Raw genomic sequence first — 121896 nt, forward strand, 5'->3', positions numbered from 1 at the left:
CCCAGTATCCTGGAGTTCAGGAGCTAGAGAGGCAAGTGCATGTGTAATGTTTCTCTTCTGTGCCACCTTCTCTTTTTCCTGTAAATAACTCCATGTTCTCCTCATACTATAGCCCTGGAGTTCAGATTTATGGAAAGGAGTTTCCCTTGCATTTTTAAATAGTTTTAGAGGCTGCTTTTTATTTCCAAGGAAGAAACACTCGACTTCAAAGAATATATTTAAGACAACATCACTTCTCTGATCATCCTTCATGCACTGGATGTACATAAATATTTTCAGTCAGAAAAAATGCACAGAAGGTTATTAATACAATGCAAATCTTATTAAAATGATCTGTCCCTTCGTTTTGTATTACAAACTGTGTGTTTGCTGACTACTTTCTCTTTGCATTAAGAGGCTCAGTATTGCAGCTTGGCTTTCTGCCACTTTTCATTGCTTAACTCCTTTTGATATTTAGCAGCTCTTCTGTTTATTAGGTTTGCATTCGTTTACTAAGGCATCTCCACTGGGCACTGTTAAATCTCTCTCTCCCTCAGCACTCCTCATACTTAGTGACTGCTTTCTCCTTTCTCTGCAATTCTACTTAGTGAACTCCCAAGCTTCTCAGCCCAAAGTCAGTGCCACAGCCTGCAGCAGTGCAGGGGAGAGGAATGTCCTTGTCACAGGCTGACCCCACAGCCCACTGCTCTTGTCCTTGTCACAGGCTGACCCCACAGCCCACTGCTCTTATACAGGAGTCCAGATCCTATGGTGGCATCTACACAAGTAAAGGGCAAGCCTGGACACTGGAGGCTTTGCACATCCCTAGGGGTCTGCAGGTAGGACATGATTCAGCCCTAACCTGAAAGACACTCACATAAACCTTTTGAAGAGAAGTAACATAAAAGCACCAACATCTATGTAATACGTTTGTATAATGAAGCTAGAAAGTGACTGGGTATCAGAGTGGCGAAATGGAGAGATGTGGGTTCTGCTGAGGCCTGGAGAATTATTTCTGCCACCTCCTGTGCTCTGTTTGGGCTTTTAAACTGAATTTACTCTGTCATGTACACAGCTTCTATGGAAGCACATAGATGTAAATATTTACTAAGATAAATACACCGGCTTTAACAAACATCTCCTCAATGAAACCTGTCCAGCTGGTATAACACAGTACAGATATTAAAAGCAGGGGTAACAAGTAGAGATTTCTCCTTTTGTGTGTCACAGTAGATGTCAACAAAGTTTACTGTACTGGCATGACACTGTTATCTCTACCATAAGTGGTCTCTAGGCTCACGCACTGCTTGCACTGTGGAGATGGAGGAGAGGAGGGTTTTCCTCAGGACAGCTAAACTTAAAAATGGGAATTCAATCCTTAAGCATGACAGAGATGACCTTGGACTTTTTCAGGAATGCTTCTAGAGTGCCTGGGAACTCCATTTATCTGCCACAGAAAAACAATGGGCTGCAGGAGTCACTGCCACAGCCAATCCACCAAGTGTGTAGCTCAGATGGGCAAAGCTCCCCCAGCCCAGGGGCTCTGCAGCTCCTCACTCCCCTTGATCTCTGCAAAGTGACAGACCTGCTCTGCCCATGTTGAAATCTCTCAGCCTCCACGGAAACTACCTGAAGTGGAAAGTTCTAAAGACTTTCCAGGAGCTACTTGACACTCTGCAAGCTGAAGCTGTAGCAGTTTGTCATTTATTTATCTTTCATTAGCATGCTGGCCATCTTGCTGAATGGTGCCTGGTGCATTCTTACACTAAGGTAAGGCTTCCCTGGATCATTCCATTGTTAAGGTGTGGTGATGACACTTCTATGTGAAGTTGCACCTGTGTGGTGAATATATGGTCTGCAAAGCCCAAACTACTTTCTTTCCCTCCCTTCCTCCCTCTCTCTCTCTCCCTCTCTTCCCACCCCCCTTCCCTCTCTCCCTCTCTTTCTGAAAGGCTGTCAAATGCTGCTTCTCTGCCAAACTGTCAAATGCTGCTTCTCTGCTGTGCACTGTCAAATAAGGGTGCTTGTGAAAAGACAAGCTTGAATTTACAAAAAAATCTGAGAAATGGAGGGAGGAGGCAAAAAAGAGCAAGAAAACCTAACTGCCTGCATATTGTAATTTGTCACTGGTATTCTTATGTTCCCTTGAGACCACTGAACCCTTTTAAAAGAATAGAGGTACAGCTTATGACATCTGATGCTAGCAACAAACTGGAAAGTTTGGAAACTGAATCTCAGGACCTGTGCCTACTGAAGTCTGACTAATGTTTTGTGTCTTTGTTACATTGACTTGATCTCCAGTTCAAATTACAGTTCAGAAACTGAGACCATAAAGAGATAAAAGAGAAGTTTATCTCTATCAGACATAACCTTTGCATCCCTTGTGCCTAGTCTCTCTCTGCTGAATTGGCATAGCTTGACAGGATGTGAGTGAAAAAGAAAATAAAATATTTTCAGATATTTTATCTATACAAGAACCATCCTTGCTCAACTTACCCTACTTTTGTTTTTCTTTTATTTTCTACCAACATTTGCAAAAGGTGTTTCATTTTGCTGATATTTCTGGGAGATTTTCTTTAACAGACCAATTTTATATAAACTCACTGCATAGCAGAAATAATGCATATGATTTAACGAATGAGTCACATGCAACAAATAATGAATTATGGATGGTAGAAGTCAAAAGAGAAGTCACAAGCCTAATGCAGCATTTAAATCCTGTTTGCAACATCAAATGAATGTGCTTAGATTCAGTTCTTTGCATATTTGCCAACAAACTGGCAACCTTTCTGGTTTCCATGACCCAGAAAGGAATGTCACTGATTTCCTTATGTTTTTTGCTTTCCATACCTTGCTTTCCAGTCTATTAAAATAAAATTTAAAACAAAAAAAGAAAGAAAGAAAAAATAGGAAAACACAAGAAATATAGAATCAATAATTGTCCTTTAGGTGAGACTTTTGAAAGGGCAGCCATTGGCCAATGCACAGACATCACCACAGCTGCCAGGAATTGCCAGCATGGCTGAAAGACTGAACCCAGAGAGGAAGGAGCAGGTGCCTGTGAGACACAAACTGCTGCAGCCCCTCTGCCCCAACTCTGCAGCCCCTGCACCTGAATGAGGCACATTAAAGGCCCTGCTTGTGCTGGGTTTGTCTTGTGGTTAGAGAGACAGTTTTACTTTCCAAAGTCCTCATTTTGGCATTTCTTACAAGTGTTCTGATCACACATATTAAATTTATACGTGGGCATGGGTAGAAGAAACACAAAGCACATTTTGGTTAGTTGCAGTGGAGTCTGAGGCTTGGAATAAAAGTGTCACTGCAAAATTTGTTACACCCCTTCTTTGTGACCAAGATTGCATCTTTTATGTATCAAGCAGTCAGCCAAAATAGTTGCTTGCTTTTGCACCTTCTGGCACAGACATTGGCATGCTCTTGATTCTACACAATCTTTCTCTTCAGGATCACACAGCTCAACATCTGCTCTGCACATACCAGACTCTCTGACCACACAGGCAGAGCTGGCTGATGCAGGGAGTGCATTTAGAGCAAAAGCAGGGAGGCAAAGCTGGCTGGCATGGCTCCTGGACTGTACTGACTGACTCCTCTGCAGATTGGCTATCATGCCCAACCTCTTTCCATTCCTTTTTCCCAGTTCCTTCGCTTCCAGCCAGTTTCACTGCCTGTTCTTTCTACTTGTCCATGCTTTACCTTCTTCAGCTTTGGTTTCCGCCCCCAGATAAAATTGCGATGGTCTGTTTTCTCCTCTCTTGTTCTACTTTTTACAACCTGCAGTGCAAGCCCCTTGCAGCACAGACTGCCTCACTGTGAGTTTGTGCAGTGCCCACCACACAAACGTCCCGATGCAATCTGAACCCTTTTGGTGTTGCTTAGCCAGCCCAGCCACTGTATGAGGAGAGCCCTGCCCTCTGTCCTGGGAATGTAACAAGGTGATTTTGGCCCCTATTCTCTTTGAAGGTCCAGCTGAAGTTGCATCTTTTATGGGAGCTGCCTGATGGTGAGCGTCATCTCCAAGGAGTAATTAATTCTGTGACAAACTTCCCGAAGTCTTCACCTCTCTCTTTTACCCTCTCACTCTTCTGCAGCTCCATGGCTTTTCCACCCTGCAGCTCCCACAGCCAGTGGAGGCAAGGTACTGTGTATTTTCTTGTCCATGACTTTACAGGCTTGGTGGAAGCCTCAGGTATAATTTCCTCACCCTCCCAGGAGTGATGATGCCGAGGTGGCACAGGTGGAGCAGGGAAGAGACGCCCCATTTCTCACAAGCAGGCAGAGCTGTCCCAGGCCGATGGCCTCTTTCTGCTCTAGCTTGTGAGGTTGTTGCCTGCTGCCTCCTCCCCTGCCTGAGGTGAGGGAGCTGCCCGCCTCCTCCCACAGCCCCAGCTGGCCCGGCTTGCCAAGCAGCCCTGGGAGACCCGGGCTGGCAGCGCCTTCCCAGCGCCTGCGAGCTGCAGGGCTGCCGCTCTCACCCAGCACCACGTGCTGCCATGGGCTGCTGCTCATCCTCTGCAGGCTTCTGGGCAAGGCACGGGCTCCAGTGAGACTAACCAGGCTTGCTTGGGAGCCCAGCAGCAGCTGAGGAAATTTGGAGGCTGCCCTAGGGCTGAAGAGGCCTCTGGCCACATTGCAGGGAGCGGAGCAGGGTCTCACCGCTCCAGCTCAGGAAGACAAAGCAGAGCATTTGAAATTCCCATGTGTTCCATGTCCATTAAGTCAAGCTAGATAATGTTTTCCTGCTAATACTCTGTTAATGTGTTGGGATTTGGGGAGGTCTTGTGGCAAAAAAAGAATGCTGGGAATGGGTCTGTGAGAAATGGTCCCAGAGAGCTGATGCTCACGTAGAAAAGGCAGAGAGATGTCTCCTTCCCACAGGCCCTTTACAAAGCACCTTCTGCAGGTCCTCTGCAGGGATCTTGCTCCAGCTTGCCATCCTACCCCTGCAAGCAGCTGCCTGGCTCTTGCAGTTACCCAGCAATCACTGTCACTTCTCCTCCCTCACTGTGAGGAGACAGGAACCTGTGGAACCTCTCTTTGCAAAAGCAGCTCCTCCTCCCCTCTGCTTCAGTGTAGCCAGCAATCAGAGGTTGCCATAGGAAGTAATGTGGGCACTTCTACCACGTGGTTGATCTTTGTGATTCTGTGCCTTTGCGAGGCAGAGTTTCATCTCTGAGCTGCCCATGGAACCTGCATGAAGCCCTGGCTCAGAGCAGTCAGCAGCTCATGAAGGTGCCTGCTAACAGAAGGGCCAGGGAGAAGTGAGTCTGGCTACTATTTTTAAGGATAGACATTACTGTCAGTGAACCACACTTTGTGTGCAGCATTTGTTCCCACTCATGACATGATGTCACTCAGCCTGTGGCCTTATTCTGTAGTGTAGGAAAATGAATACTTTTGGTCAGTACTAGTCAGCTGGTCCATTCCTATTTGGAGGCAAATGTCATGCTGTAAAATGAGTGTATAGTTAGCTGACAAAAAGGAAACAAAGGCAAAACTTTACTACACAGAATGTTTTTGTTGCTGAAAATGATGCAATTATAATGAGCTCAATTCATTAGCTCTCTTTTAAGTCACACACCTTTGTGAAGATATTGAGAGATAACAATCTGCATTTTAATTCCATTTCTAAGTGATTTGGTTTGACCTGTTCTGCTAGAAATAGTAATCCTGCTCATGAATGCCATCTGCCCATTCAGACTGCTCGTGTACCAAATAATATCTTAAAGGCTGGAGCTTATGGCTTTAACTATCACATGATACACAGTCCCATGCCTCTTAATCAGAGCATCAAGTGATTTATTCAATGTGCTTTTTTATTTCCTGCCACAGCCTGCCCTCTCAGAAGTTTCCAACAGCTTGAGGCAGCCAGAATTCATTCTTAGGGCTGTCTACTTTCTGACCAGCGCTGCTGTTTATAAGCAGCAGCCTTTTCTGCTTTATCTTGCTGTATTTGTTTCTCTCCCAGTAAACTTCTCCTCACAAAGTGAAAGGCTGTGGTAGCAGGAGTTGAACAAGAAGATCTTTAAAGTCCAATTCCAACCCTATGATTCTACAATTCCCACACAGTCAGACGAAGCACATAATTCTGCAAAGAGTGCAGCAAGATTTTCTCTGCCTCCAAAGCCTGCTTTAAGAAAGAAGATAATTTATTTGTACCACCTGGCCCAAAGGGACCCTGAACCAAGGCCAAACCTCAGGCAGTACTGCACTGTAAATGTAACAGATTGACAAGATTGCATGAGTCACACTACACGATATTTCTGTGTCACATTGCTACACAAAATCTCAGTCTGCAATGTATTTGGCCAGTGGGGTTTTTTTGTGTTTGTGTTGCCATGACCTGAAAACAGCATCTCGTAGGTGAGCCGTGGGGGGGTCAATCACTACAGCACTGAATGCTTACTCCAAGCTTGCTTTTAAGACAAGCAGCCACACTGATTTAGACACAGGCAGAGCATTCATTTAGTCAGGTTTTCTGTTAGAAATGTAACTAGCCCTAGTTAACCAAAATTTGATCTCAGCACCAGACTTTAAATGCAGCATTTTTGGGTTTTATTCTTAAAAGTTCTTACAATCCTGTAAGCTAAGGAAGTCCATAACTCACTCTTTCCTAGGGCAAACAGAGGCCAAAACTGAAAAAAAAATTTTGAAAAGCTTAACGTTGATCTTCTGACTGGTAGCCTTTGATTATAATCACAAGACCGTCCTTTCTTCTCTTTAAAACAAAATTAGTCTGAAATGAGACAAAAATGTCTCTATTTTGTTGGAAAGTGTTTAAATATTCAGATTAAGGATATGTATTGCTGTTTCTTATTATTTTAGGTCACAGAGGAGTTAAGGAACGTTCTTAGCACCTTCTTTTAAAATGGCTATCTCCCTGAATGTAGGCATGATCATCAAGATGATTTGATTCTGGCCATTTTATTGCAATGACAGCCTCCATCTGCACTGTGTTTCTCTTACAGCTGTGGAGGCAGATTGTAGGAGCTGTTACACTGTACACAGGGTTGGGAGGGAGGCTGTGGTGAGAGCACTGGAGCGCAGAGCCAAAGGTACCATTCCCAGCCTTTCTTGACTCCTAAATTAAATTCTTCATTTTTGTGTGTTAGGTGGAGCATTACACTGGAGCTGAAGCAGCAGAACCCCCTGGGATGAGTCATTTGTATATCCTGTGATTGTGGTTTTGTTTACCATCCTGCCAAGATAAAGATTAAAATCCTTTGAAGGATGACTAAAAATCGTTTTATGTTGCTGCTAAAAAAGCATCAGCTGTCTACATTAGTGTTATATTCTAATTTTTGTAATCTTTCTCATTTATCTCTTAAAGATTTTGTGTTAACAGGAACAGACATCTAGCTTTCTTAAAGGGCCAGCATTGCTGTGGCTGGCTGGGACAGCGTTAGTGCTACTGAGGTGAGGCTTCTGGGGACATCCAAAGTATAAGAGCAGGACTTACTGAGCATGTTCAGGACAGGCAGGATGTGTTAAAGCAGCTGGTATATAGGGTGCATGCCACAGAGGAGAGCCTCTGGTCTCCAGCATCACCTTATGGAAAACATGTATTCAAGAGCTGAGCTGGTAATGCATCAGCAGTGTAAGAAAAACTGATCTCACTTGTGCACTGTAGAGGCATCATTCCAGATGCAGGGGTCCTTCTTCTGTCTCCATGGTGTCCATATGAGTTCTGTCTACAGTCATGGTGACTTGGACACCAGTCTCAGACCCCTGAAGCAGCAGCTTTTTCAAAGTTTTCAAACAGGGACCCTGTTGTACAGTGGGAGAGGATGGCATATATAGTCTGCTGGGCTACTCCACTCAGTCCCCTATTGCCAACACCAGTTTAAAGTTATTTTTTTAGAAGACAGATGAAGGTGATGACCAGCTTTCATTTCCTGGTCATTTCAGGACTTGACAGGACTGTGCAGGAAGAACTAAAGCCTCAAAGACCACTCCTAAAATTCATCATGTTGTCATCAGACACCTTCTAGCAGCAGGCTGCTGTGATGGCTCCATGCTGCACCTGAAACAAATCTTTGTGACCTCTTTTAGATACAGGCTCTGACCAAAAGCTGATGTTCTTGGGTCTTAAAGAAGACTAGCAACTGTAGAACTGCTGGAGGAGGAAATGAGTCTATCTGAGTCTTCATCAGGAATTTGGCACCACTGCACCTCAGCTCTGCCAGTTTGAAAAGGATCACAGTGGTGGCCATCTGGAAACTTCTATTTTATTCTAGGCAATGTTGCCCAGACAGTGGCTGGTGGCTGGGAGACCTGCAGTGGGCATTGCTGCAGTGTTTGGAAGCAGAGGTGAATGGTACAGCAGCACTCCTGGAAATGCTGATAGATGAGGTCCCCAAGAAACCTCAACAGGAACTTAGTCTGATCCTCTTCCCCAGCAAGTCCTGAAGAACCATAACCTAACCTGCTCTGTGGTAATGCAGATGTCAGAGACACGTAGGGCTGGGGCATGAATATCACATGAGGGGACACACTGCACACAATTATGGTCCAAATAATCTTTTTCTACTGAACTACACTGGAGCTATTGTTGCTCTCTTGCTGAGCATCTGACTGAACATCTACAGCAAACATTGGCAAGAATTTCTTCTGACCACTTGTGTAACCACATGTAATATTACTTGTGATTTTGATTAACTCTCTTACCAGGATGAAAGTTAGTAGAAATTGCTGAAGAAAATGCATGAACAAATTACTGTAACCGATAACTGACATCTGATACCAGGTTTTCCTCAGTTTCCTCAGGAAAGGAGCTGGAATGCATGAGCTAAGTGGAAGTTATTTAGAGATATAACCACAAATAGTGTAATGCTGTAGTCAAGAAACCAGTACAGAGAATATCTGGTAGCTGATCAGGTAATGGTAATTTTATAATGTGATATTTGCAATGAGCATCTGTTAAAGGCAAATCTTAACAGACGCCTCTGATTAATTTTATTTTGCAGCCAAAACATACACGTGGGAACAGTACTGTTTGTGAGTGTAATTAATACACTTGTGGGAAAACCAAGCATTTCTGTAATAGAGCGAGCCAATCAAATACTTAGTGCAGTAAAAGCTGACATGTTATGTGGTATTTTACACCTCAATAATGTTTTGATATTTAGTCACAACTTCATTCAAAATTAATATTATGTATTTTGTTTTCTCTTCATTGCCAGTATAAAATGCTTCAAAAGAAAATCCCAAATACCCTGGATTGCGAAGTATGCACAGTGCTAAGCTGAACTAACAAGAATACCCTGCAACTAAAAAAAGAAAGAACAGTTTTCTGTGCATCAGGAATAACAAAAGAAGCAGGAGCTATGATCATTATATTAAGCTGTGCAGCCAGTTGCCAAGTGCTAATCAATAGACACAGATTTAGAAACAAACGTAAGTCCTTTCCAGTAACAGAAGTAAGCAGAGGGCTCAGAAATAGCATAGCAACAAACCTGCTGTGCCTGGAGGAAGCCATTTCCATCACTCAGGCTGCACTGCCGTCAGCGGTGACACACACGGGCCCTGGAAATGGCATTGCCTCAGCACTGAGTGCAGGCAGCACTGAGGCTTCTCTGCCCCCAAATCACACACACCTGCCTTCTTGGCTGACCAGAAATGTCTGCTTAAAATTGTACTCACTGTAAGATTTATGTCCTACCTGGCCTGGAGCCAGCAAGTGACAAATTGACTTTGTACAAGATGCATAAAGACTTGCAAGCCTGATGCTCTCACTCTCAACCAGAAGAGCATTTCCAGACTTTCAAGTCCTGCAAACTTCTGGACCTTCATCAAGTGCTTGTGGTGGGCACAAGCTCAGGGTGAGCAGGATTTCAACTCTACCCTGGCTTTGGGCCTCCCAGAGGCACTCCTGCACTCCTGCTCAGAGTGTGCCTCCTCTGCCCACAAGTCACCCACCTGAGAAAAGAGACCCCTCTCCCCACCCCCATACAACTGCACTGGCCCTGGTGTCCCCCAGCAGCCTCAGTTCCACAGGCTAATGACAGCTCAAGAAGTTAGAATAAAACAGGCTTGCACAAGTTCCTGGCAGACCTGGGCCTTGCTTAGACAGCACCTGACACACACATCTCTAGATTATCCTCACAGCCCACTTCATCCTCATGAATCTGTTTTCTTTGTTTCAGATCCATTCTTTAGTGAGTCTAGAGGAGTTCTTTTAAGGCTTTGTCTTCTCTTGCCTTCAGTGGTGCGGAAGGGAGAGGGGCATTTTCAGGGTTCAGTTCACCCCACATATGCATATCTGCTGGATGGACTGAGTTGCCTTCTGGAGGTTAGTATGTCTCCCCACTTACCATATAAGAATTTTTATTTCAACTGCATGTCTAATTGATAGTAGGGAAAAGTTAGTTAAGACAAAGATCAAGATCCATTTACCTACTGCAGATGTCTGATTTCCAAGCAAAACTCTAAATGCCACCAAATGATTAAGAAATGTCCAGACAGATGTGCAAACAGATTTCCTGGTCATCTGAAGGTACTACAGCACCAATTCAGGAATTGCTTTAGGTCTCTGTGTCAGACAGAAAATTTTGCTGTATTTCATAGTGTCTTGTGCTGCATTTTGTTTCCTTGAAATTCAGAAGAAGCTTCCTCTTGGTATAAGAAAAGAAAGGACTTTTACATCTGGAAAATTTCCAAAAGCTTAGCAATGCTGAGAAGTCAAATTAAATAGTGATTACATGTTTTCAACAACATTGCACTGGCAGTGACCTGTGTCTTCCTTCATACCAGCTGCTCCTTGCACAGAAATTGCCTGAGTTACCACCCAGACAACTATAATTTTGTACTAAATCCTCTGCAGTTAAGGTGGTATATCTGGTGACTATAAATACAGACTCGAGCATGACAGAACTGCACTTAGCCAGGATCTGTGCTGTTTGAGTGTGTGGTGAGCTTTGCCTTCATGGTGAGGCTTAAGAGGTGTTCGTGCAGACTGAACTCAAAAGGAATGGCACCATCCTTCATCTTGCAGGTGCAAGTCCCCCTCTTGCCTTGTGCTGGCAAAGTACTCGTGACTGTGCCATCAAAGAGATCAACAAGCTGATCCAGTGGAAAACTTGCCCTAGAAAACCAGCAGATTGTTTTTCATCTGGGTCAGTGGGCTGATCCAGCTGACTGCAAGATCAGACAAGCATGAGCATTCCTGTTCCAGCACCTGAGCTTAGTGAAACTGTGCCCTGAGATGTAGCTGTGGCTATGCAGAAACTAAAAAATTAATATGCCCATCAAATCCCGAGTCCATATTATACAGGAGAAGCCATAAAGGTAATTCAGTGAATTAAGACTAGTAGGTAGATCAGCATGGTCATATGTGTCAGGAAAGTGGAAAGAAGCAGTCACAACCATCAATTCTTCATAAACCCACAAATATTACCCTGACAGCTTCAGGGAGGTGGATCAAGATTTAGTGACTTTAGTGTTTTTGAAACCTTAGCACACTCACAGTGCTGAGGCAAATCACTGTCTTAAAGGGTTTGTGGCTCTGGATCTCTTCACATTTTGCTGAAATCTGCTCACCAGTATTGGCCCTAAGAGGGTTGATGCCTATGCAGTTGGGATTACACACATTTAGATCAAGTGATTTAATATTTTATAACAAATATAATTTCTTTAGTGTGACTAGAATAAGGGGATCCTGGCCTTGCTATCTTTGCAGTTGGAAATTGAAAAGGAGACATCTAAAACTGTAGACTCTGAAAGGTGTATGTAGATTTTGAATTGTGTGGTTTGAGCACCCTTTCCCTTTCTTTTTTCAATTTTTTTTTGTTATTGTTGTGCTTGGAGAAATGACATCAGCTGGAGACCAGAAACAATTTTTGCAGATCAGCTCAGATTGCTTATTGAGAGTCTTTTTGGCAGAACAGCAGAGAGTTTTGAGTTTTTCACTCAGCAGTCTCAGTTCATTAATGTGGCCTTAAGGCCACACTGTTCCCTCTTTATATGCCTATATACAATACTCAAGCAAACACAATGGGATGGTACATTGGAAAGCTTTTAGACTCTTGCATCACTTAGCCCAGTCTTTGTAGCTGCCTGCACTGTTTACTCATCCTCCTGCACCACTGACAGCAAAAGCCTGCAGGAATCCTTTTTCTTTCCTTCCTTTCCTATATGCTTTTTTTTTCTCCAGCAGCACTGCAGACACAGCAGCAGAACCAACTCAAAGAAAAGCAAACCAAAGCGACTTTGGAATTCCAAGCCTCTGCAGGACCAGCTGCTTGTGTGAAGCTGAAAAGGAGCCAGAGCATACCAGCAAGGAAGCTGTGATTTCATCCAGCAGTCTGACAGAAAATCCAAGGTTCCACTGCAGCAGTTTGTGCAGATGCAGCAACCTCCCTCTGGCTGGGTCCATGTCCAATGCTAACAGAGGAGCACCCAGGAGGTGGATGCCCATGTAATTCTGTGTTGCTCTCCCTTTGCTTTTTAGTAGCAAGTCTCTGAGGAAACCAGGTATGCTCTCCAGGTTTTTAAATGGCTTTTATTCCTTATGGTGATGTCTAATTTCTAAGGGAAAGGGAAGCTGCAAGGAAATGGAGAGGATGGTTGAGAGGAAGAAAGCTCCCCAAGGAGGGTCATTCTTCTTGCTATGGAGTGGTGGTAGTGGTGTGTGAGGGTGGGCAGGAAAATCAACCAGAGTGGAGGTGGCTGGGGCATTTGCCTGGGGTGCAGCTTAGCAGGGAAGTCTCTGGTGAGGTCTGGCGTGAGGACTCAGGGAGGATTAGCACCTGAGTCACACATGTTTTGGTGTTTGCCCAGGAACTTATATTTGTGGTTTGGCATCTGTGCATCAGCTTGTATGCTAGGTCAGCAGGCAGGGGAGAAACACTGATCAAGTAGGGCACAAAGTTTAGGATGGCGTGTGCTGGGTCAGGAAAACACTAAAGAAAACACTGTATCAAACCATTTGCACCTGTGTGACTCTGGAATGACTCTGCTGACAGCAGTAGAGTAATATCAACAAAACTGTGAACAGGATTTTGCCTTATAGTGTGAAAACGAGAAGATTTGGCAGAGGGCCTGGATGGGTGCTGGGAGGTAGTCTCTGAATGTATGTGTCTCTGAAAAAGTCTGTGCCGATTGCTGGAGAGGTGTCTGAAGCCCTCCAAGCATGCGTCACCCTTCCCTTCACAGGAAACAAAGAGGCTGCTGCACTTCAGACAGCCTACCCTCTGAATTATTCAATGCAACTAAATAACTACAGAGCTCCACTGAGTTGCATAAAACTGCAGAACTGGCTCACCCCCTTGACTTGAATCAATAGCACTGTCTCTTTCTGATCAGTACATTATAGTAGTAAATCCGTGGCTTGAGGCAATGCTTAACACACTTGGAGGGAGAGCTGAAAACTTAGTAAGAGGAATGTGGAGGTGAACTGACAGAACACTGTAAGAGAGGGTCTTGCTGAGAAAGTCTCCTGCTCCTTGTGAGAGAGTGACAGTGTCTGAAATAGAGCATGTTTTGTGCCCTGTTGTGTCTTCAGAGCTAGTGCCTGCACAAAAATGCTAATTTGGAGACAGAGAAGCAGAAAAGCACAATGGCTGAGTGTTGTTACAGAGACTACTTCATGTGCTGGGTTTATTCCAAAACAGGCAATGCAAACCCTGCATACCATCCATGCTGGCTCTCTTGCACCCTTTCGCTTGCCAGGATCATCATTCTTCTTGTCAGATTCCCCCACTGTGCCAGAGCTGAAGCTGTGTCATGGTTTTAAGTCCAGCTGGAGATGAAACACCACATAGCCTCTCTCTTAACACCCAAAGGAATGGGGAGGATGCAAGTAAAACTTTTCTCTTGAGATAAGAACATTTTAATAATAATAATAATAATAATAATAATAATAATAATAATAATAATAATAATAATAATAATAATAATAGTGGAAAAAACCAAAGAAATGGACAATGTAATTGCTCACCATCTGCTGACCAATGCCAGACACCCCTTCCTGAACCCAGGTCAGCTGTCCTTCCAGGTAACTCCCTCAGTTCATATACTGCACATGACATTCTATGGTGTGGATCACCTGTCCCAGCTGTGCTCCCTCTCAGTTTCTTTTGCTTACCTCTTCACTGGCAGAGCAAGGCATAAGGGAAGAAAAAAGTCCTTGACTAGGGATAAACCACTCAGAAAAAACCAAAACATCAGTGTGTTATCAACACCATTGTCATTACAAATCCAAAACACAGCACCGTAATAGAGGCTCAGTGCTTTTCTACTGAGAAGAAATTAACTTTACCTTAACCGAAACCAAGACAATATTCACCCCTTTTTCCATACCATTATATCATGCAAAGTTTCACACTGCCCAATTCCCATCACCTTCCCTATTCATCTGTTTTGATAGGTATACATACAAACATCATTATCTTAATCTATGAAATGCCTCTGACAAATGTTCATAAAATGTACACACACACACAAAAAATTTATGGAATTCTTCTACTCCTTGACTTTGGCCTTCATCTTTGATAACAGTTCTTCAAGTAGGAAACATGGTGTGAGGTGTTGGATTGTTGCATGGTGCAAATTTGAGTCAGTTCTCATTCCAGCCTGCTGCACTTGCTCTGTTTTATCTAAGTCCATTCTTCGTTGGTGTAAATGTGACAATCAGAGGGAAGTCAGGCTCAGATCCCTAGAATGCTTGTGGCTGAGACTGATGCCATGAGATGCTCAGTGAGGTAATGCACACACAGCCACCATATATATAATATAACCACTGCATAGTTACAACACAGTGTAATTGTTTATTTTCATCCAAAGTCAAATCCATTTGAGGCACACTAGGCTTCTGCATCCTGCCACATCACTGACCAAGTGCATCCAGGATTTTTGGCAAAAGCAGTCCCAAAGTTCTGCCTTTGCCTGAGGCAGGACTACTCCAGGTTTTCCCCAGCATGTCTTTAACATGTATTACAAGAACTTTATCCACTTCTACAGTATGTAAAATGTTTTGATCGGGCAAGGCCATCCCAACTGGCCCTCTGGTGCTGACTAAGAAGGTGGCTTTTGCTGAGTGTGTACCCCAAAGTTTGAATGTCCCATTGCTGTCAGTGTAGTCTTTAACAGACCATTACATCATTGAATCTTTCCAGAGACTGGTGCATGACAGGGAATGTGATACAACCACTTAATGTCATGTTCTTTGGCCCAAGTGTCTCTAAGGTTGTCTAGGAAATGAGTTCCATTGTCTGATTCATCCCTCTCTGGAGTACCATGTTGCCATAAGACTTGCTTTCCAAGGCCCAGGATAGCATTCCAGTGGTGGCATGGGACACAGCTGTGTTTGCAGCTCTCCTGTGGTTGCTGCCACCATCATAAGCACATGGCACTTGCCATCATGGGATTGGGCGAGTGTGATACAGACAATCTGCCAGGCCTCCCCATACTTACATTTCAGCCATCATCCACTACACCTAAGAGACTTTACCCACTTGGGCTGCTTGATTGCAGCAGTGTTTGGCATTCATGGATAATGTGAACCTGGCATATGTACCAACAGGGAACCAAACATCTCCAAATATCTGGTGCTGCTGGGCAGGGGGGAACAGTCTGTCCCCCTTAAAGCAGCTCTAGGGAAACGTCTTGTTTGCAGTGCTGACATGAGCACCCTCAAACACTGTGACTGCTGGGGAACAGGCACTGAACCAGCCCCTCTCCTCCCCTGACACCACACCTGCACCTCCTCCATGGGGAACAGGCAGCCATGAGCCATCCCAGCACCAGAGGAGTACTTGAAAGCACTCTTGTGATTGCTCTGTGTCTGCTTTACCAGCACCCTGAAGGCTGCTTAGCATTCTGTGCATGGAGGTGGGTTATGTCTTCTGAAGATGGACATACCCAATGCTCAGGAAAAAAGTGTTTGCAAATATTGAACATTTATCTTTGCTGAATTACCTTTTCTTTCCCAACAAAGGAAAGTCACTAAGAAATTATTTGCTGAACTGGAAACAGAGCTATTAGATTGACAATCAGAAATCACAGAGAAAAATGCAGTATCAGCCTTATACAGAAATATTTTAAACAGCTTTGTTTGTTTTTATGTAGCATTAATACGTCAGTAAGTCAGAGTCAGTTTGCCAAAAAATTGTAATGTTTGCCTCATAATTTATTCATAGTCTTGTGATTAATAGGTTTATGTGGTTGACCTGCATTATGTAGTTTTCTTTAAAAAAATCAACAAAAACTAATCAATATAGTGACTATTTTTGTGAAAGACAAAGTGGCTGCTGAGTCTTTCTAATGTCACACTGACTACACTGAAACTCATTATATTTAAAGAGGCCAAGCCTTAAAAAAAGTTGCAGAAATATTTAACAAATTGGTAGAAAAATATTATATATAATGTAATTAGCAGGTAAATAAATACAAGTGATATTATGAAGAAAAATTGATATAACTTTTATAGGAAAAAAATCTCACAGCTCGATGGAGATTTTTGGGCAGAGAAAGGAGATGGAAGTCCCTAGTGAAGTCTCAGAAATCTGCCCCTGGAATTGTTTTGTTGACATAGAAGTTATTTGGAAAAAAAAGCATAGTCTGAGGTGAGAGATGGCAAATTCCTCTAGGCAGCAAAAATGAAAGTCAGCCAGAAAAAAAAGGGATTTCATGCTATGAGTTATTGGGTTAAAATGGTAGGAAAAAAATCAATGTTAACAAAAGAATCCTAACATTGTGTCCAGAGAGAGAAGTGCTGAAGAGAGAAGTCTGTTGCTCGGGCAGAAGAGATCCCTGAGTTATGACAAACAGTTTTATAAAGGACAAGAAAGCTGAATAAATGGTACACAGTGAAAGATTAAATAGCCAGGGACTCTTCAGTGTGGAAAAAAAAGCAGCAGACGAGAGATTTAGGAGTCTCAAAAATATGAGCAACGTAGAGAGAAGAACCACAGAGCCATCATTCCCTCCTTCACAAAGCAGAAGAACTAGACAAAACTAAGATAAATGGGTGGATAAAAAGTCCCAAACAAATGAAAGAGGTGCTTTTTCACCAGACATGTAATTCAGCTTTAGGATACTGCAGGACTTGGTCGGTGCCAGAGGCTTTTGGGGTGTCACACAGCTACTGGGCAAACCAATGGAACAAAAATGAACCAAAGTCTGTAAACCATGAAGACACCCCATCTGTCCCAGGATGCTCTTGAACTGCAGACTGCTGCAGACTGGAACAGGTACTGTTACTGTATACATGTCCTGTTTGTGCAGCCTTCTGCAGGCAGCTGATGCTGGGCTGAACAGGTCTGCTGTGACCCAGGCTGGCTCTTGTGAAGGTGAGACTGGAATCCATCAGCAAACTGAAACAGTGAAAAAGACATTGGAGGTATTTACATTGAAACAAAACCAGAAACTGTCGCCGTGTGTCAAACCAAACAGCAATGAAGAAAGTTTAGCTGTCACTAGAATAGTGAGCAGTATCAGATTGTTCCAACTGTGTCCAGGCAAAATAAATAGGGTTTTCTTTTTGGCAAGTAGGAAAAGGAGACATACACTGGAAGTGTGAGAAACAGGGTGAAAGAATTCTACATCAAAGCTTGTCTAAGCTTTATCCAAACAAATATATACTCCTATCACCCCTACCATAGAGTTGATGGGGTTTGGACCTGCAGTTCCCAGAACTACCATTCTGATGATTTGCTCCTTTAAAAAACAGATTTTTATCTTAACAAATTCTTAGGGATAACCTCTATTAGGATATGAATGGATAAGCAAATTATGACAGAAATACACATCTGGGAACAAGATCACCTTCAGGGGCCTCTGCATGCTTTTGTGAATTTCCTATTTTTGTATTGTTTGCTCTTTATAAAATATCTACCCATTCTAAACTCCGAAGTACAATTTTAATTTTTCAAGAAGAGCTGTGCAAAAACTCAGAAATTGTGCATAACAGGTGAAAATTAAAATCTGCTAGAACTTTTCCATTACTAAAAAGAGGTTTTTAAAATATAATACTACTTTCTATGAATTACACAATTTCATTGATTGGGAAAATATAATGTAAAGCATGTGTGTTATTGAGAACTGCAGATATGCTTTTTTCAGTGGATTAGGAAGACAGTATTTTCCCATGGGTTGTAGATCCAGCTAAAGACAATGGTAAGCCTAACAAGGACATGTGAAAACTGCAGTCTGACATGTTTTTAATGAGATTTCATCTCAGTTTCACCTCTTGAACTGACTCACTTCAAGAACACATCCTTTGCCTGACTGTTTACTGCAGAACAGATGTGAGGTTTTAGACACATGACAATGTGTAACTGTAAGAGACGATGATCTGGTGTAATTCATGCATTTACAAGCCATGAGTAGGTGCAAATTGAGACTCAAAGTCCTGTCTATGTTTTTAAACCATTTGCATTTCTTATTAGGCTTCTTTCCTTTGTAGTGGGAATTATTCTAGCTTCAATCATTTCTGCATAAATCAAGTTTTCTTACATCATCCAAACTCACTTCACTAAAGGCAATCTAATTCTAGTTCAACATACATTGTAGCCAGTGATTTACCTCAGCTGTTTCTTGAGTAAACTTTAAACTGGATTAATTCCTTCTAAATGGAAAAGCCAAGGCTGGTCAAAGTAGACTTACTGATTAAAAACTGATAATGCAAATAATTTTTTATTCTTTCATCTAGATTAGATATTGAACAAGTTTAGGGATCATACAATGTATTTCCACCAGGCTATCTGGCTACCTCCCGTTCTGTTTAGGAAATAGGCCCTAGAACCATGAGTAAAAACATCCTGTGTCAGAATGTGCTGACCAGGAATAACTGCAATGAAAAATCAAGCATGACTGGAAATCAAGTCCTGCTTGCAGTAGGCAAACCTAAACAAGGATTATAAACAACTATGGAAGACTTTTCACAACTCCTGTGCTTTAAGCCACTTTTGGAAGCATTTGATTTCACCTTTGCTTTCTACCTACTAGGTAATGTTTTTCTTTTGTCTCTGGTCTTTCTATACCACTGTAGCCAAACATGAAGAATGCAAACATGAAGAGTGTTCAGCCTGTATTCCTTTGTCCTTGAATTCATTCAACAGCTTACTCCTCCAACACTGATCTGGAAGTGAGTAGATATTCACAGACTGTTTCTCCCCATGGTATAGATAGACCCACACATGGACTAGTATGTTTTTTAATGTTTTTTTAAAACCATTTCTTGATTCCCTAAGTGCAAAACTGGTTTTGTACTTTGTTCACTCTTGTGGTTTTTTAAAAGTAGTATAGGAATAAAAGAGTAATGTGCTTCCTTGGGAAAACAGACTCTTATTCATTCCCTGCTGCAAGGCTGCTCATCTCAGCTGACAAAAGATGCCCTTTCCACAAAGCACTCCGATTTAAGATCCTGGACTTAACACAGATCACACATTATATTAATTACTCCATAGTTTTAAATATTATTTTTATTATATCATTAAAACACTGGTACATTTTCCAAGGCAGGTAAATACTCATTGGAAAGGAGAGAAAATGAGACTGTAAAAGTGGCTAACAAAATCTAGGCCTTACATTACATTATTTTCGCAAGGCTTTCAGCTTTATGATGAGAGTAGATGGACCTTTATTGAAAAATGTCTAGTGGGTACTTAAGAAATTCCAGGAATGAACAGTGGCTCACTGAACACTAAAATTTTGGAACCATTGACATCAATCCACTCTCTGTGAACATTAGTGCAACACAATGAAGAATTTGAGTACCAGTGTGATCTGTGCAGGTCTCAATGCTGTGGACTTGTTCTGCTGCTCAGGAGAACAGTAGGGAAATACCACTTGTATTCTTGCTCCTTGCTTGTTTTCCATCTTACTATTGTCTCCATTTATGCAGAAGAGAAAGAATTATAGTATAAACCCATGAAGAATGAGGCTGAAGTGAGATTCAGATACTGTTTGTAGGATAGAGAGAGTCATCAGTAAAACCAGTGATACTAAGAAGAACCAGGCTTGACTTGAAGTTATTCTAATATGAACTGGTGTCATTCTACTCACTTTCATGGAGGTGCTACAAATTTATATTGATGTAAATGAATTCAGAATGCTTTACTGAAAAACTCTGATTTGAATTTGAAGAGAAAACCTAGTGTTGTGTCTGTGTAGAATCTTTAATTATTGTAATTATAAAAATATCTGCATGGCTGAAAGGTTGTACTTTGAAGCATTCAAGTGAGAAAAACATGATCATTCTGATAAAATCTGTAATTGCCCCTACTTATCTTTCTCAACAATATTTTTAGTCCAAACAGTTTATAACCTTTTTTTAACACACATGATAACTGTTCAGTGCAGTTCTACTCAGGCTATGGCATACTTCCATTCGAAAGATTTTAGTAAATACCTTGTGAAGATTTACTCAGATGTTTGTATGTCATGGCCAATTCTCTCCAGAAAACTCTTATTTTTAGTAAAATTTATGTTACCAATCTGAAATGTTCATATTTTTTGCACTCTAAAATCTAATATTCCAAGGGTGAGTTGATGTGCTGTTGGCCATTGACTTCATTTTCCTTGCTGCTGTGAGAGTTTTGCTGTGCAATCACACAAGGCAATGTACAGCCTGCTTAGCTTCACTGGTCTCCTTGAGAAACCATAGATAATGTGCAAATTTCAAGCACTGCGTTTGTCCCGTCCTAGATCTGCTTCTGTGGAAAACTGAGCAGCAGCAGAGGGAACAGCAAAAAGCCTTGGAGGTACTGGCATGCAGGAGTTTTGTGGGAGAGGTCAACAGAAACCTCTGTCTTCAGGATGCTGCCCGCAGTGAGAAGGGACACACACATGCATTCATCATCTGGCAACTGTAAGATCTGAGGGAAAGATAAAGCAGTGGTATCTCTACTTCTCAGTAAACAGGAAGTCCTGGTTATGAGGTAGAAGACACTTCTCTTTCTTCTCAGCTGCAGGAAGTAGAGAGGATTTGTGTGAGCATTATTAGGGCGAGGACTTCCTGAGCCTGGATTTGGGAATCTTGGCTCATTTTCCTCTCCAGTAGCTGCAGTGCCAGATGGGACGGGTTGGATTGAATCCTACTAAATTCTCCAGCAGTTTAAAATAAACTGGCTTAAAAGTAGGATTTAGTCTGCCTGAATTAGCAACTCCAGGACATCGATTGAACCACCTTTCCTTTAAATTCTCTGTGGCCACAGAAGAGGCTTGGGTGCCTTTGAAAGCCACTTATCTCTCTGAGCTTCTCAAGGGTGGGTACCTAAGCAGGGATATGGGGTGTCACTGGGGCTCCCACACCTGCAGCTGTGTGACTGCTGTGTAACCTTGCTTAGCAGCAAAGCAGTGCCAGGCTCCTCTCCCTTCCTGCTGTCCTATTGGAATACCAGTGGTGCTTGCCTAGGTCTGCTTTTCTTGAGGGATTTAAGCAATTTTTGAGTGCAGAAGTGTTGCCTAGGTGCTTAATACCCAGAGAAAGGCACAGTTTTGGGGTCTGCACAGCTGGTCCTTGCAGGGAAGTTGCTGTCTTGGCTTGGAATAGAGATCTGTTTAGCCCAGTACCCATCTGACAGAGATTGCTTGCTCCCTGTCAATGAGGTGAGCACAAACATGGACAACAGCCAAAAGCAGGTGCCAAGGGAAAAAAAGATGAAAGGTGGCCATAAGTAGATGCCATGGGAAAAAGTACGAGAAGCTGGGTGTACAGGCAGATTGAAGTTTATATTTGCAACACTTAACTGCTGTTACCTCGTGTATATCTAAACTTAGTTTGGCAGGTGGGTCCTGGGATCCTGCTGTTAGAAGCATTCCCAAGATCTGTCTCTGTCCATCCGTGTAATCCTTGCAGGCAGCTTGGCTTAAGTTTTACAAGGCCAATATGACACCAAGGTAGCCAGCAGGCCCTGGGATGATAAGCAAAATGCAATTACACAGTCCTCACCAGAAAAGGCAGCAAAGGTCAGGGAGTAGGGGGCCAATGCACCAGGGAGAGGCATAAGGATGGTGAGAAGGATACACTTGCTCACCCTGTGTATGTACAATTTTTTGTGATTTCAAGAACCAAGATTTCAATTCATGCCTTTGCAAACTTAGGCATGCATGAATATATGAAGCATATTCTTATTAACATTGCCTGTACTGTATTGCTCTCACTTTCATAAAATTACTGGAGTGCCGTGGCCGTGCAAGGTGAATTCCTGAAGCAGGCGAGAACAGTGACATTCAGTCAAGACTCACTATTTATTTATTTGCCTACGCGAACCTGTTCTGTCAGATCGAACAGCATTCAGGACAACCTTTTTTCTTCTGGGCATTCCAGCCAAGTGCCAGAGCCCAGCTCCCCAGCCGTGAACCAGCTCCGAGGATTTACTCTGAGCTAACACCGGAGCAGAGCGCCAGCCCTCCGGAGCCCGCGGTGAGCCAGCGCAGCGCTGCAGTGACAGCGGCTGGCAGCAGCGCTGGACGCCAGCGGGCGGATGGCCCCGGATACGTGACACGCATGTTAAGGACGATTTTAATGTTGACGTTAAAGCCGGGCAGGGTGGTGGCGGCGGCGGCGGTGGAGTGAACCGGGTTAGGGGGAACCTCCTGCCCGTTTGGCTCCCCAGCAGGAGCTGCAGGCCGTGCGGCACTGCCCGTGCGGCACTGTGGGCGCTGTCAGGGCCCGGCCACAGGAGCAGGTGGAGCCGGCACTCCCGGGCTCGCCGCGGCACTTCCAGGGGCGCCCTTGTCCCGGCGGCCCGGCCGGCCCGGCGGAGGCGCGGCGGCGGGCGCGGGGCGGGGCGGGCGCTGTGTTGCCGGGGAGACGGGGGCGGGCGGCGCGGCGGGGCCGGGCAGGAACCTCCCGCCATGGGCTGCCGGGACGCTGTCAGCGGGATAAGAGCGGAGCGGGCGGCCGGTCGCGTCGGCTCTGGCGGGGAGAGGAGCGGGTAAGGGCGGGACGGGCACCGCCTTCGCGGGGGGCTCGCCTGGCGGCACGGGGCCGTGGCAGGGCGCTCAGCACAGGCCCTGCCCGCGGGTTTCGACGGGCCGAGGCCGGCAGCCGCGGCGCCGGGGCGGGCTGTCAGTGGCGCTGCCGCCGCCGTCGCCTGGAGATGCCGCTGGCGGCTCGGGCAGCCCGGCGCGGCGGCAGGAGCAGGCGGAAGGAGCCGCCGGAGGAGGCGCGGGCGGGGCCCGGCCCGTTCCCGGGGCTCCCGGGCAGCGGCGGCAGGAGGGGCGTCACGGGCTCGGGGCCCGAGTGTTCCCGGGGCGGGCGGCGGGCGCTCGGCGGCCCTGAGCGGTCCCTGCTGACGTGAGGCCTCGGCCTTTGCCGAAAGGCGACGTTTAATAGCCCGTGTGCGTGTCCAGGCGGTGCGTGCGGGTTCTCCTCCGCCCCCTCCCGGGTTACCGGGATGCTGTGCGGTGACCGAGCACTGGAACAGATTGCCCGGAGAGGTTGTGCACCTCCCTGGAGGTGTTCAAGAACCGTCTGGACGCAGTCCTGTGCCACGTGCTCTAGGGTGACCCTGCCCGAGCAGGGAGCTTGGAGCAGATGCCCCGCTGCGGTCCCTTCCAGCCCGGCCCGGTCCGTGTGCGCTGCCTGCGCTGTGCCAGCCGCTGGCGCAAGGCGCGGACACAAAGCCTGCGCTGGCAGCGAGGCGTTTGTTGCAGATAAGAATTGAAGAAAAGCAAGTGAGGGCTGTGCACGGAAACGCGATAGCGCTGGCGGACGTGGAATACACAGGAGTCGTAGCGTTTCAGCACCTGAACTGCCCACTTTCAAAAACATGCATCAAAATGGGTGGACAGAGGCGCGATGGAAACTCTTCTACCTGTTGTCTGTCTGTGGGGAGAATATTCAAAGATGCTTCTCCGAGAGAAAAGCAAAAATCTAAGAATTAGATATTGCTTGATATCCCCAGAGGAACTAAAGAGCTGCGTTTCACTGACATCTGCAGTGAAGGGAGAAGGGAAAAGCAAGTGCATCACTGGAAGTGAAAATAAAACTTATTGTATAAGAGAAAGCAGAGCAATTGAAGAAATTCAGACAGAAGATCAGATGACTGAATGTCATGTCCTAGGAATTTCAAAAGCGTCTAATGTGGTTATAAGTGGGACTGGCTAAAGAAGAAAATCTTGATGGCAGACTTTTTTCTTCTTTTTTTTTTCCCTTCTTGCTTATAGTGCCATGTGAATCAGTAAGACTTCATTATAAGGGTCTGCAGGGAACTCGGAGCTAGTCAAGCTTCTGTACTGTTGCTGATGAGGTGGTGGGATAATTATCTGTTTTAGTCATAGGTATCATAATCTTGTGCCCAGTAGCAGAAAAGAGGTGTCTGGAACATTTAACCTATCCTGAAGGAAGGATCAGATTTTGCTTGCTTGGACAAGAGACCATGCCTGCATAGAGCTTTTATCATAATGGAGCTACAGTGTGATAAAGACTTGGGAAAATATTCTTGAATCTCCTTTTTGCCTGTATTGTAGGCTTCCAGACCAGCAGTGCAAAGGAGAAAGCATCCTCTCAGGTGCTTTAGGAAATTTGTGCTTTACTGGCTCTGAAAGTTTCTGGTGGATGTTTTGAGTAGAGTGAATGAAAAATAATATTGTTTCATGTATTATCATAGGTAAGGAAAAAAAAGAACCATCTTTTTCCTAGGGGGTTTTAATTTAATTTTTCCTAGTTGTTGTCCTTTGGACAGGGACTCTTGCAAGCTAAAAGCATATAGTTTTCAATGCTTTACTTCTAAAATCAAAGGCGGTTGCCAAAGGAAGTCAGTTGTCACTTGGTTTATAAGATTGTATACAGATTTCTTAAGAGGAGCTTTTTTGATGTTGCTCACTTCCTGCCTTCCCTTTCTCCTTGCCCTGTGGATTTTTTTAACCATACTCAAAGACAGCCTTTGGTCAAAAATGTTTGATTGTAAGAAGTTCTTCTGTAAGGTTAATAACCATTTAATTACGATTCTCTTTTGATGCTTCTTTTGCTTCCTCCTTTCTCATAGTCCCTGCTAGGTTTTTCATGTGTCACCACATCAGTTGTTAATGCAGTTTAAGATAGTAGGGAAAGAGTCTGTGAGTACTTTGAACAATAGTATGGGATGTGCTGGAAAATTAGACACTGGATATGTAAACACTGAAAAAGTGAAACTCCATTCTTAACACTTACTGAAAGTAAGTTGCTGTTTTCATATAGTTTTCTTTGCAGTCAAGCTCAAAGAGCATAAGCAAATACTGTGATTCTGTCCACAAGCACCCCAGGAAGCTCAGCTCTGTATTTCTCCGGTCAGTGATTTCTGAAATAGACCATGGTGCTTCCTTATTAGCATGAAATTGTACACCCTTACAGCTGGACATTTAATATTTTCTTCGTATTTGCAGAATTTTGACATTGCCATGATGGTCTCTTTTCAAATAATGTAATATTGCCCATGGAGGAAGTCTGAAGCAAAACTATTTTGATACTTGTCTTTTAAGGGCAGAAAAGAGCAGAGGGAATATAGGGTGAAATGATTACTTTGTAAGAGGATTCTGCTGCACCCAGAAGTGCTGTCCAGAACATACCTGCTTGTCTTCTGTGGGTGAATTTCATTTCTTTTTAGTGCAGCTGTCATTGACAAGACCACACTAATACTTGTTTTATTCCTTTGTGAGGAGTTGTCAGGCTCTGTTGGCCTCCTTAGCTAAGAACTGTAGTAGCTATTGCATGAGATGTCACTACTCCATCTCTTTTGCTATGTTTGTTGGAAAATTGGATTATATTGTTAGAAAAGAATTATAGTGTGCAGTGGAGGGGGGCCTTTATGCATATATGCCTGGTTACTTTGGGTTTTGCTTTCTTTTCCAGTTCAGAGATGGTTGTGAGATTATCAGGTACTTTGCAAATTATTGCTTGCTGAAGGTTCGTGGGCCTTTAGATAGTATTAGCTGGTGTCATTGCAGCTGTTGGTTCCTGTGGCAGCTCTGATCTGAGGATGGTACACCTGGGACAAGATCAGGTAGAAGAGACTTGAGGTTCCTTCTGTTGTGCGATTTGGACTGGTTTGTCTGAGCTTGCTAAGCTGATTGAGCAGCTTGTTACTGCTGAAGGAGAAATCTCCCTCCTGCAGCCTTCCCTTCACTGACAGTGGCAACTGCCTGATCACTCAGTATGGCGATTCCACAGCCACAAATCCAGCTGCAAAAGCCAGTGTTCTGCAGAGCTGTCGGGGTGGGCCACGTCAAGAGGAAACTGGATGAGGGCAGTGCTGGAGATAAAAGGAAGAGAGGAGTTGGTGGGGAAGAACAGAAGCACCTTTTTGCCAGTCATATGTCATCAGGTGGGCTGAGCTGTCTTGTGTAACTCTACCCTAGCTGCATTTTGGGAGATGGGGGCTTTCACTGAGGTTCAACAGTGTTTTGATTCAGCTGTCATGGTCTGGTGAGAAGAACTAATAAAGCAGCGTGGTATGCCAGATCGGGTTTTCTTTTCCTCTGTTTACATGCAGATCTTGCATTTGATCATTTCTCTCAGGGACTTGGAAATTAGTGCAAGGTGAAGCCTTGCTTCCAGATGGAGCATTCTGTACAGAAGTGATACTGGAATGTGTGATGGGAAAGGAAAAGGCTACGTGTAGTCTTGAGTTTTTACTTGCTGTAAGCCGTTAGCTCTTTGATGCGTGTTTGTAGCCTAGGGTCTGATTAAAATCTCGTTTTCTAGGAAGTCAGGTTTTTTGTACCAATTATTTAAGTAGAAGTGTGAATCTTCTCAGTGTGGTTTTTTGGTAACTATGTTGTGTGAAGATACAGATTAAATCTGATGCTGAGTAAGAGAGCAAGATGGAAAAAATGCTGTGAAATTACTTAGGTTATATATGTTGAAGAAGGGATAGGTGTGTAAACCTGTCATCCATGTGATGGTGAAGTCCTGGATTAGTACTGTATCTTGGTGCATGTACCTGCTGGAACTTCTATTGTATCTTTGTTTTGGATATTTCTCTAAAGTTCCCCTAGCTTTGTTTTTTTAGTCACTGCTGCACATTTAATCTTCCTTCATATTCTGTACCTCATGGATTTTGTGATTTTGGGGTGTTAGAAAGGAGCCAGGGCATCTATTCTTCTGCTTCTCTGTCTTCTTAGTCAGCTCCTCACCCATAAATAAGTCCCTACTGCCTGCTCTTGCTGTGGGGTGAGGTTTTGCACTGACCATGCTGTGAGAAGCGCTGAAAGGGTTTTCTTCTGCACTTCTCAGCTTGTGTAGCGTCCTGCAGGCACCTGGGGCTTGCCCTGTGACACTTGTGTTTGTATGGGGTTGTTGAGCCATGTGGTGCAGAGGCACTGTGGAAATTACTCTCGCTTACATTATGGAAGGGCTTTTCTGCATTTCCTGGATAATTTAAAAGGTGGGAAGTGGAAGGCAGGTCATGAATAGTGGTTTATGAAAAATGGTGGAAGACTCATGCCTGTTAGACTGTGTCTGTCAGATGCCTGCTCAACCACTCTGACAATCTCAGCTAATTCTCATGTTTATGATATGAATGCTTTGCTCTCTTTTCCTGCACCTGAAAGTTGAGCTCCTTGGCTTCAGTTAGAAGCTACCACCATGCTCCATGGAGAAGTACAGGAGCATGAAGTACTAACCTCGAGGTGGGAGGAGGGAGTTTCTGATTTTTTCAGCTTTTGACAGTGGAGAAAAACCTTTCTGTTCTCCCAAGAGAAAACTGAGAAAATTAAATACTAGGAGGAATTACTGTCAAGTAGTGCCAAATGCAAGGGTTTGTTGGAAATATTAAACCTGATGTTAACTCTGCAGTTTTATTTCAGCAAACACTTGACATCATCTATTCCTCTGTAGTATTGTGGAAGCATTTACCAAAGATTGATGTTCTTTGGGGGAATAAATGACAAAAAGTATGTAACTAGATGTGTTAACTTCAAAGCTACTGATTTGATAGACCTTAGTGTATGAACTGAAAGATGGGGAATGAGTAATGGAAACAGCAATCTGAAGAGATGAATAGCTCCCAATGCCTTAATTCTGGAAAAATGTGAATTAGTAAGGAAAATATTTAAGATTTAGAGCAAGAAATGTTCTGGATAGTTTATAATTCTGCTGCAGCACCTGATAAAAATCCAGCACTATAGTAATTGTTACAAGATTTCGAAAGTTGACCTCTGTCCAGTTTTGATTCACCAGTTTAAACAGACACTGAAATAGTCTTAAAATTAACCAAAGAAGTGCTAGTCTTTCTGTTGGAAGGTGAGAGAGTTTAACAATCCTAGTTTCCAAGAACTGAAATCAAACGTTCTTATGGTTTGCTGTAGGGAAAACAAAGCAAAATCCCTCCAGTGTGAAACTGTGCTACGTGATTATTACCACTTTTCTTTGTATTACTTGCATCTTTCAATGATACGGCGAGATTTGAGCCAGTGAGGAATGTGTAGTTTCATTTTTTATTTGCATGTTTCAGTTAAAGAAAGATCAAAGGAAAGCAGAAGTTTTCTGAATTCATGTGTCTGAATATCTAGAGGAGATGCTGGGGGGAATGTGTGGGTGTATTTTCCACTCCAGAAGGTACTCCTAATTACTCCAGAACTATTTTTAGAAGCCTAAATTACATCAGTTACAAAGCCAATTTGATTATTGGAGTCCCGCTAAGTCCTTAGCATTTGCAACAAAAATTATCATGTGATGTTTGCTTGCTGAAAATACTACTTGGCTACATATGCACCTTCATCTGGCATACTTCGTGCATCTCAGTAGTGTAAAATCTTTCTTTGGTGTATTCATGAGTGACACACATTTATAATTGGGGACTTCCTAGTTTGGCACTATTTTTTTCTTTGCATTCTGGATGGATTAAAGGTTTACTCTGGTGATTCAGCATTTTGTTAAATGTTTGCCGATCTAGTAATAGGTATACTGGGAAACATCGTATTTTCGGTCATTATTATATGTAGTAAAGTATAATTATTAATTATAATTTTTCTGTTAGAGTCTGTACTCCTTGACTAATTTGGAGTACTGTTTAAGCTTCAAAAATCAGTTAAAAATCCTAGTTGTTTCTTATTTGTATTCCATTGGAGAGAAGCTATGTAAAGTGAGATGATGTGAGTCATTTTGCCTGTAGTTATCTGGAATGTTGACTGCGTCGTCTGAGTCCAGTTCAGCGCAAGAGGGGCAGCTGAAACAAATTCCCCTTTGCTGTAAAGCCTGGAAGAAATACAGGGTCTGCTTCCCTAACATCACCAAAGCTGTTTTCACTTTGTAAAGAAGCTGGCATACTGAGCTTAACAGGAATAGCAGTATATGTTACTCTCAGATATTTGGGTAACTTTTTAAATTGCCACTTTTAGAAGTTTTACCTGCTGTTTTGTCTGCATCTGACAGCTAATAGAAAATACCAACTTCACTGCTCAGTTTTAAAGCTTCAGAAGTGGAATTAGTCTTCAGCCCTTTAATGGCTTAAAAAAAACCCCCTCTGATAATTGATCTTCCCCTCTTATTTAATTGCTCTTAGTGGGTACTTTAGTCACAATGTCAAAACTTATCTTAAGCACTTTGTAGTTTTAATCCTCTCACTACTAAGCTTTCATTTAGGATAGGCTTTACTCATTCATATTGCTTCAACAAGAGTGCCTCAAGCACTCAAGAGTGCTCAGATCTTTACTTCTTCTCTTTCTCCATGTATTGGTACAATCAAAGTGTATAAGATTATAAGTTACAAAAAGGTTTGTATGATCCTCTGGATCACAACTTGAGCACACATTTGCTGTTTGAAATGCAGAGTCATCTGTGTGCTTGTAGTGCTGTCCCAGCTACAGTCACAGAGGCCATCCTATCTCCAGTACTGTGGATTAGTGTATGAGCATATCACAGAGTCTGCCTGGTCATGCAGGGCTGCTCTTTGTGGGCTCAGCACTGGAGACAGTGGCACTGAACTTTGACTTACCTGCCATGGGAGACTGCTGCTTTCCTTTCAATTTGCAGAGTCTATGGAAGTTAGTCTTGATCTTTAGATTTAGTTGTTACTGTGCAGCCATGACTCTTGAGGCTTGCTTGTAGTCCGGTCTGTGATTACAGTACCAAACCTAAAGTATAGAAGAGGGTATTTAGAAGTATTACATGTATATATTTTAATTTAGGGAAAAGCTTGTTAGGACTCTGACTAGTGTTCAGAACAAGGCTCACTTAGGAGCATTGCCTTGCCACTGACAAATGTTTTACAGATGATCTTCATCCTTCATTTTTCATTTGTAGGAATGTGCTGGTCTTTCATAGTTTCTACCTTGTGGTGGAATATTTGTCAGTTCCTTCCTTTAGTATCATATGTTTGCAGAAGTGTTGGCCTCTGACACTTTAGATAAGATCTGAATGAAATCCTAATCTTCAACCCTGCTAACATGTTGTGGTATTGGTAGAAGCATTGTATTCTTTAGTGCTTTTTAGCTGATGTCCATGATAGCAGGTGTATTTGTTTTTGACTGAGTCAGTGCTGCAATGATTATCTTTGAAGGCCTCCAGCTTTGCCCATGCCTCTTCTAAGGAATGCTTATTCTCCATGCCTGTATGCAGTGGCGTGAAATATGAAAATTATAAATGAACTGGAATGGATTTAATTTGGCTAACAACTATGTTGTAGTTAATGACTTTGGATAGTATAAGACCACAATCTTAGCATAAGCTTGAGTATAGCATATGTACAGGGCTAATGTGTAACTTGAGTGTAGGTGGTTGTTTGAGAGACTGTCTTTCATTAGTGTTGTACTTTTTATCTTGTTAGATGAGTCATTTCTCGTTTTTTTGCTTCATTTCAGGCTTGACAAGAATGTATTCACAGGTGTTTCATATTGTTTGATGACTAAATAAAATTCCACATGAAGTTGAGAAACTGTCTCAAAGCACTTGTCTAATATGCAGCTAGCCTGTGGGATTCTTTGCCATTAGCTCTGTCTCAGTGGTATTTCCCCCAGATTCAAAAGGATGAAATTATTGACAATCTATTAACTTGTAAAGGAATATTGTTCTTCATAACTCAGGGCAGAACATGAGGACCTGCTGAATTTTAGCAATAAAAAATGCCCCAATAAAAAAATATTTCCAAAGTGTCATCCAAAGATGACACTTTGGAAACTGTTGAACACTGGGGGGGGGGGGAGGTGTCTATGTTTTGTTGTATGTAAACAAGAATAATGTGTACATGTTAATTTGAGATACCTCTGAGTTATGTTTCTATCATTTAGAGCTGGTTTCACCAAAAGTTATGCTAGACAATTGAAACAGTCATGCTGGGGAGAGCAGACATAAACACAGGTCAGAATATATCACAGGAAGCTGATTAAATGCTAGCAAATACCTTATAGGTTACATTTTGAAAGAATACATTGACCAAATTTTAGAAGTGTAGTTTGAAACAATCTTTGTGCCCAAAGACATTACCCATGAGTTTGATTTCAAACTATAAAAAACCTGAGGCCTGAAAATCCACGGGAAATTATAATTTGTGAGTAAGCAAGGGTTTGGCTTTTTCTTTCTTATGTCACGGTGTGGTGCACCACAGGTCTGGGTCTTGCTCAGAGGCATGACAGCTCTGAAACTGTTTCTGAGGTGACCTGCCTGCACCTGCTGTAAGGCCTCTGTGTATCTCAAAGTGTCTGTAGCCTTGGATATGTTTGCTGACTTGATTTTATAAATATATATATATATATATATATATATATATGTATATGATAGGTATTTTGGAAAGCAGCTGTTTCTTTTATTTGAACAAACCTGGCTTATTATTTGTCTAATCTCATTTGGTTTCCTCCCTTGTCGTTCCTATTCTATGGGGAATGGCTGGTTTAGCCATTGTGTCAGTGTTCCCTAACTGTGTTCCACACACAATATAGAAATGCATATTTTTATTTTTTATGGACTATTTTTTCAGTAAGCACAGATAATTCCTTTAAAGCTTTTTTTTTTTTTTCCCAGGGTAAGATACAATGCTTGCACATCCACAAGAGGTAGAAATTTCCTAATTCTCAGGTTGTATAAGCACTGAGCTTCATGGATTAAATTTTTAATACCATGGCAGTAGAACACAGGTAAACAACATACTTATAGAAGGCTTATAATACTTGGAGAAGCAGGACTCTCAGCCTTCAGATATTGCAAGACAAACATCCTTCTCAAATGAGATGGGAGTTAGTACAGAAAGTGGCAATATGAAGATTATGCAGACATAAACACACTTGTGTATTCTGAAACATCATTACTCTGATGGTCTCACCATACTTCTGAGAGTTCATTAAAATACTACTTGTTTACTGTCTTGTGCACTTGACATACTTCCCTGGCTCATAGAAAGGACAGTGCATGTATTATTTATCCAAACATACCAAGCATTTTTGGTTTTCACCTTTTTCATTGTTTTTGGGGGAGAGACTCTGAATAACTTGTTCAGAAATAATATTGATCTAGTTAATTATGTATAAAGCTAAAAGCTAGTTACTGAACTCCTTGATGAAATCAAGAACTTGGTCAGAAATAGCACTGTGCCAAAAAGACTGACAGCTACATAAATTCTGTATGTTAAGAAGCTGTCTTTTCATGTGCAATGTCGTGATTGGAGCAGCACTGCCTTAGTATGTAATAGGTTTTCTGCTTCTGTAACTGCAAATAGTTAATAAATAATAGCAGAGTACAGAGCAGAAAGTGGTTGAAAATATTAAGAGGAGGTCTTCTGTGGAGCTGGAGTGTTGCCTGGTATGTCTGTTTTGAGAATGAATCAAACTTAAAAGATCCTGGCTTTGCTCTTGTTTGCTTATATTTTTGACCGAGTTGTTGGGTGGTTAGCAAATGTTCGCTGTGTTTTGTAAGCTATTCTTTTGGCTGATTGCCTGCATCAGGAATGCCAAGCATCAAAGTGTCTCAGCCTTTCTGAGGTGCTCTGCTTAAACTGCAGGTTCCTGTTTTCTTTCTCTGTGTTGCTCCTGCTGTGTAACCTATTTTGGCAATATCAGCTGGGTATTTCTTTCCAGCTTGTGTCAAGTTGTGAATCATTCCAAAAGAACAGAAAAGGAAGAATGCTGATTTCGGTGACACATTACTTTGAGCCTTCCACTTCATTTTCCCACCATGTACAGATTTCAAGGCAGCACTATACTTCCTATTTCATTCCAGGGCACACTGGATACATATTACTCTGTTGCATGCTCTCATGCACTTTCTTTTCCTCCCCAGTTTGCATAGAGGATTTCATTCTTAGTCTGTTAGTTGTTTTCTTTAACCAGATAATCAAAATTGCTGTCTGCTACTAACAAGCTAAACTTAATTTCTGCAATAACCCTGACAATCTTTGCTACAATAGCAGAAGCCTCTTGTGGAGTGGCTTAGTGTTAATAACATGGTGTTGCTCTTCAATATGTATGTGTCCTCTGCTAACAGAAGCTTGAGTTGAAAGTTTAACTCCAGACTAAATCTTATTGAAAATGATAGATATATAAATGTTAAAATCCTTGAAAAGGTAACAATTATACTCTCTAGAGCATAAACATTAGGTACAAGCAATGAGGCTGGAATAAGCATTTGTTACTTGAAGTTAATACTGTATAAACTAAATGTAGTGTTTCTTGGCCAGAGGTTACTTGTGTGTGTATGTATATATGAAATATTAATATGTATACATATATATGTGTGTGTATATTTATATATATGTATGTGTATTTTTAAATATGTGTGTTCATATATATATATATGTATGTATGTATGTATGTATATGTACGTATGTACTTTATTCTAGAGAATGGGTGAAAAGGTTTGAACAGGAGGCCAGAAAAAACTTGATTGCACAATGTCTTATGGAAACCAAGGGATTTTTCAAAGCATTGGTTTTAATAGCTGCTGAAAATGCAACTTCATTGCAGTCTGTACTTAAAAGGACTTGTAGCCGTGCCATGCCCGGTCAATGTTTCTCTCTTACCTGAAACAGAAAACTAGGGAAGGTAAATGAACAACTTCCTGTAGCTGTATGTTATATTGTTCTCTTTCCCTCATGCTGTAGCTGTTGGGCAACAGTTTCTGAAAGTAATAAACTAGTATTATGGGCTTTTGAATTAGTACTGAATTTTATTATGATACTGCTGTTTGCTGGACATTCCAGGCCTTTCTGGGCAATGTATTGTTGAAAACATAACCAAGGAAAAGGCCCAGTTCACTTTAGTATAGAGAGTATTAGTTCTGACTCTGTGCTTTTGTTGCATTTTCTTCTTTCTACAAATTCTGCAGTTGTTAGAGATAACATCTAATAAGTAGCACAATGCAAATTTAGTATGCTAATGATTCAGTATTCAAGATTGCTAAATTTGTTTTAGAGTTCCATCCTTGTAAGGACAATTATGATATTTTCTTTCAAAGTCCACTGAAGTACAAGACAGTCCTACACTTTAAGATGCTCAGTTGATTAGCAACTTCACAGAAATGGAAAGAAGTTTAGAAAAGAAAATTTTCAGGTACAAGAAATTAATTTTTACCCCAACAGTAAACAAGTGGTTACTCCCTTGAGAGGTGGGTCAGAAAGGGGCCAGAAGGCAGACATGATACAAGTTGAATTATGAGCATGAAGCAAAAATGGGCAGGAGAATATCAGATTATTTGCAGTTAAGTGGGTTTTTCCTTTTATAAATAAATACTGTGTAGTAGAGGTGATTTTTTATGAAATATGATAGTCATATTCTTCTAGCAAATGAAAATGCTCCTTTTTTTTTTTCCTAAGAGCTGGCTATGTGAAGCCCTGACACTGTTACACTGTTAACATCTCACTGGGACTGTGTACAGTGTTCCGGTGGATTTCTTTCTGCTCTCATACAGCTTAGTTAGGTTTTATCATGAACTGCTGCCAAAGATATGTTTGTGCTGTCAGTGTGTTTCAAAGCTTCATTGCAGAAAAATAAGTAGGTACAACTCAGAAGTAGCTAGCACTTTTTGAAACAAATCCTGAAAGAAGTGCCCCATTATCTGGCATGGTATCTCTTTGCAATTTTTTTTCTGCACTGTAGAATCAGAGCATCTTAATTCCTTACCCATCCTATATTAAATTATTGTGGTAAGAATATATGCCTAATGTCTTTTTGTGTTAATGGCAACAAAATCTTACTTGATTTGGCTACTGATATTGGGAATCCACCCTTTTGATAGAATATGGCAATGTATGTTAAATCCGTGTAAGCAAGGAAGCAGTGCAGGAAACCTGGAGACTGAAGCTTCAGCTGGAAGGACACAAAAACATGATGGACAGCTTATCTCTACATTTGTTACTCTGGTGCAACTGCAGAACCACTAGCTGCTTAGACTATTCTATTTCAATAAGTTGTGACAATTACCTGAATGGGTAAGTTAGTTTTTTGTGAGGCTGTGGGTGAAACATGTTTCCTAGTGATCAAAGGGAGGCCAATTGTTAGGTGCTTGCCTGGGTAACCTGTAGTGTTTGTCTCTTTCCTTAAGGAAATCTGTCATGTAATGTTCATTCTCATCGTAACTTTAAGCTGAAGTTTTTATTTACTTGCCATCTGAGAATACTAAACCAATTAATTTAGTGTTTTTCTTTCCTTTTTTTCCTGTCCCCCTCTGTTGTGTTTTGGTTTTTTTCCTCACAATTAGGGTGTAATAAATGTAACTGTGGATGTAATAAATGTCTTGAGGGCTCACCTAGAGACCTTTAGTAGTTTAATGTTTCTGAGGCTTTTTTTTGTTACTACCCTTTGCATTCCCAGTGATAAATTTCCAATTGATGAGTTTCCCATTGACAAATTTTCAATATTTATTAACTATGTCTTCCCCAGTGCTGAGTGTAATAGAGAATTGGTATTCTGTCAGGACAGACTGGGACAGATTTAAGATGCATTTACATCAGCACCTGACTGCATAATTCAGTTCTCCTTCTGTCCCTCACTTGTACGTGGAGCTGCAAGTTCTTCAAATATTATATATGCAGGTAGTGATCACTAAAACCTCATACTGTTTCTAGAGAGAATTATTTAAACTTGTGTACCTAGCTCATTTACAAACTGATGGATTTTATTATGTTAGCTCATCTCATGTATGCCAATTATTTTCTCTGTGCACAACTGAAATCCTATTATGATCTTAAACTAAAAGTGAAAACTGGGGCTTTAAAGCACAAAAGAACCCTCAAGGACTCTTTCTAAATTTCAAATAGCTGTCATAAAAGAACTTTTAAAAAATCATATTAACCATGATATTTTTCTTTTTTTATAAACAGGTGATCCAGGAGTGATATTTCCAGAATATATTTGCTTGTTCTTCCAGATAGGAGATAAATGTGTTAAGCTGGCAAAGTGATTCTGGTAAGAATTTTTCACTACTTCTACAGGGAATGTCATTATATGTATAAGTGTTTGCAGTTTTGCTACTAGAAGGAGCTTTCTGTACCATTAGTGCAAACAAACTTGCTTTTAGTTCCAAGGTCTTATTTTTAACCTAATATTCACATATTAATCCATCTGTTATGTTTAAATGTTACATTGAAAATTATTTGGCGCTTTTTTTTGGTTGCACTTTCTGTGCTTGGATATGATGAAAGTATTTGACTTTTGAAGCTTTTGCTGCAGCTGTTTATACAGAAATAAAAGGAGTTAAATGTACTGTAGCACTCATTAAGTGAGGTTTGTGTGGATTAAATGATCTTGTTTCCATAGCTGCCATCACTGATTATTGTTTTTGTTTTCCTTTCTTCTGTGATCCTCTTGAGAATTTTCTACAGCTGAGTCTTGCATTTCGTGTCTTGTTTGAGTTAAATGTTTCTCCATGTACTACTGCTGAGCATCCAAAGCAAAATTAATCAGTCTGGGAAGCAGAGCCAATATTTTTGGTATTTTTTCCAGAACAATGACAGCAGAATTGTCTCTTGAATTAAGCACACACTGGTAGTGACTGCTACCTGCTCAGTTGTGCCAGAAGGAATACACTGTCTGGTTTAGTTGTAAATTTAAAGCATTGTACTTTTGCAACTCCCAAAATTATCTCTACTTAGTAGTTTTTTTTATTTTCCCCTTGAAACTATCTGCATACTGTTGGAATACATAACATGCTATTGTTCAAATAAACTATTAAAGAATAGGATTTCTGTATAATGTTGTGTAAGTGCTATGTGTTTTGCCCTTATGCTTCAAGTCAAAGACCTTTTAGCAGCAGACAAACTTTGAAGCTTGCATAGGGATTACAAGGAAAAGCTGGAACAATGTCATTAACTTTCATTTATGCAGTGTGAGGAAATGCTGTGTTGCAGGCTTTTATTTGTTAGATCTATGAAATCAGTTTGGGATGCTGGGCTGTTAGCTAAAGTTTCACTGAAATTCTGTATGTTTGTTCTTTTCTTTCCTTTCTACCCTACGTGGGTATATTGATTGCTCAGTTCAGCAGACACTGTCTTTTGGATGGGGTGAGATACAGGGAAGAATCTTTCCTGTATCTTTCCCTTTTCCCCCCCAGTCTTTTGTCTATAAGGAATGTATTTTCTGATGGAGTTAATTTCTGTCCTTTCCTCTACTTACAGCTCAGACATGAGCAGTGCCAGTAACTCACTGGCACGGGAATTCTTGACTGATGTCAACAGACTGTGCAATGCTGTGGTACAAAGGACAGAAGCCAAGGAGGATGAAGAAGAAGAAACTCATATGGCAGCACTGGGACAATACTTAGTTCAAGGCCGTGGGTTTATTTTGCTTACCACTCTGAACTCAATAATTGATCAGGTAGTTGCTTCTCTTAAGTGGTTATAGTTTTTGTATTGAGCTTTGGCTGTGTGGATTTGTCTGTTCTTGGTCCTGGTTTTCTTTCCTTTTTGTGGAGAGTGTGTGAGTTAATTGGGAAGAGTAGAAATTCAAAAAGGTATGTTGTAGTTGCATTCTGTCCTTCAGCAGGAGCAGAAAATGGGAAACTAGATAATTATAGACCTGTTTGCCAGCTCATATTTGACTAAGGCATGTGTGAAGCTGAAGTGCAGGCTGAGTGGAAGGAGACTTCAGCTGCATGTCCCAGAATCATGTGAAATGTCAAAATGCTTGAGTCAGGTTTTTGTGTTTGAAAGTTACTGATCTTTAGGAGTGAAACCATTCTGATAGTGCTGCAAAGCATTCCATAAAACAATTGTGTTTGAATTCTGTGCTTTCTACAGTTCTTCCCTGCTCTGCAGTTCTTGGTATGTAAATGTTACAATCCTACTAGAAGTGGAGGTTTTTTGGTGGTTATTCTGTGGTTTTGATTTTTTTTTTGATGTTACATTTTTAGAACAAAGTTTCAAACTTGTCTGGGGCTTCCTGTTGACTTAAAATCACTGTTCTGTGCTTTTGACTTTTCTGATTTTCTTTTTTAAGTAATTCTTTTTGCAAGGGGGATTAGGTGAGCATTTGTATAGAAACAGTTTAGAGGTGTAAGAAATATCTTGGATCTTTATTATCTATCGTTCTATAATTATTACTTATCATTCTTTCCGACTGGCTCTAGTCAATGATACTGTTTTTTCAGTGCTTAAAATAGCAAAAAAGACATAGGGAACTGAATGCTGAATGGCTTGGTAAAATAAAGAAGGTAATCTGTGTTTTAAAAGTACAAGATCTTTTATTTTTTTCCTGACATAGGAGCTGACATGTCGAGAAGAACTTCTGACCCTCCTCCTGTCCCTTCTGCCCTTGGTGTGGAAAATCCCTGTCCAGGAAGAAAAAGCAATAGGTATGTTTTATCACTTAGAGTATTCAACACTTAAAGGAAGTGATTTGTAGTTTTACTACAGAGCAATGTAGTAAAACTACTACTCTGAAGTTTTACTACAGAGCTGAGGATTCTGTGCTGAAGAGTAGTTTATTGTAGTACGTATCCTCTGACATGAAATGAAGATGTGGAATCTGCAGGAAATTTAAATTTTAAAAATGCCAAAAAATTGTGCAGAGGATGTAAAGGCTTTTGGTCAGTGTGAAAGGCAATGCTTTTGTTGCTGTGTAAAAACTGAACAAGGAAATGGCGGTGATCTGAGTCAGATTTTTGGGCTCTTATATTTGTCAGATGTACTCTTTCCCTCCCAGACAGTCAAACAAAGAGAATGAAGTAAATGAAGTTACCTGACTGTTTGAGAGAGTTTCTGAGGACTCATACCCAAAACTCTTCCAGGGCTTTTGCTTTTTTTTTGCTATTTGCAACTCCTCCAAATTGAAGGCTTTTGTTAATGTTTGTAGACTTGGAATCTTTAAAGGGTCAGTTTCATAGAGGTTTTATATAATAAGCTTTCCTGCTTGCTGAGATGCATCATTCTTTTGTGCTCCTGTAATCATGATGGAATTAAAGCAATGTTTTGGTTATTTTGTGACAGCTTAGTGGCCTTTCCAGGTTGGTTTAAAAAGCTGTTGTGTAAATGGTTTTAAGATGTTGTGGTTTATACACTACATAATGCACAGCTTTTACTTCTAAAAATAACCCTCTCTTAGCACTGAAAGAGTAAGCATGATGTATCACTTGTGCACTAAATCAGGGTTTTTCTTCAACTGAAGTAAGTTCCCCTGTATTAGGCAGCTTTTTTCTTTCAGTGCAGGTAATATCCTTTCTTTGATAAAGTACTCCTGATAATTTCCCGCCTTCAAAGCAGATTGTTAGTTTCTTAAGTATCACAACAATGACTTTTTAAACAGCATGGCAGAGTTGTGCTTGTACATGGAAGCATCTTTTCTTTCAGCTTAAATAAAGTTTATAGCTATTATGTGGGCTTCAGGGGCTTTGTGGTGGTGGGGGCTGTTGTTGTTAAGTATGACATTTTTCTAAATAATAAATTTATGGGGTAGAGGATACTTGCAGTTCTTTTATGATAGCTATTTTACTGCCCAAAGCATCCAGTTACAGGTCTGTCACTTCTTAAAAATAACAATGGACTTAATCCAAGAACATTCACGGTTGTTTCTCTGCTTGCTTTTTCGATAGTTTAATTGGAGTTTACTGGTAGAAATGAAGCAGTAGTACTTCTGTTTTGTTCTTCAAAATGTGCTTGCCCTTTGACTCAGATTTGAATTTTATACTGCATACTTGAAAGCTGGGGTTTTTGCCTTGGCTTTTGTACAAATATTCAGGATCCTAAACATTATTCCTTTCTGTCTCTCTTTTGTCCCTGACTATTTTAAAATCCCATACTTTTATTTCTGCTGCTTGTATTTGGAATAATTAATGCTGAAGTAAAAAGACTGAGGTCTGTATACTTGAATATTTGCACTGATAATAAGTAGAAAAATATATGTTTTCTACTACTACTAGTACACTGGTAATGTCATCATGCATGCTAAGAGGGCTGTGAGCTAACACACCCAGCTGAGTTGCAAAAAGTGACAATGGAGCATCAAGTTAAAAAGACCTTTTCCTCCCTTTAGTTTGCTTCCCAAAAAGTCCTTTCACCTACTTTGGCGACATATTCTTTTGAGAATGTTTTTTTGAGAATAGTTGTACCAATAAAAAGTTTTAGGAAACCTTTTAGCACACTTTTGTTTAACCCTAAATAGAAAATGAAATCATTTTTCTAGGCTTTAGAAATAACCAACCCTAAATGTGAGTTGTTGATGCCTGTTTTACATTGAAAATGTCTGATACAGGTGCATGCAAAACCATGACCTATTAAGATACAAATTTGCTGTGTATTTTAAATCTGGAAATATTTAACTAAAAAATAAGGGAAAATGCTGTGCATATTCTAATGTTCCTTTGTTGTCTTTCTGTTTCAATAGATTTTAATATACCCTTTAGAGTAGACATATGCCTGACCAAAGAGAGTAATACAAGTTCTGTGAAATCTACTCAGGAAAAACTAAACTTAGATGGAAGCACTCATTCATCTCTTCAGACCTCTGCAAAACTCAATCTGCGATCTCGTAGAAGCGGCCGTCTCCGCAAAACCACGCACCGCTACTCCGTGCGCGATGCGAGGAGGTCCCAGCTGTCCACCTCGGATTCCGAAGGCAATTCTGATGAAAAGACTGCTGTAATAACAAAACACAGACGCTCCCAGTTACTGCAGCCCTTTTTAACCTCTTCTGTTAGGGACAGCTACTCTGGGGGTAGAAGTGATTGCCAGCCTCCCAAAGTGGTACCAGGTTCTAATACCGGCGCCCCCAGTCTAGAAGGTTCCAGCAAAGTTGTTCCAGCACATGAAATTTTGAATGAGCCAGCTGCAGGAACGTCTGAGAGCAACATGAATAACTCTCCTTTTGACTTATGCCATGTCTTACTGTCTCTCCTAGAGAAAGTGTGCAAATTTGATATTGCTTTGAATCACAGCTCTGCTCTTTCAGCGAGCGTTGTGCCCACATTGACAGAGTTCTTATCAGGATTTGGGGACTCCTGTAATGTAAGTAGTAACTCAGAAAATGAAGTAGTTTCTGCAGGGTGGACGGAAGAACCTGTGGCTCTGATCCAGAGAATGCTCTTTCGAACAGTTCTCCACCTTATGTCTTTAGACGTCAGCAATACAGAAACAATGCCTGACAATTTACGAAGAAATATAACAGACTTACTTAAAGCAGCATTAAAAATCAGAATTTCCTTGGAAAAGCAGCCTGGCCCTTTTGCTCCAGGATACAAGAAAACACTACAGCAGCTGGTTCAGGAGGACTATATATTTTCTAGATATCGTCACAGAGCCTTGCTTTTACCTGAGGCTATAGAAGGGGTCTTGCAGATTTTGATCTGCTGCCTACAAAGTGCAGCCTCCAATCCATTCTACTTTAGCCAAGCTATAGATCTGGTTCATGAGTTCATACAGCAGCAGGGATTTAAGCTGTTTGAAGTAACGGTGCTTCAAATGGAATGGCTGTGTATGAAGAATGAGGGAGTACCTGGGGAAGCCTCAGAGCATCTGAAAGCCCTGATCAACAGCATCATGAAAATAATCAGCACTGTCAAAAAAGTGAAATCAGAGCAGCTTCATCAATCAATGTGTACAAGAAAGCGGCACAGACGATGTGAGTATTCTCACTTCATGAATCACCACAGAGATCTCTCTGGACTCTCTGTATCTGCTTTTAAAAACCAAGCTTCCAAAAATCCTTTTGAAACTGCTGATGGAGAAGTTGATTATCCTGAGAGATGCTGTTGCATTGCTGTTTGTGCACACCAGTGTTTGCACTTGTTGCAGAAAGTTTCTTTGAGCAGTACCTGTTCTGAGATTCTCTCAGGTGTACATAATGTAGGAATATGTTGTTGTATGGACCCAAAGTCTGTGATTGTCCCGTTGCTCCATGCTTCCAAGTTGCCAATATTAAAAAATTTTCAACAGCACATACTGAACATCCTTAACAAATTTATATTGGATCAACTGGGTGGAGCAGAAGTCTCTCCAAAAATTATACAGGCATCATGCAATATATGTACTGTTGACTGTGATCAGCTCGCTCAGCTGGAAGATGCCTTGCAGGGCAACTCCAGTGATGCCAGTCCCACATCTAGTTCCTCTTGCAGAGTTCAGGGAATTCTGCCTAGCACTGGATCTGAAGATATGTTGTTGAGATGGCATGCACTGGAGGCTTATCAGGACATCATTTTTGAAGAAGACAAACTACGTGGCGCACAGATTGCAAGCCATATTTGCCACTTAATTCAGAAGGGAAATGTAGTGGTCCAGTGGAAACTGTATAACTGTATCTATAATCCCGTGCTGCAGAGAGGAGTGGAGCTGGCTTGCCATGCTCAGCAGCAGCTTGGACTGAGTACAGCTGATAAACTCATGTGCAGTTACCATAGCCAGGATTTGCCTTCTGAGGTGCTTCAGGTTTATTTGCAGATGCTCCCTCTGTTGCTAAAATCCAGGTTGGTTGATTTTCTGTTTATTATTGGGAAACATGCTAATTAGGTACTATTGGAATATGAATCCCAGTATTACCAGTTAGATTGTGCCTGGGCCAGTCTGACCCTCGCTGCTAGGCCGAAGGTGGCTTCTGTGGCGTATCACCCAGAGACACCTTTAGCTTTCTGATGGTTTCAGCTGGGCACTAAACATGTCCAGGCTTGTTAGGGACTCCGTTTACCGTAGGAAGAGGCTTCAGGCGAAGGTGAGGACAAAGGAGGGATTCTGCTGGAGGGTTATATTCAGTGGTTTATTCCATGGTTACAGATGTCTGAATCTTGGGAAGAACTCCAACAGAATCCCGAGCACATGGTCGGACTCACCTTTTAAGCTCAGGGGGTGGGGAGGGGAGGGACAGGTGAGCCACCAACCAGGTGGGGGGGGCGGGGTCTCAAGGGACGAGGGACACCTGGACAGACCAATGACCTCTGGCCTGAGGGGCATCCTTTGAACTTGCCCAACCGCACGATGCCTTGTTGGAATGTTAAAACTGATTGACAGGACTCACTCAGCATGGGGGCGAGGGGGAAGGGAGAGGCGTATAGGCACACCTAGGAAGGGACCCGGGACCTGGAAGTCTAAAACAGGACATTACAACACACTACAAGGTACAGAGCTTTGTGCATTTGTTACTGATTGGAATGTAAGTTTTATTTGGACTGTAGGTGGTGTTTGTCTGTTGCAGGTGGCAACAAGATAAATGCTTGAGTAACAGGATACAAGCCTACATTCATAAACTATAGGAAGTGAGGGCTCTCTACTCATGAATTATGGTCTTTACAAGCCAAACTCTGTAGCAACAAATAAAGTCTTTGTCCAGTGTGACATGCTCTCTGCTTTCTTGTTCTTTGTTCTAAAATTAGTCAGGAATGTTTAACAGATTGATATGTCATTTTTCTGTGGGAATTAGAATACATCGTTTTCTGATCTGTTTCCTTTTTCCTTCTAGAATGGTCACTATAGAAACCACCTTTCAAAAATAAGGCTTGATGTTTACTTTTCCTGTAATAACTGTTTTTTAACTTAGAATATCCTGTTCATTTAAGCACAGTTCACGAACAGGAACCAAAACAACCCCAAAACACAAAAAAGGCACAAACGTTCTCCCAAGGCATACAATAGATACTTTTTATTTATTGTTAAATTGATTAAATAATTGTTTAATAAATGTATGGAACTTTTTTCAGAATATGAATGTGTGATTTTGTCCAGGAAAGATTGATTTTATTTCTCTTGGAGTCCTGAAGTCAAGTTAGTGGGTTTATCCAGGACAAAAAGTAGACTAGTACTCCAGTTTATGTAAAGGGATTATCTAATACTGTTTTGACTTCTAACCTAACCTGTATCAGAAGCTATTAATTTTTAAAAGTGTACTTAGTGGCAAAGAGTCAAGAGAAATAAAGCTTAGATGAAGTTTAAAATGTCCTTTTTTTTTCACTAGCTTAAAGGTGGGAATAAATAAGTAAATGATCCATTTCATTCTAGAGTAACTTGATCAGAGTAAATCTGGTCCTGTGGGAAGGGGATGGGAGGTAAGTAAGGTGATGTCTACAAGCAAGTATAGCATACTAAAAACCTCACAGTTCCTTACCCTGAATTTTATATGAGCTTAATATAATACTTGGAGAGTAGAAGAAGAAAAAAATAGACTTGGAAGCAAATATGTGCAAAGTTTTTTGGTATTGGACATGCTGACATAACAATTGCACAAAAACTTAGGCTTGAAAGGTATTCCAGAATTTATTTGAAATTCATCATCCATGCAGCTAGTAGACAGCTAGGAATGTGTCATCAAGTTCATCTGAGAAGGAATCACTGCTTTCTGGTGAAATCACCAAACAGAGAAATAGCTTCAATTGCTAATGAAAAAATTTGGGCAAGGAAATACCACTAAAGAGTGAATGTCATAAATAGAGTTAATTAACCACCTTTGGTGTTTTGAGCATCATATATTTGTGTGGTCTGCATTTTAGAGGGAGATATTTCCTACATTATATCTCACAAAAAAGTTCAGTTTTCCACTACAAGCTGGACAATGCTGAGTTAGGATCCTAGAGTGCTGCAGACAAGTTCCTTTTCTCTTTAGTTTACAGTAATTTATAGCAATTGCTGACTTACATGAGGTTTTGGGTGCTTTATAAAGTAACTTTCTTATGCTTTATTTTGCAGAATAATTAGAGACTTGTTTCTGAGTTGTAATGGAGTGAATCAAATGATTGAGTTAAATTACTTAGATACATTAAGAAGCCATTCTTTGAAGGTGTTAGAGACCTTGATACTCTGCCTTGATGATCAGCAGGAAGACCAAGCAACACCAGAAGTGGAAGGCCTGAACAGTGAACAGAAGGAATCTATGTCTGACTTGCCCACTTCTCTTTGTAGCCAGCATGCTGTTTCAGAAGTTCCTCAAAGCCTGAGCAAGTTTTATGCTGGCTTGAAGGAGGCTTACCCAAAAAAGAAAAAGTTTGTCAGCCAAGACATTCATGTCAACACAATAAACCTGTTCCTCTGTGTTGCTTTTTTATGTATAAGTAAAGAAGCAGATGGTGATCTGGATTCAGCTAATGAGTGTGAAGATACATCAGGATATGATAGTACAGCCAGTGAGCCATTAGGCCACAAATTACCATATCTGTCCCTGGAAAGCCTTGCTTTGCCCTCTCTGGAACATATTCATAGGGCTGCAGATATTTGGTCCATGTGTCGTTGCATCTATCTGTATAGTTCAGTTTTCCAGAGACAGTTCCATAGACTTGGAGGCTTTGAAGCGTGCCAGAGATTACTAATCCTGATAATTCAGAAACTTGCAAAAAATGAGGAAAAGGAGCAAGAAAAGAGGGAGAGAGTATTGAGTGAAAGCAGCAGAAGTTCACATGGGAGTCCTCGAACTGAGCTCCTCAGCAAGGATGACTCTGTTCAGCTGGCTAAAAGCAGAGAGGTGACGCAGTTGGAGCTTGATAGTTCTGGCAGTCCTGCTGGTGCTGAGCAGCTGGTGCCTGACTCTGGCTCCTGTGACAGCCCTGGGAGTGTGGAACACGCTTTGGGTGTTTCAGTTGCCAATCTTGAAGGGGTAAGGACTTCTGCAAGAGAAGAGACTGAGTGGGCACTCCAGGGTATCAGGCTTCTAGAAGCTCTGCTGACCATCTGCCTACACAGTGCAAGCACCATGCAGCAGAAGACAGAGGTGGAGATGTTTCACCAGGTACTGTGCAACTTCACCTTCCTTTGCTCCTATTTGTTTCATATTATTGTAACAGTAGTTTAGTGAAAAGTTCTTCTAGGGAGGTAAAAACTTTATGGTTTTTATGGTACCATTTTTTGTATAGTACTGAAAGTGTACAGCTAAATAATGAGCTTAGTGGTCTGCTTGAGTAGTACTCTTTTCAGAAAGAGTATTCCATGGAGAATGTGTGTGAAAGGGATGCTGCAGGAAAGCTGCGTAGGCAAGATGTGACCACTGTACCTAGTGATTCATGTTGTTTTTTGAGGATGGCTCTGAGCAGAGTGTGGTGCTTGAGAAAAAACTACTGAAGGGCACAGATACTGAAAGGACACCTGAAAAAATTATTTCTTAAGTCTTAGAGGTGGAATGATTCAGTATTCCACAAGAAGTTGTTAATTTACAAAAGACACCTTCACTTTTCTTTAATGTTTAATTACTGTCTTGAATTTTACTTGACAATTTATTGCAAAGCAGGAGGTATTAAGTGCAGGAAAGACCCGGAAACTGGAGTTCTGTCTTGAACATTCACCGTTTTTATGATCTTGGACATGTCACACTCTGTCAACTGTTAGTAATGTGATGTGGTTTGAATGCACAGCATACCTGAAGCTGTTTCAAAAATGTTTATTTTTGAAACAGCACTTTCACCTGCAAATTTTAGATAGCAGTATTTTGCCAGATTTTTTCGGTGTGCAGGTTCCAATTAAATCTGTCATGACATGTAGGATGAATCTTTATTTCAAGAGACTGGATGAAATCTGGTGGTTTTAGATGAGAAGTCAGATTAGTGTAGGTTAAAGGAGAAACTCCTAAATGAAAGAGCTAGAGTATTTCTTTTAGCTTGAAATAGTAACACAAATCAAAATGTTTTTCTCCCCCAAAACACAGAATACTTGTGTGGATGATATCTTACTTGAAATAAGAGAGCAGCTTGCTCAGTCAAAAGTGATAGAAACGGACTTGGCAAAGCCTCTCTTTGATTCACTGCTTCGTGTTGCGTTGGGCACTTTTTCTGCTGATCTGGATCATCCTGAAGAAAAAATTGAAAAGGTATGAAACACCAGCTAAACAGTCTCATTCTGAATAATACAAGATTTTCTCAGATTTGTTCTCTGGGTCTTTTTAATCCTGATAGTAAATGTTTAGGTGTATTTGATTATTGTGACAGTTGAAGATGAAATCTCTGCTTCTTGTACCAAAGTGGAATGCTGTTTATTGATATGGTCCCCACAATTGCTGCTCAGAAATGAGTCATGCTTTTTCATCTCACAACAGTGTGATGAACTCTTAAAGGAAGGGCTTCAAATGGGAATGTTGAGTGACCTTAGTGGCTGTAGACATCTTCACCTCTTCACCTTTGAGTGAATGTCAAGGTGCATGCTGATGGTGATAGTGATTTAGAAACAGTTTTAATTCTGCTTCCTAAAACATTGATCAGGTAGTTAGTAAGAAAAATCCCTCTTTGCAGATTCAGTTTTTTTACAAGATAATGAAGTATTTCTAACATATCTCAGGTTTCTTGGAAGTGTATGATTAATTTGTTTCTTTCCCCAGTGGGCTTAGAGAAAATAGGCATTTGGACAGTTCTGAATTATTTGCTTTTCTGATCCAAAGATATTTTTTCTGACCAATGGCAGTCCATTTGGTTGTATTGTACAGACCCATTACATTGAGAAGGAGCCTGTGTCACAACCTGGAGAAATTTCTGAAGAAACTGAAGAATCACAATGCTGTAGTCTTAAGCTTTTTGCTGAAGAGGAAGGATATGAAGCAGATAGTGAAAGTAATCCTGATGATAGTGAAACCAAGAATGAAGGTAAATGGGAACTTTCTGAATATACAAAGCTGTGTTTTTGATATAGCAAAGCTTGTTTGTCTTTTGAGATGTACCAAAACAGTGCAAGCACTTTTAATAGATAGAAATAATTAAATTTTACTTCCAGTAGGATGGAGTTACAAATGGAGAGACAAGTATTCTTACTGAGTGTTACAGAAATTGTTCTGTCTTGGTTGTTTTGGTATATGTGACTCTTGCTCTAAAGTCATGTTGCTCAAGCATATTATTGTGATCTAGAAACTCCAGAGATATGCACCAGTAGTTTTTTTGAAAATCAGTGCTCAAATTTTTTTCTTTAGGATTGTAACTGTCTGGCGAAAATTAAATAGTCTAATTGTGTTATAGAATACTAGATTGAAAGGGACCCTAAGGATCATCTGGTCCAGCCTTTTTTCACAAAAGCACAATCTAGACAACGTAGCCTGGCACCTTGTCCATCTGAATCTAAAGTACCCAATGTGCCACTTCTCTGGGGAGATATTTTCCAGTGTCTGATTTGTCATTAGGGAAAACTTTCTCATTGTGTCTATGTGGAATTTCCCCAGAAGTAACATGTACCTGTTACCCTTTGCTTTGTCCATGTGACTTCTTGTAAAAACGGAGTCTACCTTCTTTGTAGACAGCTTTTAAATGGTGATAAGAAATCCTCTAAGCTGCCTTTTCTCAAGGCTGAGCAAAGCCCAGTTCTCTCAACCTTCCCTCCTGTCTTTTTTGTATAGTGGGGACATAACCGAACACAGCAATCCAGGTGTGGCCTGACAAGCACTGAATAGAGCAGGATAAAGGTTTTTTATCCCTGTGGATGATGTCCTTGTTGATGCAGCCCAGCATCCCACTGGCTTTCCTTGCCACAGCAGCACATGTTCCCTCATGCTGAGCTTGCTGCCCACTGGACCCCAGCTCTCCAGCCAGGCAGATCCCAGTCTGTGCTGCACTCCTGGGTTCTATTTTCCCATGTGAACATTGCATTTGTCCTTGCTGAACTTCATAAAGCTCCTGTTAGCCCACTCTTACAGCCTGTCCAGGCCTTCCTGCAGGATGGCTCTCCCTTCCCAAGTGCCCACTTCCCCACTCAGTTTGGTATCATTGGCAAACTCCATCAGGGTGGATTGATCCCACCACCCAGATCACTCATGAAGATATTGAACACCACTGGGCCCAGTATCAATCCCTGGGAACCCCACTTGTGACAGTTTGGACCCCATTTGTCCAGTTTAAAAAGGATTTACCACCCACTCTGGTAAGTCAGTGCCCAGCCACTGCACAGACCCCTTGTCTCTGCCCTAATGCATCAGTTTGTCTGGGAGGAGCCTGTGGGAAACTTTGGAAAGCCTTGGAGAAATCCAGATAGACATCCACTGCTTGTTCCATATCAACCCAGCAGGTTTCTGGCTTGTGGAAGGCAATCTGGTTTGTCAAGCATTATTTGGCTTTTCCCAATCACATGCTTCATTTGACTTGATAACCCCCTTGTTATACAACACATCTCATTATTCTAAACAATTGATGTGCACGTATCTTGCTGGATTCTGTTTGTGTAATTAATTTTAAACATGAATTTGCTTTAATTTTTTTTCCTTTGTGCTGAGCACAGCTGGGTGCTTATGTTCTGGTATGAGATGCAGCATGAGCAGCCACAGCCTTTCATAGAACTGCATCAAACTGCTACTGTTTACCTGTGTGACTAGGCTTTATCAATAGATTTATAATATTTTAAAAGCATTTCTGAATTAAAAAGTTAATCTGAAAAACTTCCATGATACACTTGCATGTAACATGTGTCTGTACCAAATAATTTTAAATAATGCATTTTAAAGTCTCTCCAAAATGTAATGGGGAGGCTTTCATGTTTGGGGTTTTTTCTTTGATTATCATGCAGCTATTCTGTCATGTGCATTTCAGAGTTAAATAACAAATTGCTTCATACAGCCTTTAAATATGAAATTATATAAATTTGTCTCTTTTCTTGGCAAGCTCAAAGTTTGTGTAGAAGCTTGGGGCTCTGTTGCAATGAATTACTGTTGTGTTTCATGAACTGCATATTTTGCCATTTCTGTATGTGTCCAGTTCCCAGGAAATGAAGCCAGATAGTTTAAGACTATGTAATGGGAGAAACTGCATCCTTGCCCTTCTGTGTTGGCAGGAAAATAGAAAAATCTGAAGTGGAATATAAAACTATGCTTATCTCTGAAAATTGCTTATAACCTAGTGATTATTTTTGTTTTGTACCTGTGAGAAGGTTGGAGATATGTCCTTGGAAGTTCTGCTTAAATATGCCAACTGTATTCAGCTGAGTAAGTTTCAGTGAGACACATGTTGTTTCTTTTTAGGAGCAGACACAAAGGTGGAACCAGGATGTACTGGTGCTTCGGGTTACTTTAATGGCCTGGCTGAAAACATCAATCAAGGAGAATTAATGTATCCTGAAATTTGCATGTTAGAATTAAACTTACTCTCAGCTGGTAATGCAAGTTTAGATGTGCTTGCTCATGTATTCCAAAGCTGCCTGAATATCATCAATCAGAAGGAGAAGAATGCCATTGTCCTTATAGAACAGGTAAAAATGTTATTCACAGAGGCGGCTGTTTAGCGGTTGTGTATTTTTAATTTTATCATACCTAATAGAGTGATCTTGAATATTCTCACTTTTCATGGGATTTTATAAGATGTGAAACAGTGTAAATGACTGATATTGTCAACTGCATTGCATTTAAGTTACCAGGAGCTAAGTAATTTATTAAAAGGTATCTGTCCTACAAAGCTTTTGAGTTTTTCAGGTGTCTTTCTTTTATCAAGACTGTTCAATCCCTACAGATAGATTTTATGATTGTCAGGGCCTTAAGGAAAAAAGGGCAGATATCTGCTTGTATGCATGTATATGTAAGCATTCTCAACTTTTTATTGAACATGTACTTTTAGAAACCATGAATCATGCACCTGAAAAATATTCCATGCTTTTTTTCTTCATAACTTTGTATTAGAAGTTGTGCAAATAGTCATGCCCTCATGATCCTTTGGAGTTTCTTTCAGTTGCCTTTTTTAACAACTAAAATGAGTACTCTTCGTGCAAAAGTTAATGATTTGACATTCAAAGTCTCTCTTCTGCAACTGAACTGTACAGAACACAAAAGATTGTTCATTGGCAAATATAAAAACAGTCCATAATTTCAAATCATCTTAATTATCATTAAAATCAATAGCAGGCAGGAATTGATTACAAGAATTTATTTCTTAGTCCTTTGAGCTGGGGGATATTCTTCAGATATTCATTTTACCTATTCTTTTGTACAGGGAGCTGTTAAACACCTTTTGGGAGGATTTCTGAATATATTGACACAAACAGAATCTAGTTTTCATGGTGAGTTAAAGGTCCAAGTAACTTAAATATTGGTTTTTAAAATCTAATGTATACACAAACGGTGCAAATGCAAAATTGACAAAGGAAATTCATTGGCATGTGAATTTATGCAGCTGCTTTTTTAACTTGCAAGAAAGTTTAGTGTAAATATAGGGTTATTTCTGAGTTAGTGGAAATAAGAAATACTGGCAGATGTGAAAATGACAATTGAAACCATAAACACTAGTGTGACAGTGTTAAATGCTGCTGGGAAAAAATAGCAGCTGATGAATTCTCATTCCATCACAATGTAAGCCTATATTTCCAATGTCTTTGTAACCCAGATCTTGATAATGCCTTGAGTTTTATTTTTAACTGGAAAGTAGCTAGCTAATCCAAGAATGTGGAAGCAGATGAAATGTTTACCGTAAGGTAGATTCATATATTGAGGGTGCTTCACAACAGGAGGTGATGTAAACCCATCCCAGGACTTGGATCCATGGGACTTGGACCCATCTTTGTGGGCAGAGCCTTTGCCAGGCAGACACTTGGTTCTCAGACTTTCACTCTATTTTGCAGACCTGGGACAAAATTTAGCATAGCACTGATTGATTCAATAAAATTCTGAATTATAGTATCAGGAAGTACTGTTGGATCTCTTTAGAATTCATCTTGTAATTTTTATTGGTTCCTCAATCTGAAATGGTTTTGAAAAACACTTTCAATTAGAAATTGATCTTTCCTCATAATAGTATAGAATATGAGTCTTTAAAACTTAAAAAAATCCATTTCAAGAATATTATTGTCTCCTTATTTTTAGCATGTCAGATGGTGCTGGTAGATCTGCTGGTTTCCTTGATGAGTTCACAGACTTGTTCAGAAGAGCTGACTCTTCTCCTGAGGATATTTTTGGAGAAGACACCTTGTACGGTATGTAGGGAGTAACACATAGCAAAATTCAGAGGTCTAATGAGAAAAATGAAGCAAGAAGAAAATCCTTTTGTGCCCAATAATTTGGGGAAATAAGGAGATGCACAGCAATGTTTGAACTGATTGGAGCCAATAAAATTTGGTTGTAGAAATAGTTCCTCCTCAAAACTGGAAAAGGAAAGAGGAAGTGAGAAGAGAAAGGTTTTGAACGGTGTGGTGGTCCTGGGAACTCTCTTCAGCACAAGAAACCAAGCATCTTCTCAAGGAGACTGACATTGTGGTTATGGATGACAGAACAATAATACTGTAAAATTAGAAGCAATTTCTTTAAAGTTATGAGGCATCTCACTATTTGGAGAATGCTTTAGCAGTAGGAATTACTTTCAGTTGTGTCCTAAGTTGGTTGGTGGGATGCTGGAATCTACTGCTTGTGTGGGATATACTGCTGAAATAACTGTTGGTTTCTGTGGGAGTCTGTAGAAAAATACAAGTGGAAGAAAGGAAAAAAAATTACTGGGCTGTGTGAAATAATACCAAACCAAACAAAAGAGTCACAAGTCAAATTTTCAATGGTGGCGTGTAATTATCTGCCACATAACAAGAGAAACTTTTTGGCTTAAGAGCTTAGCTGGTTTTTTTACTGGTTATGCAGTAACAAAGTCATGGCCTGTGTGTGCTTTCTTAACCAGCCTTAAAACACAGGGTAAAAGGTGATATCTTTTTATGCACGTAACAGGAGTGAGATAAGGTTGTGCAATGACCACCTGCTGTATTTCAGCTGATTCCTAAGCAGGGTAACTTGAAGTCTCATCTGCCCAGACTAAATCCCCAAAGCTTTGTTGGCCCACTGTCTGTTGAAGTTGCTACCTGATGCTTTGCCAGTGTGTTTAGGTTTGGATATACAAACTCACTTCTCTTGGCAAAACATGAGTCCAGGTTTAAATGAGGAGTAGGCTTCTATTTACTTGCATGATACTTGACTACATGATGTAAACAGTTTATTTTTTCTTCTCCTTTATTTGTTTTATTTCTTCTAGGAGATACTACTCAAGGGTGTATTGAAGATTGTAGACACTAATATTTATATGAATCCACTGCAATACCTTGCCTTTCCTTTGCTGAATGGCACAAATTTGAGCAATTCCTCACAAAAATGTGCTGGCACTTGCAACAATAAAAGTGCTGGACTACTAAAAAGAGGAAAATTGTCACAGAGTAAAAAAGAGGCAGATGGTGAAAACTTGAGTCACCAGCTACTTTCTTCTTGGCATGTAGCCCCAATTCACTTGCCTTTAGTTGGGCAAAATTGTTGGCCACACATGTCTGATGGCTTCAGTGTCTCCCTGTGGTTTCGTCTGGAGTATGCTCATGAAGCAGAAAATACAACAGAAAAGGGGAGAAAAGTCAAGAGGAGAAGCAGACTCATAGCTGTAAGAGAGAACAGTTTTGACAGCACAGGTGAGCATATAGTATTTTGTTTTTATTTAGGTAGCACTGAAGGATTCTAGTTACAAATATTCCAATCTATGTACTGTATACAAAAGTTTGAAATTTTATGATTGGTATTGAACAGCAGTGGTAGTATTTCTGATATTTTTTTATGACTACTGTACCACATATTTAGAGGTGCAACATTTCCACCCCTTGAATTAGATTAATGCCTGCTTCCTTAGAAATGTAGTATTCTCATTGAATTTGTGAGTTCAGTAACATTTATGCTACTTCATGTTATGAGGAAAATAATAAATGCTGCAGCTGTAGTTATAGAAAACAGCTGCTCAAGTTTGATTTCATGTATTGATGATCAAGCCTCAGGCTGCCTCAGTATAACTCCTCTTAAGTTTCCTTGTGTGTGCACCATGTAAATACCAGCAGATGTAAAATAATTTTCTGTTTATACTTTTGTAGGGACTCAACTGCTCTCAAACTGTTCTAAGCAGAAACTTTTGGATTATAATTTGTAAAGGGAAAATTCCTTATTTAAAATGTGTTCCATTCACAACACTTGGAATACCTTTATTCTTTTTTCCTTCTTTTTGTATTTAAATAGAAGGAGGGAAAACCCAACCCTGAACCTTGAAAATCACTAGAGTTGCTTTTGTTAGGTCTGTGCTTTTGCTTGGTAAAGTGAGAATACTGATCATGCTTGAAGGTAGGATGATTTTTGAAGAAAAATCTGAAGATTTCTTGGTGCACACTGAGAGTTCAACATAGGAATGTAATCTGATATGTCAAAAGCATAATTGTTAGAGTGTATTCAGCTCAGTGGATTTATATGTTACCAACATATAAAGTGCTGAGTTAGTGTTAAGTTCCTGTATTTTTGTTTGAGACTTAGGTGTCTAAAGAGAATCAAGCTTATTAGTCAACCCACTTGAGAAAACCAAACCACCTCACCCAAACAAAAGCCAGTTTTTTTTCACACTTGATACATGCTGTGAAAGGCATTGTTGTTGTATTATGTTGTAATTGCAACATGTTTATATTTCTAGAAGAAACAAAGTCTGTAGGAATGGAATATGTAACCCTGGGAGACAAACTTGTTGAAGATGGCTGTATTCACATCATTTCACTGGGTTCCAAAGCTCTGATGATACAAGTTTGGGCAGACTTGAACACTGGAGCATTCATTTTTCGGTATGGTCTATTAGTCCAGGAGCAGTCCTGTAGATATATTGTGTTGTTACCTGTAGTAGCAACTTGCAGAGAGTACTGATGGAGAGTAGGGAACTCATTTTATAGTAGAGACATTTGCATACATCAAGTAAGTGTGTTGGATACAGATCTATAGGTTTATCAGCTTCAACTGTTAAGCTCTGGTCTTGCATGTTTCATGTAGTCATTTATAAATAACTGCCCGCAAAGTAGCAATTCGAGTTCTAGTGAAATAACACAATAAATGTGAGATGATGGAAAAGATTTTTGCAGCTGTAGGTTTTCACACCTCAGCTGTGAAAATTGCTGCTGTGTAATAGTTACTTGGGACGGTCTGTTTTAATCTTCTGAGCACATTTCAGCAGTAATTTAGTTCTCGTAAATAATCCTTAAGTATCCTTGAAATGTGTCTAAAACTGCAATTTTAGAACACTTTATTTCCATGTTCAAAGCACCTGCATTTTTTCAGTAAATTGAATTCAACTTTTCTCAAAAATAAAGATATTTTTATCTTAAATGTAAGCAGATTTATGCAGACAAGTTAAATAATAAAGGTGAAAGAGTTGTGATGATTTCCCTACCTTATGTTGAGTACTCTAAAAATAGAACTGTGATCAAAAAAATTACCTGTCAAAGTTGAGGAACACAATCTCAAATTAACTGATGTCAAAATGTGCAGATTTGGGCTTAAAATGAAAATATGCAAACACACACTCTCATTTTTTCTTTTTTTGTTGTTTACATAGTATGTGCATGGATCCAAATGATGAGATGAAAGCTGGTCTGCTGGCACAGGCTGAATCTCCAGGGAATGTTTTCCTTGTAGGCAGGTGGCAGCATTTGGCATTAAAATACCTGCAGAAGCCAGAAGGCAAGAAAAATTTCCATGGAAAGCTGTTGCTGTGGGTTTCTGGTCAGAGGTAAAGAACACATTAGTTGTACCTAGATATTTATCTTCTTTTAAAGATATTTTCTATTAAGAAAACATTGCATTATTTTGGTGCAAGCTGTAGTTAAAGTTGAGTAATCTTCTAGTAGGATAGGAGAAGGAGTATGTTACACTGTTAGGAATTCTTTAGAATATTAGATATCCAGAATATTCATGGATTGCTTTGAGAATTGTCAGTTTATACCATGGGCCTGTGCAGACATTAGTTTTTCTTCATCACAAATAAGTGAAAGAGGCAAGTACTACAAGATTGTGAGTAAGATCCAAAATAAGCCATGGCATAAAGTTAGCAGTAGGTATAATGTATTTGGTTGAATCCAAATTAAGGAGGTGTAAGTCAGGCAATACTGTTGGAAGTAGGAATTAAGAGGAGTAGGTGAAAAGGCGGTCACTTTTTTCCACTGAGAAAAATGAATAGGGAAGAAGATAAAAAAGTATTTCAGACAAGAACTGATGGTGACAAGTCCTACTTCCACTGCTAAGTTGAGGTCCATGCTCCAAAATGAGGTAACTGATACTAGTGTGAGTGAGTACCTGGTACTACTTGAGTGAGTCTGTGCTTGCATGAATTATTCACTGGTTAGAGAAATTGGAATTTATTAAATATCACAGTCTTTAGCCTTTCTTCCTAAAGTCCAATCTGTGAAGGCTATGTTAAGTCTTTGCATGCTGCTATTCAGTGAAGTACAAATATGGAGATATAGGGGAAAGCTAAAAATACTACAGTGTTCTCCCCATGAGTAGTTGTTGAGGCCTCTCTATATATAGATTTAGTTGCTAGTTTGCTAATAGTTAGGCTCTTTCAGTAAGCTTTGAATGACCTTTACAGTCCAGTCAGTCTGTTTAAGTAAAGGCACGTGAAGTTAATTGGATGCTTTCTGAAAGCATCAGGCTTATTGTCTGTGGCTGTGCAGCTCACCAGTTCTGACAATGTTTCCTGCTCCAAGCAAATCCTCAACGTGGTGTTTTCCTGCCTTTGGGAAAGGAAAGGCTGGAAAACACCATGCATGCTGGAAAACACATTAGCATGCTCAAAGGACTTTGACTTGTTAGGAATAGTAGAAATGATTGAAAAATTGTGGTATTTTAGAAGTGTGTAGAGTGTTACATACCGTTTCCTCTTTGAGGTCAGAGGAAAGAAGGAAGGTATTTCAGAGCTAGGAAAACTTGATTTCATGGCAACTTTAGCTGGGACTCTATTAATCTGTTCTGTGCAATATTGGAATGCATATATCTGATGTTACTGAGTTTTAAGCTGCCTGGAAGTTGAAGAGGACTTCAGTAATTTATTGTTGATGACAGCATGGCTTCTCACCTACTGAATTCAGCTGAGGTTTAAAGTGAATTTTAAACCTCAGCTGAATATCTTAGATAGCAATTTTGATCAGTTCTTAATATTTCAACTTGTTTGTTTATATGTATTTTTAGGCAATGTGAGATTAATTTAGATTTTGCACTACCAAGGAAAACAAGCTTATCATCTGACAGCAACAAAACATTTTGCATGATTGGCCATTGCACATCATCCCAAGAAGATCTGCTTCGATTGTCGGGTAGATGGGATCTTGGAAATCTGCTTCTATTTAATGGTACTTTGTATGCTTTTTCCTTGAATAAGTGTTCATTTCCTCTTTCCCCTCCAAAACCAATTGCTTATTTTAATGTCGTTTTTAACATGCCAAATTTTTACAGTAAAAACAACAATATGCCCTTTAGCAGCATAATATATCAGGGAGAATGTAAGCAAATGTTCAGTATTGGAGACATCCTAATGTGTCCTTCTGCCATATTCTCTTGCTTTCTGTTTAGTGGCATAATTGGCAAATTTCTTATAATTTTTTAAAATAATACCTTGGGGTAGGGGACAGAGAGACTGTGATATTTGCTCTATTTTTTTTTTCTTAAAGCACTCAGACTCTTACCTGGAACATTGATTTCACTTACCTGCTGCTAACCTGCCAACTTTAAATTGCATTAAGCATATTAAAAAGCTAACAAAATCTGAATCACTGAATGCTCTGAGTTAAGCAAGCTTATTTCTGGAACTTGTAGTGATACTTTAGAGATTTCCTAGATGTATAATTCTCCTCCTTCCTTGGGAAGTCTTATCTAGTACTTCTGGGTGTTTGCTTAATGCTGAAGGCTGGAACCCTGCTGCTTTGTCACCTGGCATTTCAGATGATGTGGCCCAGTCAGGACTGCTCCACAAGTGAGATCAGTTTGCCCAGGATGTCTGATGCATGCAGGTCCTGTGTGTGCAGATGTGCATTTGTGGGCCATAGGTGAGAAACTTGTCATAAATGTAACCTGTAGAATCTATATGGTCTGGTTGCCACCTGCCTGCCACCTGCATAGCTGGTGTATCCAGAGAGCCCTGGATTTGCTGCTGTACAGTTGTCATGCACCCACACATCAGACCTGAGTCCTTCTGGATGCTTCTTTTGAGTCTGTGTTCTCAGGTCACAGATGACCCAAGATGTGCTGCCCAGAAAGGGGAGGAAGGTTCATTTGGTCTCCTACTTCCTATGGGGTTTTTTTCCTTCTGTCAGTTGTAGTGAGCTGTTGTTGTTGCATCCTGCTCAGTCACTGCCCAAGTCTCCAAGACAATGCAGCATTTTGTTGCTATCTGTAAACTTGCTATGCTTTGAAAGCTTTGAGGAGGCTTGGATAGATGACTTTTTAATTCTAAAAAGTGAAATTATTGAGAGATGTTGATCTTCAGTTCATGCAGGTAGTTTTCCTGACTTGGTTTCAGTTGCCTTTGCCACTGAATTAATCTGGCCTGTGATGTGTCAGAAGTCACTGACCTACTGTAGCTAATAGCAGTCATTAGGCTGCACTGATTGTTTCATCATCAGAGCCTAAAAAATCCAGTTGGTGACTGTCCTTGTAAAGTCTCTGATCCTATTAGCCAATGTATGAATTTTGCTTTATTGTATAGTAAAGAATTAACAGAGTATTTTCTGGATTTTAGGTGCAAATATTGGACCAGAGGAAGCATTTTACTTATACACATGTGGCCCAGACTTCACATCTGTAATGCCTTGTAAATATGGCAAATCATTGACTGACTACTCAAAGTACATAAGTAAAGAGATTCTACAATGTGAACAAATTAGGGAGCTCTTCATGACAAAAAAGGAAGTGGATGTTGGGCCTCTAATTGTAAGTTTCTACTTCAAAATGCTCCTTAATCTTTTAGAACTGATTAAGAAAGTGAGAATGTGTTTCCTATTGTTTCCCAAAGTGCTTAATTTGATCAAAACAGAGATTATCAAATCCTCTTCTCATTAAGATCATAGTGGGGCTCTTCCTACTTATTTTAATGGGAGCTGACCTCCACACAGGGTGACCATTTCATCTTGCTTTAGGTTGAGTTCTGAAAATTTCTAGATGTTCCAGCATCTATAACTAATTTAAAGCACACCCATTAAATCATTAATTCATGCACATTAAATCATATTGGATAAACAGGTGCCTCCAAAAGCTTTAGGATGGGTACATAGTTCTTCCTTCCATTACTGCAAAAGTAGCCAAGGAATGCTAAATTAACCTTTTAAGATTAAAACTCGAGAAGAGGAGAAATGAGGATTTATCTGGCTTTTAAGGCAGCAAAATAATTAATCCAAATTCCTTGAAGGTTTTGGAGGAATTAAGTTTGCATCACATTTGGCTGAAAAGTCATTTTCCAGCTGAGAGATACTGCTTTTCTCATCCTTCCTGCCTGAAACAGCCCTGCCAGATGCAGGTGTAAATATACTTATTGCTGGCAGAACAATAAAATAAAACTTGCTTATCAGTGAAGCCTGCTATATTCTGGGAATTCATACACTAGTAATTCTTGCTGTATGAATTGTTCCCACTAGAGGGATTTTTCTGATTTCATTTTGTAGCTGTAGGCAAAGGCTCATTCTGCCTGGATGTGTTCCCTGTAGACAATGGTACTAAACTTTGAGTGGGTTAAGAAGAAATGAATTGGATGAGAGCTTAACAAATCAGTCATGCAACTTATAAGCTTATTTTGCCTTAAGGAGATAGGCAGGGGGAAGAACCATGTGCTCAAGTGATAAATGGATCTTTGCACTTTTGCATAGAGTGCAAGCTCCTTAAATGAAATTATTTCTCTATTTTAAATAACCTTCCAAAAAAGATCATTTTACATTTCTGTGAAAAAAAGTTAGCGACTTTCCATAGGAGCTTTGTTTTTGGTTTAAGTCTCTTCATTAATGAAACTTGTGTTGAGTTTCTCTAATGACAAAACTGATTAAAGAACAGAATTAAAACAAAAATCTGGAGAAGATTTTAAAAAACACCAATATTTTGAACTTGCCATTTTAGAAAAGGAAAGTCTCTACTCAATACCCCGATATGCTCATTTTATTTTAAATTTGTGAGTAACTTTGTTTTTTATGCAAAACAGTTATGTAATTCTTAAGGTGACGAGAGGGGGATCCTTGGTGAAATTTCTCAGTGTTTTCTTAGTTTTCTGTGCTTTAGCTATTGCATACATTTGCTAAGATTTGGGAATCCTGCTGCATTTTAGTGTACATGCATCCACATGCAAGCTCATTGCATGTTAATGGTAAAGTAGAAATGAACAGCCAAAGTTGTTACTGCTTGCTGCTAGGTGACTTTTGTGTTTGGCTTTTTGTGTCCTTGGGTGGGGGGATGGGGGGGGGTTTGTGTTAAATTTCTAGAAAAAAATTCAATTCCTTTCTTTTCAGGAGAGTCTTGCTGTTGTTTATACCACAAGCTGCCCTGGTCAGTACACCATATACGAGCCTGTCATTAGGCTGAAAGGTCAAGTGAAAACTGTGCCTTCTCAGAGACCTTTCAGTTTGAAAGAAGTTCAGAGCAATGCATTGGACTCTCATCACCTAAAAGCACTTCAGCCAGTTGAATATAAAACTCTTCAGAGCATACTGCATGAAATTGGAGGCACTGGTGCATTTGTTTTCCTCTTTGCTAGGGTAAGGGGGCTGGAGGAGTAGGGTGTTGTGTATGTGTTTTCTCATATAAAATTTTCCTTGTATCTTGTGTAGAAAATCACATTATTCTAGCTGCCTTGCTCTATTCTGCATGTGATGCTTTTCTGTTGAAGAAAAATTGTGGAAAATATCTGCAACATAAGACTGCATCATGCAGGTTGTCTTAAACTGGAAATGTAATTATAATTCTGCTGTATTATGGCTTTTATAATATTGCCAGTATGTAAGATGGAGTTATATTATGATTTAGAAATGGGGCTTTTAAATATCAAAAGAGATTATCTTTAGGGATGCTTTAGAACTGATTATATTTTTTCTCCCATTTTGAGAAATTCATTGCATATCTCTAACCACAGGATATTCACAATGCAAGCATGAATAAATATGAAACAACATGGTGTGCAAAGCTTTATTTTTTTTTTTTTAGTGAATAGTGAGAGCTTTTTGGTGATAACTGTTCACCTGTCTTCAAAGGCTTATCCTAAGAAAAATGGCTATTTGAAAAATTGTAAGGCCTTAACTTAGTTACGGCTTAACTGTGATCTGTACATGGAGAGGGCAACATTTGTGCTAGCAGTCTCTGAAGTACTACAGTTAATTGAAAATACTACTGTAGGCCTAAGACTTGGCTGATTTATATACCTCTTGTATTGCTCTGAGAGATATTGTGAGGGTAGTAACAAATGCACATTAGCTAATGGCTATAAAGACACTGGCTGTTGTAATTTCAGCACTGATAGTGAGCTCTTAGGTGAAAATCCTAATCCATGTTATTTGATTATGTAAATTTGTGCTGAGTGTCTGCTGTAGATTCTGCTGAAGACTGTTTACATCAGTAAGGCAAGCAAACAATAGATCAGCTGTGAGACAATACGGGTTTTATAATCCAGGTGTATAAATGTGTAAGTGCAGCAGAATTAACAGGTACATGTCAAGAGAACCTATAGGACCTGAAATCCCTGAAATTAATGTGAGATTTCGTTCTTGTATATTTTTGGTAAAAATACTACTTGGTTTTGGGATTCAAGAATTGTAGAAAGCAAAGTGGGAGAAAGGATTCAAGGTCTTCATCTATAAAATCACTGGTCTCTTTATGGATAAAATAAAACTTCAATGTTAGACATTTACAGCTAGACTTAGTCCAGAACTTCAGGAACCTTTTCTCATAGCTTAAGCACTTCAAAAAATACTTTTTTTCAGGGCAAATAGTTGATTTTTATTAGTGGCTCATGTATTTCACAACCTTGTGACTTTGTAGTATGGCAAGTACCTTCTACTTAAAATTTATTTAGAACAGATTTTTTTCTTTGAAAGGGATTCTTGTAATGGGACTTGTATTTCCTTAGCAGATCATAATTTAGCACAGTAGAAATTATCACTTCAAGTATAATATCTCAATGTACACACAGAAAAAATGGAGGTTATGTACATAATCTCAAATGCTTTAGAAGAGATTTAATCCATAAATAGTTACTTATGGATTAAGTTACTTAGGAGTGCAACAAAGTTTTTGTCTAGATGTTTCCCACTTAAACTGTTTTATTAAATTTGCCTTTTCCTCAGGTAGTAGAGATTAGCAGCTGTGAAGACACTCAAGCTTTAGCACTACAGCTTATACTGTCTTTAACAAAATACAATCAACAGAGAATACAGGAGATGGACAACTGTAATGGTTATTCTATGATTCGTCGGGTGTTGATCAAACCAAAATGCATTGTTGGATTTTGCATGCTGAAGGTAAAGTATTCTTTTAAACCTGATATTTTGTTCAATATTAGGCCAAATCTAGAAACCTCTGAGGTTTTAATTATACATTTGACACTGCTTTTACAAAGGCAGAACAGTGATTTGAAGCAAGATTAGTGTTGACCAGGGAAATGTGTTTTCCCTATCAAGAGTATGCTGTCTCTTTAAATATTTTAATTTTTATAAATGGGATAGAACAATTGTAATGCTTTGTTTTGATACTCAAAAAAAAAAATTCCCCCCTCTTTAAGACTCTCCTTGAAGGATGCTGCAGTGATGAGATTCTCTATGTAAATGAAAATGGGCAATTCCAGCTTGACTCAGATTCTACTGCAGTTATTCAAGATGTCCAGCTGCTAGAAAAGCTACTGCTTGACTGGAAGATATGGTCCAAAGCAAAGGTAAATACTTTAATTTTGGAAATACTTCAGATCTAAGTCAGTATTTTAAAAAGAATAAAGTATTGTCATGTCTGAAATTAATCACTCCAGTTACGTGTTAGTAAATGAAGAGTAGTTGTAGTTAGTTAATTACTATGATTTTCTAAAATTAATTTTCCTTGTTTTCTTTGAATAGCTGTTAGTAATATCAGTCTCCTATGATTAATGATGGAGGTAGCCTTAGAGTGTTAAATTCTGTGAATGTGCTGTATGCATATGATTTGTTATTTGAATTGATACATTTTTTGTGGAAAAACTAAGGAGGACCTGTTTTCTCTTGGAGTTAAACTGTTGGAAATAACTGTTTAGGGTTAATATAGCTAAGAAAGTACAGAACTAATTTTAGACAAGCAATTTTTTTTTTGTAGCTTAATCATTAAAACATGCTGAATTTTGTACAAGCGTGACTTTACTGATTAGTTTCTAACTTGCTCTGACCTGACCATTTGCACTCATTTAGTCATCATCTTAGGTGTAAGACTAACTTGACTTTGTGTTTGTTTTTGGTTTTTTTCTCCCTCAGTATGTAGACTCACAAATATATTTTTGAAGCTCGTTCCTGTTTTTTGTTTTTCAGCAAGGTGTTTGGGAAACCCTGTTAGCAGCTCTAGAAATCCTTATCAGAGCTAACCATCACCAACAGATGTTTAACATTAAACAGCTATTGAAAGCTCAAGTGGTCCATCACTTCCTGTTAACTTGTCAGGTCCTGCAGGTACTTCCACTCTGAAATCCTACTTTGTCCTTGGCAAATACTCATTTTTATTTGGGGAGGGTGGGGTAGAAGGGACTAAATTCTGTAGCAAAAGTTGAGTAGACTGTCCTTTGTGCTTCCAGACTACTTCCATCTTGTACAGGTATTGTTGCTGTAAACTGGTTCAGTTCCCTACTGGGTGCTCCGTTTGCTGCTGGGCAGGAGGAACAAGAGCTGGAGCCATCTGGTGTGATTTGGGTATCTAGGCTCTGGTTGCTTGCACAGCCATACACCAGGAGCTGAAATGAACTGTCCCTTTTATACAGAAGTACCTGAGATGTCTCTTGCTGGTTCTTGTCTTTGTTACTGAAAGCCAGATACTGTGCAGGTAGTGAAGCTGTCTGTGCTGTATCTCCTCACACCTAATGGGGCAGCCTGACTGCTGTGCTCAGTCTGAGCACTCATCTCAAAATTTTGGTACAGTAGTAGCTTCCTCCCTGGCATGGAAATAGCTATGCCAGGAAGGACTTTAGAGAAATGCTTCAGTCCTTTGATAGACACTTGTTAAGAACGTGAGTTTGAAATGGTTTCCTGCTCATAGTACATGGATCCATTTGTGAAAAGAAGTATTGTAATCACCTTTTCCTGTACTCTTATTTTCTACCTTACATTCTTTTTTACTCTGAGTTTCTCGCTTTGGCACATAAAATTTTTTATTGGGGTTTTTCTTCTTTTAATGATTTTTTTACAGAAATATTTTCTTCATTTTAGTATCTGTAAATTTTTAGTTTCTTCATTTTTATGTGGTGTTCCCTACTTTTGGAACTTGTTAGTTAACTTCTCAAATTGTATATTTGTGCAAATTCCTAGATACAGAATGTTTAGTAATATTTCTCCTGTAATTTTGCATATTAGGGAAAAGTTTTTTCTTGATTAAAAAAACCACTCACATTGGTAAATGATTTGGCAATTTTGTGGGGACTGATGGAATGAAGGTGAAACTATATAAGCCATTTTCTTTGGAAAGACTTACTTAAATTAGCTTCATTTAATCTTTTCTCATAGCAGTCTCAGTTAACGTGTTTGTGAATCAAAAAAGGAGGTAAATTTAGAGAAGTTGGAAAGAAAGAAGATAATCACCATGCTCACCTTTTGGCAGAGTTTCCCACAAGTTTCTTCCAGTTTTGTTCTAAAATCCATATTATTTCAATAATTTTTTTCAGGTAGCTGTTGTTGAACTATATAAAATGCTTGATTAAGCTGAAATTATCAATATAATAATAAATTAATCTCAAATATAAAAATGGCTACTGAAGTGGAAATACAGATGACTCAGTATGGTCCTGCTCAGAAATGTATTAATATATTTGAATTACTGCTATTGGCAACTATTAATTTCTCTGCAAATATGTAATCCAATGACAATAAACAGTACTTTCAATAGTGATTCATGTTCTAAAGTTCCAGCATGTCATGGCAGGGCAGTATAGTATGCTCATTTTCCTAAAAATCAACTTGCATAACGTATGTAATATTTGGTTCATGATGGACTGAGATAACATCCAGGACGTACAGTAGCTTCTCTCATAATTAAAGAATACAACTTATTAGGTCTTTATTAGCTGAGCTTCTTTTCTTGTCTGTTCTTATACAGCATGACGATTAAAAAAAAAATTAAAATTGCAAGTAGCTTATAGTTGTACTACTCTTTCTTTCTAGGAGCATAAAGAGGGACACCTTGCATCCCTGCCTCGAGAGGTTTGCAGGTCATTTGTGAAAATAATTGAAGAAGTACTTGGTTCTCCCCCAGACCTGGAATTGCTGACACTGGTCTTCAATTTCCTCTTAGCAGTTCACCCTCCCACTAATACATATGTTTGTCACAATCCTACCAACTTCTACTTTTCCCTGCACATAGGTAAATATGCCACAGTTAGATAAACAATAAGATAAAAATCTGGGAATAAACTAATATTTTAAAAAAAAACTTCACTGTATTTTAATGACTATGTATTAAAAATTATTGAACTGTTGGAACTTAATACTGTAACTACTTTTACTTTTCTGAAACAGGAAACAGTTAGACTTTACTTGGAGAGCTTTCTTCTGTCTGTAGCCATAGATAATTTCTCTGGTGGTTATGCCTTTAACTTTCTTAAAGTTTGATGCTGCTAAATGATATGCTTAAGTTTAGCTGCCTGTGTGGACATTTGTCTGGGGGCAAATTTAGAAAAAAACATCCAGCTTACTTGTAAATGGAACTTCTTCCAAAATCTGTGTTTGGTCCTTTCTCCACTTATACTTTCTTGCTTCCTGTAACTGCATTCCAGGAAAAAGAAAGGACACATGGAGCATTTTTTGCAACTGATGATTTGCGCTGCAAGGCATCATTGCCAAGCCCCATCAGTTCATTGCAGACAAGCTCCTGGCAGTGCCTGTGGGGCTTGAAGGGAGCAGACCTGGAACAACAGCTGCTCTAATATATCTATACTGGATGGTCATATTGGCCAAATGATGGATGGGAGCTTTAAAAAATATTTCTTTGTCTTCTTAAAAATGTGAAACAATGTATAGTTCCTGCTTTTATATTAGCATTGTACAACCTAAGCTATAACTTTGGTAAACATGGAAAACATCATCCAAGTCTGAAATATTTTCTCCTTTTGCTAATACCTGTGTACCTCAAGTTTTAGTGATCAGTTTCAAAGGCAGCACAGTTGTGTTTATCTGTATCTGTCCTCTAATATTAGCTATTGTAGAATTCTGAGTAAGGGGAGAATGCATGTTTTGATACCTGAAACCTTTTTAGGCTGTTTGAGAACAGCCACATGTTTTTGACATGACAAAAAGTCAGTTGTCGCTACTTGTATGACTGCAAGGACTGCCTTTAAATGTAGTTGTTTTAGTATATCATAATATTTTTGTTGTTCTAAAGTAAATTTTGAAGTAATCTCTAAACCAAAAAGTGTTTTTTTCAGTTTTTTGGACTTGAGAACTTCTCATTAGCCACCAGTGATCAGCTCCAAATGTAACCACCACTCACTGCTGAGAGTCTAATTTATCAGCAATGCAAACATTAAAAGCTTTTATGTAACTTTTCCCCTTATCTTTTCTTTCTAGATGGCAAAATTTTCCAGGAGAAAGTTGAATCACTTAGGTACCTGAGAAATTCCAGCAGTGGTGGGAAGTCAGTAGACAATTCTGCATTTGTGATTACATCTCCAACTGGATTTACAGCTTTACCACTGGAAGGTAAAACAGTTCTGGAAAAACAAGAATGTTAAGACACAATCCTTTGGTAAATGACTAGAGTGCCCAAAAGTGTTACTTTCCCACAGATATTTCTTAAAAAGCTCCTCCTGTCCCTTGGAGCTTGATGCCTGAACAGCAGAGTAAGAAGGATGGAACAGAACATGCTACCTAAATAGCTCTTCATTCTTAAGTTGAAACAAATTGCCAGGCTGATGGCTCAGGCAGTGAAATGCACCAGATAAGCAGAAGCATTTCATTTGTTAAACAGACCTAGAGATGTATGAGAGTGCCCTGACCAGGCAACAGCTGAAGTAGTCAGCCTTAAGCAGCTATCTTATCTGGGCAGAGAGCACTAAGCGGATACTTTTCTTTCTTTGTGCATAATCCCTAACATCCACCCTTATATTTCAGATCATGTGTGACTGGCTGTATTCTGGGTATCACAATGTAATACCTTTTACAATTGATATCTTTTTGCTATTTTGTGTAGGAAAAGGAAATTGAGTCTTCAAGAACTACTTCAATTGAAACAATTTTATTCAAATTTTTTTTAGCTTTTCGGTAAAGTGGTATGAAGAACATATCACAGGATTAAACTGTGTATGGAATCAGTCCTTTTCCCCATGTGGAAAACATATGAAAACTCATTCTTCTAAATAAGTACTTTTAGTACTTTTTTTATGTCAGTATTACCAAATTATTGGTTTTGAACAGAGACTGTTCATGTGTACCAGAGGAATACTAAACATAATTTTTTGTGAAAATGTTTGCGTGATTGTGATTCTTAATTTGAATTTCCCGATTTATATAAATAAATGTTTAATTTATATACTCTTATATTTAATCAGGGATTATAATAGTGATAGGACAAGGAGTAATGGGTACAAATTAAGAGGAGAAGTTTAGGTTAGATGGTAGGAAGAAATTTTTCACTGTGAAGGTGGCAAGACACTGGAGCAAGTTGCCTGGGGAGGCTGTGGATGCCCCAGCCCTGGCAGTGCTCAAGGCCAGGTTGGATGAAGCTCTGAGCAACCTGGTCTAGTCGCAGGAGGTGCTGGGACTAGAAGATTTTAAAAATGCATTCCAACAACTTAACACTGTATGATTCTATAAAATAGCAGAATTGTATGTGTGTTTTAATACCTGCATGTGGATTTGCAATTTTTTGTTGTACTACCCGCTGATGTGTGTGAAAGCTTGACTGTAAGATTGCTACAGCTGTGTAGATCTCCCTTGTTGCTGAAGACCAGCTTGGTCTGGCTGTGTGGGTACATGTATGTGTGTATGTATATTCATGTATTTCTTTAATATATTTCATAGATTTATCATAAAAAATACATTCCTAATGCATTGTCATTGCCTTAATAGTAACTGATGCAGTTTTCAAAATATTTGTGAATGAAAAAAATCTCATTTTCCTAGTCTAACAGGTAACTGCTTCTACCAGTCTTGTATACAGACATCTTTCTCTCTCAAAACTATATTTTGTTAAAGACTTGTAATATGCTCTGAAAGTTTGACTGTTTTATGTCAAAATGTGCAGTTAAAAGCAAGCACTGTTAATTAAAACATGTAGTTATTTGTTCTAAATTTGAAGTATGTGTAAAACCTTGATGCAAAAGAGTTGCTGAGTAGAAATGTGATGTCCAGTGAAACACTGCAGATTTGACCTCTTACACAAAGCTCCAGATAGAACAAGCTGCTTTATTTGACCATTCTTTGAGCAAGAATTCTGGTGTAGACACCTCCAGATGTGCCCTCCATCCTCTGTGATTCTGTAACAGTTCCTGCTGAGGGTTAGGTGAAAGGATTGTAACTTAAATCTAAAAACTCCTGTATATTGGCAAAAATTACTTTGCATTTTATTTCTTTCACATTTGTGACTTGCTAAATATATGGCTGCATAATAATTTAATATCCCTACTTTGATTAACCAAATCTGAGTTATGTTAGGCATTGAATCAGTTTTGCACATAAAATTAACTTGGGTCACAACAATTTTAAATAGGTGAAGAGTGTATCATTATTAGAAAAGCTGGGTTTTAGTGTGAAAGGAATGCTTAAGATGTCCTTATTTCTCTAGGGAGCACTTCCAAGGCTAGTGTACAGCAGAAGATAAGCTCTCAGGCACCTAGAAGGCTTTCTAAAAGCTTACCAGCATCACCTACTTCCTCACCCCAAGTTCATCGAAAAAGACTGACTGAAAGAATGGGAAGCAGTGTTGATGACCTGCAGATCCTTGGTGAGCGTGACTACGTTGATCTTCAGGGTAGAATTGGTTTTGTAGAAAGTTCTGAAACTATGAAGAGAGTACAGGAAGAACTCTTCCTTAGCAGCTGTGAGTCTGCAAAAACAGTTTGTGACTCAGAGCTAACATCTGCTGAAACATTTGAAGATATTGCAAAAGAAGCAGAGTTATCTGAAAGTGCATTGGAGAGTAAAGAAGCTGATACAGACCTGAAATGTAGTGAAACTGCTGCTGGTGGTGCAGCTGAGGTATCGCTGCGGCGTCCGGACAATCTGAAAGGCCTGCCTTCATTTCAGAAAGGACAGGGTCACTTTGCAGGGTTGGGGTTGGCATTCTCTGTTCTTGGAGCATCATCAGCCATTGCTCGCTGGCCAAGCTTTGCTGACAAGAATGTTCTTCCTGAAGACTGGGACAGTCTCGCTTTTTCTTCACCTAATGAAAATACCCCAAAGCCATCTGAAAGCCCTGATGACAGGTAAGCACAGAAAATAATAAGTTAACATGAGCTTTAATTTCACAGTTCTTGCTCTTGAGTAGTATTCCATAAAAATTCAAAGTCTGAAAACTAATGGAATGTTTTCAATGACTGTCATACACAAATTTATTAAGCTTTTAGTGTATAGAATGTTCTGTTGTTTCAGTTTTTGCTGTATTTACATAACAAATTTTTAAAATCAGGATTTTTGCTATGTACAGTAAAAGTGGGAACTGCTCACAAAAGAAAGTAGTTCTGGTCAGATTATCCTTTTTACTATCTGCCATCTAAAAATAAGTGCTAATGAAGATTGGTGGCTAGGAGTATTGGAGAAATGATGTCTTCCAAATTTCTAACCTGAACTCTCTTTCTGTCCCTCAAGAATTTTAATTTTGCATTTTTTAACCTTTCCTGCTGTGGTGAAACATATTCCTCTGTTTTCAGCTGTGCAGAAGACTATCTTGTGCTTATCTGCTGTGGGTTATACGATCTCTTGCGTGGAGTTCTCCTAATCCTACCCGATATCATGCTAGAAGATGTGATAGACAAACTTATCCAACCGGATTATCTTATAGTTCTGGTGAACCACCCATCTCCTCTCATACAACAAGGAGTCATTAAAGTAGGCCTATATCAAATGTTTTCCCCTAAAAAGATGTCAACCAGTATGGTTAACATGTTGGAAATGTGGTGGGGTTTTAATATTTTTGTTGACCTTTCTTCAGTTTTCTACATTTGAGTTTTAAGATAAGTTTTCACCCTACGGATTAAAAAAAAAATAAATAAAAACAAAACCAAGCAAATTACAAAGCAACATAAACACAGACTCTTTGAATAGATAAATATAGTCTCTAATGTAAGCCAAAGGCCTTAAGAGCTTATTGATAGCATTACCATTGTAAATGGAAGGAACAATGCAGAAAGTCAGTGACACAAAACATGATGCAGTGTGTAAAAGTGCTTGCACCTTGGTTTGACTTGTACAGGAGTTGACTTTGAGTTATTCTGAGGAGTCATCCACACATTTGTGGACTGAAGAGGGGCTTGAGGCTTCAAAATGTTTTCACAGATTTTTGTAGTATTAAGGACAGTGTTTCTGTATGATTATATTATGTGGATAAAAAACTTTGAGTAGATTTCTATTTTAATTTGAGAAAGAATAAGACAGTATGGATTTATTGAGAATGAATGTCATGCATGCATTTGCACGCACACTGAACTGTAAGATTGAACAAATATAAAAAGTTTGAGTATTTATGTATGCATTTGCTAACTGTTGTGTTTGATTTCATCTGCCTCAAACTTAATGAAACGTGTGTTCAGATCAAAAATATATTATCAAATATATACTTGATGGTATAATTGATGTTTGCAGTCTTGAATTTTAAAAAATTTCAATGACAGACAATAATTTCACTTTCAGGGCAGTTATATAAAATGTTTCATTCTTACACTATAATTATGCATTTATTTTTAGTTGCTGGATGCATATTTCAACAGAGCAAGGAGGGAGCAGAAGGAAAAATTCTTAAAGAACCGTGGCTTTTCTTTGCTAGCCAACCAGCTGTATCTTCATCAGGGCACTCAGGAAGTTGTAGAATGCTTTTTGGAAATGCTTTTTGGCCGCTCTGTTGGCTTGGATGAAGAGTAAGTAATGCTGTGCTTTTGTGTCCTGTAACAATATGTGAGTTACAAGCTGTGCACTTTGCTGGTCAACAACCATAAAAAACTATTGAAAACTATTTTGGTAGGTTTTGCTTGTTTAACATTGAAATGTATTAAAATCCTTAGGGCTATTGTGTGGCCCTTAAGCTGTTTGTAGCAACTTCATCTGAGGGAGGCTCTCGGCAGGGATCTTGTAAACACTCAGACTCTGAGTGCCTCAGAGACCTTGAACTCAAATGTTGTGTAATCAGTTTAACTCTCTCTGTCACTAGACTTCTCTTGGATTTTGATAGGTAATTAAGGAAAAAATCTTGATGCCCCAGCTGCTTCCTTATCTTGGCTCCAAATTTAAATGGCTGTCTCTTTTAGGGAAAAATCCCAGAGATATACCATTTTCATGAACTGAGGAACCATCTTATATTGACAGAAAAGGAGATTACCTTTAAGCAGACAGCTGTATAAGTAAATGATATTTTTTAGAATTAATATGACTACTTAATGCTTGTACAGAAATCACCTGAGTAAATATATTCATTGGAAAAATCTTGAAAAAAGTTCCTCATGAATTGCTGCCTCTGCAGGATTTGTAGCCAAATTACTTTTGCCTCTTGACCTGATCTTCACCACTCAAAAACTATTTTTGTTTAATTGCAATATCTAGTCATGGCTGCTTAATTTGTCCCAAGGCAGAGAACTGTTACTTCTTCAGGATTTATTATGGGGCTGGAAAGATAATTCTAATGTCTAATGTCTCAGGTTTTTAGGATTTTATATAATAGTCATATTATAGGGCTGATAACCTTATGAAAGTAATGTAGTTTCTTAGTGCATAAATAAAACAAGGTCTGAAGCAGTGCTTTGAATTCTGCAATCACTATAAGCCAGGTGCCAAACTTAATTAAACCTCAGCAGTAATGGATATGGGATATCAAACCTGCTGCCAGTCAGTTTGTTATTGTTACAGTGATGACAAGCTGGATCTGTTCTCTTGATAGTGTCTACAGTAGTTATAATAAGGACATTGGAAGGGTAATGCACCATTTTTCTACACTGATTAAAAACTCCTCCATTTTCATGATGTCTGTATTGTCGACAGTTGGTAGTTAGCTAAAGCATCAGATTTACTTTTTAGGCATGTCATTTCTTTGGGGCTGAAATGAAAAGTTTATTTTTCTCTTATTGGATTTTTTAGTAGATAGCTATTGTTACTACAATGAAATGTAGGAAATTACCATGGACATCTTTGCCAAAATACAAGCATGTGATACATAACTGATATTCCAGTTGTCTGTACTGTTTTTGTTATCAGAGTGTTCTTTAGGATGCCATTTACTATATTTCTGTTAACAGATTTGATCTGGAAGATGTCAAGAATGTTGGACTCTTTCGAAAATGGTGTGTCATTCCTGTTCTGGGTCTAATAGAGAATTCCCTCTATGATAACGTTCTGCTGCATAACTGCTTCTGTCTCCTCCTGCAAATCATAAATTCCTGCTCAAAAGTTGCAGACCTGCTGCTTGATAATGGTTTGCTCTATGTGTTGTGTAATACTCTGGCTGCTCTCAACGGACTGGAAACAAAGTGAGTATTGTTTCTGTTGCTGTCAAATGTCCTAAGCACAGCCTTAAGGCTAGCAAGAAATTACTGTATTCATTTTTTCTACTTTTTGAAATTGTTAGAGAGCGTGTACAAAATACTGGGTTTGAGGTTTTCAACTTTATACCTGTAAGGTAATGTTTAGTCAGTTCAAATAGTGGAATATAAAATGTTCTTTCCATACCTTAAACATTCAAGTGAAATGACATTTTAAAATGTGAGATTGTCACACTGTCTGCACTTTCAATGCTTTTCTTAATAAATCTGAATAGTAAGATAAAGGCCCAGGAAATGGTACATTCTACTGTCTCTATGGCCAATATCAAAACTGAAGAAAAGTCTCTCTTGTACTGCCTATGATTTAATATTTGAGATTTTTCAATGACTTTATTAGAGATAAAGATTATGTACTCTGAAAAATATTATACAGGGAACAAAGGAGAGACAGGGTTTTGTTATTTTATTTCATTAGTTGGTATCCTGAAGAAATGCAAAGGTTTCCTTTTTACCTCAATATAGTTTTTGTTCAGCATGATTACAAAATGAGATTGTCCTGATACTTTTTTGAGAAATATAGGATTTCAGACTTGTTCTTCAGCTTAAAAATCTGATAGTAATACATCATTGCTTTTCCAATAATACTGTGCTGCACTCAACATTAGAATGTCTCACAAATTTGTAGGCATCCAATCTGCCAAAGTTAACACTAAAGAAATGTCTTGAATTATAGTGTTCTAGTCTTCAACAGTGACACTTTTATATGAAGTACAACAAAATATTAGGTACAGTTGGCAGAAGTAGCAAGGGGAATAATAATGGGTCTTGTTAAGAGTTACAATCTACTAGAATTGTCATGTTTCTGGTAACTACAACTTTGTTTGCAGCATTCCCTTGAATGACTACAAGTTACTTGCATGCGATATACAACAGCTGCTGGTAGCAGTTGCAATTCATGCCTGCAGCTCCTCAGGTTCTCAATATTTTCGTGTTATTGAAGACCTCATTGTGCTGCTGGGTCATCTCCAAAATAGTAAAAATGCAAGGATGCAAAGTAAGTTATCTGCTAATTTTTGGGGTCATGGGACTGGAAAAGTAAATCCCTTCCCCAGTTTTCTGTTTAATATTCCTGCTGAGGGAGAAGGGGGAGTTTTCTGGTGATGAATCTTTCTCTTCTAAGTGGTTCTCAAATTAGTTGTTTCCCTTCAGAGCCTGCCTTGTGGTCAAGAATTGTGTACTGCTAATCTGAAAAAATAGTGACTGCAAAAGTTCCTTAAGGATATTTAAATGAAAACATGCTGTACAGTTTCATTTAGCTTGTTTTAGAGTGATCAAATTCAATGGCTTTTCTATGACAACTAATTTCTGTAGTGTCTGTATCTGTGGCATAGCAAAGTGACTTTGTGTGACTCCTGTGGAATCTAGAGTTTTGTAGCTCTTGACACATGTTGTGGTTTGACTTATTACAAATATCTGGTAAAAATTCCTGAAGATGTCATGTACACTTTGTATGCCTCTCTCTCTAGATATGGCAGTTGTTCTGCAGCTAAGAGTTCTTCAAGCAGCCATTGAGTTGATAAGGACCACAGCAAGCCAGGATGCTCAGGAGCAGGCCAGTTCAGCGCCGGCGCCCTCGGCTCCACATCGCTCAATGTTTCAAAAGCGCAAAGGCATCGCAGGTGAGTAGCAGAGGTGTGCCATTCTTGTGCTTGCTCCTTCCTGTATGTATTGCTTGGTGATTCCATGGTATTACCACCTTTGGGGATTCTCTTAAATTCACAAGTTGCTTAGTAAAGATGTTTTTAAAGTAACTTGTAATGCCTGTAATAGCCAACCTCGCAGTAAGTTAATGCCAAAATCAAGGCAGTGCTTGTAACTAACACAGCCATAATGGGGGGGTTGCTTTGTTGCACAACTTTTCATTAGAGACCGTCCTGAAATAAATACCTGCCACTCCAAATGTATATGTGGAAGTGCCACTGAGGTTGTGTTTTTAAACCCTGTGTTGAGTTCTGGCTTTCACAGTAATACTTTCCCTGTATTTGATAGCTAATCAGTCCTTCTATAAAAGTTTTGGAGTTGGATGTAAGTTGATTTTGTATGTCTCTTACAAATGCATTAAAGACTTCACAAAAGACACAGTTTAATAACCTGACAAACACTTAATATTTCCTGTTTACTATGGGAATGTTTCTCTTAATGGTCAGCTTTTGAGACCTCTCCATCAACCTAGTGAAATATTTTATATATATGTTCAGTAGAGTGAAAATGGTTTTTATACTAGTGAACTTAGTAAAGCATTAAAGGTAAATAAAAATAGTTGTTTCCAAAAGAAGGAAGTACGGTCAAGGCCTCCCAGTTCACTTCAAGAAAATTCTGAAGAATATTCTTGTGAGTTAGATACTGTGTTTCTATTAGTGCCAATAGGTATGGTACAAAATGTGTTTGCTGATATGTGTGGTTCATCATTTGTGCTGATGAACCCACTCTGCAATATGCAAGATTTTGTTCTATCACTAATTTTTAATCCTTCATTCTATTTATGCAATAAAAACAGGAATAAAAGTAGTGGGTTTGAATGTTTAGCAAAAAAATATGGAAGTCCTACAGTAAAACTTTATCTTGAGATTAACTCATTTCATGGTATTACTTATTATTTGAAATTTATATATTTATTCTCACAAATCCTTAAAAACTAAAAATAAGAAGAACAAACACCCAATGACGCTTATGTTCCCTTTGATACTGATACATTTCAAATGTTTGTTTCATTAAATGATGTGAAATCTTTGGATTAAAGTAGTTGCTGAGTGATGGAGTTTTCGTGCATTTTAGTTGAATTCTATTCATACTTCTCTCCTTTAAGGTTCCAGAAAGTTTTCACTTGCTCAGTCTGATGCTCTGCTGGTGAAAATGCGCTCACTAGCAAGTGAGGAATTCAACATGATGATGCAGCGGAGAATGAGCCAAGAAAATCCTGTCCAAGCCACTGAGTCTGAGTTTGCACAAAGGTTACAGAGGCTGACTGTTTTGGCTGTTAACAGGCTCATTTATTTAGGTAGGATTTCTTTTTGTTTGTTTTCTGATTTGATGAAAAATTAATTCTTGCTTTTGATAAGCTGAAGAGTTAGAAAGTTGTTCTATTGACAGGAATTTAGTGGATTTATCCATAAAGCGTTATTCTCTATGATTTGTCTCTCACTATTATGTAACTGGCAATCTGGATAATGTTTTTATCTGAATGAACTGAACAAGCTGTTTTATTTCTACATTAGTCCATTCATGTGTTAGCTGCCTGAATTATTACATGAAGATTTAACTGCCAAAGGGAGCATCTGCTCTCTTAAAATGCAATTTTTCTATGAAATGGCTACATTGGTTAGCAAGACTTGATGACTTTGAGAGCTAGTGCAAATTCTGCAAAAGCAAGAGAGAGTGAAAGTATGGTAAATATATACCAGAAAAGGCAGTATTTGATATAAGGGCAACTAAAGGTTTGTAGGATTGTCTTGCTTGGGATGGTACTGATCAATATGTACCTCTTAAATTTTAAGCCTCTACCGAAGAGTGCCTTGATGTACTGGGTATAACAGAAAATACAAGTCAAAGCAGAGCTTCGGCATCCCAGCTGGAAGTTCCCGAAGAGGAAAGCCAGCAAGAGCTGACTAGCAGAATAAATCCTTTTCTTAAAGAAATGGTCAAAATGTTGGTGGAAGGAATCAAAGTATCCATTGTAAGTAATTAGATGCTGTCCATGTTAAAGCATATTTTATTCATAAGGTTACTTTATTAGGAACTTTCATTCATGGTGTATTCTGTTCATAAACGCTTTTCCTACTGCCTTTGTCCATCCAACTGTGGCATTAAAAACTGTGGCTTCCCAGTTACTTTGCAGTTATAAAATAAAAAATTGATCTGTTGTGATTTTTACCTTTACATTTGGCAAAATTATTCTTGAGCAAGAACACAGAACTTAAATAGACTTTCTTGTACTATGAAAATTTGCTTGGTCTCTTAAACTTCAACATTTAGGTTTGATGAAGCCTATAAAAGCAGATCTTCTGTGCATCCACAGGTGGTGGAGATTTTTTTGAGCAATAAGTTTATAGTATCTTTTAGAATTGGGAAGGAGAGCTTTCTCTTTTTTCAATTCTTAATAAAGTGGTGGAAATCTTCTAACATACAGGTGTTAGCTTGTCAGCATTTCCAAGGCAATCAGTTTTTGCTTGGATAATACAAAGTGTGTTATTACTCTTCCTTAGATCATCTTGATGAAAGTAGTTCTACCTAATTTTCTTTCTAGCTCAGAAAAATTACATTTGATAGGTGTATTATCTTTCCATTGTGTCATATTTGTAGTACTTTTCAAAGATGGCAAGCTTTTTCTTGTGTAAACACACCTCCTTCTAATACTTGTTTTCTAATCTTTTGAGGTAATCCATTCAGAAAACTGGTGATTAATGTAAAAGAGCTGTTAATTAAAATGAGTAATAAAGAAACCCTCTGGTTTTTAAATTCTCTACATCACAATTTTCACTTTCTGGATTGTTTTACTAGAATACTTTTTAACCCATAATAATAATCACTCTAGTAAACCAAAACACTTCTTCTGGTAGACAAAATCTTGTCTTGCATTTTGATCATAATAATCTGAAAAAATTGATAGAAGAAAGTCCTAATCCTGTAATATTAAAAAGTTGTCTCCATTACTTAGGGCACCAGCAGAATGAGCACTCCAAAACAGCAGTGGAACAGAATCCTCTTGTTATGTAAGGACACGTTCCGTACGCAGCTTGGGAGGCTTCTTGTGCATAGCTTGTCTCCTGTGAGTCCTCTGCAGGAGAGGAAGCAGGCTTTGGAGATGGCACACGAAGTAAACCAGCAAGAGATTTTGCGTGACTGTCTCAGCCCAACTTTGCAAGTAAGCTCAAGAGTTTTTGAGAGAAGTTTCTAAAACCTATATTCAATTTTTGTCTAGATTTTTTGATTATTTAGAACTGTATGTGGCAAGTTGTTCACTGCTACTTGTGCAATGTTTAGTGACTGACAATTGCCATACAAAACACCTGGTGTACCTCTGCAATTGCTGTACTATCCTGAGGATAGATAAAATTAGGTCTGGGTATGTTGGTGCTGTTCTGCATCAAACATATCCCCTGTGCTGTGCAGAGACAAAAGGTGATGCTAGTTTTAACATGAAGGATTTTACTGAGGAAGTTAGGAACTAACGTGCCCTAAAAAAGCAAATTAAGGAAGGAATTATCCTTGCTTTGAAACTCTTAACTGCAGACTTCCTGAAGCTTGTAAGAATTGATTTCAACTAGATTTTAAGGAGCAGTCAATCCTCAACCAAAGCACTACTCTCTTTCTTACTTGGCCTTTATTAGATCCTCAAGTGGGATTATGTATTCTACATTCTTAAGTTAGAAAGCTGAATAGGCTCTCCCTGCTTTTCTGAGTTTCTCGGAGGAAAGCTTGTAATGGTGCTATGTTAGTGCAAGCTTGAAAGCCATCATTTCTTTGAGTCACAAGGAGAATTCAGGAAGGAATGTTGCAGTTGGAGATCTTCAGGAACTGCAAGAATGAAATAAAAGACATGCCTCAGTTTGAGTCACTGTATACTAAGGAGGGAAAGTATTTATTGGATTAGTTTATGGCACTCACATATTTCTGATCACATATACGTTATTCAAATAAATAAGTTTTATGAGGTAGAAAAGATCTGATGCACTAGCAGTGGCTTCTGTGGGGAGCGTCGTGTTGAGTGCATTTATGACTTATGTCTGCTTAACTTCATTATCTGTCATCTCTAATTTGATTAATCAAATGAGGTGTACTGTTCTTGGCATGCAAAATTAGAAGTCTCTGGCACGTATTTCCTGGAGTATAAGGCTGCAGGAGCTGAGTGCTGTGGAAATAAACAGTTTTCTTGCAAGCCATTTGGAAAGTCACAAGATGCTGGGGCAAATTTTACCATGGGAGGATAAAATTCAGCATGTTTTTCTAGTTTTATAAAAGTTTATCTTTAATGGTTAAAGTTGTCTTTTTCTTTAAATTAGTGAATAATTAGAAGAAATCTGCACAGTCTGACTAAAAAAGGGAATAAAAGTGGAGGGGAAAATGTTGCTCAGTGTTGTGGAAATGAGCATGACAATACAATTTCCTCTTTCCTTCTTTTCATCTTCTAGCACGGGCCTAAATTAGTGCTCTATTTGTATGAATTAATGCACAATCACAGAGATGGAATGACCAAAGAACAACAAAGAGCAGCAGGAGACTTAATGAATACACTGAAAAATTGTGGCTATAAATGCATTCCCCTGAGCCCACGACCAAAACCAGAGTTAATAAAAGCTTTGAAAGAGGTTTGTGAATAAAAACTTTGCTTTAAAAACTGGGTATATTTGAGACAGTTGTCTTATATAGGATCAGAGTTTAACTGCAGATTGTGGTGTTCTTTGGTGGATGGCTTATGCTTTTGGAATTTTATTTGAGTTCTCAATATTTCTGTCACATACTCTCAACTCTTCACAGCAAGCTCACAAGCTTCTTGGTTAAACATATTTAATCCAGAGGAAAATTATAATAAGCTACTAGTATCTCTTATTTTCAAGAAAATAATTTTTGATTTCTTGTGAAGAGAAGTGTTATATATAAATATAATAAAATGGCAGTAACTAAAATGAAGCCTTGCTGGCTTTAAATGCTGTGAAGGTATCAGTTGAACAGTTTTGTCACTCTTCCTTTTTAAAACTGGCATACCCTTTAGCCTCCCCTTCCTTATTTTGTCCATCTGAGAAAAGAAAATAATGTGTTAAACTTCATTCAGGATCAGAAGAAATATGAGATGGAAGAAGGTGTAAACAAAGCTGCTTGGGAGAAAACCATGGCTAATAATCGACAGAAGTGAGTACCTTAGAGGGGCTGCAAGAACTTTAAGAAATGTTCCCTGTTCAGCACTTCCCATTGCAAAGTTGCCTGTGTGATTATAGATGAGGTTTATTTCAAATTAACAGCATCACTAGCTTTCAGGCTTTTAAGTATGCTATTATATTAAAGGCATATGCATTTTGGTAGGTTGTATAATAAATGTCATGGTGTGAACCTCAATACTGATTTTTTTGCACATTTGCCATTTCACCCTTAATTTTATGACTATTACATCTGTCCAATCTGCTCTCCTGTTGCTGTGGTCTGTGCAATTAAATGTCCCCGCAACTAACCCTGATTTTCAAAAATGAAATACTGTACTCAGTATACAATTTGAATATTTTTGTGAGCTATGTAGACTACTGCTCCTTGACATAATTGTAAATTTTAGTACATTGTGTTAGATTGAGTTTTCCATTTATTTAAATTTTAGGCTTTGCCATGAAATCAGATTTGAGACATACACACTATGTGCTTGAAAGTAGGCAAGTGCAGTAGCTGTAAAGGTCAGCTTAGTCAAGTTCATGCAGACAAGTATTAAGACTTTGTTATGTTGAATGATTTAGGAGATTTAATCAGTGGTAAACTAATGTCCTTACCCCAGATTTTTATTGTAAAGAGTATACATTAATTAGTCAAGCATGTTAACACATAGCCATTGACCTTCTGACTGGCTTGTCTTTGGCCAAAAGTAATAGATTTTTTGATGGCTAAGAAGCAGAAGGTATTCATGAATCTCATTATGTAGGCTAAGGTATTCTGCATCTGCTGTAACAAGGACTCCACATATCTACTGCCAAACTGATTGTATTTTATGAGGGATTTTGGTCTTTCCCTTTTCAGTGTGTTTATTTTGCATTTTAAAACACAACTCTTCTCAGTCTCTTTCAGCGTCTAGATACAAAGTCTAAAGACATTTCTAAAATAGCTGGAGACATCACACAAGCTGTGTCACTGTCACAAGGAATGGAAAGGAAGAAAGTAATCCAGCACATCAGGGGGATGTATAAGGCAGAGCTGAGTGCCAGCAGACATTGGCAGGAACTTGTTCAGCAGCTTACGCATGATCGGTGAGTTTTCTCATCTCGGGGAAAAAGTGAGAGAGACTTGATGCCTGACATGTGCTTCTCATTCTAACCAGAGGCATATGAAATGGAGATTATACTAAAATTAGAATTACTTTTGCTAACCATCTGATAGTTAGACTTGTGAAGGACTTGACTATTTTTTTACCCTATCTTTTAGGGTCAGTAGCCAAGTAATATTTCTATCCCATTTAGACAGTTTTTTTCAGTATATATATTTTGCTGTGCCTAATACAATGAAGTGTGTCCTAAAATTTTCATATCTTGCACAACATAGATGGAGTAAAACCACATTTTTGGTGTAATGTTACTCACATTAGCATCTAGATACTCTGTTTATTAAATAGTGTAGAACAAAGGATGTTAGTGTTGATAAGAAACCAAACTAGGGTATCTTCACCACTGCAGAACTAGTATTATCTCATGTTTGCAGCAGCAGAGTTTTCAAATTAGTATTGGATGCATTGTATTGTTGTTTTTGTTAGAGTGAGTAATTTCAAGAACAGTCTTACAGTAGCAGCTTGTGAAAAGTCATTCAGTGAAATAGCTCATGGAAATAAACTAGAGAATTCAGTCTTTTAATACTTTTTCAGAAATGATTGCCCAGTGTACTTCTGTGCAATTTCCATCTTCCTGCTTGTTAAAGAGCAGAATTTACAAGCACATTTACTGCCTCTGCTGCCAAAACTCCTAATTTTATTTTTTTTTTTTGTCAGAGCACTCTGGTATGACCCAGTCTATTACCCAACTTCTTGGCAGCTGGATCCAACAGAGGGCCCCAACAGAGAGAGGCGCCGCTTGCAGAGGTGCTACCTAACTATTCCAAACAAATACCTTCTCCCAGACAGGCAAAAACAGGAAGGTAATTAAAAAATTGTCAGTGTTTAATGTAGCCTAATGTCTGATTTGTAATGACTGTTACTGCCCTATTATTTGTGATGTCTTTATAGGTGTGATAAAAACTCCATTGTCTTACTTATTTGAAGACAAAACACATTCTTCTCACTCCTCTACTGTAAAGGACAAAGCTGCAAGTGAACATATAAGGTTTGTTTTGGATAACACATGCTTCTCTTTCCTGTCTTTTCCCAGTCAAATGAAACAGCTATCTAAAAAACATTTTTTTGTCTTAAAAACGTTTTTTATAAAAATCAAGTGGGAAATGAGACCAGTGTCAAAAATACTAGGCATTTTGCTTTACTCAAAAGCAAAAGACTACAGCTACCAAATACCATCTGATGTGCTGTGGATAGGACCTGTGGGATAACCTGATGAGATCTCTTATTTTTGCTTAGTAGCTCTGTCTGTCCTAGGTATCTAAGATCTGGTAGGTCTTTCCATCAGAGTTCAAAAGCAAATTGGCTTTCCGTCTTCTCTGCTTTTATCACTGCATTACTCAGCTCTGCAGTTATATCAATTTGCCACCTGTTACAGGCACTAATACAGCATAAAATAACTGCAGAGAACATGCAAAGAAATAAGTAGAAATACACTCATAAGCAAGTCTAGAAAGTTGAGGTTCTATTTCTTTCCCTCTTTGGGATATGAACCATTAGTCATGTTCTTGGACAGTTTTTCTTCAGCTACAGCTTGGAGAAACCTTGAACCTTGGAGGCTGTTTGGTTTAGGTTGGTTTTAGGTCTGCTAAAAGGTACATAAATCCATAAGAATAGGCATTTCCATAATCCATAAGCATTTCCACTTTGAAATATTTCAGGGTTAATCGAAGATGTGTAAGTGTAGCACCTTCTAGAGAGACTGCTGGTGAACTGTTGCTAGGTAAGTAGAATTGTCATTCTTTATAAATACATTTTTGGTGTATTTACTGTATAAATGCAGTAAGAGTCTGCTGTATATATAAACCTGGCTAATTTTAATCAGTAATTGATATGTTTCCTGACTTTGTGGATTACCTACTTTATTGATCAATTTTCCTTTCTCTGATGTTTTCATGAGTGCTGTTTGAACTGCCAGTAAGTTTTAAGATCTGCAGACCACTTGCTAAAAGATGTGGAATCATAAATTGTATTTCTGTCAAGTACTATCTTGCCCCAGGTGCTATTCTTAGGAATCTTTACTCATTACTACTGTTATCATGTACCTTTTCATAACTATTTCTTGCTGTAGGAAAATGTGGCATGTATTTTGTTGAAGACAATGCTTCAGACACAATTGAAAATTCGGTAAGTGTTAGAATATATTGTCTAGCTTTAATTTTTCCAAATTATGGCCATGAGTAGCTTTCTTCTTCAGCAATTTCAGTGGCAGTAGTACTAGAGTTAGAGATCTCTGGAGAAAGCTAGCCAAACTGATTAGTTTGGTTTGTGTTGCTTCTGTTGACCAATTCTGGCTATGGAATTGGTGGTGATAGAAGAAAACAGGAAAGATGTGGGCCTGGGGCTGTGAGGGAATGAGGAACAGGTGATGTGAGAGACTTCTGCACCTTGCTGTGCATTACTTTGATCTTTGTTCATCAGCAAACTGCACAGAGTTTGCTCTGATCTGTGCCTGAGAACTTGCCTTAGTGGAAGCTGGGACACTGAAGTGCAGAAAGTCACAGGTCTATGAATTGTGCTGTGCTCCACTGCATCTCATTCTTGAATTTTACATTATATATGATGTTCTAGCTCCTCCCTTTTCCTATACAAGAGGATTGTTTCATGAAGAAGTGGGAACTGAGCTAATCCTTCTGATACACAAAGACTAATGTGTAAATTGTTTATATACCCAACAAACATGTAAAAGTAATTAAGATATGACTAAAGCTTTAAACTGCTTTTATGGAGCTCTTCCTTGCATCTACTGAACAGACAGTTCCTGTGGTTTAGGATGCTACCAGCTGCTTTGTCCTTCACAGGACTGTCAGAGCTGGGATTCACAGCAAAGCTTTGCTTGCTCTGATTGGCTTTCCAATATTTTTAGCTTCAGAGCCATTGAAAATGCGGCAGTGCTTGCTAGTTCTGGGTAGGGAACTGGAGCAGCTCAGGAGCATGTATCCTGTTCTACCTACTTTGTTGAGGAGAGTAGATGATGGGGAAAGCAGCTAAAGAAAATCCCAACAACTTATTAAAGCATTGCACTAAAATTAAAGTTTGCCTTATGATATGATGTATTGTTATAAGCTGGCTGCATTGAAGGGTTTCTTGTTTGGAAAATCCACTATTTAAAATTAATTTCTAAATTGCAAATTCTACAGAGTTTTCATGGAGAAACTGAACCAGCATCATTTTCTTGGACCTATGAGGAAATCAAGGAAGTTCATAAGCGCTGGTGGCAGTTAAGAGACAATGCTGTGGAAATCTTTTTAACAAATGGCAGAACTTTACTCCTGGCTTTCGATAATACAAAGGTACTGTGGCACCAATGCAGAGTAATACACCAAAGTATTTTGCTGTGTCTTTATAGCATTTATATTCATGCATTAGGTTTTTAAGGAGACCTGTTGCATGGACTAATTAAATTCTGCTTAATACCTTTGAAAGAACTTGGCTCAGCTAGGCTTCTGGATGATCATAGGCATGTTGTAAGACACATCTCTGATTATATTAAGACATTAAAGAATCTTGGTGATACTAGGCATTATTTGATTACAGCAGATATCTGAAAATATACAAAATGAGAGAAACTTACTCTTGGTAGTTTTAAAATTCTAAATTGTATGATTAAATCTACGGTGTTTTCTTCCAGGTCCGTGATGATGTGTACCACAACATCTTGACTAACAATTTGCCTAACCTTTTGGAATATGGAAACATTACTGCTTTGACCCACCTGTGGTGCACAGGACAGATTACTAACTTTGAATATCTGACTCATTTAAACAAACATGCAGGTCGTTCCTTCAATGATCTCATGCAATATCCAGTATTTCCTTTTATACTTTCTGACTACACCAATGAAACGCTGGACCTAAATGATCCCTCGGTATATAGGTAATATGAAATGCTTGAAACTCTTCTTTTCAAATACTTGAACTGATGATCCTTATATAGCTTTTTAACTTCATTGTACTAAACTGCACACACACCCACAAATGGAACTGTTTAGGGACAAGCCTCATTTCTAATAACTTGGGTTTTTACAGTAAGTGGCTGGTTTGCCTGGGACATTTAAATAAAACAGGTGTGTAGATTCAAATGCAGTGTATTGGACTTACACTGTCTTAATAGGCTATGTATAATTCACAGACTTAATAGAAGCTGTCTGTTTAAATTCCTATGATGAGAGACTTCCAGACCAATTAGCAAAAATTAAATAGAAAAGGAAATAATATTGTGAATTACTTGGCCAGTCACAAAATCACAATCTTCATCTGAATGGATTTGAGTGAATTGTCCCACCCTAATAAATTTCTGTTATTCTAATTTAACATTTGTGTGCACTAAGTCTTTGCCTTTATAGGATGCCTCTGATTTGACTGATGTGCTTGGCATTTTCTTGCCTGTTACTGTGCTGTGGATCTGAGTTTGCCTTTAGCACTAACCAAAAGTTGTTTTTTTATTTTCTGAACTTTCTTGAAAAGTGTTATGTTTTTCTTGGCCTTTTCATTATATTAAAGGTGTTATTCTTAATGATGTGAATCAATATTGTAATATTGTATTGTAATATATTGTAATAAAGTTACAACATATCACTACTGCTTTTGTTGCAGGAACCTGGTCAAACCAATAGCTGTGCAGTCTAAAGAAAAAGAGGATCGCTATGTGGATACGTACAAGGTAATTTAGATAACTTTCTCTGCTTGCCTTTGTCCCATGTAGAAATGACACCATGGCTTTAGTTTTTATAACAAATATTTTTTGGGGAAGAATAAACAATAAATACAGTATTTCATGGCTACAGAGTTCTTACTTCCAGTGTATTTTCCAGGAAACATTTCCTAGGAATTGTTTTCTAACATGCTTGGAACTTGTGTTTTTTCCTGAAGCATGAGATCAATTTAGCCCATCCATGTGATACTGCTGAGGAGTTTAAATGGATACCACCTTGTGTGGGAATTTGTATACATTTAAAGATCCCTAAAGATCAAAAAGATAATTTACTGCTGTTTAGTTGACATTACTGTGCTGGAATTTGTAGCTGTTTGTTCTGTTTGATAACAGAAAGGCTGTTTTCACTCAAGCACTTTATTTTAACATGCCCTACTATGAAAATGGTAGGTGCTTTTTAATTTTTTTTCTCCTTAAAATGTTTTAAAGGCTGTAGGAAATAGCAACATACTGGGGAATTAAAGCATCTGCATCTGGACTTTCAAACTTGTCTGTGTCACCATGGTCTACTATATTATTTGCAAATACTGTGTTAGAAAACAAGACAGGGGAGTGGGGAAAAGGAAAAGTAATAAATAATGGAAAGTAGGTCATTTAAATTGGCTGAAGACTTCAATACCTAACTGGATTGTAAAAGTGATTGTGTGTCTTAGGACACTTAAGTGTGTTTGATTCCAGACCGCTTTTGAGTGTATGTTTCTGAAAAGTTGGAGTGTTTATTCCTAAACAATTTAGGCAAGCATTTATTTTTGTTGTTGGAATGCATCTAAGGAGAAGGTTTCTGATTTTTTTTTTTTAATTCTCTCCTGTGTTTCTAGTATTTAGAAGAAGAGTACCGTAAAGGAGCACGAGAGGATGATCCAATGCCCCCTGTACAACCATATCACTATGGATCTCATTATTCTAACAGTGGAACTGTACTTCATTTCCTGGTTAGGCTGCCACCTTTCACTAAAATGTTTTTGGCTTATCAAGGTAAGGTTGCATTTGCTTTTACTTGCCTTTTACATCTGGGCCTTGTTCCAATAACTTGGGAATGCTATATGTTACCCTATTTAGCATAGGTTTTCCAGTTCCAGATAGCTGAGCCTGGTAAAATTTAATGTGGTATGCTTTAACAGTAGATCTATTATTGAAATTATCAAGCTACACCATAAATCTGGTCATCTGATGTTTATTCCTTAGTTTCTGTAGCATAAAAAGCTGACCTCTATTTGACTTGCAGTCGATGTGTAACACATAGCAATTGAGATCAGAGAATTCTAAATGTTCTCAGCTGACTAGAGAGCAGTCAACAACATGAAGTTGCAGATGTGCAACTGTTACTGTCCATCATCAATGTAACAACTGAGTTTGGATTTCTTTACAGATCAAAGTTTTGACATACCAGACAGAACTTTTCACTCTACCAATACAACCTGGCGCCTCTCTTCGTATGAATCAATGACTGACGTAAAGGAGCTTATACCAGAGTTTTTCTACCTTCCCGACTTTCTAGTTAACAGAGAAGGTATACTAAAAGAACTATACCCAAAAGAGTTGTATGATTGAGCTAATGGGTTGAAACTGAGAACATTTATATGCCTTGCCTGAATATGCTAAGTAGTAGATGTACGGGAGAAATCTGGCACAAATTTGTGGGGTATGCTAAAAAAGCTGTTATGTAGGAGTTAAGCTGAGTTTTCCCCTAATTTTGTCAGCAGGGCAAATGAGTTTGCTGTTTTCTCGTTTTTCCATTCAAATGCATATGTACAGCTGAATATGTTTTGGAGGGACTTGTTAATGATGCTGCTTTGTTGATTGTTAATCACCATGCTTAATCATTGAGGTCTGCAGAACCCTACAGACCTTTTTGGAGTTACTGTGAACTAAAATGTTGGAATATTCACTATATTCACTCCCCTGTTTCTAGGCTTTGATTTTGGAGTGCGTCAAAATGGTGACAGAGTTAACCATGTCAATCTTCCACCCTGGGCCCGGAACGATCCTCGTCTGTTCATCTTGATTCATCGTCAGGCCTTGGAGTCTGATCATGTTTCCCAGACAATCTGTCACTGGATTGACTTGGTGTTTGGTTATAAGCAAAAAGGCAAGGCCTCTGTTCAGGCTATTAATGTCTTTCATCCTGCAGTAAGTATTTGTTAAGCAGCATGTTTGTTCATTGTCCTTAGTAACTCAGTGGGGCAAAGCTTGGTTTGACTTGCTTGGACAACATCAAGCATGAAACAAGATCCCTTGCTCATGGGGTGTTGAAGAATAAGAAAAGGCTTTAACAATTTCAATGTTGAACTGTAAGATCCCAGTGGGTATTGTGACACTTGGTGAATTTTTGTTCCTCTTTCTTGCCTTGAGCTAGGTGTGGGGCATGATCAGATCTGGGGCTTAGACCTTGTGGATAGTTGTTTGCAGTGGCTTGCAGTACTGATTGTTGTAACTGTGTGTATCTGCTTCTGCCTAATTCAAAAGCTTTTTATTTAGGCAGGTGCTGCTGCAGCTTTTGATAGGATTGAAATAGTTGTGTGTGTCCTGAGCTCATGGTGTTTGCCTTCATACACGTCCTGTGTTCTGTCCCACTAATGAGCACTTTTCTCTACAGTAAATTTAATTTCAAATAAGTCTTCATTTAATGTTAGGACTTGCAGAGTTTTACTGCATAATTGCAACATGGATATCTTGAATTGCATTCTTTAGCTTCAATCCTTACTCTATCACAAGGTTTGCTCAGCAGGTAGTTCTGGTTATAAATGCATTCAAATGTTTCCTGGTTTTAGTGTTTGTTCTGTGACTGGAAAAGCTAATAAAATGGTAGTGTGTGGCAATGATGCCTTTGTCAAGTAGCCATCCAAATACTTCACTTTCTTTTACTCTTTTTGAGTTTCAGTATTGACTTAGTACCATGTGCTTCAAATATTAAGTTTGTACATTCATTATTTTTTAAAGTGAAAAGTCAAGGCCTTTAGTGTGGTTGAGAAAAAGTGTGTGATGCACAGTTGGAGAGGCTGGAAAAAGACAAATAGAAGGAAATAATTTGCACTCTGTTGAAGTATGAGGTTTCTTTCTCCTTCCCTACCCCAAAAGAGAGCTTTAATATGCTCATTAAAAAATGGTAAAGAAAATAAACTTCTCCAGCTCTTTCTAATTCTTTTGTTTATCATCAGCAACCCTTCCAGTTTTGCACAGATTGGTAAAGGTCTCAAAAAAAAAACCTTCAACAGAAATTAGTCATGGCATATGTAGGAGCAGCTCACATGAGTATCCTTAAAGTGGTAGTTTATTCCAGTAAAGAGGAGGTGACAAGGTTATGCTCTCAGTGGCTCTTATGTCAGCACAGTCATTGTGGGATCTCTTCTCGTCCACACCTTAAGCAAACAGCTGAAGAGTCTGCCTCTGAATTTGTGTGAATGTGTTGCAAAATCTTTCCCAAAGACAAACCCAATGAGCTTATTCTTGCCCCTCTCCTTTTTTTTTTGCCTATAGACGTATTTTGGGATGGATGTTTCTGCTGTTGAAGATCCTGTTCAGAGAAGAGCCCTTGAAACAATGATAAAAACATATGGACAAACGCCCCGCCAGCTGTTTCACACAGCACATGTCAGTAGACCTGGATCCAGGCTTATCATGGAAGGAGAGCTTCCTGCTGCCATGGGATTGCTAGTGCAGTTTGCTTTCAGAGAAACCAGAGAACACACTAAAGAAATCATTTACCCAGTATGTAATTTTCAATTGCAAGATGGTTTAATTAATGTCCATGTGCTGTAATTGTTGTACCTGTACCCTTTGTTTAGAATTTTCTTCCTAAAAGTGCTACTTGTTTTATTATACTGTAAAGAAAATACATAAAATTAGGAAGTGATAGTGAAAATTACTTTCATGCTTTGGTGATATTTTGTGTAAACTAAGATCTGAGTTTGTCTTGGTTTTGGGAAATAGGTGTTGGAAAGCATTTCAGTTAACCAGTTGCATAGTTTCCATGATGAGTTGTGGAATCTGTGTGCAGACCTATAGCCAGCAAACACATACTGTGCTTTCTTTCATTCCATCCTCAGCTTTTTTACTGCCTGTAGGACAATTAAACTTTCTTCACTACAAGCACTTTTTTTCCCTAAAGTCCAGTCATAAACTTCATCCTTGGACGTAGAGATCTGTATTTTTCACTAAACTACCTAAACTAGAAGCTTGCAGCCTATGCCTTTAAAGAAGCAGTAGAACTACCTTAAAGCAAACAGTTTAACTGATGGTACTAAAGTGCTTTGAACTTGTCTCTCTAGTGGTTTTGGAGTAAAGACTTCAGCTGTGCTTACCATGTGATTGCTTACAGGAAAGTGACATGAATCATTCTACATTACTAATGAAATGGTTTTTCTGAAAGTTCTATAATTTGAACCTTGTCTGTGCTTGTTTTAGAGTCCATTACCATGGATAAAGGGCTTGAAGTGGGGAGAATACGTTGGTTCCCCAAGTGCTCCAGACCCTGTTGTATGCTTTAGCCAACCACATGGAGAAAGGTTTGGCTCCCTTCAAGCTTTACCAACTAAGGCTATCTGTGGCTTATCCAGCAAGTTCTGCCTTTTGATGATATATAGCAAGGAGCAAGGTATGAATTTGTGCTTTATTCTCTATATGCACAATATATGTGAAATGAGCCTAAAAAAAAATAAATCTAATCCTACTATTGTTCTCTTGCAAACTTCCCAAGTTTAGTTGCTTTTGCCAAAGATTAATTTATAATTCCATTAACAGCTTCCACATGTGTGGTATCTTTACTGGAGGGTGGATTTTCCTTATAACTTTCAAAACTACAATAGAGGCATTCTGTAATTCATATTTTTCATTGAAGTGGCTGAAGCATGAGAATTTAACTTTAGAACTTGCCAACAGATTGGGTCCAAGAACTGAAAAAGAGATGAAAAAATGCATGTGGCAACAGAAAGGAAAACTTAAGAAATGGATTTTAGAGGCAGACAATGAGGAAAGTTAGCAGTAAAAAAGCAGAGGTGAAGAATCTTCTGCTTTCAGTTAAACTTCTTGGAGGGATTCTTATTGAGAATGTACAAACAAGTTCTCACAATCTTTTGTTTTCTTGGTGGCATATACTAGTGCAGGCTTTCTAAAAATAAATCACATTTAGTCAACAAAAATAAGTAACATTCTTCTTGAAGTTACAAGCACTTCTTTCTCTAGGTGGTATTATCTGCCCTTTTTCTCTGTTCTCAAATGATGCATCTCTTCTTCAAAAAAGTTTTGTCCAGGTTGCAAAATGTCTTTGGAGAAGATGGAGTGTTTATTAGGTCTCTGAAAACTGTTTGTTTATAATATGTTGCAGACAATACCTTCTTTTGAAACTTTGGGGAGGTTATATTTGAATTTGTGATAAAACATGAACCTGAGCCTTTTGTTGTTGACTGTGTGAATGGTTGAGGCTTGCAGTGCACATGACACCATGCTGTGTGCCTTCCCTCAGGCGTGAGGAGCATGCACAACACTGACATTCAGTGGTCAGCCATCCTGAGCTGGGGCTATGCCGATAACATCTTACGGCTGAAGAGCAAGCAAAGTGAGCCTCCAGTCAATTTTATACAGAGCTCTCAGCTCCATCAGGTAAAACAAAATCAGTCTCTTGCTCTTCAGTTTAATATTGGTAGTTTAAGTGGTGGCTTGACTTGGCAGTGGGATACTCTTGCTTTAGCCTTTTTTGGAGATGAGCATCCAGTCGCAACTCCTTTTAATCTTTTTGATTTGCTTTGGAATGCGCTCCACTGTTTTATCTTGTTCCTTGTTGTTTTCCTGTACTAGATAAAGATTCCTTTTGAATTAATTTGATTTTTGTATCTTTTCCTTCTTATAGAATATTGCTGTGAATGTAATCAAGTTTTAAGTTTTGTCCCAAGAAAAATCAATACAGAAAAAAAGTGTAGGTGCTTCATGTTGGAAGAAAAATTCCACTCTAGTTTAGGATCCATTTGAAAAAGATTGTCTATAAGATTTTTAGGGAAAGCTACATAATTTCTGTCACAATCCAGTGACTGGTAAGATCTTGCAAAAAGATTTTGGTGGATGATCTTGAAGTGTGCACTAGTCTGCACTGCTCTTTAGCTATGAATTCCTGGCTACATAAAACTCCCTCTTTACTCTGTTTTGACATAGTAAAAAATACAACCTAGAATAGCTATATTTTAGCTCTTGGATTTCTTTAGCTTAGGTGTTTTACATGTCTTTTCATAGGATAACTAATAAAGAATGGGTTTGACCAAATGCTGTGGCTTAATGAGAACAGCAGTTAGAATAGTTTTTCTGTTCTAATTTTTTCCTGGATTTGTTTTGTCTTTTCAAGGTAACAAGTTGTGCTTGGGTGCCAGACAGTTGTCAGCTGTTCACAGGTAGTAAATCTGGCGTCATCACAGCATATATGAACAGATTCACCAGCAATACAGTAAGTTACATAGGAAATAATTCATAAATAAAGGATTTAGTGTACTCAGTATTACAGTCTTTTTTTTAAACAGGAAAAATGAGAAAAAGCTGTATTCTGGATAATGACTAAAAACTTATATGGGTTTTTAGTATTTATTTTGAAGGCTCCTCTGACATCTCAGCATGTTTGTTTGCCTGTTTTTCTTAAGCTGCTGTTTACATACAGCTAGGCTTTAGTCAGTCCTCATCACCTGAGTGCACAACATGTACAGCTCTGACTGTGTTCAGGACAGGGCTGGAACTGAAGCTCTCTGGCACAGTGAAGCTCCCTGCATTAAGGAGTAACTTCTGTGCGGGAGACAGAGACTTTCAGTGCTTTAACTGAAGCTGTGCAATGCAATTCCCCAAAGTAAACAATAATTCAAGTGCAGAAGGCACTTAAACTACAGAGTTTAAGTGATGAATTCTCAGACAGTGTATATATACTAACCACCAAGCCTCTTTACTTTGTCATATTCTCCAAGGGGCAAAGTTGTGAGTAGGGAAGGCAGAAAGTAGCTTGCATTACCTAATCTATTAGTGGAAAATACTGAGAGTTGTAGAAAGTCCCTTGATACTGTTTGCTGATAAAAATAGCATAAATCAAACTCAAAATTAAGAATCTGATTCTGACTGAGTTTTCAAGCTTCCATCTGAATCTTCCATTCGTTCTTTAGCAGTAACTTCTGTTCTCCATAGTTTTAACAAAGAGTAGACAATTTTCCTAACAGCTCGTTTTAGGTGTTTCTACAGTATTACCCATAGCAACAACTGAACTGAAGTGATTTCCTAGTTGTAGCTTGACACAGGTATTGCAAACATATTTGGTGTTGTACTCCTTGATCCTCTTGAATCCCTACATTAGTATGAGCTGGAGAGAACCTTGGTATGGTCTGCTATGCCTACCCAGTTTTCTGTTTTCAGTAGTGGCAAATAGCAGATGCTTAGACTAGGAAGAACATAAACAGAGTGATTTTTAGAATTTTTTTCCCTTTGACTTTCTTGCAGTTTCTGGTGGTCTGCCACTCATACATCCTAAGCTCAGCAGCACTTTGAGTTCAGGAAATGAAGCAGAGCTTCAAGCCTGCAAGCTTTACTTAGTGGGATCATAAGTCAGGCACCTTTACTGCTTCCCAGAATAGTGAACTTGTAAATAACCTGTACTGAGACTTGGATTCCAGTTATTTTTTAACTAGAAATTGAATATACTTGCCTTCTGCGAAGCTGAAAAGAAACTTTAGTTAGTGGGGTTATGGTTCTTGAGTTCCTTCCGTTTCCTAGAAAAAAGTGATTTTTGTTCATCTGCACAGATGATGTTCTTTGAGACCATCTTTACTGAATTTCTCAGCACTGACAGTTTTACGTGCCCCAGGCAGAGGGACATTGTGTCAATTTTGTAGCTCCTGTCGTTGAGCCAGTTACCCAAGTCAGGGCTGCAGGGAATGCAAATGTGCTTCCTGACATCTGCTCTGTATCCATCTTGTAAGCTGATCAGCAATAAAGTGAACTGTTTGTTATAATGCAGTACTTGAAACGTGAATATTTTGCCATTTCACATTTGTATAAATGCAATACATGGGCATGAAGTACAAAGTGTTGTTAATTGGGTGTGGGAACTTAAAGGCATGCTGTCAGAATTCAAAACTGGCTCCATGTTGTGCTCCAGGTGCTCTGTTTTTCCTTGCCTTACAATGGTGAAAACCCCATGAAGTGCTGCTTTGGCTCTGATCTGTGCTGACAGTCAGTCACACCTGCATGAGCCCGAGCCACAGGTGTCTGGTTGTACACATTATTTCAGCCTTCACTTGCTGATTGTTAGAGGTGTCTTGCAAACAGAGAGTTCACTTGGAGGACCTGTTTGGGTAAAACTGGGAAGAATTTCAATTCCCCTCTCGACTCCTGTAGGCAGAAGAGCTGCTGTTTAAAGACAGATATGTAAATGCATGTTTTCCCATATCTAGATACCATTTTAGGGCTTGTCACCTAAAAGCGGGGGAAAAGTAAGAAGGGGAAAACATTTCAGGCGTGAGAAGTACCTATTTCATGACTTATTAGAACTTAATATAACTTGATACACTTGGTATTAGAATTCCAGTTTGTCTCATTGCAGTATTATTACTATAAAAATCAATAAACCATTGCTATTAGTGTGGTAGGGAGAAGCTGCAAAAGGTGGGTGCTGATTTTGGTTCAAGTGTTGAAATGCAGATTAAGAGGAAACACTTTAAAGAAGTGGGAGAACCACAGTAAAAAGGTTATCAAAATCAGTTCTTCATAAAAACACAAGACTTGTTTGTTGCTGTTATAGAAAATTTTGGTATAATTTTCTTTTCTCTTAACTAAGAAAGGATTAAAGAAGGATTTTTATGTGTGAGTTGTCACTGAGAATGATACCTGGGTGCTTTTATAAATGTCTTTTATAAGGATAAGATGCTCAGTAGCAAGAGCAAACTAGCAGGTCTTTCTGTTGTCAGACTGTGCATTGCCTTTTGCAGTACTACATAGATTAGGTTGTCTCTTTTAGTGAAAAATGTACATTTTCTACAACCTGTGACTTCAGCATGTGTGTATGTGTCTGTTTGAACTTTCAAGGGGTTTTTTTGTAGACCTGCTATAGGTAGGCATCCTGTACCCTCATACAAAACTGCAGGTGATGTGCTGTGACATGGGTGAGGAAACCAGCAGAAAACTGTTCTCTTCCTTCACCAAGATTATTCTAATCCCTGTACAGCAAGTTGTCTTAAATAAAGCATTAGCATTCTGATTAAGATCCTTCAACTTTGCCAGTTTTCAGGAAGTCTGAGTCATTTAAAATTATATAACTTGAATAAAAATTGTTGTTTGGTGTTAAATTTTGCTGCTTTAATTTTTACCTAGCCATTTCTGTATTTAAACTTGACTTCCTGCATGTTTTTCCAACTTTATCATTGAAGAACTTGGCACCAACTTGAGAAATTCCTAGTAACTTGCTGTATGGAGATTGACAACTTCCAAGCTGGGCTTTCCTTTTATGTTTCCAAGTGTCTTCACTAGATGCTAAAACATTGAGAACTGTCATTTTAGTGTTGTATGGAAAGAGCAGTCTTGCAGAAAACAAATCAGCTGACTTCAAGGTGTGCAATTGAGACAGAGCTACAGTAGTTTTTCATTCTGGTTCATGGGATCACATCAATGTATTTGCTGAGGCTAAAGCACTGGAAGCAAAAAGTTGAACATCAATCATAGCTATGTTTTATCGCATTATAAAGTGTTAAGCATAATAAAGCAAGAACATAGATGCTAAAATTAAAAGCAATGGGAACCGTTCTTTGAAATCCAAGACTTTAACTAGGCTTATCTTTTTTAGAAAAAGAGACATTAATTTTCTTTTTCATGAGAGTTTCTTACCTTGCTGTTTTTCAGCCTTCAGAGATAGAAATGGAGTCACAAGTCCATCTGTATGGACACACAGCAGAAATAACAAGCTTATTTGTGTGCAAACCATACAGTATAATGATCAGTGTCAGCAAAGATGGAACCTGCATAATATGGGATTTGAACAGGTACAAGTATATATATAACTTTTTCCCATAGCTTTCTTATAAATACAGGTTTTCCCACTATTGGGTAGCTTTATCCCTTTGAAGTTAGTTGAATTTGTTCTGTGTATATCTTATTGGGAAGTCAAACCCTCACAGTTTTTTCTCTTAAAAGGTGCTAAAATTTTATTGTGAATATGAAAAATACCATAATTGAGCAAATGTTGATTGAAATTAATGTAATTAGTTTTAAGATTTTCCTCGAATGACCTTTTTTGCATTTGAGTCTGAAATTTAGGCTTCTTCTCTTTGTTTTCTTCAGGCTGTGCTATGTCCAGAGTCTGGCTGGACACAAGAGTCCTGTGACTGCAGTTTCAGCCAGTGAAACCACTGGTGATATTGCAACAGTTTGTGATTCAGGTATGTTTGTCGGTCAGGAAAGCTGTTTTGACTTGCAGATGAAATAAATCATGAGAGTTGTAATTAAATTAGTTACTGAGTGTGTATTAATCATCTGAGGATGCATTCAGTCATACAGGAGCAACATTTTGCTTTTTTTTACATGGTAACATACAAATTTCTCCAGGAGTGATTAGGCAGGTGTTTGAATGTAATGTAGAGGTATGAAGGCCAACAGCTTGGTCTCTTTATAAAAAGATGTGAAATTTCAAAGGTGCCTGGGAGACTCCCATTTCGTGATGTTGGCTGCTTTCATTTTGAGAGAGATTTTTTTTTGGTCAAAAGTACAATTCTTTGGGGAAGTACCATGCACTACAGATACAGGCAAGGGGTATTAAAGGACAAGGGATGTTATTGTGGCAGTTTAAAAAAATTAATATTTAGATTTTTTTACTTACTTGGAGACTTTCAAGTCCATTTCTATAGCTCACAAAGCCTTTTTTTTTTTTCTACAACGCATTTTATTTGTTAATTAGTGTAAGGGACATAATATTTCCTTTTAAGACAATTCCTTTCAACACAAAAACAGTAATTGGGTTGTTAGTTTGTTGATATAATCAAATAATGCCAGATAACCAGGTAAGAGAACTGTGCTTGCTATTTAAGTATTTTGCTTAAAATGCAAGTTAAGGTATGAGAACTAACTGCTTAGATAGCTAGTATGAATTCCATCTTAGTGCCTTCCCTGTTAATGGTCATTAAAAGTAAATTCACGTAGTGCTTTGTAAGTAAAATGTTCCATAAATAGAATGTGATGGCTTCTAAATCACTGCAGCTCCATAAATAGGTTGTGATGGCTTCTAAATCACTGCAGTGGCTTGGTGGTTTGTGTGCTTCCTGTCTCAGAGAGAGAGGGAGAAGTAATTGCAGACATTACTCAGTCATTTAAAAGTTATGAACTCTCAAGAAGTTGAATTCTGTACCATGGAATATTTAAATGTTATTGACTTAACTGTGATCTAGATTTATTTTCTTAATACTCCCATGCTATGTTCTGTTACAGTTGGAGGAGGCAGTGATTTGAGACTTTGGACAGTTAATGGTGATCTTGTTGGACACGTGCACTGCAGGGAAAGTATTTGCTCTGTTGCTTTCTCTAACCAGCCTGAAGGTGTGTCTGTCAATGTGATTGCAGGGGGCCTCGAGAATGGAGTTGTAAGGTAAGCATTTGAAATGTTTATTTATTAAAATGCTCTATCACTTAGGCTTACAGTTTGAGAGCATGTAGCCAAACATCATGCTGCTATTTGGCTTTAAAGAAGGTGGACAAGCTGTTACTCAGCTCCCAGTCTTAGCAGTTGCTAAATAGATTGTTTATCACTGAAGTATTTGTAAAAGCAAGTGTGAAGAAAAATGGCTCTTTCTTTCAGACTGTGGAGTACGTGGGATTTGAAGCCGGTACGCGAAATAACATTTTCGAAGTCAGCCAAACCTATTGTAAGGTAAAGAGATCTTAAGTGTACAATGAATGCATTTTTATCTTTAGGAAAAAAACCCCTAAACCCACAAACAAAGCCACAACAAAATAGTCTTGAGTATTGAACATGAAAATAGGAGGCAAATGCCCGTGCCTAAAAAGAGCGATGCAAACCTACTAATTATTCATGAAAGCAAAGTGAGCACAAGTGTGCTGTATTGGTAATGACAGTAATAACTACATTCTGCTGCTGGCAGATGGGAATTAGCAGGATTCCCTTGAAAACTGAACAGTAACTCCTCCTCTTATTTTAAAATTTAATATTTTTCCTCAGAATCTGAGTTAAAACGAGATAATCTTAACTATGCCAGACTTAAATATACAGTGTTTCTTCCTCAAAATTAAATGAAAATACTGCCTTTTCCATTTTTTCTGATGGTGGAGGGAAATGGTGGAGAAAGAGGCAACTCAGAGTAGCCTGGAAGCTGCCATTTTGGAGTGCTTGTGTAGTTAGTTTTCTCAGAGTCCCCTTGATTTAGATGAGCAGAGTTCTTGTGCCAAAGTGTTTTTAGAAGGTGGTCAAAGGATTGACTCTTTGATATCCCCAGCGGTACACTAGTCTGCAAAAGGTCTTAGAGTTATGCCAAAATTTTATCTTAATGTTAGCATAGTAACAAATGACTCTGAAAAATTTTGTTTTGACTGTTGTTAAAATACCCTTTAAAATCCAAACTACCATTTTTTTTAGAAATTAAGAAGATTGTCTGGTAGCAGTTATTGTCTTTGTTACCTCCTTTAAGCAGCATATTTCACAAAGCTTGTAGATAACGATTTAGTAGCTATTGAATAATTTAAAGTTTCCTGCTTAAATGTGGCAGTAAATGGATGCTGACCTTCATGCTCTCCAACATTACTCATGGCATGACTGAAAGGCTTTACTAGCCCTGTTACTGCTCAAAAAATGCCCATCTGAACAAAAGTTATGTGCTGTGCCATGGAGTCTGATGGATTTAGTTTCTGCCTTTGTCAGCAGTGCAAGTTCAGAGGGCACTGAGCTCTGTTGCAGGAAAGGAAAGGAAAACCTTTCAGAAAGAGAAGGGAAGAGGGGTAGGATTTTGCTGCTAATCCTGGCCTTTGCTGTGACACTGCAAAGAAATGAGTACTAAACTGCAGGGGATGTTGAAGTGCTGGCCAAAGCTGCAGTTCAGTCTGTTTGGGTACAGGTGGATAAGCAGATATATGCAAACATATGGCTGTGTTAGCGTAGGCACCGGGCCTCCCCTGACAGCTCACCTCTGTTGGCTGAACTCTCATGGGCTTTTAATGCCTTCCAGCATTATGAATAGCCCCATTTGGTACAAAGATGGCCTCTCTCCTTGTTTTGCAGCCTTACGTTTTCCTGCGACGGCCACCACTTGTTCACGGCTAACAGCGATGGGAACGTCATCGCCTGGTGCCGCAAGGACCAGCAGCGCCTGAAGCTGCCCATGTTCTACTCCTTCCTCAGCAGCTACGCGGCGGGGTGACGGCAGGGCCTGCTGCTGCCTCGTGTCTCTGATGCACTTTAATCCAATAGGCTGCAGGAGCTCTTCTTGAACTGGACTTTGAAGTACTTTGAATGTCTCCAGAATGACTGAATAGGTGGGGTTTTTAAAAAGAGCGGCCTAAGGTGGTTGTAAGGTTGCATATGTGCATGCACAAACTTGAAGCATATCCAGGTCAGCGGGAAGCTCTGGTCATATTATCCAGTGCCAGCAAAGTGGCTAAGAAATGCTCAATGCTGCAATATAAAACACCAATGGTATTTTTTTAAATCACTTCTTGGACAGAAGTATTTAAAAAAATTAATGATGCTTATTCCCCCTCTTAGTATGTAAAATATCAGCAGCATCAAGTTCTGTAAATATCTATTCAAATGTCAGCATATGTATATCTGATTAGTTGAGTGTGGGATGGTTAGCTCTGGGATAAGCAGTCCGAAACTTAAAAATCAACGACCACTTAAAATTGCTTTTTTTGAGAAGCAAAGAACTTAGTAGGTGCTTTTTGCACCATCTTATGGTATTGTAATGCTAAAAATAGAATTTCTGCTATCTTTATATTTGTAATTTTTGCCATCTTATCTGTTACTGTAATAGTCTTTGCAACAGACAACAATAAAATATTTGTCTTAGTGATGGGTAGATACCTCATGGCATCATGAAACAGTGGTTAGATCACAATGCAGTGTGAACTCCCTAACTTTGTGCTAGTTGGCTATCGCAGTTCTGTGGCAGAACATCTGTTATGTACACACACAGCTTATCTTCCAGAGCTCTAAAAAGAGGTGTTAAAGAAGGAACAGATGTGCTCCTGTTCCAGTGTCATTGAGGTTCAATACACTGTAAAATGTTTGAATCTAACTGCTTGAATAATCAATGTTCATAAGCATCAGATTATTCGGAAAGGTTCACACAGATACACTGTGCAAATTTGTCGTGTATTCCTGGGTGCTATTTTATGAGGGGGAAAAAATAAGCCTCTGTTGTGAACAGCTTAAAAAATTTGAAATCTTAGGCCACATGACAAATTAGTATTTCAGTTGATGGATTTGAAGACCTCTAAACTTGGCATCATGACTGAGTGCCTACTAGTCATGCGAATGGTAAAGCAAAAATGCTACGCAAGTCTGATGTAGTTACATTTTCCTTTTAAATTGCTTTGCTTTTTTATCACTGAAGTGTTCTGCTATTGCCGTTCAAACGGCTGTGTCTTCTCATGGTAAAGGCCCATCTGCTTTCAGAACACTTCACATGGAGTTGTCAGGTCATGACAAAGGTGACACACACACACACAAGCAATCTTTACATTTCTTTTGAAAATTCCAAATAGTCTTCAGAAACTCTTGAGACTTCCCAATTTAAGAACTTTTCAAACTAGAAAAACTTAAGAAAAATGTTCTCATAATTCATGACACAATTGGTTCAATTAAGCAGTGGCTGCATATTGTATGGATTGAGTTTTAAAATGCATATTATTGTAGCAGCATTGTATGGGATGGCTTTAGTCCTATTTTTCTCTGTCTAAATGTTAATGTAAGGTCCAAGTACTGACTGAAAAGCTTCCTGGCTCATGTTGATGTGATGTGCTTTGTTTAAGAGAAAAAAGACAAACATTGTGGTTTTGGGGTGCTTTTGTGCTCCCTGTTTTGGGGTGTTGCTCACAAAGGCTTATTTTTTTATAAAGTAGAATTCCACTTGTTACAAACCAATATGCAAAACTGCTGGCCTTGTAAAGAGTGCAATATTATATATTTTTCTGTAAAAGTAAAAATGATTTTTGAAGCAAGGAATATTTATTCAGCTTAATATTCTGGAACTATTAAAATAACATTGCAATAGTGTCTGTGCATGATGTACTTAAATTTCCTGTAAATGTCACATTCCACACTGTATTTGTATATACACTGTCACATTGTTGGGTAATAAACAGATCTTTGTATCAAACCATTTTGAGATAATTAGAAACATGTTTTTGGCTTAGTTGCAACTTTCTTCTTTTAGGGAATCTTTCATGCCTTGCTCCAGGTCAGTTTCTGCTGATTCCCTTGTCTTTCATATTTTAAAAATCATCAAGTGGGAAAGTTCCATTTATGGACTACATCCTGTGTCTGTCAAACTGAAGGTGGTGAGTGTGAGATGGGAAGTGGGAAACTCTATCTATATCACTTTGCACATGTGTGCATATGTCCTTCCTTCCCATAGGATGCATGACTAGAATTTGGATGAAATGATGGCTCTCAAAGCAGAGACATTGCCCTTCCTTCCATCTGCCTTCTCACTGAAAACCTGTCTGAGCAGCAAAGGCAGAAAAGCAAATTTTCTCTGGATTCTCAGGAAGATGGGTGGAAATTGGAAGACTGGGATCTTGGGGAGGCATCTGAAAGGATGTGAGGCGCTTTCTGCCAGCCAGAGTTTGGGATATGTTCATGGGGCAAGGCCTGTCCACCTGATTGCAGGATCCTGTGGTAAATCCCAACCTTTCTGCTCTGGTAGTGGAGAGACATGGTGAGAAAGGGAAGGGGAGGCAATAGCTGGGTATTCACTTGTGGTGGGAGAGGGAGTCTCCAACCCATTACTGAAAGGGAACCCTGATCTTGCATTTAGAGATCCACTGCTTAGACAAACCCATGACAATGAACAGAAGGAAAAAAATAGCCTGAACTGAATTAAGCAAAAATATAATAGTAAAAAATAACAATGGAGTGGTGGGGAAAATATCACCTGGCTTGCTACTAATAAATTTTTAGTTTACCTTTTAATTTCTTCATGCCTCCTTTTGCTTAAAGTTGTATTGAGTTTTTTCCTTGCATATGAAAATGGAAGTCACACTTCTGTATGCTGCTACTCCATCAAAAAACCATCAAACAATTACTATTTAAAAGCTCTGCTTGGCCTGAAAAATACCCACTGGAATATTTAAGCGTCTGTACATCAAGACACCTTTTTTTATTTTGCTGCTGTATTAAGTTACAAACTACTGACTGCTGTTTGGAGATTTATTTGCCATTACTGCTCTGGAGTGGGGTCAGAAAGGCACTGATTTTCCATTGGAGTTTCTGTAATAGGCTCTGTTGTGTGTTTCATAATTTTGAAAAAAGATTAAAAATGAAAGGTGGCTGCTCTGATTAGGCCCCTAAACTCTTCTGGACTACACAACAGAATGTAATTGAGTAAAACAGGAGCTTGCTTATTGTTTCCAGCTTTAAGCTAGCATTGCCAGGGGAAAAAAGATTAAAATCCTTATTCTCTAATGCAATTGACTGAAGCCCATGTAAGACTCATTAGGGCCAAGTTCATGTAAATTTAAGGAATAGAAATTTGTGTCGGCTGTATGGGTATTGTTTTCAGAACCTGTAAGGGAGACTCCTGATTGTGGTGGAAGGTTAAGAGTTTGCAGATTTAAAAGAAGGCAATTTAAAATAAATATCTGTGTAATATATTATGAAAGTATGTTTTTAAAACAGCCATTTCCCACCTTTATATTTTAGCTTAAGTCATAAAATTGTTAGAATCCAGTGGTAAAAATATTCTGATGACAATGGCCTCATGATTAGAGCTATCTAATGTGCTCTTTGTCTAACAGCATGAGCATGTAAATCCTTTGTGTATGGAATGGGGCCTTTTGTAGATTGATGATGTGGTTGAACATGAATGAAAGAGCAGCAGCACAGGCCACTGAAGTCTCCATCAGTTTCTGGAACTCTAGTTATGGGAAGCCTGTGAACTTACCTAATTATATTTAGTGATGTTTACCTTCTTCCTGTTGCATCTCCTTCTGCCAAGTGCCATTATTGACTCCATCTCAGAGGAGGCTGCCCTTGCTCCAAAGCACATTTAGAAATAGGTCTCTTCCATACAGAAAACAAATGTTACTTGGGAGTTCTGCTCCATTATAATGGAATGAGAAAATGTGCTGAGGGCAGGTAGGAGAAAACATACACCCCTCAAGAGGGAACAGCCGTCTTACTGGGGAAAAAATTGATGACACTGGTGATCCTATCAACGGGTTATCATGGCTGACAAAATTTTCAGTTGAAGATGTTAACTGGCACTTTTAAATGCTGCTGGACCATACAGCTTTTATAGGGAGAAGCATATAAAAATTGATCTATGAAGCTGAATTGTGTTGTTCTGACGTACTAGCCCTAACAAGGTGAGTCTAAGCAGCCCCTTTCCCACAGCAGTTCCATTCCTCATGGCCGGCTCTTACATCATCCTTCTGGTTTTTGGTGTGGGAGCAGGACAGGCACTGTGGGCTCTCACCCCAAACCCCAGTGCTGTTTGGGCTTTGCTGTTTGAGGCACAGTGCTACAGGCTGGGGACAGAGTGGCTGGGAAGGGGCCCAATGGAAAAGGATGTGGAGGTGCTGGTCAGCACCCAGCTGAACATGAGGCAGCTGTAGAAGGCCGATGGCATCCTGGCCTGAATAGCAACAGTGGGGCCAGCAAGGCCAGGGCAGTGACTGTGCTGTGCACAGCACTGGTGAGGCTGCACCCTCAGTATTCTGTGCTGTTTTGGGCCCCTCCGTTCAGGAAGGATGCTGAGGTGCTGGAGCATGTCCAGAGAAGGGAAATTAACGTGGTGAAAGGAACTCCGGTCCTGTGAAGAGTGGCTGCAGGGGCTGGGGATGTTCAGCCCGGAGAACAGGAAACTCGGGAGACATTAGTGTTCTCCACACCGGGAAGGAGGCCTTAGCCAGGCGGGGCCGGTCTCTTCGTCCAGGTCACAACTCACAGGATGGGAGGGAATGGCCTCAAGCCGTACCAGGGGAGGTTAAGTCTCGGCAGTAGGAGGAATTTCTTCACGTAAACGGTGGTTAAACTTTGGAATGGACTGCTCAGGGACGTGCTGGAGTCACTGTTCCTGGATGTGTTTAAGGGAAGACTGGATATGGCACTGATAGCCACGGTCTAGTTGAGAGAGTGGTGTTCGATCAGAGGTTGGACTAGATGATCTCAGAGGTCTTTTCCAGCCTAACTGATTTTGTTTCTGAAGTCCGTGATTTCGTTTGAGAATGCCTGGATGACCGCTCGATCCCCAGCGCCGGCTGGAGCCGGGCCCGGAGGCGGCTGCAGCGGGAACCCGGAGGGGCCGAGGCAGGCGGAGCGTGAGGGCGGCGGCACCGGGGCCGCGACCGCCCCGCCCCGCTCCGCCATGTGCCCCGGCCGGGCTGCCCGCGGCCTCCGCGCCCGCACGGCGAGGGAGGGAGGGAGGGAGGGACGGCGAGAGGGAAGGAAGGAGGGAGGGAGGGAGTGCCCGGGAGCCCGGGCGGGAGAAAGTGCCGGGAGGGGCGCAGGGCGGGCCGGGCTTTCCGCGCGGGGCTTCCTTGTCGGCGCTGGTGTCCTGGGAATCCCTCGGCCGCTCCGCCCGGCATCCCGGTGCTCCCGTGGGCTGCTGCGGGTAGGCAAGGACCGGCGGCGAGCCGGAGTTTCCCGGTTATCCGCAGGAGGCGGCGCCGGGCTTTGGGCTCCGTTGTCGGCGGCACCGGCGGGAGCATCCTCGGGAGAGCCCGCCCCGAGCCAGGTATCCCGCGGGCGGGGAGGGGGTCCCTGCCGGCTGCTCCTTCCTCCTTCTCTCTGCCTGGGGCGAAGGCTGAAGGAAGCGGCCGCTTTCCCTGCTGGCTGGTGCCCTGCCGAGGAGCAGCTCCCGCTGCCCGGCTGCTGCTGGCGGCAAGCGCTGATGTGCGCTGCTGTGGCTGCTGCACAGCAGAGCCATTAGGGCAGTGCAGCCAGACAGAAAACTCGGAATCACAACTTAAAAACGCTGCTGCCCTGCAGGTAATGCAGTGCCGAGCTTCCCGGAGAAGCTCTCCCCGCATTGTCGGATGTAATTCTTATCAAATGCCTTTTAAGCGGGGTTTAAAAGGAATAATCAAAATTTCCTGTGTATTTCTTTGAAAGCTCATAGCTATCTTTCAAAATTAGCTAAAGAGGTAAAACAGTAGCCAGGGAAAATCTTTCTGCCTCAGACTTACGAAATCTCTGATGGTTTGCTGGGCTATATGTTCACATAACCTGTATGCTGATGATAAATAATATTGCACAAAAAGATTGTCCTTTGGAAATATCACATTAGTTCAGCCATTGTTTCCTTTGATTTTTTTAAAGTTGAGAAGCAAGATTATAATTTTGAGTTAAAATTTGGTTATGATGGCAAGAAATTTTGGAACTTGACAATTGGACTGGATATAGCACTGGATATGTTAGACGAGAACTAAGCTGCTGGAGTTTTGCTGATTTGCAGTTACATGAGGAGAAGTTATTTTCAAAGTCAGCATGTTTGTGGTATGAAAATTGCATTCTTTCCTTATTGTGAACAATAGTTCTTACTTTTAATCTAATAATTTCTGCTTGTACTACTAAGCTTCTCCTTAGGAGATGGAGTGAAAAGCTGCAGTAATTTTCTTGTATTTCTTTGTGCAGCCATGAGATAGAAAAAGAAAAGGATTCCTTACCGTGCCTCTCTTTACAGAGCTACATCAGTTGCTGTAAATCTTAGAGAGAACTGAGGTCGCAGGGGAAGTTGGGTTTCTTTCCATTTCTTTTTCTTTGTTTTTTTTTTTCTTTTAATTTCTTTAGTGTACCAGTTTGGCATCGAACAGCTGTGAGGCTGTAAATTTTGCTGTGTATGTTCCTGCAAATGGATAATTAAATGTGGCGATCTTTCCTCCATTTAGGATGTGATTTGCAGGTCATTATCCAGGGATGATTCCCGTTAATGTCACTGGGACTTAGCTGAATGATTGATTGAGTTAACTTCCCTATTGGGCTGTGTGGTCCACAAAGTGCAGCGCTTGTGTGGGAGGTGTTCTTCGGAGTTGTCAACCCCAGGTTTTCTAATCTAGCAATTTCAGGTCCATGACTTTAGGTCATTTAGGCAGCAATTTGGTTTAGGACTTTTCAGATTGAGTTCCAGAGGTCTTTTATGGTATGGCATTGTAAGATTGTACTTGGAGCTGGAGGAGGGGGAAATGCAGCTTTTCATCCCTGTTTCTTGTAGAAATCCATCCTTGAGCTTGAAAAGTCAATTTTGCTTCTATGTTACTCAAGTTTTTAGACTTTTTCTGCATTTTGCTAACAAGAATTTGTAATGTTTAGTAAGCAAAGCTTGCACTCCGTACCCCAATGCAGCATCAAGCTATACCTGCAAATCTTTATGCAGCTTTGTGCATTATAATAAGATAAATTTGCCTTTGAAGTGCTGTTAGGTACAATCATTCATTGTAAAACAAAAAAGGAAAAGCTGCTCTTCACAAGCATTTTTAGGAGCCTGGGAAATGAAGAACTTCGGCACACATGAGTTGCGTGCACCCAGAAAAAGGATGAGGTAAGGTAAACAAAATGAAACAAAGTACCAGAAAATGCAGCTGGCTGGGAGGCTGTCGCTGTGCAGCTCTCAGGAGTGATGCTTTAGGAAGGGGCTGTCTGCTGTGGGGTGCAGTCAGCAGAACCTGTTTGGCTAAAAAAAGCCGTGTAGCCGCTGTCACTGCTCTTCGTTAGCCCGGCCAGTGTTCCCCTAAAAGAAAGGAATCAATAGAGACCAGGTCAGTGAACTGGTGTGCTGCACAAAACCACTCTGGCTGAATGAGCTCCTGTACAATGCAGGCGTGCTGGCTGCAGCAGTGACATGCAGGCTGCGTGCAGGCTGCTCCTCAGCACAGTTCCTGTAACTACAGTGATTAGCAGGGCCTGCGTGTGTGCCTGCACTGATCCAACCTGAAACAGCCAGGAATGAGCAGCAGCAAACCCAGCGCAGAATTTCTGGTTCCAGGGGTTTTAGGTGATTCAAATGATGGGGAGAAGCTGCTCCTTTTAAACATCAGAAGCAGTGTGGTCAGCAGGGGAAGGAAGGGGGGTGATTCTGCCCCTCCCTCTGCTCACAGTGCACCCAGCTCTGGGGTCCCCAGCACGGCAGGGACATTGACCTGCTGGAGCCAGTCCAGGAGAGGGACACCAGGATATCTGGGGCTGGAGCACCTCTCGTATGAGGAATATCTGAAACAGTTGGAATTGTTCATCCTAGGGAAGCAAAGGCTCCAGGGAGACCTTACTGCAGCCTTTCAGTAATAAAAAGAGGCTTAAAAGAAAAACTGAGGCAGAATTTTTAGCAGGGCCAGTTGTGAAAGGACGAAGGGTAATGGTTTTAAGCTAAAGAGGGCTGATTAAGAGCAGATGTAAGGAAAAAAACTTTACTGTGGGTGGTGAAACGCTGTGACAGGTTACCCAGAGAAGTGGTGGAATGTTCCCAATCCCTGGAAACATTCCAGGTCAGCTCAGATAGGGCCCTGAGCAACTTGTTACAGTAGAAGATGCTCCTGCTCATTGCCTTGCCTTGAACCAGGTGATGCTTAAAGGTGCCTTCCAACATAAGCCATTCCATGATCCTGCAGACTGCTCACCCAGGTACAGTATAAAGATAAATGTGCCCTCCTGTGGGGCTGAAGGCCTAGAGAATGCTTGGACAGTTTAAGAGGAGTCATCTTAAGAGAGAGGATCAGATCCATTTGTCAGGCTGCAGCCTCAGATGAAACACATCCTGCGAGAGGGTGTTGGAAGGGGAGGCTTCCTCATTCCAGGACATGGGTGTGTGGCAGATTCTCTCGTAATTAAAATCTCTGTTCTTTCCAGAGCTGTATTTCTAAGTAACAATTTCATTTCATTAAAGACTATTAAGCTTTGTGTTATTATCATAGGTCCTAAGGAGAGCAGAATCAAGTGTCATACCAAGTTTTGTCTGCAACAAGGATCATTATCACAGCCTGGTTTGAAAGTGGGTACAATTCTTATTGTCATCACACCATATGATGCACAGATATGTACAGTGTTTGCAGACAGTGAGAGAAGGTAGAGTTCTGTGTAGCTTGGTATGTGAGGAGTCAGTCTCACAAAGTTATGGGACCATACCTGTCTGTAGAAAATGAAATACTTAAAAGGATGCTAAACACTTCCAGAAATATAGTAGTTAAATATTTAAATGCATGTAAAGGCCAAGGTTGGAACAGGATTTGGAACAGAACAAATGTTTGTGCTTCAGAGTATAAACAAACCTCTTGCTGGGGATAAGTGGAAACTTTCTCCCGTGTCTGAAATGCCTAGTGCCAGACTTTTTTGTTTTAAAGTTCTTTCTTTTTTTTTTTTTAATGAAGTCTCATATTCTGGTTGTTTTTTGATACTGTGAAATGCTTTACTAGTCAAGATATATGTTTTCTTTTTTTAAATTTTCCTATTTGGTGTTCCAGAATATAGGTAAGGATATATTATCTTTGTGGCATTGCTTTAGAAACATGGTTTGAATTTTTAGAAGCATTTTTATGCCTAATAAATGCCTAATAATTTCAAATGCCTAATAATTTCAAAATTCTACTATGGACTTAATCCTTATTCTGTAAATGCTTAAACACTGGCTGGAAGTGCTATGAACACTGTTCTTGCCAACATTGTTGTAGCTAGTGACAGTTCAAATTGTCTTACTCTAATGTTTATAGCTTTTACAGTATGAGTGAGTGAATTGGCAGAAAAGTGTGGGAGATCTGGAATTCTCTGGACTCTTCAGGGAGTTGCAGTTGCTCAATTCAGTTTAATTTAAATTTTTGTGGCAAATGTAGAAAGGCCTCTGACTTGATTTAGCTTTGACATTTTTGACTTTGGGATCACTAGTAAGGTAGATGCGGAGATGATAGAATTTAAATTATTCATTCTTGTGGGGGTATAATTTTGTAAACAAAGCTAAATGTGTTTATTCTAATTTTTATGGAGAGCTTGATACTTAAAAGTGAGGGGGTTGAGTCAAACAAAAAGTCCAGAGATGAGCTGTAATTCAGAGCCTTCTCCTTTTGTGAATGTCTTGTACCATTTCTGCTGTTTGACTTTCCACTGCAAGTCAAAACACATCTCAGAATGGATTGGAGGCTGTGGCTTGGTTGTGGATTTTCGTACAGTACATGGCATTTTATGCAAAGCCAGTTCCTCCACATGTGTTCAGTCCTGTGCCTTGTAAGGAGTATGAGTTTAAAAACTGTAAACAAAGATGAAGACAAAGAACCTGCTGTGTTCTGACATGATTTTATTTCATCAGAGCACACAAGGGGGAAACTTGTTCCATTGAAATAACACATGTATATGCAGAAAACCTGTTCTTTGCCTTGATATATGCTAAAGCTCTTGTTTATTTTGTTTTGTTTTGATATATTTTAAAGTAGCATTTCCCTGCCTTGACTTATACTAGACCTGAAAGAAAAAGATTCTATTGTTTCTCCAAATTAGTGTTGAACATGGCTCACCATGGCATTTATATTACACCATCTATTTTACAGCACGGGTTACTGATTTTTAGAAACAATTTGTTTCATACCAGGCTGTGAGAAGAAACAGCTGTCTTTGTCTTGTCTCTGAGCATTTGTGTTGTGCAAAATCAAAGCAGTTAAAAAATTATTCCTCCATTCTTTCTGTACTATGGGTTGTGTACTTCCCTTGACTCTAACAGGGGCATTCACTGTACATACAGATGTATTGTAAGAGCATTTCTTAATAGGCATAAGTGCCCTACTTTATTTCCTGTTTGTATCTCACACCCCAGTGGCTGGATCAGGTAAGCTATCAGGTTCAAGAAGGGAAGTTTGTGTGGTTCTAGGTGTCCAGAAATAGGCTGGAAGTATTCATTTTGAAGGGCCTGAGCCTAAAAGTGCTTTGGCAGCAGTGCAAAATGTCTCCTTGTGTGTGTGTTTTTCTCCTGTGTCCCATCTGCCTCTCACGCTCTGTGTCCTTTGCATTTTGCTGAACTTCGTGTTGGTTGCTGAGGCTTGGTGCCAGACTCATGTGGCTGCAGGTGGCCCTTGTGCTAAGGACTGCAGGGGAGTGTTGCCTGGTGGAAACCTCAGCATCCATCTTGCTATCTAGTACAGCTAGTCTGGGACCTGTCTAGGTCACCTGTATCCCAGCATCTTTCCATGTGCCTTAGTCCAGCCTCCAGTGACTTCAAACAGTGACTGTTCCATGTGCTGGGCCAGCGCTGCAAAGAGGTGGCAGCACAAGGGGGTGTGACCTGCAGACCCCTCTGGCACAGATATTGTAATTTGGGGTCTGAATGGGGATGTCTTGACTCATTGGTAACAGTGCTGAGGACTGCTGGATATTGAGCTGATTTAATCCCTCAGGGAGGAGCAATGCCACAGAACCAAAGGCTGCCATACCTTACCTGGATGTCCCCTCCCAAGAGCTGCAGATCTCTTAAAAAGTAAAGCATCCTGTACTGGGTTTAGTCATCTTTAGACTTTGCTGGGCTGTCTAAGCAAAAGGTTGGACACCTCTGCATTATTTCTTCTTAATCTGTTCCTTCATTTCTAAACTTCTTTTATTGATAGTCAGAATTCTGACTCATTCTCTGTCTTAGAATTTCTCTCTGATGCACACATTTCTGAGCTTGTTTTGATGTTCCTGGGTGTAACTGGGGCGTGGAGCCAAACTGTGCAAAGTCTGTTTGTGAACAGCTGCTCTGCGTTGGCAACGTGAACCAGGGCAACCATTTTCACGCTGAAGTCATGGTCGTGTGCTCTGCATTTGTGTGTCATTTGCAGGGTTCAGGCAGAATGCTGATGATCAAGGATGCAAATATGCAATGCAATAAAGTGCCATGGAGCAAGAGAAGAGAAATAAATGGTGTCTGCTTTGTATTCGTGACCAACAGCCTGGCAGTGTTGGTGTGGTGGGCAAGGGCTGGTTAGAGTTCAGACAGCTGTCCTCTCTGTGGTTGCTGCATTTGCTACCTGTTCTTTAAATGGTCTCAACTTCATCTCTTCCAGGAAAAACAAAATGAAGGAACTGGTGTCAAACAGTACAACCAGTATTTCTCAAGCCAGGAAAGCTGTGGAGCAATTAAAAATGGAAGCATACATGGATAGAATAAAGGTAAACTTAGACTTATTGTTGATATTTTGAATTCACTGACTAGTCTGTGCTACAGCATGCCCTTAATAATGCAGAAATCCAGAATCTGTGTTGAATATTCAGTACTGCAAGTGAGTTACATACCAACTCTAGTGGGTTCTAGTGTAGAGATTTCCAAAGGCTGGCTTCATGTCTGCTTCTGTGTGTCTGTCATGTTTGTCAAAAGTGGTATTTTGTGAAATAATTAAAATAGCTGGTGGGTGCACAGGTGCTCTTCTTTGTCACCTGTAGTTGAATTTAAGTGCAGCTCTGGTTTATTGGTTTTTCTCCTTTAAGATTTGGAATAAGTCTTTAAGATACTGCAAAATTTTTGGATAATGATGAGACAAGCTGAATTGCTTTGCTTTGTTTTGTTTTAGTGCAGACGCCATTGCACAAAAAAGTGTATGATTGCAGTGTGCAGTTATGATTCTTCACACTTGATAACATGTTGTATGTGAAGATTTGGTTCCATCATGCCTCTTGTGGATTGAATATTATCATTAAAGGTGCTATTAAACAGAGCATTTCAGGTTTTTTAACCAAAAACTCCTGTGGATTATTCTTGCATGTCATTCTGCTTTCCACTAGGCTAAAACTTTGTGAAATGTCAAGGACCTGAAGCTAACAATGCCATAGAACTTTTTAAGAAAGCAATGCTCATTTATTTTGTTCTCTTCCTCTGAAAATAGGGAATAATTAATTTGATAAAAAATCTAGTCTCTACAAGGAAGAAGTTTTTAGTCTTTCCATCTTTAAAAAGTAATGCATTGAAATTACCCAGTTCTCTACAAACAACTGTAACTGAGTTGTTACCAACTGTAACTGACATTATTAAGACAGCAGGACAATTTTAAAATGTTGTACATTGAAATCTTCACGTAGTCTTAACTCAGTCTGTTTGTCCATCCATTCTGAGTGCTGTGGGGACAGTAGTATATAGTTATGATTTTTAAAATAGTCTCAGATCACAGACTCACCAGCTGGAGAAGTAATATTTATAATTCAGAAATGTCAGTGCAATCCACATGAGTGGTCAATGTTGCTCGTATGATAAAAGACATTCAGTCACTGTGTTTTGTGGCAGTTTTTAATGATGTCTTGTAAGACCACTGAATTTGCAAAAGTGCTTTCTCTGTTTCATAGCGTGGCACAAATTCATCACATAACCTGTTCACAGGGACAGGTTTTGCTTCCTGCAGTAAAAGAAGGTCTGCCTTGGTTAGTCCCAGCTCAGGTCATGCTGCAGCTGCATGAACAGAACTGACAAGGGTGGGTGTGGGTGGCAGAGGAAAGGGTTGGAAAGATCAAAATCAAAGTTGTTTGGCATTTGAAATTGTCCCACTTTACTGGCATTTGAAATTGTTGATTCTTAGTAGATTGCCTTAAATTTGCTTCTGTATATGCAGTGGTAACTGTCACGTCCCACATCATTAGGTCAGCTTTGCAAATAGCTCCATTAGTTAGGTGCATAACATTCTTAATTACATGTGCAAGAAAGGCATAGCTGCAAGAAAGACACAGGTTATTTTTACAGTCAGTTTAATTAAAATGAACACAGTTATTACAAATGTGGCAGACCAAAAAAACAGGTAGCTTGAAAGTGCAATTATTTCACTTTTTGAAATAGCCTGGGACCAAAAACACACCAAAGAAAATTTGGCATGTTTCAGAATGATGAGGGCTCCTACACTAACATAATACAAATATAACTTTTCAAATTGCCCTAATTTCTAGAATTTCTCTGAACAAGCATGTGAGGGATTTTGAGAAGCTGTTGATGGGCTTTTTATTCCTTCAAAATCTGCTTGGCTTTTTAATCTTCAATCAGTTAAGTGTGTATTTCAGCACAGTCAAATTTTATCAAGGGACTTTCCAGTGGTTTCAACAGGAGATTTTAAGTTCTCAGATCATTACTGTAAAGGTAGATAAATGAACTTACTTCCTTTTTTCTTAGTGTTTTGCATCTGATTAAACTAGTTAGACATTTAACAAAATACCAGGGCTTTCCAAATAATTTAGTTAAACCCTCTTTTGCAAACAGCTATAGCCAAGTTGTTATTGCCACAATAGGCAAGACCACACTGCTAACATGGAAGAGGTGTCTGTGTTACTGACTGGGAAAATGAGAAGCTCCAGTTTATTTTTCTACTAGAGAGGCACTTTGTTTTCAATGCACAGTAGCTGCCGTAACCAGCAAGAGTTGGGTCTACACAATTGAAATGCTGTAGTTAAAAGTATGTTGATAGATGCTGACTCCCCACTGTGTTCTGGATTTTTCAACTAATTTAAGAAGTCCTATTACGTCCTCTAGCCAGTCAGAGCAGCAAAGAAGGGCTGTGTTCTGAGGTTCCACAAAGACAGCTCGCTGCTGAGGTGTGAAAGCAGCAGGACACTCGAAAGAGGAGGATGGAGTTATTGGTGTACTGATCAGCAGCTGGAAGGAGGATTATCGTGGGTTTTTGTAAACCATAGAAATGCCAGAAGGATTATAATTGAACCTGTCTTACCTGGCAAAGGAACAGCTAGAGTTACAAAGGAGAAGTAGGAAGCTGGAAACACAGATTCCAAGCTAGGAAACACCAAAGTAAATCAGGTGAACAGTGGCCTCGTGTCTAATAGAATAATGTGTCTTCTAATGATGCTAGCAGTAAAATTGAGAAAGCAAAGTTACTATTGGTGCTTATCAGAGCTGTCCTCAGAATAAAGCACTACTTAATCTTTTCTTTGCAAGCAGTGCTCTGACATTTAAGACCCTTGGCATATCAGTTATCATTCCATTTTCTTTTTCCTAAGGAAGATAGGAAGTATTCCTAACTGGTCCTGAATAGTGTTGGGAGATGAACAGTGAGAATGCCAATAAATGTGTGTGAGTGTCTTTGTTTTAGATGTAAAGGATAAGCAAAGTGGGTGTTGTAGCAAGGATGGTAATTAGTCACAATCCATGACAAGGCAGAAGACATTGTAATTGCAGCATTTTGCCCTGTCACTGAAGCTTATAATTATTAGTGCAGCCACCAGGATGTACTAACTCTGGCAGCTTTTATCACCTCTGCTATTCTGAAATATAATGGTAAAATTTCACAGTCCTCCTGAGACTAATTCTTTAAAGCATCAGGGTTGAGTGATTTGTTGGATTTTTTTCCCTGTTGTTAATTTGATAACCAGATGTGGTTTTTTGTGAGAGTAAAAGTAATTCTACAAAATGTGAGATCAGTGTGATACATATATATTCAATCTTTTAATCCATACACCTTAAAGGATTTTTTAAAAATGAGATGTTAACTTTTTGATAGAATTCATCAATCAAACTGGAGTCTGATTTTTTCTCTTTAGCCACTTTTGCAATATGTATAAATTACTCTGAATTTGCAGACCAAGCCGTATTGCGTAGGAAAGCTGACATGATAAATGTGTTCGCTTCATTTGAATATTCAAATCCCATGCATTTATTTTAATTCTTAGGAAAAGCTATTTTGAAGCTGTCCAGCAACACTGAGCTACAAATAACCCTGAAGGCGAGTAACAGCTAGGATGGATTGGGCTGCATTTCCATCCTTCCATGGCACGGTGGGACAATCACACCTCAGTGTGCACAGCACAGCCCCGGCCGTGGGGCACCTCTGTGCCAAAGCAGCATCCCTGCTGGAGCCTTGTGCCGTGCTCAGGGCACAGGCCTTCCTGCTCTTCCCAACAATGACTCTGACAAGGAAACTTGCTGCAGGCAATATTGTATTTTGCTCTTTTTTGGGCCACAGGTCTGGCCCTGCCAACGCCGCTCACAGCTGCAGGAACTCCTGTTTTCATTGCTCCTGGACTGTGATCAGCTCATTTAACTCCCTGTTGTGAATGGTCATTATTCCACTGTGCAGGCCTAAGCTACTCTACTTTTAGTGAAGAAATGGTTATAATTCACTTTTTTTATGACTGCTGTAATCCCAGTGGGAGGAATTTTCCTCTCAAAACCTTTTATTTGTTTAAACGATGAAAATACATGGTCTAGTGCAGGTTTAGTTTGTGACAAAGATCATGTTCCTCAGTTTCAGGTTGGTTTTTAAATAAAATTTACTATGGTTTGCTTAAAAGCAAACTAGAATGTGACTTAAACAGTATGACATTGAAGGAAGGGTTTCTCTTCACAGAAAGGGGTGATGGGGCATTGGAGTGGGGTGCCCAGGGAGGTGGTGGAGTTGTTATCCCTGGAGTTCCAAAGTGCCATGGTCTAGTTCACAAGGTGGTGTTAGGTCAAAGGCTGGACTTGATCATTTCCAAGGTCTTTTCCAACCAGATGATTCTGTGAATGTGTTACTCTGCTTCACAACATTCTTACCAGCATTACAGGACAAGTTAGATACATAAATGTATGCTGAGCTTTGACTAGTGAAACATCCTTTTTTTTGGTTATATCATATCAAAGCACAGTAATATGTACAGAAACAGGAAATTATATTATTGGGTTTCTCCCTCCCAAGAATGTGGTCTGAAATCATACTTCTCTTCCATTGAATGAAAAACAATATACTTGGGCTGATGTCGCTTATCCATGCATGAAACTAACAAGATCATTACAGGAAAATCATTACAATCCTTTGTACTTTGAGGTCTGTAACTTTCAACATATTGAAACATTTTTGTTTTATCTCCTCCTTTCTTGAGAAGCAGTGGTCCTTGTGAATCTCTCTCTGATTTTTTCATTTTTCTGTTTCATCTGTGCCCAGCAGCCTTCTGTTCATATGTAGTGTCTCTGCCACCCTTTTGTCTTACAGGCCAATTCAAAGAGAAACTAATTTTAAATAAGGTTAACACTCTTATTTCCTCCATTAGGGGAATAGTCTATACTGGGGTGCCAACCACAGGTTCTCCATAGGTTTAAGCATTCTACAAAGACATACAGAAATTAAAAATAAAGAAATAAAGTCTGTAACCGTCTTCAGAAGTTCATTTAAATTTCATGCAAATTCTGATTCAATACCCATTGACTTCATAGATCTGATCTGAAGCCTACAATAGCTGGGTTCATGTCAAAGCAAGCAGGGCGTGGGGAAGCTTAAAGCAAACATTGGGGACACACCTGCTAGAAAAATACCAGAAATGGGATTTGTTTCTTCTGTTCACTCTAGTTGTGCAAACATGCTGACCCTGGTGTTTGATGGGGGATAAGCTGTCACGGTGCTCAGAGAAAAGACTTCTTTGTAAAGACTCCAGAATTCATTTTCTCAACTATCAGAATATTGAGAACCCAATAATTCACCAAAGCAAAGAGACACAGATAGCTGTGAATATCTTACTGACTGATCAGAACAAAAAAAATTGTATATACCTTCTAAATTCTTGAAAAAATAAATGAGTCACTATTGGCCTACTGCCACCAATATTCTTATGGCACGAAGCTGCAAAAATTACTAGGTTTAATATTTCATTTTTCATTTACTGCAAAATAGCTTGCATTGCAAATATTCAACACACTGCTACATTTTTGTATGTATTTGTATTTTTATAGACTTTTCAGTAAGTATAAACCCATGTTCTGAATTTGGAGACTTGAGAATTATTTATTTTAGAAGTATAAAAGTGTTAAGTTAAAAAATTTTAAGGTAGTTCTCAAATTTAAATGAATGCTGTGAATAAAGGACTACTTACAGTAATTTACTAAGCAGAAGACATTAGTCTTGCCTCATTGAAAAGAGCAATATTTAACTTAAATGAGAGCTATGACACATGATGTTCAAGTTTTGTTCCTGATTTATTATTTCTTTTTAATCCCATGGTCATGTGCTTAAAGAACTTTTTAATTTGCAGCCGGAGGAGCAGAGGGTAGAGAGAGTGTGTGTGGAAAACCTTTAAACCAATGAATGAGAGTAAGAGCTGAAGCAGGTTTCTCTACAGAAACAGACACTTCAAGGAGGATCCTTATTGCTTATGGGTTGTTATCATATAAATGCTTTAATACTGTGTGCTCCTGACCTCCTGATGCAGAGGAGCAGCTCGACATGGATGATATCAATCAATACCACCTATGTCACTATGTCAGATAAAATGTGTGTAAGGATTACTAGGCCTGGGAAGAGCAAATTGAGAGATGTGTCTAATATTTAAAGGATAAAGCAATCTACTCCCTGTTTTATGATAGCTTCCATTATCATTTTTTCTATGAAAAATATTTCTGCAATTCAGATTGGTTCAGAATTAAGTGTTACAGTAGTTCTCTCTTCTCTTCTATTAGGTATCCAAGGCTGCAGCAGATTTATTGGCATATTGTGATGCACACATTGGAGAAGATCCCCTTATTATTCCTGTACCTGCATCTGAAAACCCTTTTAGGGAGAAGAAACTCTTTTGTACTATCCTTTGAGTCAGTTTTCAATTAAAAATGTCATCTGCTAAAACTTGGTATCAGTGTTGCATGCTTTTAGCATTTTTTTCCTCAGATGTCAACACTTACCCCATAACTACAATATTTTTGGAAGGTAGTGCAATTTTGGCTAAAAACCCTCCTAAAATTAAAAAAAATTTAAAAAATAAAAATTCAGGGTAATGCTTATCTTTCAGAGCAATGTACAAGTTTAATTTCACTACTTCATAAATATTCTTTTCGTCTTAGTGAAAATACCAAGTACAGTATCAAATTGTGGATATCTTTGCCAGTAATAGATTTTTCTGGGATCTAAATGAGTCATATCAATTCTTGAAGCTATTTTTAACATTCTTATTTTCTTTGGAAGGAGAATTCAATTCAATTGCCTTTACAAATTTCTATCTAAAGAGAGTAGTGTGACCTTTTCCTCAAGTAGCACTATTTAGGAAAAAGTCCCAGTGATTTACAATGTTTACAGTCATTGGTCTTATACAGTAAGTGGTGTCTATAAATATGTTTTCTGAAGACTGTTTTTTCTTGACTACAAAAACAATCCTAGTAAAGTGCCATTGTAGCTATGAGCAGAATGAAGATGTATAGTTACACATCAGGATTGCATCAATAAAAATGTAGAAAAATGTGGTTGCTTGTATCTTATTTTGAATGATAATGATTTAAATTATTTAGAAAGTAAACTGAACTGTGAAGTAAGTGTTCCTGAGAGTTTTAGTGGGAGGGGTAAAACTGCCCTGAACAGCACAGGGAGGGGGAATTACATTTTCTGAGCAGCCCTCTACATGCTTTTGCCTGTGAGAGTAGGACTTTATGGGGATGTAGAGTAATGGTAAATAAATGTTGTTCTAGGATATGCAGCGAGAACACTGTGCTGTTGACAGCCACTATGTTTGTACATTTTGTGGCCACAGATTATTTAAGTTGTCAGCAAGTAATTTGTGGAGGTTCTGGGATTTTTTTTTTGTTTCAATTTTAAAGTGCAGTGAGAGGAAAAGAATGAGATGTGAAATAAGACTGCCTTCTTCATGAAGTAAAATTAAGCTCCTACAAGGCACCTGATGGAAGCAACTGTTACTTTAGAGACTTTTTGTTGTTGTTGTTCTTCTCCTTACTAAAAAATGAAAGCTCTTTTTCAATCTGATGCATTAGGACAGTTGTCTCAGTGCAGTACCTGATATGTTCAGTGTGGCAGCCAGCCCCATAAGGCAGGAGACCATTTTGCTGGAGAACTGCACCAGTCTGAGCTGAGACTCTGAACAGCCACCCATAAGAGATCGAGCTTCCTCCCTTCCTCTGCACAAACCTGTATTCCATCAACATCTTAAATACCTGCAAGGCAACAAACTAGCTGAGGAATTGAGGGCCTTGGGGTATTCTTAAATGCTGAATTTAGATGCTGAAAAGGGTGAACAAAGCCACGTGCATTTCCCCCAAAGTGCATGTACCTTCTCCAGCTTATTTTTAGCAATTTCCATCGATGTCTGTTGTACTGTTTTGTGCAGTGGAAATACAAGATGCCTGCATTTTACAGGTTTTGTTTTCTTTGCTGTTTGATTTGGATAATGGGCCTCACCCAGCTGTGTTCACTGCTAGTCTGGGCACACAGGACAGGGGGCTTTGGATGGTGCTTCTGCTGCTCATGTCTCACATACAAGGTTGTAAAAAACCCTACATACCCATATTCCTTTTAACCAGTAGGCTTTTGGGATGTCTTTCATTCAAATATTTGGGTTTTGAACTGGGCAGCTAGAGACATCAGTATCTTAGCAGCCTTGACGTCCCTATGCTGCAAATCATTCAAGTATCTTGAACAGGTCTTATTTTTGGTGCACCTATCCTTGGTTCCTATTTCAAAGTTTTCAGCTTAAGAATCCCATTCCTAATTTTTAACAAAACTATTTCTTAATGTACGGTGTGTTTTTATTTTGAGGGTAGAGAAATAGGGTCTAGCTAACTGAGTAGCTATTTTATTGACAGCAAAATAAAAAAAAAAAAACGGCTTTCTGAAAATACTTATTTAAAAAGAGCAACAAAATGCTTAATAAGGTTCTTTAGGGAATCCTTCCTACAGCGTACATGATTTGGTAACTGCTCTGATCACCATGGCAACATTTTCATTTGTCCTTCTGCATGTATGGTTTTAACTGGAGCAGCATGGGAGGAGAATATAGGGCATCCAGCTTTATTCTCAAAGGCTTTGTAACAGCTTGCATTTGTGGCTCATCATTAACATTCCCATCTAAAATAACAAAATTGCCACGGCTTGTTACAGTATTGCAAACAGCTTGCTTTCTGTTTCCAATTAGGGTTGGTGTCTGATATCCTGAGACTGAAACATTTCCGTGCTTTTGAGGGTCTCTGGTTCTACGAGATTCCTTTACAAAAATCCAGAATTATTATTCACAAAGGGAGAATGGTATTCTTTTGATCTTCGGGTTTTTTCTCCAAAATCTTTCTTCAAGGAGTTGTGAATGTGTTGGAGTTATGTTTGAAATAGATAGTTCCCATGTTTGTGGTTTCTTTCATCAATTCATAAATTTCATTGTGTTACAAAAAATAAAATGCATCTACTCAGGTGATTTCATGCTTCTAATTTATAAAAAAAGAAGTACATGGAATACCATAAAGTGCATATTTACATTAGCAGATGTCTATAGTGTGTTTGAAGAGGTTAAACTGTAGAAGCATAACTCCTTACTGGAACACAGAACATCTTTCTCTGATATCTTTGGGCCTTATTTACCAGTTCCTCAAATGAAGATATACTATTGGCAAATTAGTAATTTGAAGGGGAAGAGGGTGAGGTGAACTTGGAAGATCAGCACTTCAAATAAAATTGTAACACCTTGGGATTGCATACAAATATATTACTTTCCTTAAGAACACCATCAAAAAATTGACTGTCTGGAAGAGAATGGAATCATCTTGTTTACTTTTTTTTAATGCCAGCTTGATCCACAAATCAACATTTAAAGAATATATTTTCCTCCAATCCCAGGAAACCATAAGATGTCTTTGTCATTGTTATATTTTGTGCTGCTTTGACCTTTGAGGTGGTTTGGATAATCTGCTATTGATACTTGAGTTTCATGTTTAAACATCTTGCCTCAGCTTTACACAAAAATATCCAAATGATTTTGTACATTTTTCTAAATAATGAATACATATTATATCACGAACTATAGAATGATAGGAAAAAAAACCCTCTCCAAAACATGGATTTAGCTAAGAGAATGGTTTCTTGTAGGCTGAAGCAATGAGTTGATATTTTCATCAAATGGTCTAATTTGATTCCTACCAATTTTAATGAAAACAAAACCAGACCTGCTGCCATCCTAATGCTGTACTGCTCTCTCTCTGTTTCATCTCATATGCCATTAGCCTTATTTGTAGTTCAGGCCCAGAAAGTAATGGGTGCTCTCTCTTAACTGTGTCAGTTGGGGCTGTCATCTCACAGGGTGAGAACTCCAGAACAGAATTGGATTCAAGGGGGTTTTTGACATGTTATAAGTAATCCTTTCTTCATATCCCAACTCTTGCTGCTCTGATGAAATGAGAGTTCCCAATGGATTGGTGGTAAATTGAAATGTCTCAGTAGCACATGTGGGGCTGGCTGTTTTGCCTCCATGAGATTAGCCTCCTTGGCTTACTTTGAATTTAAGATGCCACCATTTCAACCTTAAAAACTATTTTCCTCCTCTCTATTATATACTAAATTCCCCTTCTTTGCTTCCCATATCATGTATTAAATTAGTAGCAGGGTGCTTGGCTGGTGCTGATAGGCAAATTTTTTAAGCTAACCCCTATGAAATTATGGCCAAAGGAGGAGAAAAATATGGAGGGAAGTTTAAACTAAGCTATTCTACATCACACCAAAGGTTAAAATAAATACAACCTTTGCTGTCAGTGGCACTTAGGTAAACAATTATTCATAAGGATGTTGTAATCAGGCATTTTTGCAGTGACTTACAACAGGATCAGCTCCAACAGAAGGAAAGAACACTTTGGGAACAACAGTCTGTAAAACTGCATATCAAAGCCTGAACTTCAATAAGGCAGTCATTTACCCAGCTGGATTTCTGATATCAAAGGAGTAATGAAGTATGTGCTTTGAGAGGACCTGATTATACAGTTTTTCCTATCTTCATTATATAGGGATAAAAATCTGTATACATAATTTTCCTAGAAAATGCCATAATTATGGCTATCCTTTGGGTCTGCATCAGAATATGGATTTGTTTCTTCTAGGAGACTAAAGAAAACTTGGGGGAGGAGTGGTTCCTAGGAAATACAGGCTTCTTTTACTGAAAACTAATACTTAAAGTCATTAGACTGACTTAAATAGTAATGTGTGAAAAATAGTGGGCAAATTTACCAGAATAAGTGTTACATAAAATTTTACAGGCACCTGCACACTTAATCTCTAGGTAAAAAAGGTACATTTGCATCTAATTGAATCCATCTTTATAGCAGTATTAAATTCAGTACAGCCATAAATACCAGAACTGGTATGGGAACAAATTTTCTGTCTGTTAGAGGAAGATGTGCATCTGAGTTTGTCAAGTACATTTACACCACTCACGCTTGTGAACAAACAAATGAGCAGCTCTACCCTAAAATTGGGTCTTTTC

The 121896-nt window shown here is 39.3% G+C and overlaps 2 protein-coding genes across 5 annotated transcripts; both read left to right on the forward strand.

Annotated features, from left to right (window-relative positions):
* Positions 1–22785: 22785 nt before the first annotated feature.
* Positions 22786–100922, forward strand: LYST (lysosomal trafficking regulator). 2 transcript variants are annotated; one of them, XM_064708485.1, is made up of 53 exons: positions 22786–22874; positions 36165–36249; positions 37458–37656; positions 38542–38632; positions 40660–42736; positions 44943–45975; positions 46885–47046; positions 47656–47812; positions 50164–50390; positions 51125–51191; positions 51991–52100; positions 53138–53558; positions 54593–54737; positions 55502–55675; positions 57133–57293; positions 58679–58869; positions 60429–60674; positions 62256–62429; positions 62690–62839; positions 63456–63593; positions 65292–65490; positions 66693–66824; positions 68908–69547; positions 69992–70169; positions 71025–71194; positions 72563–72793; positions 73693–73859; positions 74332–74484; positions 75672–75863; positions 76360–76538; positions 77520–77726; positions 78994–79170; positions 79635–79711; positions 80617–80805; positions 81537–81682; positions 81771–81867; positions 82538–82599; positions 82948–83003; positions 84017–84169; positions 84508–84752; positions 85472–85538; positions 86408–86564; positions 86959–87099; positions 87502–87719; positions 89067–89297; positions 89994–90183; positions 91051–91187; positions 91921–92019; positions 95442–95581; positions 95880–95977; positions 97020–97176; positions 97387–97458; positions 98821–100922. In XM_064708485.1, the coding sequence occupies exons 3-53, from the start codon at positions 37465–37467 to the stop codon at positions 98957–98959; spliced, it is 11412 nt and encodes a 3803-aa protein (XP_064564555.1). In that variant the 5' UTR covers positions 22786–22874; positions 36165–36249; positions 37458–37464; the 3' UTR covers positions 98960–100922. The 2 variants fall into 2 exon arrangements, with proteins under 2 accessions (XP_064564555.1, XP_064564556.1); XM_064708486.1 differs by lacking the exon at positions 22786–22874 and adding an exon at positions 24434–24452.
* A 3266-nt stretch (positions 100923–104188) lies between these two features.
* Positions 104189–117892, forward strand: GNG4 (G protein subunit gamma 4). Of its 3 annotated transcripts, none has more exons than XM_064706984.1 (3): positions 104189–104497; positions 110772–110877; positions 117119–117892. In XM_064706984.1, the coding sequence occupies exons 2-3, from the start codon at positions 110782–110784 to the stop codon at positions 117245–117247; spliced, it is 225 nt and encodes a 74-aa protein (XP_064563054.1). In that variant the 5' UTR covers positions 104189–104497; positions 110772–110781; the 3' UTR covers positions 117248–117892. The 3 variants fall into 3 exon arrangements, with proteins under 3 accessions (XP_064563054.1, XP_064563055.1, XP_064563053.1); XM_064706985.1 differs by lacking the exon at positions 104189–104497 and adding an exon at positions 104522–104751; XM_064706983.1 differs by lacking the exon at positions 104189–104497 and adding an exon at positions 107208–107376.
* Positions 117893–121896: the final 4004 nt, after the last annotated feature.

This window comes from Zonotrichia leucophrys, chromosome 3 (assembly GCF_028769735.1).
Source record: "Zonotrichia leucophrys gambelii isolate GWCS_2022_RI chromosome 3, RI_Zleu_2.0, whole genome shotgun sequence".
Taxonomy (NCBI): Eukaryota; Metazoa; Chordata; class Aves; order Passeriformes; family Passerellidae; genus Zonotrichia; species Zonotrichia leucophrys.

Coding starts and splice junctions, on each gene's coding strand:
- GNG4 (XM_064706983.1), top strand. CDS start 107,318: ATGCTTAAAGGTGCCTTCCAACATAAGCCATTCCATGATCCTGCAGAC. Junction 107,377..110,771: donor CCTGCAGACTGCTCACCCAG/GTACAGTATAAA, acceptor CATCTCTTCCAG/GAAAAACAAAATGAAGGAAC. Junction 110,878..117,118: donor CATACATGGATAGAATAAAG/GTAAACTTAGAC, acceptor CTCTTCTATTAG/GTATCCAAGGCTGCAGCAGA.
- LYST (XM_064708485.1), top strand. CDS start 37,465: ATGAGCAGTGCCAGTAACTCACTGGCACGGGAATTCTTGACTGATGTC. Junction 47,813..50,163: donor TAGTGAAACCAAGAATGAAG/GTAAATGGGAAC, acceptor GTTTCTTTTTAG/GAGCAGACACAAAGGTGGAA. Junction 52,101..53,137: donor TGGAGAAGACACCTTGTACG/GTATGTAGGGAG, acceptor TATTTCTTCTAG/GAGATACTACTCAAGGGTGT.